Below are 144,179 nucleotides of genomic sequence, written 5' to 3'. Positions count from 1 at the left end.
GTCTAAATATGGCATGATTCCACCAATTCTAACGTTACGCATCACTTTCAAAGAGGTACTTTTATTTTGAAGGAAAAACGCAAATCCTATTGTGCCTAAACCTTAGTGGCTAGCTTCACAACACATAACCCGGTCAGGTCGAGCCTCACTAGTCAGATGAAGCTAGCTGGCTGCTTATAACTTTAGCTTTGGGCAACAGGGTTAAGTAGCTGGCTAGCTATTTATTTTCATGAACTGAAGATCAATTTTAATAGGCGAACGACAATACGTACAAGGATTCCTAAATCATTGCTAAGAAAAGTGAAAATGAAAAAGTGGAAATTGTACAGCTTTGACAGTGCTACTGATAGTAGTGGTGGCGCTTGGCTTGCATGTGCAAATTCAGAACACACAACTTTCTATAATAGAACGGTGTTATTTGACGTGCATCTTTTTTGACACACAAAGACCTAAACGGCGTTCCATAGTATGTCGTAAAGCTAATAGCAGTGACGCAATTACTGTGTAACTCCGGTATGGCAATATCTGAACAATAGCGCACTTGGTAACGTTAGTGTGTACTGGTGCTCGACCAATCGCAAAAATCATCACCCACGACAGAACAGTTGATTGTCATGGAAAATGAATTCCATTATCGTGGCTTTAATGGATTTTGCCTTTGAGTTGTCTCACTGAAATGTTCTTACTCTTTCAAATGACTGCTCGACTGCTCGATCCACACAGCAGACATTGTGGGCTAAGTTAGGAATGGTGTGTTGCACGTGTAACGCAAAATTTTAAAGTGGCATCATTAGGTCATGTACCTACATTATATAGGTATGCACGTCGGGGTTAAAATAGACATCGGGCCAATACCGATGTTGGCATTTTTAGCAAATAATGGAGGTCATTTTGCAGGGCTCTGGCAGTGCTTCTCCTTGCACAAAGGCGGAGCTAGCGGTCCTGCTGCTGGGTTGTTGCCCTCCTACGGCCTCCTCCACATCTCCTGATGTACTGACCTGTCTCCTGGTAGCGCCTCCATGCTCTGGACACTACGCTGACAGACACAGCAAACCTTCTTGCCACAGCTCGCATTGATGTGCCATCCTGGATGAGCTGCACTACCTGAGCCACTTGTGTGGGTTGTAGACTCCGTCTCATGCTACCACTAGAGTGAGAGCACCGCCAGCATTCAAAAGTGACCAAAACATCAGCCAGGAAGCATAGGAACTGAGAAGTGGTCTGTGGTCACCACCTGCAGAACCACTCCTTTATTGGGGGTGTCTTGCTAATTGCCTATAATTTCCACCTGTTGTCTATTCCATTTGCACAACAGCATGTGAAATTTATTGTCAATCAGTGTTGCTTCCTAAGTGGACAGTTTGATTTCACAGAAGTGTGATTGACTTGGAGTTACATTGTGTTGTTTAAGTGTTCCCTTTATTTTTTTGAGCAGTGTATTTCTGGAGAATCATGACAGGACATTGAAGAGAGATAGAAAGTTTAAGGGCTCTTGGTGAACAGAACCTTGAAAGAAGAGATTCAACAATTACAGGAGGGTTGTAAAAACAGACTTGACCCCCACCTGTGTGCCATTTGTTCCCTCAATCTACCCTCAGGCTGAGTTGTGCAAGGATGATCGGGTTTCAAGCATCTGGTCAGCACTGCCTGGCTTGGAGTCAGATTCTGACAGAGGTGACAAACGATGTATTAGGTGTCTCAGAACACAGGCTGTAAAAGGGGTAGTAAAGACAAACCTCCGGGGACAGTAATCACACAAATCAGCATCTACAAAACAGTTGGATAAATGGTCAAAAAATGTTGAAACATCCACGAGAAGTGTGTATGACAATATGGGACCATTTGAAGCGTTAAGAAACTCTACATCCTTATGATGGGTTACAGTTACTAGCCTTTGTTTTGAACTGTGCACATGATGTACTTGAAGAAAAGGTTATAGAGCTGTGGGTGGTGAAGAGCAAGATGTGGCTGATGGAGAGCCATACATGTTTTCCTTAAGGGTCTGACCAAAGCAACCACCAATTGCGGAGAGATAACAAAATGCGTTCAAAAACTGAAAGAACCATTTGTTGAACGAAGGTTTGGAGCAGAAGTGGTTAGACACAGTGAGTTACCTGACATGTAAGATGAAGATGACCCATTTTGAGGAATTGAGTGTAATCACTCATCAGATGATGCGATCCATACATGAGGATTTGCGAAAAACTTTTGTTCCCATAACTAATGACAGAGACACAAAACTACGGCGCCATCGTCGACAGGCTGTCACGACTGGACAGACGCATCAAATCAACATAAACCGTGCAGGTTCCAAGTGAAACCAATAACATTACTCGTTCAGCAAAAGAGAAACCTGGTGCATGTCATTATTGCAGGATTTCTGGTCAACGGCAACGAGAATGTTGGAAAAGAAAACGTTCTTATGAAGACTGGCCAGGAGAAGCAGGGACCATCCAAGGGAAAACGGAATTAAGACAACAGCCCCAACGACAATGCTGCCGCAGAAATTTAAGAAGCTCTCTCCGGCTCAGCAGCAGAGAATGCTGGATGCTGTGGAGGTTAACAGACCCCTATGTGAACATGGTCAACTTTGCAGTAGATTTATTTTGTAGATACAGGTGCTAAAGTCACATATCTTATGCAGATATGTCCTCAGTACAAGGGCAAGAAAATAAGGGCAACAATTTCTATTGGTCCAATGAAGATTGATGCAGGGGTGTGGATAGGATCATTTGAACAACCTATTTTAGGCATTGATGTTATCATGCAATTTTACTCTACATTGAACATTTGAAGCAAAGGTGACAATCCCCGAAGGGGTCTCCCCCTTCTCTGGAGAACGGAGCTGACCTCGACCCAACCAACCAGCCATGGAGGTATATCACTCGCCGTGGAAGCCGAAGAAGGCGTCCTCTGACAACAGGGGTCTCCATAGAGATGTTGAGCCCGGAACTGACAGACCAGAAACAGCTTTGCCGCCCTGGATCCAGAAGTTGTGGCGCCTTTTTCCGTGGTGGCTTCCCAATCAAGATCGGATCCGGAGGTACCTGCGTCTTCGTCCTCAGCTCTGTCTCCCTTTCCGGCGGATCTACCTCGGGTTCAGATCCTCAGAGCTCCCAGCATCGACCGGCCCATTCAACATCAGCAGCTGTCATTGTAGGCAGCTCTATGGTGAGAAACATCTCGGTCCCAAAGTCAAAAACTGTGCTACCCAGGAGCACGAGTACAGGACATAACAAGGCTGCTTCCAACTGTTCTACCACAGATGCCGGGAGCTGACACTGTCGTAGTCCAAGTGGGGGGGGGTCAAACGACATCAGGAGGGCTAGCTCAGAACATTTGAAATTAGATTTTAAAATAACTGATTTTAGCATTAAAACACTCCAAAAAAAATGGCCAATAATTTCAGGTCCAGTACCATCATTGGGCCGCGGGTGTGAAAGATTCAGACTGCTGGCTTTACACATCTGGCTAAAAGAGTACTGTAGCTCTGCTGGAGATACTCTACAGGAATGACGGAGTCCATCCAAATCATCTTGGCTCCTGTCCACACATTTCAAGGCTGCGTTGAAACAATGACTAGTAAATGATCCAAGACCAGCTCAGTTAATCCCTACCATTGTGACAAAGACTCATCATAATGCTGCACCAAAATGTACATGATCTTAGGGGCATTGACAAACACAATGTACGTAGCTTAAAATTGTATGTACCCCTAATTGCACCAAATGCATCTGTTTATCCTACAGCTAAACAGAGTTACACTGTTTGCACTGAGGCGGTGTGCAATAGTAGGAAGACACCTTTATGCAGCTCTTCCTGCACTATCAGTTCCAATGTAAATAACATGAGTAAGTCTACCTCTGATAAGCTTCCCAGGGATGCCGCTTACTTCTATCCACCCACCCCCGTCTGATCAACGCTCTACAACCAGCACCTCATCTGCTTCCAGTGCCAGTTCTCTTATACAACGAGAGACTAGGCCGACGGAAGGGGGGAGGTGGCCGTGGCCACCGACGAGATGCCGCACCTGACGGGGTAAGAAGAAATGACTACCAAAAGGCAGAAGGGACCGTTCCAGAAGTCCCAGAACCCACGGGACTGAGGGTTTTTAATTTATCAAGCAAGATATTGAGCCCTGCCCATATCTCATTGTGTAATCTTCTGTGCCTACAACTCAGTGCAACGTTTGATGTTAAGATCGACAAGTTTTTTTAGTTATTTTTTTAGAAACATCCGTTTAAGGGAATACTTTAGCTCCCCTAACCGTGATATTTCTACTGACCATGTAGGTTGCTCACCTGCACATAGTCCGACTCCTTTTAGAAGCAAGAGTTATTTTTTACATCCAGCCAAATCGCAATCACTCTATTAAGACATATTGCAGACTTGTTGAAAAAGGATGTTCATCTCCTTAAAAAACAGGAGTACATATCTTTCCATCATTTACCGAAGGATGAAAAACAAGCTTCGCTTGATTTACAATCCGATGCGTCAGTCCTTACCCGCCCTGCTGATAAGGGTGGGTCGGTTGTACTCATGGATAGGACAGTTTATGTAAATGAGGGTCATAGACAACACCTTTCACCAGAAAGTGACCCCACTGCCCAATTTCAGAACACGATCTTTACTGTCCTAGATGGGTATTTAAGTTCTGGTCAGATTAGCCAAAAATGTGTTATTTTTTTGGTTTTCAACACCCTAAAAATTGGCACTTTTTATACTTCGCTGAAATTACACAATGTTACAAAACCTCCAGGGCGCCCTATTGTAGCGGGCATTGATGCAGTAACGGCCCCTCTATCAACTGTTGTATTAGACCACGCGCAGAACAGCTCCCCTCCTTTGTAAATTACACCAGCAGTCAGATCTCTATTAATGAATCTCTTGGTCCACTCCCTGAGAATACTGTTAGTTACTTTTGATGTTGTCGTTATACACAAATATTCCACATGAGGGCGGTATTGAAGCTATGGAACATTTTCTTCTGCAATGTAACCCTAATGAACTACCTTCCAGTGCATGCATAACATTGGCTGAAATAGTACTCACAACTACTTCAAATGATTACTTTATTCAGATGAAGTGTACTGCTATGGGATCCCCCATGGCTCCTAACTATGCTAATTTGTATGTGGGTTACATGGAGAAACAGTCTATTTTCAATCCTCTCAAAAATGTTTTGCCTAACATCATTATTTGGAAACGGTATATTGATATTTTTGTTCTATGGAGGGGTGATGCAAAACAGCTCCAGGCATTCCATGCTTTTCTTAACTCCTGTTCTGAGCATCTGAGATTTACTATGCAATCTGATAAACAGCAAATCATTTTTCTTGATCTTCTGTGAAGATCATGTTCTATACACTGACCTTTAAAGGAAACCTACTGATCGTAAGTTTGTTTAGGGCTGATAGTTGTCACCCACTTCCCTTGAAAAACAGTTTGCCAATTCTGTCAAATCAAAAGAATGTAAAAAAACAAAATCAGATTGACAGAAACATGGCTGAGACGCAAAGAAAATTCAAGGAGAGGGGGTACAAAAACGGTCAGATTAATACTACCATTGAGAAAATTCAAAACATGACCTTTTAAGGTCAGTCTCGCAAAAATAAGCATTCTTGAGTTCTAACTACCCGTTATTCAAAGTGCTCTGAACAAATTAAGGGAATCGTTCAAACATTGGCACATTCTAAGATCCGATAGTAAATCGGTACTGTGTTTTCGGTCCTTCCCTTGGTCGTAATCTCACGGGGAAGAAACCTCAGAGATCAACTGGTTAACTCTGATTTACCACCCAAAGATATCCCTGCACAACGTGTATTTGCGCCCCTACTGGATGGAAACGACAAGTGTAGTGGCTGTGCTCATTGCAATGGCACTTATAAAATGTAGATCCTTCAAACATCCCCAATCAAAGGTGTTATCACGTGCTCCACTAAGGCAGTTATTTAACTTATAACTTGTCCTTGTGGTAAAAATTGTGGGTAAAACAAAACGCAAATTAGAAGTACATATCTCGGAGCATCGTAGCACCATTAGGTGCGAAAGCTCGAATTGGTTGCTGCCCACTTTTTGGAAGAAAAGCACTCAATTTCGTCTCTTCCTAGGAGAGGAGTTGACCTCGACAATTTATTGTTAAAACGAGAGGCTGCCTGGATCTTTAAATTAAAGACCTTTGCTCCCGTCGGTCTCAACATAGACTTTGATTTGAAGCCATTATTGTGATATTGCTATTGTAAAGGTTCGTAGGCTTATGTAGCCAAAATGTATCTATGATCGTACGCTATCCATTTGTTTGTTTTTTTATGCCATTTTAATATGAGAATTAACCAATGATATCAGGCCACACCCTGCCATGATTACAAGACACCCGTTTGTGCGCGTGTGTCTTTTGACACTATATAAATTAGTTTGTCAATATACCCTGATGAAGACAGCATGTCTGTCGAAACTTGACAAATATTTTTGCATCTGACCACCTAGAATGCGCGGCTCTCCTTTATTTTTTTAAGTGTTCCACTCCGCTCCTCGCCTAAATAGGTGTGCGTTTTTCGCCTGTAGACTAATAAGCACGCACCCATTAAGACAATGACTCTAGAGATAGAAATAGATAGAATTAATCACTAACCTTTGATGATCTTCAGATGACACAAGGGACTTCATGTTAATCAATACATGTGTTTTGTTCGATAAAGTCAATATTTATATCCAAAAACATGTTTACATTGGCACGTTACATTCAGTAATGTTTGGCTTCCAAAACATCCGGTGATTTTGCAGAGAGCCACATCAATTTACAGAAATACTCATCATAAATGTTGATGACAATACAAGTGTTATGCATGGAACTTTAGATAAACTTCTCCTTAATGCAACCGCTGTGTCAGATTCCAAAAAAGCTTTACCGAAAAAGCACACCACGCAATAATCTGAGTACAGCGCTCAGAGCCCAAACAAGCCAAACAGATATCCGCCATGTTGGAGTCAAAAGTCAGAAAAAGCATAAAAAATATTCACTTACCTTTGATGATCATCAGAATGCACTCCCAGGAATCCCAGTTCCACAATAAATATGTTTGATTTGTTCCATAAAGTCCATAATTTATGTCCAAACACCTTCTTGTTCGCGCGTTTTATATTGACGGCATTATTGTCCGGTTGAAATATTAATCGACTATTTAGGCTAAAAACAACCTGGGGATTGAATATAAACATTGTTTGACATGCTTCTATGAACTTTACGGATACAATTTGGATTTTTTGTCTGCGTTTGAGCCTGTGGATTACTGAAGAAAACGCGAACAAAAACTGAGGTGTTTGGATATAAAAGAGACTATCGAACAAAACGAACATTTGAGTAAATGAATGTCTGAGTTAAACCATATGAAGATCAAAGGTAAGTGATTAATTTTCTCAATTTCTGACTTGTGTAACTCTTCTACTTGGCTGGTTACTGGTTTGTAATGATTTGTCTGCTGGGCGATGTGCTCAAATAATCGCATGGTATGCTTTCGCCGTAAAGCCTTTTGAAAATCTGACACGTGGTTGGTTTCACAAGAAGTTCATCTTTAAAACTATGTATAACACTTGTATGTTTTCAGAATGTTTGAATTTGGCGCTCTGCAATTTCACTGGATGTTGGTCAGGTGGGACGCTAGCGTCCCACGTACCCTAGGGAGGTTAACCTTTACTTAACTTCTACTTGCACACAATCCCGGATCCGGGAGCACCCTCATCAGTAAAAAAAAGCTGACCAGCATAGCCTAGCGCCACAAGTAAATACTAGCGTCTAAATATCATTAAATCACAAGTCCAAGACACCAGATGAAAGGTACACATCTTGTGAATCCAGCCATCATTTCTGATTTTTAAAATGTTTTACAGGGAAAATACAATATGTATTTCTATTAGCTAACCACGATAGCAAAAGACCCAACCGCATATTTCCACCATTTTTTTTACTGCATAGGTAGCTATCACAAATTCGACCAAATAGAGATATAGTCACTAACCAAGAAACAACTTCATCAGATGACAGTCTTATAACATGTTATACAATAAATTTATGTTGTTCGAAAATTTGCATATTTGAGGTATAAATGATAGTTTTACATTGCAGCTACCATCAAAAATATCACCAAAGCAGCCAGAATAGAGCGCAACGTGAAATACCTAAATACTCATCATAAAACATTTATGAAAAATACATGGTGTACAGCAAATGAAAGATAAACATCTTGTGAATCCAGCCAATATTTCCGATTTTTTAAGTGTTTTACAGCGAAAACACAATATAGCATTATATTAGCTTACCACAATAGCCAAACACACAACCGCATTTATTCACCGCATAGATAGCATTTGCAAAAACCAGCAAAAGATATCAAATTAATCACTAACCTTGACCAACTTCATCAGATGACAGTCTTATAACATCAGGTTATACAATACACTTATCTTTTGTTCGAAAATTTGCATATTTTGAGCTGCAAACCGTGGTTATACATTGTGAATATGTAGCATCGATTCACCAGAATGTCCGGAGCTATTTTGGACACTCACCTAATCTGACCAAAGAACTCATCATAAACTTTACATAAAAATACTTGTTGTATGGCAAATGAAAGATACACTGGTTCTTAATGCAACCACCGTGTTAGATTTAAAAATAACTTTACCATAACAAACAGCTTGCGTTATTGCGAGACAGCGCCTGCCAAAACGGCAGAGAATAGTAATCAACATTTTCCACAGAAATACGAAATATCATAATCTTGTACAAGGAGTCCTAGGTCCAGAATAAATCGTTGTTTGGTTTTAGAACGTCCTTTTCTCCTGTCGAATTAGCAACCTTAGCTAATGTGCTAACCTTAGCCAATGTGGCGCGAACATGCCCATCTTCTCTCGACGCAAAGAACGGAATATTCCAAAAGTCCCAATAAACGTTGAATAAACTGATACAACTCGGTTGAAAAAAACTACGTTATGACATTATCACATGTATCAAATAAAATCAGAGCCGGAGATATCCGCCGTGTATACCGAACGCTTTTCATTTAAGAAGATTTCAGAAGCCAATGTCGACGTACTTCGCGCGCCAGAGAAGACAAAGAAGTTTGCTGCAAAATGAGTTCTGTTTTACACAGATATAATTCAAACAGTTTTAGAAACTTGAGTGTTTTCTATCCAACAGTAATATGCATATTGTACGATCTAGAATAGAGTACAAGGCAGTTTAATTTGGGTAGGATTTTTCCCAAAGTGAAAACAGCGCCCCCCTACTGACAAGTTTATATATATATATATATATATATATATATATATATATATATATATATATATATATATACTGTTCAAAAAAATAAAGGGAACACTTAAACACAATGTAACTCCAAGTCAATCACACTTCTGTGAAATCAAACTGTCCACTTAGGAAGCAACACTGATTGACAATAAATTTCACATGCTGTTGTGCAAATGGAATAGACAAAAGGTGGAAATTAAAGGCAATTAGCAAGACACCCCCAATAAAGGAGTGGTTCTGCAGGTGGTGACCACAGACCACTTCTCAGTTCCTATGCTTCCTGGCTGATGTTTTGGTCACTTTTGAATGCTGGCGGTGCTCTCACTCTAGTGGTAGCATGAGACGGAGTCTACAACCCACACAAGTGGCTCAGGTAGTGCAGCTCATCCAGGATGGCACATCAATGCGAGCTGTGGCAAGAAGGTTTGCTGTGTCTGTCAGCGTAGTGTCCAGAGCATGGAGGCGCTACCAGGAGACAGGCCAATTTTTATTTTAAATCCATGGGGGAGAGTGTACGAGTGCACACAGGAGGAGGGTAGAGAACCAGAATGTTGCCATGGTTCTCCGTTGAGTAGAGCACTAACTCACCAGGGATCAGTTTCTTTGCCGGTACAGTCTTCAAGTTGGTTGCAGGCTTCTTCGCCGGTACAGTCTTCAAGTTGGTTGCAGGCTTCTTCGCCGGTACAGTCTTCAAGTTGGTTGCAGGCTTCTTCAAGCACCTAGCACCGCTGGCTGGCTCTGCAGAGCATGCTCGAGCTTTACTGCTAGTTGAAAGATCTGGGCCATCTAAATGTATGGAAAGAGACAAGAATTTGGTTATCAAGTGTTTTTTTCTATTGCATAGACATTGCCCCAGCTGCATCGAGTTCTAGCAATAGAGAACAGTACTGTCTGGGGGTATAGACAAGTCATGGTTAGTGTTAAAAGACAGCATACATTTTTCTTGAGGCACCATGTCCCCACAGACACAAATTACAAGTCTGTAGTGCCACCTTGCGGTGACGAGAAACAAACAATACTTGTATGAACATAATACATGCAAGAGTTTTTATTTTTAAATTGTGATTAGGGCTGGCACAATTATGTACCTTATAACACAGTTATGAATGAAGGCCTTCCTAAAAATGAAGGTGAAGACCTTACCGTGAAATGTTTACTTACAAGTCCTTAACTATTTCTTGAACTGCATTGTTGGTTAAGAAAATATTTACTAAATATTTTTTTTATCAAAAACTTAAAATAATTACATAATAACAATGAGGCTATATACAGTGGGTACCGGTACAGTGTCAATGTGCAGGGATACATGTCAAGATAATTTGTAAAATGACTATGCATACATAATGAACCGTGGGCAACAGCAATGTAAAAGCAAGGGGGGGGGGGGGGGGGGGCATTCCTCTGACACCGCCTAGCATACAGTTGAAGTCGGAGGTTTACATACACTTAGGTTTGAGTCATTAAAACCCGTTTTCAACCACTCCACAAATTTCTTGTTAACAAACTATAGTTTTGGCAAGTAGGTTAGGACATCTACTTTGTGCATGACAAGTCATTTTCCCAACAATTGTTTACAGACAGATTATTTCACTATCACAATTCCAGTGGGACAAAAGTTCACATGCACTCAGTTGACTGTGCCTTTAAACAGCTTGGAAAATTCCAGATAAAGATGTCATAATTTTAGTCAATCAGAAGTTTCTAAAGACATGTCAATTAGCCTATTGAAGGTGTACCTGTGGATGTATTTCAAGGCCTACCTTCCAACCCGGTGCCTCTGCTTGACATCATGGGAAAATCAAAAGAAAAATCAGCCAAGACTTCAGGAAAAAATAAGAAAAAAGTAGACCTTTTTTGCTGCAGGAGGGACTGGTGCACTTCACAAATTAGATGGCATCATGAGGTAGGAAAATTATGTGGATATATTGAAGCAACATCAAGACATCAGTTAAAGCTTGGTCGCAAATAGGTCTTCCAAATGTACAATGACCCCAAGCATACTTCCAAAGTTGAGGAAAAATGGCTTAAGGACAACAAAGTCAAGGTTTTGGAGTGGCCATCACAAAGCCTGACCTCAATCTTATAGAACATTTGCGGGCAGAACCGAATAAGCGCGAATGGGCCAAAACTCACCCAACTTATTGTGGGAAGCTTGTGGAAGGCTATCCAAAACGTTTGACCCAAGTTTAAATTGTTTAAGGCATATTTAAACTTCTGACACAGGACAAGAGGAATACCTATGTAAGAATGCTGTTCATCGACTACAGCACAGCATTTAACACCATAGTACCCTCCAAACTCGTCATTAAGCTTGAGACCCTGGGTCTCGACCCCGCCCTGTGCAAATGGGTCCTGGACTTCCTGACGGGCCACTACCAGGTGGTGAGGGTAGGTAACATGATCCACCCCGCTGATCCTCAACACTGGGGCCACACAACGGTGCGTTCTCAGCACTCTCCTGTTCACACATGACTGCGTGGCCATGCACGCCTCCAACTCAATCATCACGTTTGCAGACGACACTACAGTGGTAGGCTTGAATACCAACAACGAGACGGCTTACAGGGAGGAGGTGAGGGCTCTCGGGGCGTGGTGTCAGGAAAATAACCTCACACTCAACGTCAACAACAGAGGGAGCACCCCCCTTTCCACATCGACGGGACAGTAGTGGAGAGGGTAGTAAGTTAGGTTCCTCGGCGTACACATCACGGACAAACTGAAATGGTCCACCCACAAAGACAGCGTGGTGAAGTAGGCGCAGCAGCTCCTCTTCAACCTCAGGAGGCTGAAGAAATTCGGCTTGCCACCAAAAACAAACTTTTACAGATGCACAATCGACAGCATCCTGTCGGGCTGTATCACCGCCTGGTACGGCAACTGCTCCGCCCACAACCGGAAGGCTCTCCAGAGGGTAGTGAGGTCTGCACAACGCATCACCAGAGGCAAACGACCTGCCCTCCAGGACACCTACACCACCCTATGTCACAGGAAGGCCATAAAGATCATCAAGGAAAACAACCACCCGAGCCACTGCCTGTTCACCACGATATCATCCAGAAGGCGAGGTCAGTACAGGTGCATCAAAGCAGGGACCGAGAGACTGAAAAACAGCTTCCATCTCAAGGCCATCACTGTTAAAACAGCCACCACTAACATTGAGTGGCTGTTGCCAACATACTGACTCATCTCTTGCCACTTTAATAATGAAAAAAATTATGTAATAAATGTATCACTAGCCACTTTATATAATGTTTACATAACTTACGTTACTCATCTCAAATCTATATAATGTACTCTATACCACCAGCATCTTGCCTATGCCGTTTGGCCATCGCTCATTCATATATTTTTTATGTACATATTCATTCCTTGTGTGTATAAGGTAGTTGTGAAATTGTTAGCTTACTTGTTAGATATTACTGAATGGTCGGAACTAGAAGCACAAGCATTTCGCTATACTCGCATAAACATCTGCATGTGACAAATAACATTTGATTTGAATGTGATGAAAGAAAGAAAAGCTGAAATAAATCAATCACTACTATTATTCTGACAATTCACATTCTTAAAATAAAAGTGGTGATCCTATCTGACCTAAGACAGGGAATTTCTTCTAGGATTAAATGTCAGGAATTGTGAACAACTGAGTTTAAAATGTATTTGGCTAAGGTGTATGTAAACTTCCGACTTCAACTGTATAGGTCCTGGATGTCAGGAAGCTTGGCCCCAATGATCTACTGAGCCGTACGCACTACCCTCTGTAGCGCCTTACGGTCAGATGACGAGCAGTTGCCATACCAGGCAGCGATGCAACTGGTCAGGATGCCATCGATGGTGCAGCTTTATAACTGAGGATCTTGGGACCCATGCCAAATCTTTTCAGTCTCCTGAGGTGGAAAAGGTGTTGTCCTGCCCTCTTCACAACGGTCTTGGTGTGTTTGGAACATAATAGTTTGTTGGTGATGTGGACACCAAAGAACTTGAAACTCTCGTCCAGCTCCACTTCTGCCCTGTCGATGTTAATGTGGGCCTGTTCGGTCCCTCCTTTTCCTATCATCCACGATCAGCTCCTTTGTCTTGCTCACATTGAGGGAGAGGTTGTTGACCTGGTACCACACCGCCAGGTCACTGACCTCCTCCCTATAGGCTCTCATATCATTATTGGTGATCAGGCCCACTTGTGTAGTCAGCAAACTTAATGGTGTTGGAGTTGTGCTTGGCCACGCAGTTGTGGGTGAACAGGGAGTACAGGAAGGGAATAAGCATGCACCCCTGAGAGGTCCCAGTGTTGAGGATCAGCGTGGCAGATGTGTTGCCTACCCTTACCACCAGGGGCGGCCCGTCAGGAAGTCCAGGATCCAGTTGCAGAGGGAGGTGTTTAGTCCCAGGGTACTTAGCCTAGTGGGTACTATGGTGTTGAATACTGAGCTGTAGTCAATGAACAGCATTCTCACATTGGTGTTCCTTTTGTCCAGGTGGGGAAGGGCAGTGTGTAGAGTGATTGAGATTGCGTCATCTGCGAATCTGTTGGGGTGGTATGCGAATTGGAGTGGGTCTAGGGTTTCCGGCATGATGGTGTTGATGTGAGCCAAAGATAGCCTTTCAAAGTACTTCATGGCTACCGATGTGAGTTCTACAGGGCAGTAATCATTTTAGGCAGTTTATCTTTGCATTCTTGGGCACAGGGACTATGGTGGTCTGCCTGAAACATGTTGGTATTACAGACTCGGTCAGGGAGAGGTTGAAAATATCAGTGAAGACACTTGCCAGTTGGTCCGCGCATGTTTGGAATGCACGTCCTGGTAATTCGTCTGGCCCGCGGCTTTGTGAATGTTGACCTGTTTAAAAAGGTCTTGCTCACATCAGCTACGGAGAGGATGATCAGTCTTCCGGAACAGCTGGTGCTCTCATACATGCTTCAGTGTTGCTTGCCTCGAAGCGAACATAAAAGGCATTTAGCTCGTCTGGTAGGCTCACGTCACTTGGCAGCTCGGTTTCCCTTTGTAGTCCGTAATAGTTTAAGCCCTGCCACATCCGACGAGCAGTCGGATTCAATCTTTGTCCTGAAATTGACTCTTTGCCTGTTTGATGTTCCGTCTGAGGGCATAGCGGGATATCTTATAAGCGTATGGATTAGTGTCTCGGTCATTGAAAGCGGCAGTTCTAACCTTTAGCTTGGTACAGATATTGCCTGTAATCCATGGCTTCTGGTTGGGATATCTACGTACGGTTACTGTGGGTACAGCTTAGCTGTCGATGCACTTATTGATGAAGACGGTGACTGAGGTGGTGTAAACCGCAATGCCATAGGAAGAATCCCAGAACATATTCCAGTGTGTGCTAGCAAAACAGTCCTGTAGCGTAGCATCCATGTCATCTGATCAATTCCGTATTGAGCGAGTCACTGGTACTTCCTGCTTTAGTTCTTGCTTGTAAGGAAGAATCAGGAGGACGGAATTATGGTCAGATTTGCCAAAATGAGGGCGAGCTTTGAATGAGTCTGTGTGGAGTAAAGGTGGTCTAAGTTCTCTCTATCTGGTTACACATGTGGCTTGCTGGTAGAAATGAGGTAAAACTAATTTAAGGTTGCCTGCATCTACAGCTTACTAATGAGGTATTCTACCTCAGGAAAGCAATACCTCAAGACTACTTTAATATTAGACATCGCGCACAAGCAGTTATTGACAAATAGAGACACCCACACTCATCTTCACAGACGTAGCTGCTCTGTCCTGCCGATGCACGGAGAGGCCAGACACCTTTATATTATCTGTGTCGTCGTTTAGGCACGTTTCGATATAACATAAGACATTACCGTTTTTTTACTTTTAACAATGTGAAGAAACTTTGTTGCTCCTTGCTAAAACAAGCAAAAAAGTATTCAGTTGCCTCAGCAACTCTCCCCACAATGCAGCACACAGAAATAGAATGAATTGGAACCTCTAACGGTGGCAATTTGACTTGTAAACTCATGGGTACAATGGCTATCTGGTATTGTGATGCAATAATTTCAATGGTAATGTAGAATGTTCATTCAAATGATGTTACCTGATGTGAGGCTCATGGAATGTCTATTTTGTAATGTCAGTTGAATCAACAAATCACAGCACATATTACTTCCTGCTTTGCTCCTATGGGTACAATTGCAATGGAAGCTACTCCACCCATTATGCCATAATCGACTTTAAATGGGGATGCCCGTTCTCTTTATTCTATTACAATGGCAGCACATGCAGTCAGGCGCAGAGAAAAGATGCATATAAAAACTTGTTTGTTTGCTATATGAATGGTTATTACGGTGATCACGGTCATTAGGCTGGCCAATCACCATCATTTAAAATTCCATGACCTGCACTGTTATTCCTTAATGAACATCCACACTACATCAACAATGCAAGTCCATCTAGCTCACAGAATAATTACCTATTTTTTTCCTCTTTGCTACAGGAAAAGCATCACTGCTGGTTGGCAAGTGCTTCTGGCCTTGGTTGGGTGCTTGTAGACTCCTTCCATTTAAACCTGTGATGAAATGGAAAATTTGTTATACAAATTAGGGAAAATAATGGCCAAAAACAAAGGATTTCATTCTTCTATTTTCAAATGTTTGACAAAAACAACCTTGTCGGGGATTTGTCTGATAAGGAAACATGGACAACAAATAACTGGGTTAACACTTACAGGTGGAATATTCACAAGTAATTAATGTACTGTTTTGGTTATACAGTTCAGACATGCATGACAGAAAAACACAGTACCATTACATTAACAGATCATATGGCAACTTACAGCACGTTCATAAATTATTCAGACCCCTTGACTTTTTCCATAGCCTTATTCTAAAATGTATTAAATCTTCCCCCCCTCAATCTACACACAATACCCCATAATGACAAAGCAAAAACAGGTTGACATTTTTGCAAATTTATTTACGCTCAAGGTCCTAAACGACGTCGATAAGAGACAATACTGTGCAGCTGTATTCATCGACCTGGCCAAGGCTTTCGACTCTGTCAATCACCACATTCTTATTGGCAGACTCGACAGCCTTGGTTTCTCAAATGATTGCCTCGCCTGGTTTACCAACTACTTCTCTAATAGAGTCATTTGCACTCACTGTATATAGACTTTTTGTTTTCTTTGTTCTACTGTATTATTGACTGTACGTTTTGTTTATTCCATGTGTAACTCTGTTGTATGTGTCGAATTGCTATGCTTTATCTTGGCCAGGTCGCAGTTGCAAATGAGAACTTGTTCTCAACTAGCCTACCTGGTTAAATAAAGGTGAAAACAAAAAGTGGTGCCTTTTGGAAAACTCCAAGCGGGCTGTCATGTGCCTTTTAATAAAGAGTGGCTTCTGTCTGGCCACTCTACCATATAGGCCTGATTGGTGGAGTGCTGCAGGGTCAACTGTGGGACCTTCTATAGACAGGTGTGTTTCTTTCCAAATCATGTCCAATCAATTGAGTTTACCACAGGTGGACTCCAATCAAGTTGCAGAAACATCTCAAGGATGATCAATGGAAACGGGATGCACCTGAGCTCAATTTGGAGCCTCATAGCAAAGGGTCAGAATACTTATGTAAATAAGGTATCTGCTTATTCTTTATAAATTTGGAAAATTTGATAAACTTGTTTTCGCGTTGTCATTATCTATTGTGTTGTGTGTAGATTGAGGGGGAAATTATTCAATTTTAAAACACAACAAAATCTGGAAAAAGTCAAGGGGTCTGAATATTTTCCAAATGCACTGTACATGAAGCTGTGGGATCAAGCTTGTAAGATTCTCATACTGGGCAGTTAGGTTTAATTCCAACACTCTCATACAATGCTGTTCATACCTGAAGAGAGGCTGGGTTTTTCAGTGGAGTGGGTTGCCATAGCTCTTACTGCAGGATGCCTGAGGCTAGCTACGGATCTCTGAGTGCCATAGGATTGAGGTTTCCTCAGGCCAGTGCTCGTCAGCTTGGATTCTATAAATTCAACAATAAATTAGAGGTGATGACTGAGGGAATCAAAACAAAAAAGTGTCACATGCTTTGTAAACAGGTGTAGACAAACAGTGAAATGCTTTATTACTGGCCCTTCCTAACAATGCAGAGAAAGAAAATAGAACAATAATAGAAAAGTAAAACATGTAATAATAAATACACAATGAGTAACAATAACTTGGCAGTGCTTTCAGAAAGTATTCAGACCCCTTCCCTTATTTCACATTTTGTTACGTTACAGCCTTATAAAAAAAATACCTTATTTACAACAGGTGAACTCCAATCAGGTTGTAGAAACATCTCATAGATGAGTGTCATAACAATGGCGCCGGAGAAGGCTGACGTTTTACGTGTCCCCAACCGATTGTGTTTTTTGTAACTTATTTTGTATTTAATGTTGCCGCTACCATCTCTTATGACCGAAAATAACTTCGGGACATAAGGACTGCGATTACTCACCATGGAGTGACAGAATCCTTTTTTTCCTTTAACGAGTCCGATGAGCCCAACGCGAATGATATACTGCTTTCTCGGGAACAGGCCCAGATCCCCGTGATTTGCGTGAAGAGGCGGCGGAGAAAAATGGGCCCGAGAGCAGACTGCTTTCCGAGAATTTGTATGCGATCGAATAAACCCCCACTTCCTTCCATTCTGCTAGCAAACGTGCAATCTTTGGAGAATAAAATCTATGACCTACACGGAAGATTAAAATAACGGGACATTCAAAACTGTAATATCTTATGCTTCACGGAGTCGTGGCTGAACGACGACACAATCAACATACAGCTGGTGGTTTATATGCTGTACCGGCAGGATAGAACAGCAGCGTCTGGTAAGACAAGGGGCGGCAGACTATGTATATTTGTGTAAATAACAGCTGGTGCACGATATCTAAGGAAGTCTCAAGCTATTGCTCGCTTGATGTAGAGTATCTCATGATAAGCGGTAGACCACACTATCTACCTAGAGAGTTCATGTGTATTTTTCAGAGCTGTCTACATACCACCACAGAATGAGGCTGGCACTAAGACAGCATTGAACAAGCTGTATTCTACCATAAGAAAACACTAACCCAGAGGCGGAGCTCCAAGTAGCCGGGGACTTTAAATGTGCAACCAGAGGGGGATTGTTTTTTTTAATAATAATTAAAATAAAATAAAAACTCTAGACCACCTTTACTCCACACACAGATGCGTACAAAGCTCTCCCTCGCCCTCCATTTGGCGAATCTGACCATAATTCTATCCTCCCGATTCCAGCTTACAAGCAAAAATTAAAGCAGGAAGCACCAGTGACTCGGTCAATAAAAAAGTAGTTAGATGAAGCAGATGCTAAGCAACAGGACTGTTTCGCTAGCACAGACTGGAATATGTTCCAGGATTCTTCCTATGGCATTGAGGAGTACACCATGTCAGTCATTGGCTTCATCAATAAGTGCATCGATGACGTCCCCCCCACAGTGACTGTACATACATACCCCGCCCAGAAGACATGAATTACAGGCAACATCCGCACTGAGCTAAAGGCTAGAGCTGCCGCTTTCAATGAACGGGACTCTTACCCAGAAGCTTATAAGAAAGACGCTACGCTCTCTGACGGACCATAAAACATGCAAAGCGTCAATACAGGACTAAGATCGAATCGTACTACACCGGTTCCGAGCTTACCAGACAAGCTAAACTACTGCTACGCTCGCGTCGAGGAAAATAACACTGAAACATGCATGAGAGCACCAGCTGTTCCGGAAGACTGTGTGATCACGTTCTCCGCAGCCGATGTAAGACCTTTAGACAGGTCAATATTCACAAGGCCGCAGGGCCAGACGGGCATGCGCTGACCAACTATAGCAAGTGTCTTCACTGACATTTTCAACCGCTCCCTGTCCGAGTCTGTAATACCAACATGTTTTAAGCAGACCACCATAGTGCCTGTGCCCAAGAACACCAAGGAACCTGCCTAAATGACTACCGACTTGTAGCACTCACGTCTGTAGACATGAAGTGCTTTGAAAGGTTGGTCATGGCTCACATCAACAGCATTATCCAGGAAATCCTAGACCCACTCCAATTTGCATACCGCCCCAAAAGACCCACAGACAATGCACTCCATTGCACTCCACACTGCCCTTTCCCACCTGGACAAAAGGAACACCTATGTGAGAATACTATTCATTGACTACAGCTCAGCATTCAACACCATAGTGCCCTCAAAGCTCATCAACAAGCTAAGGACCCTGGGATTAAACACCTCCCTCTGCAACTGGATCCTGGACTTCCTGACGGGCCTCCCCCAGGTGGTAAGGGTAGGTAACAACACATCCGCCACGCTGATCCACAACACAGGGGACCCTCAGGGGTGTGTGTTCAGTCAGTCCCCTCCTGTACTACCTGTTCACTTATGACTGCATGGCCAGGCACGACTCCAACACCATCATTAAGTTTGCCGATGACAACAGTGGTAGGCCTGATCGCCGACAACGACACAGCCTACAGGGAGAAGGTCAGAGACCTGGCCGTGTGGTGCCAGGACAACAACCTCTCCCTCAATGTGATCAAGACAAAGGAGATGATTGTGGACTGCAGGAAAAGGAGGACCGAGCACATCCCCATTCTCATCGATAGGGCTGTAGTGGAGCAGGTTGAGAGCTTCAAGTTCCTTGGTGTCCACATCACCAACAAACTAACATGGTCCATGCACACCAAGACGTGAAGGGGGCACAACAAAACCTATTCCCCCTCGTGAGACTGACAAGATTTGGCCTGGGTCTTCAGATCCTCAAAAGGTTCTACAGCTGCACCATCGAGAGCATCCAGACTGGTTGCAGCACTGCCTGGTATGACAACTGCTCGGCCTCCGACCGTAAGGCACTATAGAGGGTAGTGCGAACGGCCCAGTACATAACTGGGGCCAAAATCCAGGACCTCTATACCAGGCAGTGGTATAAAAAATTCAAAAATTCCAGCCACCCTAGTCATGGACTGTTCTCTCTGCTTACCGGAGCGCCAAGTCTAGGTCCAAGAGGCTTCTAAACAGCTTCTACCCCCAAGCCATAAGACTCCTGAACATCTAATCAAATGGATACTCAGACTATTTGCAATGCGCTCCCCTTCCCCACCGCTACGCTGTTGTTATCATCTATGCATAGTCACATTAATAAATCTACCTACATGTACATATTAACCAGTGCCCCCGCACATTGACTATGTTCCGGTAGACCGCTGTATATAGTCTCGCTATTGTCATTTTACTGCTGCTCTTTAATTACTTGTTACTGTTCTTATCCATATTAAACATTTTTTAACTGCATTGTTGGTTAGGTGCTCATAAGTAAGCATTTCACAGTAAGGTCTACTACACCTGTTGTATTCGGTGCATGTGACTCAAAATATGATTTGATGATCAATGGAAACAGGATGCATCCGAGCTCAATTTCAAGTCTCATAGCAAAGGGTCTGAATACTTAAGTAAATAAGGTGTTTTTTTGTTTTGCAATAAATGTGCAAAAATGTCTAAACCTGTTTTCACTTTGTCATTATGAGATAGTGTGTTGATTGATGACTTTAAAATTTAAGCCATTTTAGATTAAGGCTGTAACAAAATGTGGAAAAAGTCCAGGGGTCTGAATACTTTCCGAATGCACTGTGTGTAAAGACGTCAATCTTAAATTGTATCTCTTGATTCTTCGCCGCTGCCGCCTCCTCCTCCCCTAGAACCTTTTTATCAAATGCGTTTGAGAAAGAGGATGTAAGGAATCAGGGAAGTATGACTGAGATTCCCTTTAGGCTGTCTCAGTACTCTAAAATGGCTTCTTCTCCTCATATCCTTTCCTTCATGAACACAGAGGTAAAAGGAAAAGATAAGTTTCCACTATATTGCTTTCACCTGCCATGTTCTGCCAAATCAGTAATCAGCAGAGGATAGGATACGAGGAAAGGTTTAAACTTTGAGACAGAGCCATACATACCCAAAAGATTCAAAGGAACAGCTGCTCACCTGCAATTGTGCTACGCCTACTACTGGAAGTACTTTCTGTCGAGGCCTAGGAGAGAAATTGAGGAAAAGAACTGACTGGATAGCCTTGTACAATCTGTTGATTCAATCTTACTAAATACAGTGGATGGATTGGTAGAGGATAATATCAAACTCATAAATATAGCCTTCATATTAAAATGTTGAGAATTTTTTAAATAAATATATCCTTTTCAGATGCAACCACTTAGCATTCCCCATAGCCTACCTGCTGAGAAACAGTGACCGCAGCATGTCCCGAGGCATCTGCTCGTGTTTTGCATCTTGTGCTGGGTATGGCAGAGGAGGATGGCTCCGAGGGGGCTGAAGCCACAGGGGCTGTCTTGGTCTTTGGTGGGCAAGTCAGTGATGGAAGCTGGGACACAGATCTCAGTGGGGGTAGCAGTGATTTGGGATTGGAGGTGACACTCGGGGGCTGAAGGAACGTCTTCCTATAAGTGGCGAGTTTAGAGACAGCAGGTGGTTTGGCTGGTTTTGGCAGGAAGCCCGAAGATAACCTTTTCCACACATCTGAGGGTCTCTCCGGTTTCCTTAAAGCCTTAGATGTAACCATGGGCGTGGATGTGAGCAGAAAGTTGGGACCCAACTCCAGGGTATCATCCAAGGTGAAGGGGTCACCATCTCTCCCGGACGGGCCTGGTTGGGACTGTACCGTATGGTCACGGACATCGACTTCAGAACCTTTTGTTGGTTCGTGGTCAGTTTGAAAAGAGGGGCGTGCATTGCCAACAATGGTCACTGGCTCAGTGGTTGCATTTAAATGAGGGTTAGTTTGAAAAGTATTGTTTAGAGGTTGTTTGGTACCATCATAAGTCTCTTGCTCAGTGGTTGCATTGAACTTCATAGGAGGGCAAGCTTCAAAGGTGTCTTTCATTGGCCTACTAATCTCCACAGACTCCAGCGCAGTATTCATGACATTGGGCTCATTGGTCTCAGTTTTGGGCTCCAGTGTTGGTTCAACCATAAGCTCAAAGGTGCCATTGTTCACCCTCTTGTCATCACACAAGGAACCAGATGTTGACGAGGACAATGGCACCGTATAGGACGCAGACATCTCACTATCAGGGCAAATTATGTGTGTGACATTAGCATTTGAGAGACAGAAAGAGGCAACACTTGATTTTTGGACCACAGCAGACACAGCAACATTGGTGGTCAGGTTCTGTACCTCATGTTCTAAGGAATGCAGACTTTCTTTGCTGCCCTCGAATGCAGATATGTCATGTGTGCCCTCCAGGGAAGCTCTGGAACAGCTATTGATTGATATAGTCTCCCTGAGAACTGTTGGTGTAGGACTTCCCTGCAAACTGAGACAAAAATTAGAGCACCTTTGCAAATCTTTATTTGCATCCTCTGGTTTAGTGAAACTCTCTTTCATAGAAATGCAAGTCTCCGGAGGTGTGTGTGACAAATCCATTGTAGAGCTGCGAATGGTGGGCTCCACCATAGGCAAAAAGCAGGAGTCTATAGTGTCCTCAAAAAAACTTTCTCCGGTGCAGTTCGGTAAAGTTTCATCTTGAATCCTGAAAATCTTTGAAGCATGCATGGGACTCAAAATTGGGGAACGGGACTTCTGCCCATTGAATCCCAGTTGGATGGGTTTTAAAATAGGGGTGAGCATGGTTCTTGGGTTAGAGGACCACCGCTTGGCTCTGGGCTCCCCACTGATACCACTGTGCTGTGATGGTGTAGATGAATGACAGCTGTCTTTAAGAGGTGAAGTTTCTCCACTTATAACACTAGAGTCTGGCAGAGTCTCCATATGGAGTGACATTCAGGAGACGTCTGTATTTGGCCCGGTGCACTCAAGGTGGATAGTTGGACAATTCAGTTGAGCTGTCTGACTGGTTATCTCTGGGCTGCTTTCAGACTAAATGGGATCTTCCTTGCAAATTAGTTGCTTAACTTAGCATCAATAGGCCTGACATCGGTGGAATGGGACTAATTGACACTGCTGGTGTCTCTTGGGTACTTCTTTGCTCCACAGAGCCAGGTGGCAGATTCTGTACTTTATGCTTCAAAGCAGAAACATGTTCGTGACCCCAGAGATCATTGGCAGTGAGGTTCAGATTGTCCTTGTCAGTGGCCTGTAGGGTAGAAATAGAAATTCCCATAATCAAATCAATGTACAAACAAAATTAGATACACCCAACAGGCAAAGGCTGCAGCTATGACTAGGTTAAATAACTGAATATTTTACGAGTTAAACCATAATAGGATAGACCCAATATGGAACAAATGGGAGGAACAGGGGCTAAATGTAGAGTTTATATGGATAACATTCAAGTTAATATTGTTTCAATCTTCATAGATTAAATATATTTAAATCTAAATAATAATCACATTACAGATCAAGCTGTAAAGCTTTACATGACACCAATGTTTGCATTGTAGCACCTACAGATGAAACATTATGGCGTCTTAAAGGGGACTGGAAACACTAAGTAATCCTAACTAAAGAGATTTATTTAATCCACTAATGTTAACCATGTGCATTTAACATAGAAACATCTCAATTTTTCAGATTTTGATCTTGAACAATGTCTATTAACGATATGGGTAGCGCAATCTTGGCAGGATTTACCAAATGTTTTGGCGGGGAGACAAAGTGAATGCTGCCACAGGGAGGCACCTCGCCTCCACCAGACCTGAAAGGTTTCTCACAACTTTGACAGCTCTGCCATTGAGATAATATTAAGGTAAGAAACTGTATACAATTCATTTTTATATTGGTAATTATAATATACTGAACAAAAATAAAACATGTACAGTGTTGGTCCTATGTCAAGAAGAATTTCTCAAATTTTGTGCACAAATTCTTTTTACGACACTGATAGTGAGCATTTCTCATTTGCCAAGAATCCAGCCACCTGACAGGCGTGGCACATCAAGAAGCTGATTAAACAGCATGATCATTAGACAGGTGCACCAGATGTCTCAAGTAGAGGGAGTGTGCAATTGGCATGTTGACTGTAGTAATGTCCGCCAGAGCGGTTGCCAGAAAATGTAATGTTAATTTCTCTACAATGAACCACATCCAAATTTGTTTTAGAGAATTTGGCAGTGCATCCAACCAGCCTCACCAACCGCAGACCATGTGTACTCACACCAGCCCGGGGCATCCGCATCCGGCTTCTTCATCTGTCGGATGGTCTGAGAACAACCACCCGGACAGCTGATGAAACTGTACACAATTCCTGGAATCTGAAAATTTCCCAGATCTTTCATGGCCTGCATACGCACTAGACATGTCACCCATTGAGCATGTTTCGGATGCTCTGGCTCAACATGTACGACAGCGTGTGCCAGTTCCCGCAAATATCAAGCTACTTCCCACAGCAATTGAAGAGTGGGATAGAATACCACAGGCCACAATCAACAGCATGCTCAAGTCTATGCAAAGGAGATGTGTCAAGCTGAATGAGGCAAAAGGCGGTCCCACCAGATACGGACTGGTTTTCTGATCCCAATTCCTTCCTTTTTTGTTTAAGTATCTGTGACTAATAAGTGCTTATCTGCATTCCTAATCATGTGAAATCCATATTTGAGCCACCTTTCCAGAAACAAGTTTGTCACCGTTGTCACTTGCTATAGACCACCTTCAGCCCCCAGCTGTGCCCTAGGGCACCATATGTGAATTGATTGCCCCCCCATCTATCTTCAGAGCTCGTGCTGTTAGGTGACCTAAACTGAGACATGCCCCGGAAATCCTACAATCTAAGCTTGATGCTCTCAATGTCACACAAATTATCAAAGAACCTACGAGGTACGACCCCAAATCCGTAAACACAGGCACCCTCATAGATATCATCCTAACCAACCTGCCCTCCAAATACACCTCTGCTGTCTTCAACCAGGATCTCAGCGATCACTGCCTCATTGCCTGCGTCCGTAATGGGTCTGCGATCAAACAACCACCCCTCATCTCTGTCAAACTCTACCCAAAACACTTCAGCGAGCAGGCCTTTCTAACCGACCTGGCCCAGATATCCTGGAAGGATATTGACCTCATTCCGTCAGTAGAGGATGCCTGGTTATTCTTTAAAAGTGCTTTCCTCACCATCTTAAATAAGCACGCCCCGTTCAAAAAATGTAGAACCAGGAACAGATATAGCTCTTGGTTCACTCCAGACTTGACCAGCACAAAAACATCCTGTGGCATACTGCATTAGCATCAAATAGACCCCACGATAAGCCACTTTTCAGGGAAGTTAGGAACCAATATACACAGGCAGTTAGGAAAGCAAAGGCTACATTTTTCAAACAGAAATTTGCATCCTGTAGCACTAACTCCAAAAAGTTCTGGGGCGCTGTAAAGTCCATGGAGAATAAGAGCACCTCCTCCCAGCTGCTCCCTGCACTGTCACCACCGATAAAGCAACGATAATTGAGATTTTCAATAAGCATTTCTCTACGGCTGGCCATGCTTTCCACCTGGCTACCCCGGTCAACAGCCCTGCATCCCCCCACAGCAACTTGCCCAAGCCTCCCCATTTCTCCTTCACCCAAATCCAGATAGCTGATGTTCTGAAAGAGCGGCAAAATCTGGACCCCTACTAAAATCTGGACCCTCTCTTTCGAAAATGATCCACCACAATTGTTGCAATCCCCATTACTAGCCTGTTTAACCTCATATCGTCTGAGATCCCCAAAGACTGGAAAGCTGCCGCGGTCGTCCCCCTTCTTCAAAGGGGGACACACTCTAGACCCAAACTGCTACAGGCCTATAGCCATCCTACCCTGCCTTTCTAAGGTCTTCGAAAGCCAAGTTAACAAACAGATCACCGACCATTTCAAATTTCACCGTACCTTCTCCGCTATGCAATCTGGTTTCCGAGCTGGTCATGGGTGCACCTCAGCCACGCTCAAGGTCCTAAACGATATCATATCCTCCATCAACCTGGCCAAGGCTTTTGACTCTGTCAATCACCACGTTCTTATCGGCAGACTAAACAGCCTTGGTTTCTCAAATGACTGCCTCGTCTGGTACACCAAATACTTCTCTGATAGAGTTCAGTGTGTCAAATCGGAGGGCCTGTTGTCCGGACCTCTGGCAGTCTCTATGGGGGTGCCACAGGGTTCAATCTTCGGGCCGACTTCTCTGTATACATCAATGATGCTGGTTATTCTCTGATCCACCTTTACGCAGACGACACCATTCTGTATACTTCTGGCCCTTTGGACACTGTTAACTAACCTCCAGATGAGCTTCAATGCCATTACAACTCTTCTTCCATGGCCTCCAACTGCTCTTAAATGCAAGTAAAACTAAATGCATGTTCTTCAACTGATCGCTGCCCACACCTACCAGCCTGTCCAACATCACTACTCTGGACGGTTCTGACTTAGAATATGTGGACAACTACAAATACCTCGGTGTCTGGTTAGACAGTAAACTCTTTTCATACTTACATTAAGCATCTCCAATCCAAAAATTAAATCTAGAATCGGCTTCCTATTTCGCAACAAAGCATCCTTCACTCATGCTGCCAAACAGACCATAGTAAAACTGACTATCCTACTGATCCCTGACTTCGGCGATGTCATTTACAAAATGGCCTCCAACACACTACTCAACAAATTGGATGCAGTCTATCACAGTGCCATCCGTTTTGTCACCAAAGCCACATATACTACCCACCACTGCAACCTGTATGCTCTCGTTGGCTGGCCCTCGCTTCATACTCGTCGCCAAACCCACTGGCTCCAGGTCATCTATAAGTCCCGCCTTATCTCAGCTCACTGGTCACCATAGCACACGCTCCAGCAGGTACATGTTCACTGGTCACCCCCAAAGCCAATTCCTCCATTGGCCGCCTTTCCGTCCAGTTCTTTGCTGCCAATGACTGGAACAAACTGCAAAAATCACTGAAGCTGGAGACTCATATCTCCCTCACTAGCTTTAAGCACCAGCTGTCAGAGCAGCTCACAGATCACTGCACCTGTACATAGCCCATCTGTAAATAGCCCATCCAACTACCTCATCCCCATATTGTTATTTTCTTCTCCTTTGCGCCCCAGTATCTCTACTTGCACATCTATCACTCCAGTGTTTAATTGCTATATTGTAATTATTTCACCACTATGGCCTATTTATTGCCTTACCTCCCTTATCCAACCTCATTTGCACACACTGTATATATACTTTCTATTGTGCTATTGTCTGTACGTTTGTTTGTTGTTTGTGACGCACTGCTTTGCTTTATCTTGGCCATGTCACAGTTGTAAATGAGAACTTGTTCTCAACTAGCCTACCTGGTTAAAAACTATATATAAGGGCCTAATGAACTTGTCAATTGACTGATTTCCTTATATGAACTGTAACATCTTTGAAATTGTTGCATGTTCCATTTATATTTTTGTTCAGTGTATTACATTGGAGTATTTTCTCTCTCCAATCGAGGAGTCTGAAATCATCAAGCCGAGTAGACAGTCTACCAAAATGAGGCAAGGTCGCTAGCTAGACTAACATTTGCTACTTGATTTCGCTCTTGTCATCTTGTCTTTATGTTTAATGTTTTTTGATAACTGTACAAAATAAAACACTTATATTGACAATTCGAAGAGCATTTGTCATTAGGTAGGCTATTATTAGCTAGAGCTAAAACGAACTGGCGAGTGAGTCGATAAGTAGCTAGCTCGCTAGAAGAGAGGGCTGCTGCAGGATTATTGATAACATTATTTTACCAGTAAAATGTAGCTTTTAGAATGTACCTTTTAATGTGGAGCAACAAGTCATGTTGTTTTCATCGGATTACTTCAAAATGCTCCTACTGTAAGTCACCCACGCACATTCATCCACTAAAATAATTCCAGCATCCAAATAGCACACTGTGCACTCACCACCCGAATGGAAAGAGACATATGGTTCCAAAACGTGTAATAATATTTGGCAATTGTCTTGTAGCCTGAATTGATGTGGCCACTGCTGTCCGTGCGCGACTCGGCCATACATCTATGCCTTGGCGAAACGTTGGTGTTCTCATCAAACCACACTTTCAAGTGCATTTGCTCTTTTTCATGTGCCTTACATGCAGTGATGATAAATAATGGTGTAATAGCCTACAGCTTTCTTGGCATTTAGTTTTAATTTAACCAATACAACATTTTTGGCCGATACCGATATTTTCCTTGCAAAAAATAAAAAATTACACTGATACCGATAACCGACATTTACAATTTTAGCGGCCTTTTAAGCATTCCTCTTACAGTTAAATAGTTACACACACACACACACACGAACGCAGCAGTCTAAGGCACTGCATCTCAGTGCAAGAGGCGTCACTACAGTCCCTGGTTCAAATCCAGGCTGTATAACAGCCGGCCATTTTTGGGAGTTCCATAGGGTGGCACACAATTGAACCAGCGTCATCCGGGTTTGGCCGGGGTAGGCCGTCATTGGAAATAAGAATTTGTTCTTAACTGCCTAGTTAAATGAAAGGTTACACATACCAAAAAGTTGTTTTGTTGGCATTACGCATGTCCTCATTAACAGTAAAACAATCAAAACCTATTTCTTTCACTTTGTTGCCGGTTGTCGTGGTAATACAATGAAAGTTTAGATGCGATCACCATATAAGTTAAAAGATGAAAAAGCCTGGAAGGAGGAGAGATGACTAGAAACGATTCGGTTGGCCGTTTTATGTGTGGATTAATTGTCGGAGTAGAGGTCCTTGTGCATTTTAGGTAAAATAACTCAATGTTTATATCCCAGGACAAATTAGTTAGCAATAGCAAGCTAGCTAAATAGGACAAATTAACGTTAGTTAGCAAGTGCAAGCTAACTAGCTAAATTGCCAAACATGTTTAATGCTTTTCGACCTGTCCCCAAATGAATGTCATTGGTTCAGAGTTTGTTTTGATATTTTAACCTGCGTGTCGTGATCGCGTTTGGTGTGGGGGTGCAAAATAAATGTATGCACGATAGCTCACGCGAGCAGCCGGTTTGGGTTCCGTGTAAGGGCTGTATCCAGGCAATCCGCGTTGTGTCGTGCTAAGAACAGCCTTTAGCGGTGGAATATTGGCTATATACACCACACCCCTCGTGCCTTATAGCTTAAAAGTAAAATGGTTAGCTAACGTTAGCAGCAGTATAGCGAATACCAAATGAAACATTTTAACCAATTTACCATCGTCTTAGCTAGTGCAAGTTTTGCCAACGAAAGTACCAAGGGTTTTTTGATTAAGTAACTGGGGGGGGAAACAACTGGTAAATTAGCTAGTAAACAAACGAACTCACCCGTAGCAGACTTGCAATGTAGCCAACCCGTTGAGAATCAAAAATATCACTTCTGTTCTCATTGGACAGGACACATTCCAACCTACCGGGAAAGTGGAAATGACGATTGCTTTTGTAACAGCTGGCAACATGTAGACTTCCTGTTTTCGATTCCGCCTTCAAAATAAAAGCTCGCTGTAAAAACAAAATGCTATATGATCTCATTGACAGGAAATCACAAATATATTTGAGCTGTTTCTATATTTATGGTAGTCTTGCTAACACCAGCCTCACTACGTCCTTAACTTCAGAGTCAGGAACGGCTGCTTTGTGTTAAACGAAGCCAGAGAGGTCCAACTCGGCGGAAGATCTGTCTCCAGCAGTTGACGTTTATTCATTGTTTCGCCCACCAATGTAACGAGTTTTTTTTGTATGGAGGTCAATGAGCGTGTCGAATTTGGTGAACAAAAATAATTATGTCTTATTTGCTACGCGATGTTTACTTTATCAAATATAAGTAATGCTTAAGTAATATAAGTAAAGTTGCTACGATTGTACTGATGAGTAACTGATGAGTAACAACTTGACAACATTTATTTAAAAAAAACACTTTATATCGGAGTTGTCTGGAGATGGCTATGCACATTCATGTCATGAGGCTCGTGGCATAGCATCTCTCTCTCTGTTTAATACCGGCGGTTGACGTCAACAACCCTCATCGAATACTTAAAAGTATTACAATAATGAGATGTATCCACTAATCCAAAGAAAGGATAGGCTGAAGCTAAACATCCCACCCTGCCGATTTGTGAACAACGACATTGGTTTAGGGTGGAGAGACGTGTACTTCTCAGTATATCCATATTCTTTGAGGAAGCTACGATAATGAAGGGACTTTGCCCTCAGACTTCAAGGCGGCACCCTACGCTGGTTGGATATGCCCGTTTCGAATGGAACGAATCATGATCTATTGTTTTACATAGGACCATCCCAGCCTTTCTGGTCCCAGCCAGCACTTCCAGGACAATGCTGAATTTCCACGAAACGGTTTGAATTTGCTGTCTAGCAAATGAGAAGAAACGTTAACTTGTGACTGAGAAAAATTGAAAGTTATCAGTTAACATTACCTAGTAGATAGTTTCCTTCTGCAGATGTTCCCAGGTACAGTTTTGAGAACAAATATATGCACTTTCAATTGAAAAAGTGAAGCCAAGTCTTTGCAATCGAAAAAAAATCTCATATCAACCCTCAGCACTTTGATGGGCAAATCCGGATTGAAAGTAAATTGAATTGAATTGAGTATGGAAAGCCAAAAGGTTCAAATCGTTGCCGACCCCCACCAGCAGCCACCAGGGGGACGCCACTACATCCAGCCAGCTCCCTGCCCCAGGGATATGGGGAGAGGGCCAGAAAGAGCTGAGGCCGACACAGGGAGGGGGGCCAATCCCCGCCCACAGCCAACAGGGGGTGCCACTACATCCACCCAGCTCCCCTGCACCAGGAAAAGGGGGGTGGGGGGTGACCCTGGACAGGGTACCTGATCGCTGCCAAGGCTGCAAGGGGGCACCACTCCATCCAGCCAGCTCCCTGCACTAGGGAGATCAGGGGAGAGGGGCAGAAAGGGATGGGGCCTAGGGAGAGGGGGGCCAACACTCGGATGGGGGGGGTGACCACCGCCCGCGGCCACTTCATCCAAGGAGATGGGGGAGAGGGACCAGTGAGGTGGGGCCAACCCCCGGAGCGGTCCTAACCCCAGCCCACGGCCACCAGGGGGTGCCACTTCATTCAGCCAGTTCCTTGCACGGGCTGGGGCAACCCAGAGAATGGGGTTATTTGTTCGACAGCCTATGGAGTAATGAATGGCGTTTTTGGATTATCGCCGAAAATTACTTATTATTACTTATTACTTATTACTAGAATTTGTAATAATTTTTCAGAACAAACGATACACCCAAATGTATTTCATTGGGCTCCTGAGTGGCGCAGCAGTCTGTATGTTATCGTGTCTGTGTGTGTGTGTGCCAATGTTTGTGTTGCTTCACATTCCCCGCTGTTCCATAAGGTGTTTTTTTTTAATCCGTTTTTTAAATGTAATTTTACTGCTTGCGTCAGTTACTTGATGTGGAATAGAGTTTCATGTAGTCATGGCTATATGTAGTACTGTGTGCCTCCCATAGTCTGTTCTGGACTTGGGGACTGTGAAGAGACCTTTTGTGTCATGTCTTGTGGGGTATACATGGGTTTCCGAGCTGTGTGCCAGTAGTTTAGACAGACAGCTCAGTGCATTCAACATGTCACAATACCTCTCATAAATAAAAGTAGTGATGAAGTCAATCTCTCCTCCACTTTCAGCCAGGAGAGATTGACATGCATATTATTAATATTAGCTCTCTGTGTACATCCAAGGGCCAGCCGTGCTGCCCTGTTCTGAACCAATTGCAATTTTCCTGTCCTTTTTTTGTGGCACCTGACCACACGACTGAACAGTAGTCAAGGTGCGACAACTAGGGCCTGTAGGACCTGCCTTGTTGATAGTGTTGTTAAGAAGGCATAGCATCGCTTTATTATAGACAGACTTCTCCCCATCTTAGCTACTACTGCATCAATATGTTTTGACCATGACAGTTTACAATTAGTGTTACTCCAAGCAGTTTAGTCTTCTCAACTTGTTCAATTTCCACATTATTTATTGCAATATTTAGTTGGGGTTTAGTGAGTGTTTTGTTCCAAATACAATGCTTTTAGTTTTAGAAATATTTAGGGCTAACTTCTTCCTTGCCACCCACTCTGAAACTAACTGCAGCTCTTTGTTGAGTGTTGCAGTCATTTCAGTCGCTGTAGAAGCTGACGTGTATAGTGTTGAGTCATCTGCATACATAGAAACTCTGGGTTTACTCAGTCAGTGGCATGTCGTAAGTAAAAAATTAAAAAAGCAAGGGGCCTAAACAGCTACCCTGGGGAATTCCTGATTCTAACTGGATTATATTTGATAGGCTTCCATTAAAGAACACCCTCTGTGTTCTGTTAGACAAATAAGTCTTTATCCACATTATAGCAGGGGGTGTAAAGCCATAACACATACGTTTTTTCAGCAGCAGACTATGATCAATATTGTCAAAAGCTGCCCTGAAGTCTAACACGACAGGCCCCACAATCATTTTATCATCAATTTCTCTCAGCCAACCATCAGTCATTTGTGTAAGTGCTGTGCTTGTTGAGTGTTTTTTCCTATAAGCATGCTGCAATTCTGTTGTCAATTTGTTTACTGTAAAATAGCATTGTATCTTGTCAAACACCATTTTTTCCAGAAGTTTACTAATGGTTGGTAACAGGCTGATTGGTTGGCTATTTGAGACAGTAAAGGGGGCTTTACTATTCTTGGGTAGCGGAATGACTTTAGCTTCCCTCGAGGCCTGAGGGCACATGCTCTCGAGTAGGCTTAAATTGAAGATGTGGCAAATAGGAGTGGCAATATCGTCTGCTATTATCCTCAGTCATTTTCCATCGAGATTGTCAGACCCCGGTGGCTGGTCATTGTTGATAGACAACAATAATTTTTTCACCTCTTCCGGAATTCCGGAAGTACAATTCCAATTACAAGTACAATTCCGGACTTTCCGGAATTCAAAAGTACAATTCTTGTCCTTCATAATTTGGTCCGATATACTTGGATGTGTAGTGCCAGCGTTTGTTGCTGGCATGTCATCCATAAGTTTGCTTATCTTGCCAATGAAAAAGTCATTAAAGTAGTTTGCAATATCAGTGGGCTTTGTGATGAATGAGCCATCTGATTCAATGAATGAAGCAGCCGAGTTGGCTTTTTTCCCCAAATTTTCATTTAAGGTGCCCCAAAGCTTTTTACTATCACTCTTTGTATAATTTCTCTGTTTCATAGTGTTTTTACTTTTTATTTAGTTTAGTCACATGACTTCTTAATTTGCAGTATGTTTGACAATCAGTTGGGCTGACAGACTTAATTGCCATACCTTTTGCCTCATCCCTCTCAACCATACAATTTTTAAATTCCTCATCAATCAAAGGGGATTTAACAATTTTTACAGTCATTTTCCTAATGGGTGTGTGCTTATTAGTAACTGGAATAAGTAGTTTCATAAATGCGTCAAGTGCAGCGTCTGGCTGTTCCTCATTACACACCACAGACCAGCAAATATTCTTTACATCATCAACATATGAATCACTACAAAACTTATTGTATGACCTCTTATACACTATATTAGGCCCAGCCTTTGGAACTTTGGTTTTCCTACATATGGCTATTATATTGTGATCACTACATCCTATAGATTTGGATACGGCTTTAAAGCAAATATCTGCAGCATTAGTAAAAATGTGATCAATACATGTTGATGATTTAATTCCTGTGTTTGTAACTACCCTGGTAGGTTGACTGACAACCTGATTCAGGTTGCAGGCACTGGTTACAGGTTGAAGTTTTTTCCTGAGTGGGCAGCTTGATGATAGCCAGTCAATATTTAAAACCACCCAGAAAATATGCTTCTCTCTTGATATCACATACATTATCAAGCTTTTCACACATATTACCCAGATACTGACTGTTAGACCAGACAAGAGAGCATTACAGTAACCAAGCCTGTTTGTAATAAAAGCATGGACGCGTCTCTCTGTATCAGCCTGAGATAGAAACGGACAGACCGTGGCAATGTTCCTCAGGTGGTTAAAAGCTATTTTGGTCACATTCGTAATGTGTGATTCGAAATTGAGTTCAGAATCTAAAATGACACCTACAGTTGAAGTCGGAAGTTTACATACACTTAGGTTGGAGTCGGAAGTTTACATACACTTAGGTTGGAGTCATTAAAACTCGTTTTTCAACCACTCTACAAATGTCTTGCTAACAAACTATAGTTTTGGCAAGTCGGTTAGGACATCTACTTTGTGCATGACACAAGTCATTTTCCCAACAATTGTTTACAGACAGATTATTTCACTTATAATTCACTGTATCACAATCACAACACTAAGTTGACTGTGTTTTTAAACAGCTTGGGAAATTCCTGAAAATTATGTCATGGCTTTAGAAGCTTCTGATAGGCTAATTGACATAATTTGAGTCAATTGGAGTTGTACCTGTGGATGTATTTCAAGGCCTACATTCAAACTCTGTGCCTCTTTGCTTGACATCATGGGAAAATCAAAAGAAATCAGCCAAGGACCTCAGAAAAAAAATTGGAGACCTCCAAATCAAATTTATTTATATAGCCCTTCTTACATTAGCTGATATCTCAAAGTGCTGTACAGAAATCCAGCCTAAAAACCCAAACGGCAAGCAATGCAAGTGTAGAAGCACGGTGGCTAGGAAAAACTCCATAGAAAGGCCAAAACCTAGGAAGAAACCTAGAGAGGAACCAGGCTATGAGGGGTGGCCAGTCCTCTTCTGGCTGTGCCGGGTGGAGATTATAACAGAACATGGCCAAGATGTTCTAATAATAATAATAATAATAATGTTCAAATAATAATAATCACAGTAGTCCACAAGTCTGGTTCATCCTTGAGAGCAATTTCCAAATGCCTGAAGGTACCACGTCCATCTGTACAAACAATAGTACGCAAGTATAAACACCATGGGATCACGCAGCCGCCATACCGCTCAGGAAGGAGACGCGTGCTGTCTCCTGGAGATGAACGTACTTTGGTGCGAAAAGTGCAAATCAATCCCAGAACAACAGCAAAGGACCTTGTGAAGATGCTGAAGGAAACAGGTACAAAAGTATCTATATCCACAGTAAAATGAGTCCTATATCGACATGACCTGAAAGACCGCTTAGCAAGGAAGAAGCCACTGCTCCAAACCGCCATAAAGCCAGACTATGCACATGGGGGCACAGATTGTTATTTTTGGAGAAATGGTCTGATGAAACAAAAATAGAACTGTTCGGCCATAATGACCATCATTATGTTTGGAGGAAAAAGGGAGGCTTGCAAGTCAAAGAATACCATCCCAACCGTGAAGCACGGGGGTGGCAGCATCATGTTGTGGGTGTGCTTTGCTGCAGGAGGGACTGGTGCACTTCACAAAATAGATGGCATCATGAGGGGGGAAAAATATGCGGATATATTGAAGCAACATCTCAAGACATCAGTCATGAACTTCTTGCCACTAGGGGGGTGCCATTTCGACATAGTACAAATTCGTTTCCAAATTAAACTGCCTCGTACTCAATTCTTGCTCGTACAATATGCATATTATTATTACTATTGGATAGAAAACACTCTCTAGTTTCTAAAACCGTTTGAATTATGTCTGTAAGTGAAACAGAACTAGACTTAGAGCAATTCTCCTATGAGGATTTGAAAATGCTGAAATCTGCTTGCTGTTCCCAGACCTGTGGATAACTCTGACTGTCTTCTATTGGTTGAGATGCACTGCATACGCCTTCCCCTGGTTGTTAGCGAATAGGGAGTCTTGAAATGGCGTCTCTACGTAGTTCCCAAAGTTTATAAATTGATTGGGAACGAGGTGGCTCATTCTTTTCACCTTCGCTCGGGCGCATTGAGGACCTGGGGACGTTCTTTTGGAACCATCGGTTATAGATCTCAGACATTTCCGGCTGTGTTTTTATTCGATATAGGTGTTGAAGACATCTTAATGTTGTTATTTTGAACCGAATTATATCAGTTTGTCAGTATATTGCGATTTTCGGGTATTTATTTCCTTGGCGCTGTAGGAATGTGGGTATCTCTCTCTTTCGTGCTAATGTTTACTGCTAATTGCAACTCTGAAGAGGACGTTCTCCAACCTATCAACGATTCTTTTTGACAAAGGACACCTTTCCCAAGATTCTGATGAGAGGTCATCAAAAAGTAAGAACTATTTATGCTGATAATTCATTGTTCTGTTGAAAAATGTCAAATGCATGAAACGCCATTGCTTGCAGTGTAGCATTGTGTTATCGCAGCCTGTATTGCGCAGTAAGGTTAATTTAAAAAATGTAATTCAGCGATTGCATTAAGAACTAATTTGTCTTTCAATTGCTGTCCAACCTGTATTTTTTTAGTCAAGTTTATGAATAGTTTTCGATAAGAGTAGGTGGCTTTCCAAGATGGCGCCGGACAGATTGCTTGCGCTCTTGGCTACTTTTCTCATTGTATAAGCACAATTTGTGCCGCTAAATATGCACATTTTCGAACAAACTCTATATGCATTGTGTAATATGATGTTACAGGACTGTCATCTGAAGAATTCTGAGAAGGTTAGTGAAAAAATTAATATATTTTGGTGGTTTATACGTTATAGCTATTTTTGCCTTGAATCAATGCTGTTGTAATGTTCGCTATTGTGCTAAGCTAATATAACGCTATATTGTGTTTTCGCTGTAAAACACTTAGAAAATCTGAAATATTGTCTTGATTCACAAGATCTGTGTCTTTCATCTGCTGCACGCTGTGTATTTTTAAGAAATGTTTTATGATGAGTAATTAGCTAATACACGATGGTCTCTGTAGTTATTCTAGTCATTTTAGTGAGAGTTGTGATGGGGGCTGCAATGGTAAACTATGATTTATACCTGAAATATGCAAGTTTTTCTAACAAAACCTATGCTATACAATAAATATGTTATCAGACTGTCATCTGATGAGGTTGTTTCTTGGTTAGTGGCTATTTATATCTTTATTTGGTCGATTGGTGATAGCTACTGATGCAGTAAGAAAATGGTGGAGTATGGAAGTGGTGTCTTTTGCTAACGTGGTTAGCTAATAGATTTACATATTTTGTCTTCCCTGTAAAACATTTTAAAAATCAGAAATGATGGCTTTATTCACAAGATGTGTATCTTTCATTTGGTGTCTTGGACTTGTGATTTCATGAACATTTTATTATATGATATCCCTGTGGCTTTAGGCTAGGCTATGCTAGTCAGCTTTTGTGATGGGGGGGATCCCGGATCCGGGTTTGGTAGGCGTTAGAGGTTACAGCTTGGTCACAAATGGGTCTTCCAAATGGACAATGACCCCAAGCATACTTCCAAAGTTGTGGAAAATGACTTAAGGACAACAAAGTCAAGGTATTGGAGTGGCCATCACAAAGCCCTGACCTCAATCCTATAGAACATTTTTGGGCAGAACTGAAAAACAGTGTGCGAGCAAGGAGGCCTACAATCCTGACTCAGTTACACCAGCTCTGTCATGAGGAATGGGACAAAATTCACCCAACTTATTGTGGGAAGCTTGTGGAAGGCTACCTGAAACATTTGACCCAAGTTAAACAATTTAAAGGCAATGCTGCCAAATACTAATTGAGTGTATGTAAACTTCTAACCCACTGGGAATGTGATGAAAGAAATAAAAGCTGAAATAAATAATTCTCGCTACTATTATTCTGACATTTCACATTCTTAAAATAAAGTGGCGATCCTAACTGACCTAAAACAGGGAATATTTACTGGGATTAAATGTCAGGAATTGTGAAAAACTGAGTTTAAATGTATTTGACTAAGGTGTATGTAAACTTCTGACTTCAACTGTATGTTAGCACAGCTGAAAACTGTCGTTCTGATTTAAAGAAGCAATAACACTGGCCTTCTTTAGACTAGTTGAGTATCTGGAGCATCAGCATTTGTGGGTTCGATTACAGGCTCAAAATGGCCAGAAACAAAGAACTTTCTTCTGAAACACATCAGTCTATTCTTGTTCTGAGAAATCAAGGCTATTCCATGCGAGAAATTTCCAAGAAACTGAAGATCTCGTACAATGCTGTGTACTACTCCCTTCACAGAACAGAGCAAACTGGCTCTAACCAGAATAGAAAGAGGAGTGCGATGCGAGTGCGTGCACAACTGAGCAAGAGGACAATTACATTAGAGTGTCTAGTTTGAGAAACAGATGCCTCACAAGTCCTCAACTGGCAGCTTCATTAAATAGTAGCCGCAAAACATAGTAGTACCCGCAAAAGTCTCAATGAAGAGGGGACTCTGGGATGCTGGCCTTCTAGGCAAAGAAAACGCCATATCTCAGACTGGCCAATAAAAAAATATATATTAAGATTGGCAAAAGAACACAGATACTGGACAGAGGAAGATTGAAAAAAAAAAAAAGTGTTATGGACAGACAAATCTAAGTTTGAGGTGCTCGGATCACAAAGAAGAACATCCGTGAGATGCAGAAAAAATTAAAAGATGCTGGAGGAGTGCTTGACGCCATCTGTCAAGCATGGTGGAGGCAATGTGATGGTCTGGGGGTGCTTTGGTGGTGGTAAAGTGGGAGATTTGTACAGGGTAAAAGGGATCTTGAAGAAGGAAGGCTATCACTCCATTTTGCAACACCATGCCATACCCTGTGGACGGTGCTTAATTGGAGCCAATTTCTTCCTACAACAGGACAATGACCCAAAGAACTATTTAGAGAAGAAGCAGTCAGCTGGTATTCTGTCTTCTTACGTGACCGTATGGTACGTTAAATCATCCTCTTCTTTCAAACAACTTCAGCAGGTTATCTGAGTGTATATCAAGTTGAGAAAGACATTTGGACTGGAGTGGGGTTGTGGTGATTCTCTTAAACTCAGCATTGATCTGAAAATAGTAATGAAACAAATTAGATTTAAAAACTGCAGAAAGGAAAATAGACTGGAGGTGATCATCCAAGCAGCAAACTAGAGGGTTCTCTATAGGTAGAGAAATAACTAGGCAGTCAGCACAAATGGTGATAACTCTAAATAAGGCTCACTTATGTGGCAAGCTGTGGGAAAATAATATTCTACCTTCACCAACAAATCCCAAATAACATACCCAATAGATCAACAATAAGACAAGCATGGCTAATTTATCTCAATGACTTCAAAGAGTGCAGGCCATCTTGCCATGAAGTCCTCTACCATGGGTGCGTCACGGACAACTTCATGTCTCCTGTATGCAAACATCTTCTCCATTTTGAACTTTACGGTCGCTCTGTTCCTTTCTTCACATTGGACAGTAGAGCTTTCCGTATGTCCTCAAGACTCTCTCCTGTTTCTCCTGAGGGATATGTGGGGCAAAAGTTCACTTTTGTATGTACTGTACATGGGTAACGGACAGTAGGGCCGTAATATGGGTTATTTAACTTGTAATGATGCAAGAGTTGGGACCTAATTGACACCAATTCTGAACACTCCTTACATTTCCACATTCACACAACACCGAAAAAAAGAGAACAGAAATACCATAAGGCCTAAAGACTGACATTCAGAGTTATTTTTTGGGGGGTATTAAAACAACCTCTGATAACAGTACTCACCAACACTATATAGCCTTTGAATGGGTAGACAAAGCAGCACAAATGTAGTAGACAAACATCATGGACCTGTAAATATACATTTTGTTCATTACATTATTTATTTTTTCATTATGAAATGTTTGATTCAATTATGTATAGATTTATGCATCCACTCATATGTACGTATGTTGAATTATTTTTATTTTTGTCAAATAATTTTAAATGTATTGATAAATGTACACCCATAATATAAAGTAACACTGTTCAAGTGCTAAAATGAACTCCACATCCCATTTCAATAAGTCTGTCACCTTTGCACCATGTTTTACAACATGGAGGCAGCCATGGGCAAACTGTTAAACTGCATGAAAGCACCAATCTCATAGGTTTAGGTGTATAATCATTAGATCTAAACATGTAATGCAAATAAATGTCTGTTTTGATGCAAAAACATAAACTTTTACAGCAAGAAAAAATGCCACACTAAATGCTGCTGCAAAGTGATTGCAGACGATGTCGTGCACAAGCACAAAAGCATTAGTTAGCTAGCAAGTTGGCTAGCATGGTTGCTAGCTCAAGCGGTGTTCACTCCTCAGCAAACCTTAATTCGTTCTTGGCTTGGTAAATTCGAAGTTCTTGACCAATAGGTAAATATCATGATGTTTCGCCAACTAACTTTACCTCCTTGCAAAATGTTCATCTTGACCTAGTCCTGTTTTACTGTTCATAGAACAACATCGTCTTTTACCTTTAGCTGCTGTGCCAATATGTTTCAGACTCAAGAGCACAAAATGAGGATATGGAGCAATCACTAATAATGTTGCTGCTTACAATTCTGACTACAACCACACAGACAAACGTTGAATAAAATCAATCACCATCAATCACTTCTCCGCGCCAGCGTTCTTTCTGGAAGATTCTTCTCTTGCGCGGTTTGAATTGTTCCTCATTATTCGTCATAATTTAGCTTTATTGGTTGACATTCCCCCTACATGATTCAAACTAGTAGATCTGATTTTACTTTGTTGCATTGATTGCAAGCAATTAAATCACATTGAGAGGAGAAACAAAACAACATGTTTGAGTAAATCACACATGTTTGAGTAAATCTGACAGCCCACCATGTCCTGTTTTTTCAGTGTACTCATTCAAGCGTTCTTCTTTATTTTGACTATTTTATACATTGTAAAATAATAGTGAAGACATCAAAACTATGAAATAACACATGGAATCATGTAGTAACCAAAAAAGTGTTAAACTTATCCTCTACAGTAGAAGTAACTCTGGGTCTTCCATTCCTGTGGCGACCCTCATGTGAGCCAGTTTCATCATAGTGCTTGATGGTTTTTGCGACTGCACTTGAAGAAACCTTAAAAGTTCTTCACATTTTCCGGACTAACCTTCATGTCTTAAAGTAATGATGGACTGTTGTTTCTCTTTGCTTATTTGAGCTGTTCTTGCCATAATATGGACTTGGTCTTTTACCAAATAGGGCTATCTTCTGTATACCACCCCTACCTTATCACAACACAACTGATTGGCTCAAACGCATTAAGAAGGAAAGACATTCCACAAATAAACTTTTAAGAAGGCACACCTGTTAATTGAAATTATTCCAGGTGACTACCTTATTTATTTTTATTTGATTTAACCTTTATTTAACTAGGCAAGTCAGTTAAGAACAAATTCTTATTTATAATGACGGCCTACCAAAATGCAAAAGGCCTCATGAAGCTGGTTGAGAGAATGCCAAGTGTGCAAAGCTGTCATCAAGGCAAAGGGTTGCTATTTGATGAATCTCAAATATAAAATATATTTTGATTTGTTTGAAACTTCTTTGGTTACTACATGATTCCATATGTGTTATTTCATAGTTTTGATGTCTTCACTATTATTCTACAATGTAGAAAATAGTAAAAATAAACCCTTGATTGAGTAGTTGTTCTAAAACATTTGACTGGTAGTGTACTGTATATGTAACCGATGTGAAATGGCTAGCTAGTTAGCGGTGGTGCGCACTAATAGCGTTTCAATCGGTGACGCCACTCGCTCTGAGACCTTGAAGTAGTTGTTCCCCTTGCTCTGCAAGGGCCGTGGCTTTTGTGGAGCAATGGGTTGTTGTTGATGTGTGCAGAGGGTCCCTGGTTCGAGCCCAGGTAGGGGTGAGGAGAGGGACGGAAGCTATACTGTTACATTGGTGCCGTGACCCGGATCACTGGTTGCTGCGGAAAAGGAGGAGGTCAAAAGGGGGGTGAGTGTAACCGATGTGAAATGGCTGGCTAGTTAGCGGGGTGCACACTAGCGGGGTGCACGGAGTCGCCTCTTCACTGTTGACTTTGAGACTGGTGTTTTGTGGGTACTATTTAATGAAGCTGCCAGTTGAGGACTTGCGAGGCGTCTATTTCTCAAACTAAACACTCTAATGTACTTGTCCTCCTGCTCATTTGTGGACCGGGGCCTCACTGCTCTTTCTATTCTGGTTATAGCCAGTTGTATTGACGAATTTCAGAAGAAAGTTCTTTGTTTCTGGCCATTTTGAGCCTGTAATCAAACCCACAAATACTGATGCGCCAGATACTCAACTAGTTTAAAGAAGGCCAGTTTTATTGCTTCTTTAATCAGAACAACAGTTTTGCAAACGGGTTGTCTAATAATCAATTAGCCTTTTAAAATTCTAAACTTGGATTAGCTAACACAATGTGCCATTGGAACACAGGAGTGATGGTTGCTGATAATGGGCCTCTGTATGCCAATGTAGATATTCCCCCCCAAAATCAGCCGTTTCCAGCTACAATAGTCATTTACAACATTAACAATGTCTACACTGCATTTCTGATCAATTTGATGTTCATATAAATGGACAAAAAAATGTGCTTTTATTTCAAAAACAAGGACATTTCTACGTGACCCCAAACTTTTGAACGGTAGTGTACAGTTGAAGTCAGAAGTTTACATACACATTAGCCAAATACATTTTAACCCAGTTTTTCACAATTACGGACATTTAATCCTAGTAAATATTCCCTGTCTTAGGTCAGTTAGGATCACCACTTTATTTTAAGAATGTGAAATATCAGAACACTAGTAGAGAGAATGATTTATTTCAGCTTTTATTTCTTTCATCACATTCCCAGTGGATCAGAAGTTTACATACACTCAATTAGTATTTGGTAGCATTGCCTTTAACTTCTCTAGGGTATGTGGGACGGTAAAGTCCCACCTCGTCAACAGCCAGTGAAACTGCAGGGCGCCAAATTCAAAACAACAGAAATCCCATAATTTTAATTCCTCAAACAAACAAGTATTTTATACCATTTTAATAAAGATACACTTGTTGTAAATCCAGCCAAAGTGTCCGATTTCAAAAAGGTTTTACGACGAAAGCACACCAAACGATTATGTTAGGTATGAGCCAAGTCACAGAAAAAGACAGCCATTTTTCCAGCCAGAGAGCAGTAACAAAAAGCAGAAAGAGATAAAATTAATCACTAACCTTTGATGATCTTCATCAGATGACACTCATAGGACTTCATGTTACACAATACATGTATGTTTTGTTCGGTAAAGTTCATATTTATATCCAAAAATCTGAGTTTAGACGGGACGCTACTGTCTCACTTGGCAAAAAGCTATGAAAATTACTAAAAAACTACTATGAAAATTACTGTAAAATCAAACTTTCATTAACTCACACATGAACGATACCAAATTAAAGCTACACTGGTTGTGAATCCAGCCAACATGTCAGAATTCAAATAGGCTTTTCGGCGAAATCATACGATGCTATTATCTGAGGATAGCACCATAGTAAACAAAGAGATACGCATATTTCAACCCTGCAGGCGCGACACAAAACGCAGAAATAAAAATATAATTCATGCCTTACCTTTGACGAGCTTCTGTTGTTGGCACTCCAATATGTCCCATAAACATCACAAATGGTCCTTTTGTTCGATTAATTCCGTCGATATATATCCAAAATGTCCATTTATTTGGCGCGTTTGATCCAGAAAAACACAGGTTCCAACTTGCTCAAACGTGACGACAAAATATCTCAAAGGTTACCTGTAAACTTTGCCAAAAAATTTCAAACTACTTTTGTAATACAACTTTAGGTATTTTTTTAACGTTAATAATTGGTAAAATTGAAGGCGGGATGATCTGTGTTCAAAACAGGATTAAAACCAACTAAATCCAGCTTTCTGCTCACGCGCTTCGATCTAACAGGACACCTAGAGTGACTTGACTTCAAGATGGCCGTACTTCTTCATTACACAAAGGAATAACCTCAACCAATTTCTCAGGACTGTTGACATCCAGAGGAAGCCGTAATAACTGCAAGCAGGTCGCTTAGAAATCTCGTTTCCCAATGAAACCTCATTGAAAAGAGTGACCTCAAAAAAAAAAAAATCTGAATGGTTTATCCTCGGGGTTTTGCCTGCTAAATAAGTTCTGTTATACTCACAGACATGATTCAAACAGTTTTAGAAACTTCAGAGATTTTTTCAATCCAAATCTACTAACAATATGCATATCTTATCTTCTGGGGATGAGTAGCTGGCAGTTGAATTTGGGTATGCTTTTCATCCAAACGTGAAAATGCTGCCCCCTACCCTAGAGAAGTTAAATGGTTTAACTTGGGTCAAATGTTTCAGGTAGCCTTCCACAAGCTTCCCACAATAATTTGGGTGAATTTTGTCCCATTCCTCATGACAGAGCTGGTGTAACTGAGTCAGGTTTGTAGGCCTCCTTGCTTGCACACGCTTTTTCAGTTCTGCCCACAAACTTTCTATAGGATTGAGGTCAGGGCTTTGTGTTGGCCACTCCAATACCTTGACTTTGTTGTCCTTAAGTCATTTTCCACAACTTTGGAAGTATGCTTGGGGTCATTGTCCATTTGGAAGACCCATTTGCGACCAAGCTTTAACTTCCTGACTGACATCTTGAGATGCTTCAAAATAGCCACATAATTTTCCCCCCTCATGATGCCATCTATTTTGTGAAGTGCACCAGTCCCTCCTGCAGCAAAGCACCCACACAACATGATGCTGCCACCCCCGTGCTTCACGGTTGGGATGGTATTCTTTGACTTGCAAGCCTCCCTTTTTCCTCCAAACATAACAATGGTCATTGTGGCCAAACAGTTCTATTTGTTTCATCAGACCAGAGGACATTTCTCCCAAAAGTACGATCTTTGTCCCCATGTGCAGTTGCAAACCGTAGTCTGGCTTTTTTATGGCGGCTTTGGAGCAGTGGCTTATTCCTTGCTGAGCGGCCTTTCAAGTTATGTCGATATAGTGTTAGTTTTACTGTGGATATAGATACTTTTGTACCTGTGTCCTCCAGCATCTTCACATGGTCCTTTGCTGTTGTTCTGGGATTGATTTGCACTTTTCGCACCAAAGTACGTTCATCTCCAGGAGACAGCACGCGTCTCCTTCCTGAGCGGTATGGCGGCTGCGTGATCCCATGGTGTTTATACTTGCGTACTATTGTTTGTACAGATGAACGTGGTACCTTCAGGCATTTGGAAATTGCTCCCAATGATGAACCAGACTTGTTGAGGTCTACAATTGTTTTCTGAAGTCTTGGCTGATTTCTTTAGATTTTCCCATGATGTCAAGCAAAGAGGCACTGAGTTTGAAGGTAGGCCTTGAAATACATCCACAGGTACACCTCCAATCTAACCGACTTGCCAAAACTATAGTTTGCTAACAAGAAATTTTTGGAGTGGTTGAAAAACAAGTTTTAATGACTCCAACCTAAGTGTATGTAAACTTCCAACTTCAACTGTATACACACACACACACACACACACACACTTTTAATAGCAGGACACTTATCCCTCTGAAGTGTATGAATTGGGCTGTTTGAGAAGTTTTGAATGCTAAGCAACCTGCCTACACATAGTTTGAAGTGCAATACCAACATACAGTAGCTACTGTAGTGGGTCAAAGCTAGGCATTGCCTTTCTTTTTCAGCTTCAGACCAATGCCTATACTCCCTTAAAACATAGTTTTTGTTTTCAATTTCCATGGTTTTTACTCCCCGGAAGGTTATTTTGGAACATCATTATCCAACATTATAATTAAGAAATAAGGTCCAAGAGGGTGTGGTATATTTGTATTTTGCTTTAATTCTGGATCCCCATTACTCTTCCAGGGGTCCAAACACATTAAGACACTTATATTACACATAATACAAAAGCTAAAACAGTACATCATACAACACTGTCACACCACCACATATCCACAACATGGCCAATATACCACAGCTAAGGGCTGATCAACATCCCAACCTTGTTTAGCATTATCTACTCTAAATATGGCATGATTCGACTATTTGTATCAGTTTGAATCACTTTCAATGGGGGACTTTTATTTTGAAGGTGAACCGCAAATTCTACTATTGTGGCTCATCCTTATTGTGGCTAGCTACACACAGGTGTGCACGGCAGAGTTGAAAATTATCTAACACATGGCAGAGTTGTTAGTTATCCACTGTTGATCAGCACACGTGGATTAAAATGTCATGAAGACAGGAGAAGGAGCGTAAGGCATCCACAGATCTATTTATAAGCGAAAATGACGGTTGGAACCGGTACCAGAACCACGCAGGTCCACATGCAGGGACTTTACGTCAAAGAGGTTTATCGAAAGAATGATCAAAATACCTGCAATGTACTACTCCATAGGCAGGAACTCTAACCATTACACAATGAATCCCATTCTTAACACTGACTTCGACAGACATTTTAAATGTCTCAAGGTGTTCGCTCAAATGATTTTGATAATTCACTCAGTAATGATTACACAAGGGAGTATTGAACAGAATAACTGCTCGGTCCACTTACATGTATGGTCAAGATATGCAGTGTGATGTAACTTCCTTGCGGCCTATGGGGGGGGGTGATGGAAGACATATAAGCCTAGACAACCGTGCCTCCGTGTGGCTATTGCCTAGCATTGCACGGCTGACTGGCATGACACTAACGCCTGCGTGTTAATGAAAGTAATAATGTCCGTAGTTTATATTTATATTAATTAAATCTCAACCATAAACGTAAACATTTTCCAGTGCAAGCAGACATTTCGATGTAGCCACCTTGAACTACGGCTACACTATAGTGTATTTCCTGTTATTGCTAATGGCCTATTTCCATTTGCTTAAATTTCTACAAACCTGTTTTTGCTTGGTCATTATGGGGTACTGTGTGTGGATTGATGAGGGGAAAAAACTATTCATCCATTTTAGAATAAGGCTGTAACGTAATAAAATGTGGGAAAAGTCAAGGGGTCCGAATACTTTCCGAATGCACTGTATAGATGTCCTAGCCTACCTCTTTCAGGTTATACATTCATTGCAGTATTAGCCTTATATTTAGCTAATTAATGATGGGTTATGCATAATAAGCTTCTAACTTATAGCCTCTGTCTTTTTTGCAATGGGCAAGCACCTGTGCTCCACTGGCCTCTCCTTAAAAAACGCTCCTTAGTTCTTGGAGTCCCATGCAGGAAAAGCTAGACCAGAATAGCTTGCAGGACAATTTTTTGTTGTTGCATTTCTTATACCAATAGACTATTCGAAGAGGGACGCCAGCTCTTTTTTGTTGAATGCTAAATACTGCACCCAATAGAACTCCCGGGTAGTTTGAAAGAAGAGTGAACTCGTGATGGCGGTAGGCTATAGCAGTTATTTATTCAGCCCCATAACCATTCAATCTTCGTGAAGAGAAGTGAAGGCCTTTTGCATCTAATTATAGTCCTATATTATTCAAGGATATCATTAGAATGATGAGGATAAGGACAACATAACTTTTTTCATTTAACTGTTTAAAGGGAGGAAGGAATGAAGGAACAATAGAGAGAGAAATAAGAGGTAGGCTAATAACATTAGGGGAAATATTATGAAAGGTGTATATGCGTCAGCCAACTAATTATACAAATTAAAATCAACTTGGCTAGCCTATACTTGTAACTATGTAGGCAGCATGTGTTGCATCAGAATCGCATGTTCTCTTCTGCTTTATCATGGATTGAAAGATGTGCGTAATTTCAGTCTATATAATACAGTACAGTAATACAGTTCACACCAAAAAATATTAGCCTACTGGAGCTAGTTTAATTTATTTTACCCAAGAGAGCATATAGCTAGCTACATCTATGAGCTTTTATGTTTTTCTGTAGTGCGTAACGTGCAGTATTGGATAATGGCCAGTGGTGTAAAGTACTTAAGTAAAAATACTTTAAAGTACTACTTAAGTAGTTTTTTGAGTATCTGTATTTTACTATTTATATTTTGGACAACTTTTACTTCACTACATTCCTAAAAAAAAATATATATATTTTTACTCCATACATTTTCAATGCTTAGCAGCACAGGAAAATGGTTCAATTCACACACTTATCAAGAGTACATCCCTGGTCATCTCTTCTGCCTCTGATCTGGTAGACAGACTCACTCAACACAACTGCTTTATTTGTAAATTACGTCTTGTGAGTGTTGGAGTGTGCCCCTAGCCAGCCATAAATAAATAAAAACAAGAGAATTGTGCTGTCTGGTTGGCTTAATATAAGAAATTATTTATACTTTTATTTTTGATACTTAAGTATATTTAAAACCAAATACTTTTACTCAAGTATTTTACTTGGTGACTTTCACTTGAGTCAATTTCTATTAAGGTACTGTATCTTTACTTTTACTCAAGTATGACAATTGACTACTTTTTCCACCACTGATAATGGCACAATCATTTGTGCTTTTTTGGTCTTGGCTTCATTAAATGTTGTTAATATACGGCTCATCAGGCTCAGATAGCATCAGGTTTTAATTGTCATGCTGATCAAAGCTCTAATCAAATCCAGACATTTATATGCTTTGTAATGTTTTTGAATGTCACTTCCGGTTTATTCTCAGGATGGAGCATTTGTAAAATACTGGGAAAATGGTCTTGAACCCCATTGAAAACGTGTGGGTTGAATCGATGAAGGAAGTCCATAAGCACAGACGAAGGATATCAATGATCTGGAAAGATTTTGTATGGAAGAACGGTCTAAGATCCCTCCCAATGTGTTCACCAATCTCATAAAACATTTTAGAAAAAGTCTCAGTGCCTTTATCCTCGCAAGGTGAGATATTGAAAGGTATCAAAAATAGGGGTGCCAATCATTTTGAAAAAGGTATATTACTTGTTAAACAAAATCTCTTTCTCTGAGCAATTTTATTGGGATAAAATAATATAATAAAAAAAATTGCATACAATATAGCTCAGTATTTGTATTTTATACAGTCTTTTTTGCGCATCTTTATCAAGGTTGCCAATAATTTTGGACCTGACTGTACAGTAAGTATATGGTGGTGTATATTGGCTGCCAGTGTGGACTAAAGCATGCTACAGAGGTATGCATCCACAGAACTAGAGCTATTCCGACGGTTGGAGAACCTAATATGAGCCAACCAAGAGTAGTACTCTGACGGAATGGGTGAAATCTGATCTTGGTCTTGGCTTGGCTTCTGCAGTGTGTAGCAAAAGGTCAGGCCAGGAAACCACCTCACTAACATCAGGGAGGACCATTCTGGTCAATTAACATTAGTATTACACCTACCAACAGGTTTGGACCTCTTGGTGTAGCGGTAAAGGTGTTGGACTGACAGCCAGCGCAACCCGGGTTTGAGTTGATTTCTCTGATTCACTACAGTACTCATTCCCCACTGGTCAAAAACTGGTTGAATCAATGTTGTTTACACATAATTTCAACCTCAATCTATGTGATGATGTTGAATCGACATGGAAAACTGATTGGATTTGCAAAAAGTCATCAACATAGGGCATTTCATATTTTTTCACCTAACTTTTAACCTAAATCCAATGACTTAGTGAAATTTTTGTTGAATTCATATTAGTTGACAACTCAACAAAATGTAAATCAAAACTAGACATTAAACGTATGTCTGTGCCCAGTGGGTCATAGTCTATATCCCATTGCATTACCAAACAATTATGCAAACAAAACGTCAATGCTTAACTGTTGACATTGACAAATGAATAACGTTACAACATTATTTTTCCTGATAAGATATGTGACCAGTTCAGTGATGCTGTACTCTATGCTCACCTGAAGCAGGACCCAGATGCCAAGGTAGCCTGTGGTGAGTGGAGGAGCGCATCTCACCACTAGAGAGCAGCCGAGGACCAACTTCTCAGCCATTGATCAGGGAGCATAATATACACCATATAAACAAAAGTATGTGGGCGCAACAACGGCTCAGTCACGAAGTGGTAGGCCACACAAGCTCATAGAACGGGTACCGTGTAAAAATCGTCTGTCCTTGTTTGCAACACTCACCACCAAGTTCCAAACTCCACATGGAAGCAACGTCAGCACAAGAATTGTTTGTCGGGAGATTCATGAAATGGGTTTCCATGGCCAAGCAGCCATACACAAGCCTAAGATCCCCATGCGCAATGCCAAGCGTCGGCCTGAGTGGTGTAAATCTCACCGCCATTGGACTCTGGAGCAGTGGAAATTAGTTCTCTGGAGTGATGAATCATGCTTCACCATCTGGCAGTCCGATGGACGAATCTAGGTTTGGCAAATGCCAGGAGAATGCTACCTGCCCGAATGAATAGTGCCAACTGTAAAGTTTGGTGGAGGATGAATAATGGTCTGAAGCGGCCCCTTATTTCCATTGAATGGGAAATCTTAACGCTATATTATACAATGACATTCTAGACGATTCTGTGCTTCCAACTTTGTGGCAACAGTTCGGGGAAAGCCCTTTCCTGTTTCAGCAAGACAATGCCCCTGTGCACAAAGCAATGTCCATACTGAAATGGTTTGTCGAGATCGGTGTGAAACAACTTGACTGGCCTGAACAGAGCCCTGACCTCAACCCCATAGAACACCTTTTGGGATAAATTGGAACGGCGACTGCGAGCCAGGCCTAATCGCCCAACATCAGTGCCCGACCTCACTAATGCTCTTGTAGCTGAATGGAAGCAAGTCCCCGCAGCAATGTTAAGCCTTCCCAGAAGAGTGGAGGCTGTTATAGCAGCAACTCCATATTAATGCCCATGATTTTGGAATGAGATGTTCGACGAGCAGGTGTCCACATACTTTTTGTCATGTAATGTATCAAGCATCTCAGAGTAGGAGGAGTGCTGGTCTAGGATCACTTTTGCCTTAGATCACAATGACGATGAGCACCCCTATTTTGAGATGCTTGATACATACAGCCCCAAATGCTGTTGAAGTGCTTCAGTCTTTGGCCTGAGCATGGATTATTTATGGAGTTTACAGACCATCTTTCTGTCGCAACAAAAATACTATTTTCAGTTAAATTAATGTTGCATGATGATCAGGGATATGGTTAGTATTCTAACCATTGTGTGTTGTGAACAGAGACTGTGGGGAGATCACATCCCGGGCCAACGTGGACTACCAGACAATTGTGAGGGATACCATCAGGCATATCGGCTATGACAACTCAGATAAAGGTATGGTTGGACTCATTCCCCTACCCTAGCATATACACTGCTCAAAAAAATAAAGGGAACACTTAAACAACACAATGTAACTCCAAGTCAATCACACTTCTGTGAAATCAAACTGTCCACTTAGGAAGCAACACTGATTGACAATAAATGTCACATGCTGTTGTGCAAATGGAATAGACAACAGGTGGAAATTATAGGCAATTAGCAAGACACCCCCAATAAAGGAGTGGTTCTGCAGGTGGTGACCACAGACCACTTCTCAGTTCCTATGCTTCCTGGCTGATGTTTTGGTCACTTTTGAATGCTGGCGGTGCTTTCACTCTAGTGGTAGCATGAGACGGAGTCTACAACCCACACAAGTGGCTCAGGTAGTGCAGCTCATCCAGGATGGCACATTAATGCGAACTGTGGCAAGAAGGTTTGCTGTGTCTGTCAGCGTAGTGTCCAGAGCATGGAGGCGCTACCAGGAGACAGGCCAGTACATCAGGAGACGTGGAGGAGGCCGTAGGAGGGCAACAACCCAGCAGCAGGACCGCTACCTCCGCCTTTGTGCAAGGAGAAGCACTGCCAGAGCCCTGCAAAATGACCTCCAGCAGGCCACAAATGTGCATGTGTCTGCTCAAACGGTCAGAAACAGACTCCATGAGGGTGGTATGAGGGCCCGACGTCCACAGGTGGGGGTTGTGCTTACAGCCCAACACCGTGCAGGACGTTTGGTATTTGCCAGAGAACACCAAGATTGGCAAATTTGCCACTGGCGCCTTGTGCTCTTCACAGATGAAAGCAGGTTCACACTGAGCACATGTGACAGTCTAGAGGCGCCGTGGAGAACGTTCTGCTGCCTGCAACATCCTCCAGCATGACCGGTTTGGCGATGGGTCAGTCATGGTGTGGGGTGGCATTTCTTTGGGGGGCCGCACAGCCCTCCATGGGCTCGCCAGAGGTAGCCTGACTGCCATTAGGTACCGAGATGAGATCCTCAGACCCCTTGTGAGACCATATGCTGGTGCGGTTGGCCCTGGGTTCCTCCTAATGCAAGACAATGCTAGACCTCATGTGGCTGGAGTGTGTCAGCAGTTCCTGCAAGAGGAAGGCATTGATGCTATGGACTGGCCCGCCCGTTCCCCAGACCTGAATCCAATTGAGCACATCTGGGACATCATGTCTCGCTCCATCCACCAACGCCACGTTGCACCACAGACTGTCCAGGAGTTGGCGGATGCTTTAGTCCAGGTCTGGGAGGAGATCCCTCAGGAGACCATCCGCCACCTCATCAGGAGCATGCCCAGGCGTTGTAGGGAGGTCATACAGGCACTTGGGGGCCACACACACTACTGAGCCTCATTTTGACTTGTTTTAAGGACATTACATCAAAGTTGGATCAGCCTGTAGTGTGGTTTTCCACTTTAATTTTGAGTGTGACTCCAAATCCAGACCTCCATGGGTTGATAAATTTGATTTCCATTGATCATTTTTGTGTGATTTTGTTGTCAGCACATTCAACTATGTAAAGAAAAAAGTATTTAATAAGAATATTTCATTCATTCAGATCTAGGATGTGTTATTTTAGTGTTCCCTTTATTTTTTTGAGCAGTGTATTATGATATCGTTTTTCCACTACCTTTTTCTCTTTAGGATGAGTAATCATAGCCCAGGTGTGCACAATTCTTTTAATCCGGCCCGCAAGGCAGTTATAGCACGTTTCTCTCCCCTCAGGTTTTGACTATAAGACCTGTAACGTGCTGGTGGCTCTGGATCAGCAGTCCCCTGACATCGCACAGGAAGTTCACATCGACCGGATGGAGAGCGACATTGGAGCAGGAGACCAGGTGATTAAACAGATCCTTCAACAATTGGGGTTTGAGATGGCAGTGTGCGGTGATATCATTTTTAACTGCCTGTGCTTGGTTTGCAGGGTCTGATGTTTGGTTATGCCACTGATGAGACAGAGGAGTGCATGCCTCTCACCATCGTCCTCTCACGCACACAGCTTCCTTTTTGGTGCAGTTTTCATTAAGTTTTTCTTTTGGTTTCAGTAATGCCTAAAGCATTAAACTGGATTAAATACATTGTGGGTTGACTCCACTTTTGTATCCGCTAAAACCGCCTTTTGTTATAAAGTGAATGACCAAATCTGAAGGTAGAAGAGCCATACTTTACGTAGCAGTGACATCTTACTACTACTAATTGATACCATGAAAGTACACGTGTTAACGACACTGTATTTTACATGCTGTGATTGACACATGAAGTGGTATTCATTATTAATTTCCTTTTTCAAAACTTTTCATAATGAAATTCAGGGAAGGGTCGTCAAGTAACGTTGATCAATTAGAGAGGTTCAATAATTAAGTTGAATGCTTTATGTGAAACTTCATTCAAATTTATGCTGTATTACTGTTACTGCTCTAAAACCCTGTGAACTGCTCTAAAACCTTGTGAACTCAGATCCTTCATATACAGTTTGTCAATACTGGAAAATGTAAATAGGCTTTGGAACAATAAAATATTTTAAGAAACATGTCTTTTCATTAGTCTCCACAAGAGTTCATTAATATTCTTTGCTATGGTATTGATAAAGCGCACTTTGGGAAATTATAAATTAGAAAATAGGTTCTAGGTGATAAATAGACAGATTTAGATTAAGTAAATTAGAATAGTCTATATTTGAAATAACACCTGAAACCTTGGAATGCATACATAAAATAACATTTTGAATAAAATGTTAATAATATTTCTTATTCATGTAATAAATTTGGAACAAGGACTCTCTGGTTTGCTTCCCAGAATAATATATTTTCCACTAAAACTCTCACCTCTGTCAGATGACGCTGCAACAAAACCATTGATCAGGGCGTCAAATAAAATAAAATTTTATTTGTCACATACACATGGTTAGCAGATGTTAATGCGAGTGTAGCGAAATGCTTGTGCTTCTAGTTCCGACAATGCAGTAATAACCAACGAGTAATCTAACCTAACAATTCCACAACTGCTACCTTATACTCACAAGTGTAAAGGGATAAAGAATATGTACATAAAGATATATGAATGAGTGATGGTACAGAACGGCATAGGCAAGATGCAGTAGATGGTATAGAGTACAGTATATACATATGAAATGAGTAATGTAGGGTATATAAACATAAAGTGGCATAGTTTAAAGTGGCTAGTGATACATGTATTACATAAAGATGGCAAGATGCAGTAGATGATATAGAGTACAGTATATACATATACATATGAGATGATTAATGTAGGGTATGTAAACATTATATTAAGTGGCATTGTTTAAAGTGGCTAGTGATACATTTTTACATACATTTCCATCAATTCCCATTATTAAAGTGGCTGGAGTTGAGCCAGTATGTTGGCAGCAGCCACTAAATGTTAGTGGTGGCTGTTTAACAGTCTGATGGCCTTGAGATAGAAGCTGTTTTTCAGTCTCTCGGTCCCTGCTTTGATGCACCTGTACTGACTTCGCCTTCTGGATGATAGCGGGGTGAACAGGCAGTGGCTCGGGTGGTTGTTGTTGTCCTTGATGATCTTTATGGCCTTCCTGTGACATCGGGTGGTGTAGGTGTCCTGGAGGGCAGGTAGTTTTCCCCCAGTGATGCGTTGTGCAGACCTCACTACCCTCTGGAGAGCCTTAAGGTTGTGGGCGGAGCAGTTGCCGTACCAGGCGGTGATACAGCCCGACAGGATGCTCTCGATTGTGCATCTGTAGAAGTTTGTGACAAGCCGAATTTCTTCAGCCTTCTGAGGTTGAAGAGGCACTGCTGCGCCTTCTTCACCACGCTGTCTGTGTGGCTGGACCAATTCAGTTTGTCCGTGATGTGTACGCCGAGGAACTTAAAACTTACTACCCTCTCCACTACTGTCCCGTCGATGTGGATAGGGGGGTGCTCCCTCTGCTGTTTCCTGTTGACGTTGAGTGTGAGGTTATTTTCCTGACACCACACTCCGAGGGCCCTCACCTCCTCCCTGTAGGCCATCTCGTCGTTGTTGGTAATCAAGCCTACCACTGTAGTGTCGTCCGCAAACTTGATGATTGAGTTGGAGGCGTGAATGGCCACGCAGTCGTGGGTGAACAGGGAGTACAGGAGAGGGCTCAGAACGCACCCTTGTGGGGCCCCAGTGTTGAGGATCAGCGGGGTGGAGATGTTGTTACCTACCCTCACCACCTGGGGGCGGCCCGTCAGGAAGTCCAGGACCCAGTTGCACAGGGCGGGGTCGAGACCCAGGGTCTCGAGCTTGATGACGAGTTTGGAGGATACTATGGTGTTAAATGCTGAGCTGTAGTCGATGAACAGCATTCTCACATAGGTATTCCTCTTGTCCAGATGGGTTAGGGCAGCGTGCAGTGTGGTTGCGATTGCGTCGTCTGTGGACCTATTGGGGCGGTAAGCAAATTGGAGTGGGTCTAGGGTGTCAGGTAGGGTGGAGGTGATATGGTCCTTAACTAGTCTCTCAAAGCACTTCATGATGACGGAAGTGAGTGCTACGGGGCGGTAGTCGTTTAGCTCAGTTACCTTAGCTTTCTTGGGAACAGGAACAATGGTGGCCCTCTTGAAGCATGTGGGAACAGCAGACTGGGATAAGGATTGATTGAATATGTCTGTGTTAATACTATGTGTTACACCAAGTAAAACTTTTCGCATAACCCCTCACAAAATGAAGGGACACTGCACCAGGACAAAAAACCTTTGGTCAGTCTATTTGCCTTTCATACAATACAACAATTAAGCCTCTGAAGTAAGACAAATATCTCTCAGCACAGAAAATAACAATACCACTATTGTTTGACTTTAAGAATGCTTTTCCCTTTAAGGCCCAGTTAAAAGGCATTGAGCAACAGTTGGTGATGTAACAAATTTTCCTGAGTAGAAACAATGCAGAGTTCAATGAATGGCCAAACATACCCATACTGATCCAGCCACATTCTCCTTAGTCATGATAACTTTCCAGGTACTCAAGACATCGGATCTGACACAAGGCAAGCCAACAAGTTCTCGTAATCAAGGGTGATTACATAATGATGAAAGGAAAGGACACGGAAGGTCTGTGTGTGTGTGTGTGTGTGTGTGTGTGTGTGTGTGTGTGTGTGTGTGTGTGTGTGTGTGTGTGTGTGTGTGTGTGTCTGCCTGTGTTCCAAAAGGCACTAGTAACATCACATGTTGTGCAATTCACCCTGTACTGTCTGCTGTAACGCAGTACAAATATGGCAAAAACATGATATTAGTCTGGTCATTGGTTAGAAAAGCTTTGGGTGTTTTAGCTATCTGCAATACCTAGCAGGTCCGTTTGCAGGGTCCGTCGTCTTCATGCCTTCTGGTGGACTATGATCGGTCAGGCATCCAATCTTCCCACTTCCACCCTGTTTGTGATTGGTCTATGACCACGTAGCCTCGCTTTGATAGGCCTACAGCATGGCTATGCCATCTGGTTGATAGTGGTGGTTGGGCCCTCCTGCCTCCTCAGCCTTGTGGTCACTGCTAGAAAAGCCCTGGACACCCCCTCCTCTGGCCAGCACCATCAGGGTGTCCCCGGACATGTCCCCAAACTCAAAAGCAAAGGTCCCAAAGAAGAGCATGATGATGATGCAGAAGAGCCACTCAAAGATGGCAGAGGCGTGCTGCAGGGCAAAGCTCTCCTAGATGAAGAAGACACCGCCTGGGAGGGACAGAGGGTTAAGGAGAACACCTTAACCTATGTGGACACACACTTGGTCGTTGACAGAACATACCACTCTGCATCCCAATGCTGGCTTGCCTCTGAAGCTAAGCATGGTTGGTCGTGGAGACTAGATGCTGCTGGAAGTGGTGTAGGAGGGCCAGTAGGAGGCACTCTTTCCTCTGGTAAAAAAAACTATAGATTTTTCCAAAGCCCCAGGGCAGTGATTGGGGACATTGCCCTGTGTAGGGTGCCATCTTTCGGATGGGACGTTAAACGGGTGTCCCGACTATCTGTGGTCGCTAAAGATCCCATGGCACTTACTGTAAGAGTAGGGGTGTCCCGGCTAAATTCCCAATTTGGCCCTCATACAATCATGGTTACCTAATCATCCCAAGCTTCCAATTGGCTCATTCATTCCCCCCTCCTCTCACCTGTAACTATTCCCAAGGTCGCTGCTGTAATGAGAATGTGTTCAGTCAACTTACCTGATTAAATAAAAATTAAATACTAATGCTGCTACTCATCTCGACAGCATGTATGCAAAACATGTATTTATCCAGCAGGGGGCCATGTAACACAACTACTGTACATTCTTTCTCCATGTCGCTCTCTCACAGTGTCAACCATCATAAAAGATACTGAGAACCAGGGTGATGAAGGCTAGCAGGCTCATCCCGAGTCGCAGGTGGCCCACGTTGTACTCCCCATGGATCTTGGCCAGCCGGTAGGTCAGGGCTGACTGCGGACATACAAACAGTATATTGGTGGGAAAAGCTGCACCCGCGTAGTGTAGCACTTTGGCATAATCCACCTGCAACATAAATACATACATGGACTCTCGCAGACAGGTGGGCAACCACACACATATGTATATATGTACTTCCAACGCATGCATGCACGCACAAACATCACACACACACAAACATCACACACACACACACACACAGGTCAGCATGACCCAATAACACTAGTCACTGTTAACAGAGTATTACTCCATTATCGGCGAGACTGACACAAAATGACTCATTTCCAGGAAAACAGAACGATCTGCAGCAGGAGGATCAGAATAACACTCTAAAACAGAGGATCTTCAGTATAACAATAGAAAACGATAGAGCTAAGAAAATACATTGTAATGTATTCTTTCAGTACAGTATAAGGAATGTGCAGTATATAAGATTTGATAGTAAATTTGTAATCGGGGTGGACAACATTTCACAAGATGCCAAAGTAATATGAATCCTCAAGCTAAGCCTCCCACACCAACAACACTAACAGTTACACCTCAAACTCTTCACACCTTCTCAGTGTTACTGAACTATAATTATTTAATCTAAATAGCTCACGGTTTAAACTTGGAACCACACCCCTGTATTGACCTTTGAGAGTCCTCTCTAGTATTATGATTACGCAAACACATTAAGGTAAACTGTACGATAGGCCTAGGTGGTGGAGATGTTCAGACAGGTGTCTCCATAATCACAGGGTGGGGAACATGTGCCTGTTCTAGAGTACAGACCTTTAGCTGGGGGACAGTCTGCCTTCACTTAGCAAGGCTCAAGCCACGCCCACCTGAGAATCCAGCTCTGTTCAGCTTTCGTTTGGCTGTGTTTGAGAAGTATATTGTAGCGTCCCTCAGGGCCGGAGTGTGATGCAAGAAACCAGTGTTAATGATAAGAATGCCCATTCGCGGTTTGGAAAGAAGGCGATATTAGAGAAAATGTGAAGGGAGGAAGAGTGGTTGAGGCCGAAAGGTTGATCAGTAGGAAAGAAGGTCAAAGAAGTGAAAGCCTATCAGTGCTGCTGGGGTTTGAGAAGGTTATGCCTGGAAAAGTACAGAGAGGATTCCTTAGTTTCAATGTCAGAGAATGTGTCCCATCCCCATTGCAGTGTTTTAAATGCCAAAGAATGGGACATGTAGCTGTTCAATGTAAAGGAAGAAAAATATGTGCCAAGCGTGGAGGGGAACAAGATTACGGTGAAGGTTAAGTGTTTTTGTGGGGGGAGAATTGTGGGGGGAGAACATAGTTCAGCATTTGGTGGATGCCAGGTGCAAAGAGAGGCTAGAGAGGTTCAGAGATATATAATTAGTCATGATGTATCATATGCAGAGGCTGTAAAACAGATTGGTGGAACTACAGTGTGGAATGATGGAGCTTCCATGGTTGCTCCTTTAGTAAGTGGACCTACTGTTGAACTTGGTGCTTCTGCTGGTCCTGGCCTGGTTTGGAGGCCTGTTCAGACATTTTGCGCTCATGTTTGTGCTGTGTCAAAGGACACTTTAATAATGAGTAAAGTTGACTTCATAGCTTTTATTGGTAAGGTTATCAATACAACTCAGGTTGTTGTAGAAGTTAGTAGCGATTTCTTTTAGATGTATATATTTTTTTCATGGAATTAGAGAATTTTGCAGTTAAACGATTGTTTGTGGACCGCCATGATATCATAGAAGAAGAAGACCCTCAGGGTGTAAGGTAGGAAGACCCTGCCGCAACCTGGTAAAACCTGTCACGTTCATTGTTTTTAGGGTTGTCTTGGTAATATCCCAATTTTCTCTCCCTCTCTGGTGTTTATCTCCCTGGGGAGATACGCCCTGCTGGACTGTGACTTATCTTTTTTGTTTTGTGCCGCTCCCCGTTACCCTGTGCAGAGTAACATTAAAACGCCTGATGGTATTAACCATATTTCCCTCTTGGTCCGTTTGTTATTCAAGCTATTAGCTAACGTTATAAAATCGGGAAACCCGCAAACTCCACATTGGTGTCAGAAGTGGGATTGAAATTACACCTCGTTTTCTGATTAGTTTAGTTTAGCTAGCTTGCAGATGGAGCAAACGAGAGGAGATACAGTGCATTCGGAAGGAATTCAGACCCCTTCACTTCATCCACATTTTGTTACGTTACAGCCTTATTCTAAAATGGATTAAATCGTTTTTTTTCCTTCATCAATCTAAACACAATACCCCATAATGACAAAGCAAAAACTGTTTTTTATAAATATATGAAAAGGTATAAATAAAACATAGGGAAATATCACATTTACATAACTATTCAGACCCTTTACTCTGTACTTTGTTGAAGCACCTTTGGCAGCGATTACAGCATCGAGTCTTAGGTATGACGCTACAAGCTTGGCACACCTGTATTTGGGGAGTTTCTCCCATTCTTCTCTGCAGATCCTCTCAAGCTCTGTCAGGTTGGATGGGGAGCATCGCTGCACATCTATTTTCAAGTCTCTCCAGAGATGTTCGGTCAGGTTCAAGTACGGGCTCTGGCTGGGTCACTCAAAGACATTCAGAGACTTGTCCCAAAGCCACTCTTGCGTTGTCTTGGCTGTGTGGTTAGGGCTGTTGGAAGATGACTTTCGCCCCAGTCGGAGGTCCTGAGCGCTCTGGAGAAGGTTTTCATCAAATATCTCTCTGTACTTTGCTCCGTTAATTATTTTCCTTGATCCTGTCTAGTCTCCCAGTCCCTGAAACTGAAAACATCCCCACAGCATGATGCTGCCACCACCATGCTTTACCGTAAGGATCATCTTGGCTAGGTGATGAGCGGTGCCAGGTTTCCTCCAGACGTGATGCTTGGCATTCAGGCCAAAGAGTTCAATCTTGGTTTCATTAGACCAGAGAATCTTGTTTCTCATGGTCTGAGAGTCCTTTAGGTGCCTTTTGGCAAACTCCAAGCGAGCTGTCATGTGCCTTTTACTGAGGAGTGGCTTCTGTCTGGCCACTCAAGCATGAAGGCCTGATTGGTGGAGTGCTGCAGAGATGGTTGTCCTTCTGGAAGGTTCTCCCATCTCCACAGAGGAACTAAGGGAGCTATGTCAGATAGACCATTGGATTCTGACCAATGCCCTTCTCCCCTGATTGCTCAGTTTGGCCGGGCGGCCAGCCCTAGGAAAGGTATTGGTGGTTCCAAACTTCTATTTAAGACTGTGTTCTTGGGGACCTTCAATGCTGCAGAAATGTTTTGGTAACCTTCCCCAGATCTGTGCCTCGACCCAAACCTGTCTCGGAGCTCTACAGACAATTCCTTCGACCTCATGGCTTGGGTTTTGCTCTGACATGCACTGTTAACTTTGGGACCTTATATAGACATGTGCGTGGCTTTCCAAATCATGTCCAATCAATTGAATTTACCAGAGGTGGACTCCAATCTAGTTGTAGAAACATCTCAAGGATGATCAATGGAAACAGGATGCACCTGAGCTCAATTTCGAATCTCATAGCAAAGGGTCTGAATAATTATGTAAATAAGGTATCTTCTACAAACCTGTTTTCACTTTGTCATTATGGGGTTTTGTGTGTAAATTGATGAGAATAAGTCTCTAAGGTAAGACAATGAAAACAGTGAAGGGCTCTGAATACTTTCCGAATGCACTGGAAGAGGAAAGAAAATCAGGCTGAGGATGGAGCACGAGCCTACCTTCTCTCGCTGCTGTATACACCAGAGGCAACAGCACAGTGGCTGACCTGGAGAGCTGATCTGCCACTGGGAGTGAGACAGACCAAGCTGCCCCCGTGTGGACAGGACGCTAGAGCCAAAGACGCCAATTGCCATGAATCTACAGACGTGGGTAAGACAGATTGGCCGTTTTTGAAACAGCAATTTGAAGTAGAGGGTGCATTGCACGAATGGAATGAGGAAACTAAACTCATGAAACTAATGAGAGCTATTAGTGAAGAGGAAATGGAACAGTTATGACCATTACTGCAGGGGGGGGGGGGGGGGGCAACATGAACACTGGGGTGTTGTTGGATGGATGGATGGGTCACACCTTAGCTGTAATACACCTCAGCACAAGTCTATTAATCAGAGCGAGGGGGACAATAGCACAGATGCTAAAATGCCAAGAGAGGATAATGTGAGCACAGATGTTAGCACTGATGCTAATGTGCATGGGAATATCAAAGTAGATGCTAATGTTAGCCAGGACGCTAACCCTAGCCCCAAATGTAGCAGTAGTGACACAGCGACAGCAGCAGGGGAAATGGCTGATACTGACTGCTTTGAGGCTCAAAGTAGGTCGGTTTGATGGACAAGCATCATGGGAAGCGTTCGAAGCCAAGTTTGAGGTAGTGGCTGCAACTAACAGGTGGTACACTACAGAGAGAGCAGTACAGTTGGTTATTTCACTGGAAGGGGAAGCGCAGCGAGTACTACTGGAACTGTCTGAACAGGAGATACAGGTTCCCCAGGCTATTGCAACTGCAATAGCACTGTGGTTTGGTCAGCCGGTGCCAGCCGTGGATAAGGCATCAAAAGTTTGCTGAGTGAGTCCCGAAGCCCAGGTAGACATCAGTTGTTTATGCCGCTGAGGTTAGATATACACTGCTCAAAAAAATAAAGGGAACACTTAAACAACACAATGTAACTCCAAGTCAATCACACTTCTGTGAAATCAAACTGTCCACTTAGGAAGCAACACTGATTGACAATAAATTTCACATACTGTTGTGCAAATGGAATAGACAAAAGGTGGAAATTATAGGCAATTAGCAAGACACCCCCAAAAAAGGAGTGATTCTGCAGGTGGTGACCACAGACCACTTCTCAGTTCCTATGCTTCCTGGCTGATGTTTTGGTCACTTTTGAATGCTGGCGGTGCTCTCACTCTAGTGGTAGCATGAGACGGAGTCTACAACCCACACAAGTGGCTCAGGTAGTGCAGTTCATCCAGGATGGCACATCAATGCGAGCTGTGGCAAAAAGGTTTGCTGTGTCTGTCAGCGTAGTGTCCAGAGCATGGAGGCGCTACCAGGAGACAGGCCAGTACATCAGGAGACGTGGAGGAGGCCGTAGGAGGGCAACAACCGAGCAGCAGGACCGCTACCTCCGCCTTTGTGCAAGGGGGTGCACTGCCAGAGCCCTGCAAAATGACCTCCAGCAGGCCACAAATGTGCATGTGTCAGCATATGGTCTCACAAGGGGTCTGAGGATCTCATCTCGGTACCTATTGGCAGTCAGGCTACCTCTGGCGAGCACATGGAGGGCTGTGCGGCCCCACAAAGAAATGCCACCCCACACCATGACTGACCCATTGCCAAACCGGTCATGCTGGAGGATGTTGCAGGCAGCAGAATGTTCTCCACGGCGTCTCCAGACTCTGTCACGTCTGTCACATGTGCTCATGTGCTCAGTGTGAACCTGCTTTCATCTGTGAAGAGCACAGGGCGCCAGTGGCGAATTTGCCAATTTTGGTGTTCTCTGGCAAATGCCAAACGTCCTGCACGGTGTTGGGCTGTAAGCACAACCCCCACCTGTGGACGTCGGGCCCTCAAACCACCCTCATGGAGTCTGTTTCTGACCGTTTGAGCAGACACATGCACATTTGTGGCCTGCTGGAGGTCATTTTGCAGGGCACTGGCAGTGCACCTCCTTGCACAAAGGCGGAGGTAGCGGTCCTGCTGCTGGGTTGTTGCCCTCCTACGGCCTCCTCCACGTCTCCTGATGTACTGGCCTGTCTCCTGGTAGCGCCTCCATGCTCTGGACACTACGCTGACAGACACAGCAAACCTTTTTGCCACAGCTCGCATTGATGTGCCATCCTGGATGAACTGCACTACCTGAGCCACTTGTGTGGGTTGTAGACTCCGTCTCATGCTACCACTAGAGTGAGAGCACCGCCAGCATTCAAAAGTGACCAAAACATCAGCCAGGAAGCATAGGAACTGAGAAGTGGTCTGTGATCACCACCTGCAGAATCACTCCTTTTTTGGGGGTGTCTTGCTAATTGCCTATAATTTCCACCTTTTGTCTATTCCATTTGCACAACAGCATGTGAAATTTATTGTCAATCAGTGTTGCTTCCTAAGTGGACAGTTTGATTTCACAGAAGTGTGATTGACTTGGAGTTACATTGTGTTGTTTAAGTGTTCCCTTTATTTTTTTGAGCAGTGTATTTGGCATGGAAAGGATACCCCCAGTTCTCAGACAGCGTTGTCATGACCCTGGCTACAGAGGCTTTTATCAAGGGGCTAACACCAGACAGACTCTGCAAACAGGTCCGCCTTAGTGTATCAGAGACGCTATACACTAACGAAGGCCCAGACTGTCGAGGAAGTCCTCAGAAAAGGGCAGGCCACCTCAAATGGGAGACCCCATCTCCAAATGTACCAGGTGCGAATTCCAAGCCCCCCACCTCAATCAGCGGCAGACAAAACCTCAACAAGATGCCTGCCCCGGCCCGATGGTGGACCACCGGATTTATCACAATAAATCTACTGGCGCTGTGGCCGTAAAGGCCACCAGATGAGATATGGCACCCTTGTAGAGCCACTCCAGAACCACAATGTTTGGGAAACAGCATGGACCCAGTGCAGTAGGGGCACAGCTGGGCTCCACATCAAAAACCCCACTCACAGAGAGACTACCACTGGTGAATAGTGTCCGTCCTGCCCCTTATCAGCTACCTCCTTAACACCCTGACAGCTGTCAGATACCTGTGCAAATAGGAGGCCAGAGTATGGAGCCCCTCGTTGATACAAGCTCCACCGTTACACTGATCAACAATTACCTATAGCCCCCCCACATCTACCTGGGCGCTGTTGGTGTCCCATTGGTCACTGTCAGGCTCCAATGATGGGATCAGCCCATTTGGATATGCATATAGCTTGCCAAACTTTCCACCACCCCATCTGGGTTGCCGAAGTCATGGTTTTACACATCTGGTGCAGCACCGAATCAATACAGGCGATGTTATTATGTAGTTAAATTGGTAAAAACAAAGTCAAATTGATCGTATGATTGTATAATTGATTCGGTAATGCATAAATGTTTGTCTGAAAAATGTTGATGTAAAAAATGTTAAATATTTTTGTGTCAAGAAGCAGTGCGGCTTGGCAGGGTCGTGTTTCGGAGGATGCGTGACTCTCGACCTTCGCCTCTTCCGAGTCCGTATGGGAGTTGCAGCGATGTGACAAGACTGTAACTACCAATTGGATATCCCGAAATTGGGGCGAAAAAGGACAAAAATGTAATAAATCAAAATTATTATAATGATATTGAACTCAAAAGATGCTCAATGATTGAACAGCGCAGTAGCTGAGTTTATCCCACACAAAAATACTGTCATGTCTGCTCCCGCTCTTCCCCTTCCCTGGCGCTTGAGGGCACAAGGCTGCCCTGCATCATGCACTCCTATCATCCATTACGCACACCTGCCTTCCCTCGTCACACGCATCAATGATATTGGACTCACTCATCACCTGTTATTACTTCCCCTATATTTGTCAGTTCCCCAGCTCTGTTCCCCGCTTCTGCATTGATTGTCTTTTGTTTGTGTTACCTGTTTTCTGACGCTGTTCCTGTCTCGTTCCATGTCCATTCTTCATTAAATGCTTGACTCCCTGTACCTGCTTCGTCTCTCCAGCGTCATCCCATGTGACAGAATGCAGAAGCCATCACATGAAGCATCGGAGAGTACTGGCGTTCCGGTTGGTATGGTGGCATCGGCTCTGGGTCGCCACCGATGGAACCGGGGGTGCCTAGCCAGCTCGTCGGGCTTCCACGCCCTAGCTGGCTCGAGAGGTTTCCTTGCCCCGGTTGGCTCGGATGGCGCCCATCTCACGTCGGGCCTCAGCCGGATCGTCAGTTCTTGTTCGCCCAACCGGTCCTGGAGTTGTTTTGTTTGTTTTTTGTTTTGTTGGTGACGTCGGGGTGGATTCCGCCGCCGATGGAACCAGGGGTGCCTAAGCCAGCCCGTCGGGCTTTCACACCCTGGCTGGCTCGAGAAGTTTCCTTGCTTCGGTTGACTCTGCGGCTTCCCATCCCACGTCACACTCCACTGGATCTTCGGGCTCCCTCTCTGCAGCGGGATCGACAGTCGTCTTGCCTCAGCCGGATTGTCGGGCTTACATGCCTCAACCGGCTTGCCCAGCGCCCATGTCTCGGCCGGTTCGCCCAGGTGGGACGCCGGGCCCCTAGAGGGGAGGGGGGGGGGGGAGTACAGTCACGTCTGCTCCCGCTCTTCCCCCCCTGGTGCTTGAGGGTGCCAGGCTGCCCTACCTCACGCACTCCTATCAACCATTACGCACACCTGCCTTTCCTCGTCACGCTCATCAGCGATATTGTACTCACCTGGACTCACTCATCTCATCACCTGTTATTACCTCCCCTATATTTGTCAGTTCCGCAGCTCTGTTCCCCGCTTCTGCATGGATTGTCTTTTGTTTGTGTTCCCTGTTTGCTGACGCTGTTCCTGTCTCGTTCCATTTCCGTTCTTTATTAAATGTTTGACTCCCTGTAACTGCTTCGTCTCTCCAGCATCATCCCATGTGACAGTCACTTAAATATTCCTGGCTAGGAACTAATGTTAACAAACCAGTGCACAATACTATAGACTAAACACAGATCCTCAACTGCAAAATATCTTTATCAGAGTGTGTGAGTGCAGTGGCTATTTTAGCATGTAAATCTTGGTAGGGCAAACGTTTTGGGGGGGATACATGCCAGCAAAGCCACTACACAACACGAAACAATACATTAGTTGCACTATAACGGTGACAAACGGTGCTCACAAACTGTTAGGGCCTAAATAAAGCTGTCCCAACAGCAGAGCTTTCTTTTCAGCACTATGGAGTGAATCCTTACCACCGCTACACCTGGCCATCAGCGGAGCCTTGTCTGGCTGTGAGACAGTTCATTCAGCCTAATTTACTGCCTTTTTAAAAAACATAGCTGACATGGCTTACTTGCTTAAAACATATGCGTTTTTACTGACAACTGAGATGTACAAACTATGGCATAAGGGGACGACAAGCGGATAAGAGGCCATACGTAATTTCGATTATGACATTAATGAGCGAGCTAGGATGGACGTAGTCAATATAACTATTTGTTCAGTTTGAAATGTACAGCAATAGAATTCAGAACATGGGCCGTTCTTACAGTGTTCTCCCTGCACACCAAGTCAGAACCGTAGGATGAATAAACGGGGCACAGACAATGAAAGCTCTTAGAATATTTAATGATTACATTTCTTTAAAGCAGGCTATAGGCTACATGTGGACCACCAAGTCAGAGCAGTAGGCTAAGCTATGAAGGGGAAAGGGACCAAATTATTAGGGTGAGGCACATGGGCTACTAACAGCTTACTACACAATATACACTTAGTATTACTTTCTTAGCTACAGTATACATATCTCCCTGGCATATTACATAATTTATGCAACAGCATACATTTTTGGACTCACCTTGTAATGCCGTTCTTACTTGAACAGGAAGGTGGCATGGAGGTCCTTCTTGTGGGCAAATTTTGTCGTCAAAATTACTGGGAACTCGGAAAAAAACAATCATGACGTCAGTGATCTTCAAGTCGGAGCCTAGAGGCCCGAGTTCCCAAATTGGAATTCCGAGTTGGATGACTGTTCAAAACATATTTTCCCAGTCAGAGCTCGTTTTTTTCCAAGTTCCCAGTTGTCTTGAACTCACTGAAGTCTGAGATTTCCCAGTTCGGAGTTTCCAGTTGTATTGAATGTGTCAGAAGTCATACTCCATTGACAGCATGGCCAATGTATTCAACCTTTTCTGGCCCATGGCATGTGAATGTTTATCCTTTTAAGCTTGGAAAAGAGACCCTTAAACCCAGACTTGGACCACATACCTATTCCACTGAATAGCAGGCTAGTGATTAATTTTCAATGCTTGCAGTTAGCCACTGATTCCTTCCAAACCACTCATTGTTGAATTTGTGATTTCCAACTTGTAATGTTTATGTCCAATGGCCGATGAGCACCGAAAAGTTATCTATAATTTCTCTTCATATTTATTTTTAATTGAACCTTTATTTAAATAGGCATTTGACAGTCATTGAAAAGGATTTGCCAGTAGATTGTCGACTTGATTCATGATTCATGATGATGACTGCTTGTCTAGCTTGCTAGCTAAGATTTTGAAGTATGTTGTTGACATGATCAGTCCAATCAAAGCTACGGTAGATATGTGATTTCACAGAATTTTATCTGTGGCCAATGACCTTCAGCCTTCTTGGATGGGCACGTCTATCTAATATAAATCTATGGCAGAACCTATAGTAAGGTGTATGAATTTTCAAGCTCTCCTCGTAGATCTTGCGGTGACGTAATGTCCCCACGAGTGACAGAACACACACAGAACACAATCACGACGCAACTAGAGAACATTATCAACCCCTACGCTCTGTTTTTTCTGGCTGACCCACCACAACAGAAAGCACTGAGCTAGGCTGAAACACCTGCATTTTGGTGCTGCCTTACTCAAGAAAGCAAAAGTTAGACCATATCTATTTTTTTTTTTACATTGTTTGCAAACTAATGTGTGACGCATTAATGCCAAAATAACGTGCAAAACTGGAGCATCTGAATGACAAGTCACCACTATGTGTGTGTGTGTGTGTGTGTGTGTGTGTGTGTGTTTGTGTGCATGGAGCGTGTAAATAGATCTTTGTCTGGCTCAGTCCTTACCCACTGCTCTAATTTGAAGTGAATACAAAACAACCTGTGATTTGTAGTACATCACAAACATTGTCGATCAGCCACTCTCCTGTCCATCACACTAATCACACGTACAGAACCTCAGAACCCTGGGAACAGAGTGTGACTGTGATCAAAATAAACTCTCCTATCTAAATCTGCATTCAGAGTGTCTGTATTACTTCATGGTTTCCCTAGCCATGTATGATGGGCCTCATTTTCCCAGGGATGGGCCTCTTCTTTAGGGCAGTAGGTAAAATAAGGACAACTATCCCTGTCACAAGAGCCCAAGTCCTGAGATTGACCTCAAGAAGCCTAGGAACGCAGCAGCTTGCCAAAGCTTCATGTTTACAAGACCTTTCCAAAGGCCTGCCTCAAACTGACTATCTCCAAGAACACCAAGAGAGATGTGTTTGGAAGACCTACAAAGAGATGAGTAGCTGTGGGGGAGATGGGGATCAGACGTGCTGAAAGACCACAACAGGACAATGTGTTACTGAACGAGACTGCACTCAAAGCCAGGCTGTGGAGCACCCAGAGTTCACATAGCTGGAGATCCAGGCTGTAGGGATGATACTAGTTAGGAGGAAAATGTATTCTCTCCTCCCCTCCGTCATTCTACAGTCAGGAAATCAGAACTTGCGGGGGAATGATTTATAGGCTCGCTTCGCACCACAAATGTGGGCCTTGGTTTAAAGTAACAGACAGCTAGGGATGTTCTTCGGAATCAGCATGTGATGTTGGAAATGGACTGCTTGAGAAGAGAAGGTAATCTACCTACAGGTAAATGCCAAAATAAAGGAACCACTTGAGTAAATGAGGGATACAAAGTTCATTAAAAGCAGGTGCTTCCACACGTGTGGTTCCTGAGTTACTTAAGCAATTAACATCCCATCATGCTTAGGGTAATGTATAGAAATGCTCAGTTGCCCAATTTTTGGGCTACCATGGCTAGAAGAAGAGATCTCAGTGACTGAAAGGGGGGTTCTCTAATGAGTATGGGGGTTTAAAGAGTGTGTGTGTGTCAGTGGAGGCTGCTGAGGGGAAGATGGCTCATAATAATGGCTGGAATGGTGCAACTGGAATGGCATAAAACACGTGGAAATCATGTGTTTGATGTTTTTGATACCATTCCACTTATTCTGCTCCAGCCATTACCACGAGCCCGTCCTCCCCAATTAAGGTGCCACCAACCTCCTGTGGTGTGTGTGTACTGTATGTGTGTGTGTCTCAGTCACCAGATCTCAACCCAATTAAACTTATTGGAAATGCTAGAGTGACGCCTGAGACAGCTTTTTCCACCACCATCAACAAAACAACCAATTTATGGAATTTCTCGGGGAAGAATGGTGTCGCATCCCTCCAATAGAGTTCCAGAGACTCGTAGGATCTATGCCAAGCTCTCACAGTCTCATGTAAAATTAGATGTTCAAACATCATATTTTGAAATTGTTGCAAATGTCAAATTTTGAAGTGTTTAAGGTTAAGTTTAGGCATTAACGCTGAATGGTTATGATGAGGGTTAAGGTTTGGGAAAGGCTTAAAACAAAAATGTAAAAACACATTTTTATCGCTGGATTTGAACTTGCAATCCTAACCCAAACCTTAAACTTTACCTTAACCATTTAGAGTTAATGCCTAACCTTAAAAATTCTGAGATAATGACTAAACTTAACCTTAAGTGCACTTTCTATCGCTGGATTTGAACTTGCAACCTTTTGAATCAGAGGCAGATGCCCATCCACCATCCATGTCCATAAGGCCCTAATAAAACAGAAACCTACTTGAAGGCATAGGTTGGCCCGTTTTCACGTCTGCCGACGTCCTCAGACATGGATAGCCTTTGAATAATTACTTGTATCACGGATGACCTGGTTGGCCAAGGAACATTGGAGCTGTTCTGGCAGCTTGTGGTGGCCCAAATGCCCTTTAAGACACGTTATGTTGGTGTTTCCTTTATTATGGCAGTTACCAGTATGTTAGAAAGAGGCCAAGGAGACCTTGTGTTGCCATGGCACCCACCTACAAAACACTTCATGCAGTTCATCAACCTGCATAGGGGTCAGCTAGCTGTCAAAGAAGCATGTTTACTAAATAAGCAGGTTTACTATACAGTACAGAGCACCCAGAGGAGACTATTTCCATTTATTTTTGCCATTATATGAAAATTGTCATGAAAATATTTTCGTAATTTATTGAACCTTTTAAATTATGTTCATAATCAAAATATGTGTAATGGGCCATGCAGCAACAAAATTCCCCCTCAGAGTTACTAAACCACACCTGAGGGAACTCCAGCTTACTGGGAACATCAAACACTTGGCAAGGCTTCAATAAAGTAATTGTAATTTACAATGCCCGGATGTAGTGAAAATCCCACAGGCTAAGATAATGATTACAAGTGCCTTTTTGAAAATAAAAGTAACTATCTACGTATGTAATACTGTAATAAAATTGTATGCAATCATACATAAAATGGAAATGCTGTCTTAGTTTAGAAGTGTGGAGTTGAATCTTGTTACTATCTACTATACCACCGACAGTAGCCTACACAGCCTATACAGTGGTCAAACCTGAGCACAGGCCTCTAACAGTTAAGCACATTTCACCTTCATCCTACACCTCTCAAGAGCTTAGTGAGAGAGATGCTCCACTGTGGAATTAACATCACTACTGTTCTTACCTGGAAGTTGCCCACCACGATGAGTCCTGCAGCACAGATCCAGCCAGTGGAGAGGCTGGCCGTGTTGAGGACACAGTTCTGGTGCTTCTCTATGACGTGGGCATACCGCAGCAGTCCTATCAACATCACTGGGGGAGGGAGGAGCCCTAAGATGAAGAAAAAAACGAAGATTTTAATTTTCACCTAACTATCAAACAGAGAGAGCCACTCATCTGTTGACGGTTCACTATCAAATCTGCTAGAGCATGGAAGTAACATCAAACAAAACTATATGTGCCACTTGCAGAGTAAAGGAAAGGGGGATACCTAGTCAGTTGTACAACTGAATGCATTCAACTGAAATGTGTCTTCCACATTTAACCCAACCCCTCTGAATCAGAGAGGTGGGGGTAGGGAGTAACCTTGTACTGTACATCTTCTTCCCAATCCACTACATATTCCCCCACTTTTGGTTGTGAGTTGCAAGATGGAAAAGATGATAGAGGGCCAAGACATCACTAGGGCCAAGACGTGCAAGCTTTGCCAAGTTGTTAAGAACTGGAAACCACGTTGTGTGCCAATTCCTAACGGCTGTTTACCAAGCTGCCCAATGAAGGCTTCTCTGCATTCACACAACACTTCCAAGAACAGCAAACCGTTCTCCCACAATTCCATTGGATGCACATGGTGGTGTTCACATCTGGTGTCCATATCACCGCCAAGCGAGTGAGTGTGTAAAGATGTGTGTGTCGTCAGTGAGAACACGGGCTGTTCTTTCATAATACAGCGGATAATGCTATAAAAATCCCTGTTTGGTAGTGATTTTTAGGCAAATTCACTAGTTAGGATCTACTTTGTGGTTAGTGGGGTTTCAGACATGACCATTCTTCTCATCTCATCTGAGGAAAGCTTTGATGTGTGGGAGATTTCCGAGGTGTGTGTGTGTGTGTATGTGTGTCACCTGTAGTAAGTAAAACAAAGAACACAATTTCACTGTTAGAGTACGCTCAAAGCCTGCTAAAAGAACAGTAAACATGACCCTGTCCTTTTCTCTCTGACCTCTGACCTGCCTGGTTTTAAAAGGGTTAAGAAATGGGTCTCACAGGACTGAATTACCTCACAGGTTCTGCTTGCCATACTGTGTTTGTTTATGCTTTCAACAGGTCATTAAAATATTTGAAGTACTGTAGATGTGCAACTGATCAGAACACTGTGTTCTCGACCCAAGGAGTGAATGTTTGTAAATCCAATTCTTTGCTTCTACTGTAAGCTGCAAAATATTTTCCAAGATGTTGACTATGATGATGTATTACTGGCTACATACCACATAACAAACCATGAGCTTTCAGAAAAGTTTGGTGTTTTCTCTTATGACCATGGTGATCACTGTTTTACAGCCTGTGTTCGTAATGGCTGCTCAGTGAAACAACCTGTCCTGATTTGTCATCGACGCTTGCTAAAAAAACTTTCATGAGCAAGCCTTCCTTCATGAACTGGCCTCTGTAAAATGCTATATAATCAGCTTGATCCCCTCTGTCGAAGACGCTTGGACTTCTTTTTTTATATTTTCAGTGGTATTGTTAACAAGCACACCCCCATAAAGAACATTTGAATTAAAAACAGGTTCAGCCCCTGGTTCAACCGTGATCTTGCAGAGTTACTCCACTTCAAGAATTGCATTTGGCGAAAGGCTCGGCACACGCATATTCAGGCTGACTGGCTCTCGTTCAGGTAAATGAGAAATAAGTGCTCTCAGGCTATCCGAAAAGCCAAAGTTAGTGACTTTAAGGAGTAGATCTCTCTCTGTGGGTCTAACCCCAAGAAGTTCTGGAAAACGGTTAAAGACCTGGAGAATAAACCGTCCTCCTCACAGCTGCCCTTGTCCCTTAATGTTGATGATGTGGTTGTTACTGACAAGAAGCACATCGCTGAGCTCTTTAATCACCACTTCATTAAGTCAGGATTCCTATTTGACTCAGCCATGCCTCCTTGCCCGTCCATCTCTCACCCCTTCTAATGAGACTAGCCCCAACTGTTTTCCCTCTTAAAAAAACAAAAAAAAAACTGTTATAGGCCTATTTCTATTTTGCCCTGTTTATCAAAAGTGTTGGAAAAACTTGTCAATAATCAACTGACTGGCTTTCTTGATGTCTATAGTATTCTCCCTGGTATGCAATCTCGTTTCCGCTTAGGTTATGGATGTGTCACTGCAACCTTAAAGGTCCTCAATGATGTCACCATTGCCCTTGATTCTAAGCAATGTTGTCCTGCTATTTTTATTGGCCAAATCTTTTGATACGGTAGACCAGGTATTCCCAAACTCCCAGGGGTACGCACAATGCCGTCGGGGGTATGCCAAATAAAAATGTGATTCACATTTTTCTTTGAATAAAATATATATATACACTGCTCAAAAAAATAAAGGGAACACTTAAACAACACAATGTAACTCCAAGTCAATCACACTTCTGTGAAATCAAACTGTCCACTTAGGAAGCAACACTGATTGACAATAAATGTCACATGCTGTTGTGCAAATGGAATAGACAACAGGTGGAAATTATAGGCAATTAGCAAGACACCCCCAATAAAGGAGTGGTTCTGCAGGTGGTGACCACAGACCACTTCTCAGTTCCTATGCTTCCTGGCTGATGTTTTGGTCACTTTTGAATGCTGGCGGTGCTTTCACTCTAGTGGTAGCATGAGACAGAGTCTACAACCCACACAAGTGGCTCAGGTAGTGCAGCTCATCCAGGATGGCACATCAATGCAAGCTGTGGCAAGAAGGTTGTGTCTGTCAGCGTAGTGTCCAGAGCATGGAGGCGCTACCAGGAGACAGGCCAGTACATCAGGTAGACGTGGAGGAGGCCAACAACCCAGCAGCAGGACCGCTACCTCCGCCTTTGAGCAGGAGGAGCACTGCCAGAGCCCTGCAAAATGACCTCCAGCAGGCAACAAATGTGCATGTGTCTGCTCAAACGGTCAGAAACAGACTCCATGAGGGTGGTATGAGGGCCCGACGTCCACAGGTGGGGGTTGTGCTTACAGCCCAACACCGTGCAGGACGTTTGGCATTTGCCAGAGAACACCAAGATTGGCAAATTCGCCACTGGCGCCCTGTGCTCTTCACAGATGAAAGCAGGTTCACACTGAGCACATGTGACAGACGTGACTGTCTGGAGACGCCGTGGAGAACGTTCTGCTGCCTGCAACATCCTCCAGCATGACCGGTTTGGCGATGGGTCAGTCATGGTGTGGGGTGGCATTTCTTTGGGGGGCCGCACAGCCCTCCATGGGCTCGCCAGAGGTAGCCTGACTGCCATTAGGTACCGAGATGAGATCCTCAGACCCCTTGTGAGACCATATGCTGGTGCGGTTGGCCCTGGGTTCCTCCTAATGCAAGACAATGCTAGACCTCATGTGGCTGGAGTGTGTCAGCAGTTCCTGCAAGAGGAAGGCATTGATGCTATGGACTGGCCCGCCCGTTCCCCAGACCTGAATCCAATTGAGCACATCTGAGACATCATGTCTCGCTCCATCCACCAACGCCACGTTGCACCACAGACTGTCCAGGAGTTGGCGGATGCTTTAGTCCAGGTCTGGGAGGAGATCCCTCAGGAGACCATCCGCCACCTCATCAGGAGCATGCCCAGGCGTTGTAGGGAGGTCATACAGGCACGTGGAGGCCACACACACTACTGAGCCTCATTTTGACTTGTTTTAAGGACATTACATCAAAGTTGGATCAGCCTGTAGTGTGGTTTTCCACTTTAATTTTGAGTGTGACTCCAAATCCAGACCTCCATGGGTTGATAAATTTGATTTCCATTGATCATTTTTGTGTGATTTTGTTGTCAGCACATTCAACTATGTAAAGAAAAAAGTATTTAATAAGAATATTTCATTCATTCAGATCTAGGATGTGTTATTTTAGTGTTCCCTTTATTTTTTTGAGCAGTGTATATATACATTTTTTTAAACAGTACATTTATATTTTACAATGGGACTATACATTTGGGTGAGTTTTTTTTCCTCGTCTGAGTATCCTCGTTTCACTGCCAAAAATAAAATTAAACCATCTAGTGTTCAGTGAAATAACAACACAATATGAAATACAGGTAGCCTAGTCAAATAATTAACATCCAATCACACTCTCTCGCGGGAAACCTTTACTCTTGCGCAGACATTTAGAAACAAACCATGACAATTTGAAAAATAAGCCACAGGAGCTTTTTGAGCGAGAATAAAGACGACTTTCAAGTAGTAAGACATGTATAAAAGCAATAGATACCAATTGTAACGCTCGTCCTCCTCCTCGTCTGAGGATGAGCAAGGATCGGACCAATATGCAGCGTGGTATGTATCCATAGTATATTTATTTGTGAAAGACGAACACGAAGAACACTTGACAAAATACAAAATAACAAAACGACGTGAACAGACCTGTACTTGAGAACATAAAACAAGAACGCACGAACAGGAAGGAACACACGAACGAACGAACGAACGAACGAACGAACGAACGAACGAACGAACGAACGAAACTGTCCCGTGTGGCACAAACACTGACACAGGAACAATCACCCACAAACAAACAGTGAGAACAGCCTACCTTAATATGGTTCTCAATCAGAGGAAACGTAAAACACCTGCCCCTGATTGAGAACCATATCAGGCTAATGCAATGAACCCAACATAGAAACACATAACATAGAATGCCCACCCAGCTCACGTCCTGACCAACTAAACAAGGCTAAACAAAGGAAATAAGGTCAGGAACGTGACACCAATAATAAGAAGGGGATAGAAGCGTCTTATATGGTGAGCTATCGAGTGGCTAGTGTAACAGTATAACTTTAAACCGTCCCCTCGCCCCGACACGGGCGCGAACCAGGGACCCTCTGCACACATCAACAACAGTCACCCACGAAGCGTCGTTACCCATCGCTCCACAAAAGCCGCGGCCCTTGCAGAGCAAGGGGCAACACTACTTCTAGGTTTCAGAGCAAGTGACGTAACTGATTGAAACGCTGTTAGCGCGTACCCGCTAACTAACTAGCCATTTCACATCCGTTACACTCACCCCCCTTTCGACCTCCTCCTTTTTCCGCAGCAACCAGTGATCCGGGTCAACAGCATCAATGTAACAGTATAACTTTATTACGTCCCCTCGCCCCGACACGGGCGCGAACCAGGGACCCTCTGCACACATCAACAACTGACACCCATGAAGCGTCGTTACCCATCGCTCCACAAAAGCCGCGGCCCTTGCAGAGCAAGGGGCAACACTACTTCTAGGTTTCAGAGCAAGTGACGTAACTGATTGAAACGCTGTTAGCGCGTACCCGCTAACTAACTAGCCATTTCACATCCGTTACACTAGGACATGCAGGCCCCATACTATTGTGGATGACTTAATTCTTCCTGCTGTCGCACATATGGCTGGGAAAATGCTGGGGGAAAGGCCAATAAAACTATACAGACAATGCCTTCATCAAACAACACTGTTTCATGACGCATCAGTGACATGGCAGGAGATGTTTTGAAACAATTACTGCTTAGCATACAAGCCAGTGAATTATATGCGTTACAGCTGGATGAGTCAACAGACGTGGCGGGCCTGGCACAGCTCCTGGTATATGTCCGTTATGTTTATGGGGGGTCAGTTAAGGAAGACATCCTCTTCTGCAAACCACTGGAAACCAGGACAACATGAGAGGATAGTTTTAAAGTACTGGACAGCTTGTGACATCTAATGAACTTTGGTGGTCAAGATGTGTTGGTATCTGTACTGATGGCGCAAAAGCCATGACAGGGCGACATAGTGGAGTGGTAACGCTTGTGCAAGTAGTTGCACCCGACGCCATTTGGGTACACTGCAGCATCCACTGAAAGGATCTTGCTGCCAAGGGAATGCCTGACAGCTTGAAAGACGTTTTGGACACTACAGTGAAAATGGTTAACTTTGTTAAAGCAAGGCCCCTGAACTCTGGTGTATTTTCTCCATTATGCAATGATATGGGAAGCGACCATGTAACGCTTTTACGACATACCTTGCTGGTTATCAAGGGGCAAAGTATTGACAGTTTTTTTATTGAGAGACGTGCTTAAAGTTTTCTTTATTGACCATTTATTGTCTGACCGCTGGCATGATGACAAGTTTCTCACACGACTGCCCTATTTGGGTGATGTTTTTTCTCGCCTGAATGATCTGAATCTAGGATTACAGGGACCTTCCACAACTCTATTCAATGTGTGGGACAGAATTGAGGCTATGATTAAGAAGTTGGAGCTCTTTTCTGTCTGCATTAACAAGGACAACACACAGGTCATTCCATCACTGTATGATTTTTTTGTGTGCATATGAACTCAAGCTTACGGACAATGTCAAATGTGATATAGCGAAGCACCTGAGTGAGCTGGGTGAACAATTACGCAGGTACTTTCCCAAAACGGACGACACAAACAACTGGATTGGTTATCCCTTTCATGTCCTGCCTCCAGTCCACTTACCGATATCTGAACTTATAAGCTCTCAGATCTGCCCAGCAACTCCATTTCAATTCTCACTATTCGCTGACATCCAGGGGAAGGCGTATGCAGTGCATCTCAACCAATAGAAGACAGGCAAATTAATAAACCGACCTCAGAACAGCCAGCAGATTTCAGCATTCTCACATCCTCATAGGAAAATCGCTCCAACTCCAGTTCTGTTTTACTCACAGATATAATTCAAACGGTTTTAGAAACTAGAGAGTGTTTTCTATCCAATTGTAATAATAATATGCATATTGTACGAGCAAGAATTGAGTACGAGGCAGTTTAATTTGGGAACGAAATTATTACAAAGTGCAAACAGCACCCCCTATTGAGAAAAGGTTAATGAAGTATCACTCTTCCTTCCCCAAATAAACAGGAAATGTACTGATACATACTAGAGGTCGACCGATTATGATTTTTCAACGCCGATACCGATACCGATTATTCGAGGACCAAAAAAAGCCGATACCGATTAATCGGCCGATCTAATTTTTTTAAATTTGTAATAATGACAATTATAACAATACTGAATGAACACTTATTTTAATTTAATATAATACATCAATAAAATCAATTTAGCCTCAAATAAATAATGAAACATGTTCAATTTGGTTTAAATAATGCAAAAACAAAGTGTTGGAGAAGAAAGTAAAAGAACAATATGTGCCATGTAAGAAAGCTAACGTTTAAGTTCCTTGCTCAGAACATGAGAACTTATGAAAGCTGGTGGTTCCTTTTAACATGAGTCTTCAATATTCCCAGGTAAGAAGTTTTAGGTTGTAGTTATTATAGGACTATTTCTCTCTATACCATTTGTATTTCATTAACCTTTGACTATTGGATGTTCTTATAGGCACTTTAGTATTGCCAGTGTAACAGTATAGCTTCCATCCCTCTCCTCGCTCCTACCTGGGCTCGAACCAGGAACACAACAACAACAGCCACCCTCGAAGCAGCGTTACCCATGCAGAGCAAGGGGAATAACTACTCCAAGTCTCAGAGCGAGTGACGTTTGAAACACTATTAGCGCGCACCCCGCTAACTAGCTAGCCATTTCACATCGGTTACACCAGCCTAATCTCGGGAGTTGATAGGCTTGAAGCATAGCGAACAGCTTCTGGCAAAACGCAGGAAAGTGCTGTTTGAATGAATGCTGTTTGTGCCTGCTGCTGCCTACCACAACTCAGTCAGACTGCTCTATCAAATCATAGACTTAGTTATAACATAATAACACACAGAAATACGAGCCTTAGGTCATTAATATGGTCGAATCCGGAAACTATCACCTCGAAAACAAGACGTTTATTCTTTCAGTGAAATACGGAACCGTTCCGTATTTTATCTAACGGGTGGCATCCATAAGTCTAAATATTCCGGTTACATTGCACAACCTTCAATGTTATGTCATAATTACGTAAAATTCTGGCAAATTAGGCTGCCCAAACTGTTGCATATACACTGACTCTGCGTGCAATGAACGCAAGAGAAGTGACACAATTTCACCTGGTTTATATTGCCTACTAACCTGGATTTCTTTTAGCTAAATATGCAGGTTTAAAAATATAGACTTCTGTGTATTGATTTTAAGAAAGGCATTGATGTTTTTGGTTAGGTACACATTGGAGCAACGATATGCACCGCATCGATTATATGCAACGCAGGACATGCTAGATAAACTAGTAATATCATCAACCATATGTAGTTAACTAGTGATTATGATTGATTGATTTATTTTTATAAGATAAGTTTGATGCTAGCTAGCAACTTAACTTGGCTTCTACTGCATTCGCGTAACAGGCAGGCTCCTCGTGGAGTGCAATGTAATCAGGTGGTTAGAGCGTTGGACTAGTTAACTGTAAGGTTGCAAGATTTAATCCCCCGAGCTGACAAGGTAAAAATCTGTCGTTCTGCCCCTGAACGAGGCAGTTAACCCACCGTTCCTAGGCCGTCATTGAAAATAAGAATGTGTTCTTAACTGACTTGTCTAGTTAAATAAAGATTAAATAAAGGTGTAAAAAAAAATATAATAATAATAATACAGATTTCCGATTGTTATGAAAACTTGAAATCGGCCCTAATTAATCGGCCATTACGATTAATCGGTCGACCTCTAGTACATACCCATGAAGCATCCAGTACTGCAGATGAGGCTGAAGAAGCAACTCTCCGGGGGCACGGTCCCACACTTACTGCAATGGAAACAGAGGGATCAGTTAGTGTCTGAACCTTTTGGCACTGAAACAGACCCGGACATGTTTCCCCCTGGGGAAGAGTCTGGCAGAGACAACAGACCACCTCATGTAGATGGGTAACATGGTGAGCAGATTCTCAGCCACACAGTTGAGAATATATTGGCTGCATCTCAGTACTCTCAAGAGGCTTCCTTTTCTCGTCTGCTTTTCTGTATATGCACTCATTATGTTGAAGTCCTAGTAGGTGTCCACCGCATTGCATTCACTTATCCTGTGTTTTCAGATCAGTGCAGATGAGGGGAAGAAGACAAGGAGAGGAAGTCAGTTTAGATTATTAAGGAATGTGAAGAACATTGAGAAAACCCAAACATAGGAGAAACACAATCTCACTTTCCCACACACAGGTAAAAACATTCCACAGTATGAAACATTGACCAGCGCACAGAAACCCAGTCATTCACAGACTTAATATACAGCACCTGTAAAAGGTACGAGCACAACACTTCTTGTTGACATTCTTCAAGTCAGCATAGTGACACTTCAAAGGCACATAGAGGATCAACTTAACAAAACGTTTCACTTCCTGCCAGAGGGCAGAGGTCTCATCCTCATTGACAGCAGATTTCTGTTCAAGGCTGGCAAATGTGGGCATATCTCTTTCTCTCTCTCCCACACACACTGTACAACTTTTATGTAATTTCAACAGTAAAATATGGTAGAATGCACAGTAAAATACCATCAATGTGTTTTACTGCTGTAGATTGCACTGCATTATGGGTAACTGTTGAACTACTGTTGAATTACTGCATATTTTCCTACATAACAAACTAGCTGACAAACATTTACTTGCTAGCTAGTAAGCTAGCTCAAGTTGACACAAGCTATTTCAGTCTGGTCTTAATTGCTCATAAATATATTTTGGATTTGTATTTAAGGCAGCAGCTACTCTTCCTGAGGTCCAATTACACACAATAAAACAATACATAACACATTATTACACACTACTCTACCAGAACATATCTACAACACAAAATCAATAAAACAGAAAAACAACACTATTAAAATGTATGTGTGTAGAGTGCGTGTTTTAGCATGTGTTTCCCAATGCTGTGTGTGTGCCTGTGTGTTTCTTCACAGTCCATGCTCTTCCATAAGGTGTAGTTTTACCCGTTTTTTTAAAAACAACAGATTTTACTGCTTGAGTTACATGATGTGGAATAGAGTTCCATGTAGTCATGGCTCTATGTAGTACTGTGCATTTCCTATAGTTTTTTCTGGACTTGGGTACTGTGAACAGACCTCTGGTGGCATGTTTTGTGGGGTATGTATGGGTGTCTGAGCTGTGCACTAGTCGCTTAAACAGACAGCTCAGAGATTTCAACATGTCAATACCTCTCACAAAGACAAGCAGTGACGCAGTCAATCTCTCCTCCACCCTGAGCCAGGAGAGATTGACATGCATATTAACAATGCTGCCTCTGTACATCTAAGGGCCAGCCGTGCTACTCTGTTCTGTCTCTCTTTATGGCACTTGACCATATGACTGGACAGTAGTCCAGGTGCGACAAAACTAGGGCCTGTAGTACTTGTTTTGTTGATAGCGATGTCAAGAAAGCAGAGCAGCGCTTTATTATGGATAGACCTTTCCCCATCTTAGCTATCATTGCATCAATATGTTTTGACCACTTCAGTTTACAATCCAGGCTTACACCAAACAGTTTAGTCTCCTCAACTTGCTCAATTTCCACATGATTTATTACAAGACTAAGTTGAGGTTTAGGGTTTAGTGAATGATTTGTCCCAAGTACAATGCTTTTAGTTTAAAAAATATATATATTTAGGACCAGGTATTTTCTTGCCACCCATTATGAACACTGACTGCAGCTCTTTGTTAATTGTTGCAGTGATTTCACTTGCTGTGGTAGCTGACATGTACAGTGTTGAGTCTTCAGCATACATAGACACACAGGATTTACTCAGTGCCTTTGGCAGGTCATTAGTAAAGATTGAAAAAAGTGAGGGCCTAGACAACTGCCCTGGGGAATGCCTGACTCTACCTGGATTAGGTTGGAGAGGCTTCCATTAAAGAACACCCTCTGTGTTATGTTAGCAGGTAACTCTCGATCCACAATATAGCAGCGGATGTAAAGCCATAACACATACATTATTCTGGCAGCGGATTATGACGATAAAATCAAAAGCAGCACTGAGGTGTAACAAAACAGCTCCCACAATTTTATTATTATTATCATCAATTTCTCTCATCCAATCATCAGTCATTTGTGTAAGTTCCTTACATGTTCAATGCCCTTCCCATAAGCATGCTGAAAATCTGTTGTTAATTTGTTTACTGTGAAATAGCATTGCATCTGGTCGAACACCATTTTTTCAAAAATTTCACTAAGGGTTTGTAACAGGTTGATTGGTCGGTTGTTTGATCCAGGTGCTTTGATATTCTTGGGTAGCGGAATTACTTTTGCTTCCCTGCAGTCCTGAGGGCATACACTTTCCTGTAGGCTTAGATTGAAGCGATGGCAAAAAGGAATGGTAATATAGTCCGCTATCATCTTCAGTCATTTTCCATTCAAGTTGTCAGACCCAGGTGATTTGTCATTGTTGATATATAATATATATTATATATATATATATATATATATATATAATATATATATATATTATCTATATATATTATATATATATAATGTATAATATATATATTATATATACACTGCTCAAAAAACTAAAGGGAAAACTAAAATAACACATCCTAGATCTGAATGAATGAAATATTCTTATTAAATACTTTTTTCTTTACATAGTTGAATGCGCTGACAACAAAATCACACAAAAATTATCAATGGAAATCAAATTTATCAACCCATGGAGGTCTGGATTTGGAGTCACACTCAAAATTAAAGTGGAAAACCACACTACAGGCTGATCCAACTTTGATGTAATGTCCTTAAAACAAGTCAAAATGAGGCTCAGTAGTGTGTGTGGCCTCCACGTGCCTGTATGACCTCCCTACAACGCCTGGGCATGCTCCTGATGAGGTGGCGGATGGTCTCCTGAGGGATCTCCTCCCAGACCTGGACTAAAGCATCCGCCAACTCCTGGACAGTCTGTGGTGCAACGTGGCGTTGGTGGATGGAGCGAGACATGATGTCTCAGATGTGCTCAATTGGATTCAGGTCTGGGGAACGGGCGGGCCAGTCCATAGCATCAATGCCTTCCTCTTGCAGGAACTGCTGACACACTCCAGCCACATGAGGTCTAGCATTGTCTTGCATTAGGAGGAACCCAGGGCCAACCGCACCAGCATATGGTCTCACAAGGGGTCTGAGGATCTCATCTCGGTACCTAATGGCAGTCAGGCTACCTCTGGCGAGCCCATGGAGGGCTGTGCGGCCCCCCAAAGAAATGCGACCCCACACCATGACTGACCCACCGCCAAACCGGTCATGCTGGAGGATGTTTCAGGCAGCAGAACGTTCTCCACGGCGTCTCCAGACTGTCACGTCTGTCACATGTGCTCAGTGTGAACCTGCTTTCATCTGTGAAGAGCACAGGGCGCCAGTGGCGAATTTGCCAATCTTGGTGTTCTCTGGCAAATGCCAAACGTCCTGCACGGTGTTGGGCTGTAAGCACAACCCCCACCTGTGGACGTCGGGCCCTCATACCACGATCATGGAGTCTGTTTCTGACCGTTTGAGCAGACACATGCACATTTGTGGCCTGCTGGAGGTCATTTTGCAGGGCTCTGGCAGTGCTCCTCCTGCTCCTCCTTGTACAAAGGGGGAGGTAGCGGTCCTGCTGCTGGGTTGTTGCCCTCCTACGGCCTCCTCCACGTCTCCTGATGTACTGGCCTGTCTCCTGGTAGCGCCTCCATGCTCTGGACACTACGCTGACAGACACAGCAAACCTTCTTGCCACAGCTCGCATTGATGTACCATCCTGGATGAGCTGCACTACCTGAGCCACTTGTGTGGGTTGTAGACTCCGTCTCATGCTACCACTAGAGTGAAAGCACCGCCAGCATTCAAAAGTGACCAAAACATCAGCCAGGAAGCATAGGAACTGAGAAGTGGTCTGTGGTCACCACCTGCAGAACCACTCCTTTATTAGGGATGTCTTGCTAATTGCCTATAATTTCCACCTGTTGTCTATTCCATTTGCACAACAGCATGTGAAATTTATTGTCAATCAGTGTTGCTTCCTAAGTGGACAGTTTGATTTCACAGAAGTGTGATTGACTTGGAGTTACATTGTGTTGTTTAAGTGTTCCCTTAATTTTTTTGAGCAGTGTATACATTGTCATGTTCTGACCTTAGTTCCTTTTTTATGTCTTTATTTTAGTTTGGTCAGAGCGTGAGTTGGGGTGGGCATTCTATGTTGTTTTTCTATGTTTTGTTCTATGGTTATATTTCTATGTGTTTGGCCTAGTATGGTTCCCAATCAGAGGCAGGTGTCAGTCGTTGTCTCTGATTGGGAGCCATATTTAGGTAGCCTGTTTTCTTTTGTGTTTTGTGGGTGGTTGTTTTCCTGTGTCTGTGTTTTCACCATACGGGACTGTTTCGTTTTCGTTTTGAATCAGTCACGTTGTTATTTTTGTATTCTTAGTGTTCAGTTATTAAATTGAATATGGACACTTACCACGATGCGCTTTGTTCCTCCTCTTCTTCCAACCACGACAAGCGTTACATATATATAAAACAATATTTTTTTCACCTCTTCCACACTAACTTTAGATAATTCAAAATTACAATGCTTGCATTTCATAATTTGGTCAGTTATGTATAAATGTGTAGGTTCAGAATTGGTTGTTGTCATGCCTAAATTTGCTAATCTTGCCAATGAAAAAACCCATTATAGCACTTGGCAATATCAGTGGGTTTCGTGATGAGCCATCGGTTTCAATGAATGATGGATCCGAGTTCGCCTTTTAGCCCAAAATTTCATTTAAGGTGCTCCAAAGCTTTTTACTTTCATTCACATAATATATTTTTGTTTCATAGTACAGTTTCTTCTTCTTTTTGTTAAGTTTAGTCACATGATTTCTCAATTTACAGTACCTTTGCCAATTGGCTGTGCAGCTAGATTTATTTGCTGTTCCTTTTGCCTCGTCCCTCTCAACCTTATAAGCAATCTCATAAATGCTTCAGTGCAGCTTCAGGATGTTCCTTTTTACACACATAAGACCACCAAATATTTTTCACAATCACATCTTCAACATAGGAATCATTGCAAAACCTCTTGTATGATCGCTTATACACTATTTTAGGTCCAATCTTTGGAACTGTGGTTTTCCTTGATATGGCTATTATATTATGATCACTACATCCGATGGTTGTGGGTACTGCTTTAGAACAGATTTCTGCAGCATTAATAAAGAGGTGGTCAATACAAGTGGATAATTTAGCTCCTGTTCTGTTTATAAATACCCTGGTAGGTGGATTTTTTTATTTAACCTTTATTTATACAGGTTTTTCTCATTGAGATAACATCTCTTTTCCAAGAGAGACCTGGTCCAATAGCAGCAGGGGGAACAACGTTTCAGACAAAACAACTTACATACACTAACACAACATTAAACAAAACTATAAACACATATGCAGTACAACAATTACATATTACGTTAAAAAACACAAAAGTCTTGACTAAAAAACAGCTGTCCTAAAGACAATTACACTCTTCTATGATATATAATTGATAACCTGAACCAGGTTGCAGCCACTGGTTACAGTTTGAAGCTTTTTCTTGAGTGCACAGCTTGATGAAAGCCAGTCAATATTTTGATCAGCCAGAAAATATACCTCTGTTGATATAAGATACATTATCAAGCATGTCAAACATATTATCCAGATATTGACTATTAGCACTTGGTGGTCTATAGCAAATTCCCACAAGAATAGGCTTTAGGTGAGGCAGGTGAACCTGTAACCTGAAACTTCAACAGCATTCGACATGAGATACTCTCTAAGCTTTACAGCAGTGGTCACCAACGAGTCGAGGCATTCCTAGTCAATCACCAAACATTTCTGTAGAAAAGCCAACGATTAAGGAAAAAATCTTGTGTTGCGCTGTAGGCGGTAGGTGCACTTGATTCAGAAGCCCTGCACTACGGGTAGGCAAACTGTTCCCATTTTGAACCATTTAATTTGTCTGAAAAGTCAAACCCCGCCTACCCGGCTGACCGGGAGATCTGTGGCTAAATCCAATGTGTCTACTGTGCTGGCTAATAGGATAGGTCAAATCACCATGCCTACTGTATCTACAGCTTCCACTACCCTGGTCTATTTTAGTATCGAGGAGTAGGCCCAGTTCACTTTCTCCGGTCATAGGAACAACATGAATTTGTGCCTGAGGCAGATGAGGTGCAACTCGAGTTTCTCCATCTGGTGGAGACTGTGTCCCCTCTCTTTGGTCAGTCTGCCCGGAGGAAAGGAAGGAGAGAGCAGAGACCGTGAGAGGCAGACCCTCTGATGCTCTCTCCCTCCCTGCCCTGAGACTAATGCTGTGTTCAAAACAACTGAGAACTCGGAAATCTCCGACTTCAGTGCATTCAAGACAACTGGGAACTCTGAAAAACGAGATTCGACTGTGAAAAATCGCTTTGAACGGTCATTCAACTCAGAAACTGTGGCATATTTCTAGAGCTCCGGCTTTCCAGTCTGAAGTTCACTGACGTATCTTGCTTTTTCGTACCTTGAGTTCCCAGTTGTCTTGAAAGCACCATGACCATCAGTGGTGTAAAGTACTTAAGTAAAAATACTTGAAAGCACTACTTAAGTGGTTTTTTGGAGTTATCTGTACTTTACTATTTATATATTTTTTGACAACTTTTACTTCACTACATTCCTATTTCAAATGATGTACTTTTTACTCCATACATTTTCCTGACACCCAAAAGTATTCGTTACATTTTGAATGCTTAGCAGGACAGGAAAATGGTCTAATTCATGCACTTATCAAGAGAACATTCCTGGTCATCCCTACTGCCTCTGATCTGGCAGACTCGCTAAACAGACATGCTTCGTTTATAAATTATGTCTGAGTGTTGGTGTGTGTCCCTGGCTATCCTAAAAAAAATATTAAAAAATAAAAAAAATAAAATGGTGCCGTCTGGTTTACTTCATAATTTTAAGGAAAATTATAATAATACAATTATTAAGCAAACCAGACGGCATCATTTTCTTATTTTTTTATAAGGAATTTGATTGAAGTATATTTTAGCAATTACATTTAATTTTTATACTTAAGTATTTTTAAAACCAAATACTTTGAGTTTTACTCTAGTAGCATTTTACTGGGTGACTTTCACTTCTACCTGAGTCATTTTCTATTAAGGTATTAAGGCTTTTCTATTTACTTTACTCAAGTATGACAATTGGGTACATTTTCCACCAATGATGACCATCATATGCAGGTACAATCAGTCCAGTAAAATAAAAAGCAAATTATTTGCAAATTATTTCATTTTATGCTCAGCTGTGCCTCACAAGGGTTTTGTTATCAACGCTTGAGTTTTGATATATAATATGGTCTGAAAATAACAATATTGGCAGGCCAGGCATATAGCCAATATGCTTTGATAATGAATTAGGCCTACTGCACAAACCTCATTCCTACATAACTGTTTTTATTAGGTTAATGTAACATTTAAGTAATGTGAAAAAACAATTCTGAGCGGTAAATCTCGGCTTACTTTTTGACTGTGAAAGTGATCTTGACTCAGAAAAGGTTGGTGACAACTTCTTTACAGAAATATGACTGAATATAAACAGCAATACCTCCTCCATTGGCATTCCTGTCTCTTCTGTAGATATTATCACCATACAGTATATACTGTATCAAAGGAATTTGAGTTTCAGAGATAGCCGGTATATTAAAACTTCTACTTGGTCACAATCCCGGATCCGGGAGCACCCCCATCAGTAAAAAAGCTACTAGCATAGCCTAGCATAGCGTCACAAGTAAATACTAGCATCTAAATATCATTAAATCACAAGTCCAAGACACCAGATGAAAGATACATCTTGTGAATCCAGCCATCATTTCTGATTTTTAAAATGTTTTACAGGGAAGACACAATATGTATTTCTATTAGCTAACCACGATAGCAAAAGACACAACTTTTTTTTTCCACCATTTTTTTCCTGCATAGGTAGCTATCACAATTTCGACCAAATAAAGATATAAATAGTCACTAACCAAGAAACAACTTCATCAGATGACAGTCTGATAACATATTTATTGTATAGCATATGTTTTGTTAGAAAAATGTGCATATTTCAGGTATAAATCATAGTTTTACATTGCAGCCACCATCACAACTCTCACCAAAGCAACTAGAATAACTACAGAGACCAACGTGAATTACCTAAATACTCATCATAAAACATTTCTGAAAAATACACAGCGTACAGCAAATGAAAGACAAAGATCTTGTGAATCCAGCCAATATTTCAGATTTTTTAAGTGTTTTACAGCGAAAACACAATATAGCATTATATTAGCTTACTACAATAGCCAACCACACAACAGCATTGATTCAAGCCAACAATAGCGATAACGAATAAACCAGCAAAAGATATTAATTTTTTCACTAACCTTCTCAAACTTCTTCAGATGACAGTCCTATAACATCATATTACACAATACATATAGAGTTTGTTCGAAAATGTGCATATTTAGCGGCACAAATCGTGGTTATACAATGAGAATAGTAGCCAAGCTGCCAACAAAATGTCGGGAGAAATCTTGGGAGAGGCACCTAATCTAATCAGTAACTAATCATAAACTTGACTAAAAAATACAGGTTGGACAGCAAATGAAAGATACATTAGTTCTTAATGCAACCGCTGTGTTAGATTTTTAAAATTAACGTTACTACGACATACAGCGTGCGTTAAAGCGAGACCGCACCGAAATTAATGGCGGAATAGGAGTTTTACATTTTTCAACAGAACAACGAATTAACATCATAAATACTTCTTACTTTTTGATGAGCTCCCATCAGAATCTTGGGCAAGTTGTCCTTTGTCCAGAGGAATCGTTGCTCGGTTGTAGATTGTCGCCTTCAACTTTGGAATTAGCAGTAAACTTTAGCCATGTGGCGAAGACGTGTCCAACTCACTATAACGCAGCACTAAGAAATATCCGAAAATCGCAATATACTGATATAAACTGATATAACTCGGTTTAAAATAACAACATTATGATGTCTTTAACACCTATATCGAATAAAATCAGAGCCGGATATATCTAAGGCCTATAACGGGAGCTTCCCAGAACGCCATCCTGAGGTCTGTCTTGCGTCATGGCGAATGATGAAAAGACTGCACCACATGTTCCAAGCCCATTTATATGGCCTCAGATCTGCCTAGCAACTCCATTCCAATTCTCACTATTTGCTGACATCTAGGGGAAGGCGTATGCAGTGCATCTCGACCAATAGAAGACATGCAAATTAATAAACTGACCCCAGAACAGCCTGCCTGATTTCAGATTTCTCACATCCTCACAGGAAAATTGCTCCAACTTGAGTTCTGTTTTACTCACAGATATAATTCAAACGGGTTTAGAAACTAGAGAGTGTTTTCTATCCAATAGTAATAATAATATGCATATTGTACGAGCAAGAATTGAGTACGAGGCAGTTTAATTTAAATAGGTTAAAACCTTTAACCTAACTCCTAAAAGTAACCCTAACCTTAACCCTAACTGCTAACCCCAAGCCTAGCTAACATTAGCTCACTAGCTAACAGCCACCTAGCTAGAATTCATAACATATCATACATTTAGCAAATTCACAACATATTGTACGTTTCGCAATTTCGTAACATATTGTAGGTTTTTAAAATTTCGGAAGTTTACATACACCTTAGCCAAATACATTTAAACTCAGTTTTTCACAATTCCTGACATTTAATCCTAGTCAAAATTCCCTGTCTTAAGTCAGTTAGGATCACCACTTTATTTTAAGAATGTGAAATGTCAGAATAATAGTAGAGAGACACAATTCCCAGTGGGTCAGAAGTTTACATACACTCAATTAGTATTTGGTAGCATTGCCTTTAAATTGTTTAACTTGGGTCAAACGTTTTGGGTGACCTTCCACAAGCTTCCCACAATAAGTTGGGTGAATTGTGGCCCATTCCTCATGACAGAGCTGGTGTAACTGAGTCAGGTTAAGAGGCCTCCATGCTCGAACACGCTTTTTCAGTTCTGCCCACAACTTTTCTATAGGATTGAGGTCAGGGCTTTGTGATGGCCACTCCAATACCTTGACTTTGTTGTCCTTAAGCCATTTTGCCACGACTTTGGAAGCATGCTTGGGGTCATTGTCCATTTGGTAGACCCATTTGCGACCAAGCTTTAACTTCCTGACTGATGTCTTGAGATGGTGCTTCAATATATCCACATAATTTTCCTCCCTCATGATGCCATCTATTTTGTGAAGTGCACCAGAACCTCCTGCAGCAAAGCACCACCACATAATGCTGCCACCCCCGTGCTTCACGGTTGGGATGGTGTTCTTCAGCTTGCAAGCATCCCCCTTTTTCCTCCAAACATAACGATGGTCATTATGGCCAAACCGTTCTATTTTTGTTTCATCAGACCAGAGGACATTTCTCCAAAAAGTACGATCTTTGTCCCCATGTGCAGTTGCAAACAGTAGTCTGCCTTTTTTATGACGGTTTTGTAGCAGTGGCTTCTTCCTTGCTGAGTGGCCTTTCAGGTTATGTCGATATAGGACTCGTTTTACTGTGGATATAGATACTTTTGTACCGGTTTCCTCCAGCATCTTCACAAGGTCCTTTGCTGTTTTTCTGGGATTGATTTGCACTTTTCGCACCAAAGTACGTTCATCTCTAGGAGACAGAACACGTCTCCTTCCTGAGCGGTATGACGGTTGCGTGGTCCCATGGTGTTTATACTTGCGTACTATTGTTTGTATAGATTAACGTGATACCTTCAGGCATTTGGAAATTGCTCCCAAGGATGAACCAGACTTGTGGAGATCTACAATTTGTTTTCTGAGGACTTGGCTGATTTCTTTTGATTTTCCCATGATGTCAAGCAAAGAGGCACTGAGTTTGAAGGTAGGCCTTTAAATACATCCACAGGTACACCTCCAATTGACTCAAATGATGTAAATTCTGAATCAGAAGCTTCTAAAGCCATGACATAATTTTCTGGAATTTTCCAAGCTGTTTAAAGGCACAGTCAACTTAGTGTATGTTAACTTCTGACCACCTGAAATTGTGATACAGTGAATTATAAGTGAAATAATATGTCTGTAAACAATTGTTGGAAAAATTACTTGTCATGCACAAAGTAGATGCCCTAACCGACTTGCCAAAACGATAGTTTGTTATTAACAAGAAATTTGTGGAGTGGTTGAAAAATTTGTTTTAATGAATCCAACCTAAGTGTATGTAAACTTCCGACTTCAACTGTATAACATGCATCAAAACCCTGTTTGATTTTGTTCACTTGGCTCTCAGCTGCGCAACTTATGTAATTGTTTTATAGGCCAGTAGTGTCTGTATAGCCTTTCTCCCGCTAACCATTCTGTCACGTTCCTGACCTGTTTTCTCTTGTTTTGTATGTGTTTATTGGTCAGGGCGTGAGTTTTGGGTGGGCAGTCTATGTTTTCTGTTTCTATGTTGGTTTTGGGTTGCCTGGTATGGCTCTCAATCAGAGGCAGGTGTTTGACGTTTCCTCTGATTGAGAGTCATATTAAGGTAGGTTGTTCTCACTGTTTGTTTGTGGGTGGTTGTCTCCTGTGTCCGTATATCTTACCACACGGGACTGTATCGTTTGTTTGTAGTCGTGTACCTGTTCGTGCGTTCTTCGTTATATGTAAGTTCACATGTTTTAGGTCAGTCTACGTTCGTTTGTTGTTTTGTAATTATCAAGTGTTCTTCGTGTGTTTAGTTTCGTCTTGTAAATAAATCATTATGTCATCCTACCTCGCTGCAAATTGGTCTTCCGATCCCTCTCTCCTCTCCTCGTCCGAGGAGGAGGAGGAACTAGAGTTTCGTTACAGAACCACCCACCTAACTAGGACCAAGCGGCGGGGGAGAGCTCAACAGAGCAACCAGGACTTGGGAGGACGAGTTGAACGGAGAAGGACCCTGGGCACAGGCTGGGGAGTATCGCCGCCCCAAAGCTGAGCTGGAGGAAGCGAAAGCTGAGCGGCGGCGATATGAGGAGGCAGCACGGCAGCGGCGAGAGGCAACCCCAGAAATTTTTTGGGGGGGGGGGGCTAGAGAGGAGTGTGGCTAAGCCAGGTAGCAGACCTGAGCGCACTCCTCGTGCTTATTATAAGCAACGCGTCACTGGTCAGGCACCGTGTTATGCGGTTAAGCGCACGGTGTCGCCAGTGCGTGCCCATAGCCCGGTGCGCTATAGGGCAGCCCCCCGAAAGTGTCAAGTGAGTGTGGGCATCCAGCCGGGGCGTATTGTGCCTGCTCAGCGCGTCTGGTCTCCGGTACGCAGTTTCGGTCCAGGGTATCCTGCGCCGGCTCTGCGTGCTGTGTCTCCGGGGCGCTGGGAGGGTGCAGTGCGTCCTATGCCTACGCTCCGCTCGTACCGGGCAAATGTGGGAGTGGAGCCTAAGGGAGAAGTGCGCGTAGTAGGCACTAGATCTCCAGTGCTCATCCACAGCCCGGTTCAACCTGTGCCTGCACTCTGGAGGGTACGGGCTGGAGTAGTATGCCAGCCTGGGGGAGTGGTGCCAAGGCTGCGCACCAGAGCTCCAGTGCTCCCCCACAGCCCGGTCCTTCAGGTGCCTTTTAACATCAAGCCTCCTGTAGGTCTCTCCAGCCTGGTGGGTCCTGTGGCAGCCCCACGCACCAGGCTGTCTCTCCGTCTTCTCCCTACAGGTGTGCCCGTCTGCCCAACGGCGCCTGAACTGCCCGTCTGCCATGAGCCTACAGAGCCGTCCGCCAGACAGGAGCCGCTAGAGCCTTCCGCCAGCCAGGACCTGCCAGAGCCGTCCAGCCAGGACCTGCCAGAGCCGTCCAGCCAGGACCAGCCAGAGCCGTCCAGCCAGGACCAGCCAGAGCCGTCCAGCCAGGACCAGCCAGAGCCGTCCAGCCAGGACCAGCCAGAGCCGTCCAGCCAGGACCTGCCAGAGCCGTCCAGCCAGGACCTGCCAGAGCCGTCCAGCCAGGACCTGCCAGAGCCGTCCAGCCAGGACCTGCCAGAGTCCCTCAGCCAGGACCTGCCAGAGTCCCTCAGCCAGGACCTGCCAGAGTCCCTCAGCCAGGACCTGCCAGAGTCCCTCAGCCAGGACCTGCCAGAGTCCCTCAGCCAGGACCTGCCAGAGTCCCTCAGCCAGGACCTGCCAGAGTCCCTCAGCCCGGAGCTGCCGTCCCTCAGCCCGGAGCTGCCGTCCCTCAGCCCGGAGCTGCTGCCCCTTATCCCGGTGCTGCCCCTTATCCCGGTGCTGCCCCTTATCCCGATGCTGCCCCTTCATTTAGGTGGGTTTAGTTGGAGGGTGGTCATTGGGAGGGGGATACGGAAGCGGGGAGTGACTATGGTGGGGTGGGGACCTCGCCCAGAGCCTGAGCCACCACCGTGGTCAGATGCCCACCCAGACCCTCCCCTAGACTTTGTGCTGGTGCGCCCGGAGTTCGCACCTTAAGGGGGGGGTTATGTCACGTTCCTGACCTGTTTTCTCTTGTTTTGTATGTGTTTATTGGTCAGGGCGTGAGTTTTGGGTGGGCAGTCTATGTTTTCTGTTTCTATGTTGGTTTTGGGTTGCCTGGTATGGCTCTCAATCAGAGGCAGGTGTTTGACGTTTCCTCTGATTGAGAGTCATATTAAGGTAGGTTGTTCTCACTGTTTGTTTGTGGGTGGTTGTCTCCTGTGTCCGTATATGTTACCACACGGGACTGTATCGTTTGTTTGTAGTCGTGTACCTGTTCGTGCGTTCTTCGTTATATGTAAGTTCACATGTTTTAGGTCAGTCTACGTTCGTTTGTTGTTTTGTAATTATCAAGTGTTCTTCGTGTGTTTAGTTTCGTCTTGTAAATAAATCATTATGTCATCCTACCTCGCTGCAAATTGGTCTTCCGATCCCTCTCTCCTCTCCTCGTCCGAGGAGGAGGAGGAACTAGAGTTTCGTTACACATTCATTTAAACAACATTGTTCGAATACCATAAAATGCGCCGAATACCATAAAATGCTTACTTACAAGCCCTTAACCAATGATGCAGTTCAAGAAATAGAGTTAATAAAATGTTTACTAAATAAATCAATCAATAAGTAACACAAGAAAGTTACATAACAATAACAAGGCTACATACAGGGGGTACCGGTACCGAGTCAATGTCGAGGTAATTTGTAAAGTGACTGTGCATAGATTATAAACAGCGGGTAGCAGCAGTGTAAAAACAAAGGGGGGGGAGGGGTCCTGGATGTCTAGTATTGGATGTCAGGAAGCTTGGCCACCATGTACTGGGCTGTACGCACTACCCTCTGTAGCGCCGTCCGGCTAGATGCCGAGCAGTTGCCATACCAGGCGGTAATGCAACCGGTCAGGATGCTCTCGATGGTCCAGCAGTAGAACTTTGAGGATCTGGGGACCCATGCAAAATCTTTTTTCAGTCTCCCGAGGGGGAAAACGTGTTGTTGTGACCTCTTCACAACTGTCTTGGTGTGTTAGGCCCATGATAGTTTGTTGGTGATGTGGACACTAAGGAGCTGGGATGCTATGGTAGGCTAGTCAGGTAGCTATCAATTAGTGGGTTATCTCCGACGGTGGCACTCAGTGTGATGGCCGGATACCATTTCCGAAAAGACAGATCGAAAAGATAGGTTGGTGTACCTAGTAAAAAATGTTTTATTTGGTGAAGCAAAACTGCAACATTTTGAAGCTAACTAGTGTGGTGGCTCGCTTACTAACGACTAGTCACTGGCCATGTCCAAATACCCATATTTACGTCCTAAATAGTATGCCGTTTGAGTATGCAAAATTTTATCGTTTTATAGTATGTGACATTTTGAAAATTGTATGCTTTAAATGCTTTTCATCTAGTAGAATTCTCTGCACACTTTTCAGGAATTTCACAGCCACAATCCATTGGAAGAGGGGGGCTGTGAGTTTTTATAGCTACATTGTTACGAACAATGAGGAAAATTGTGAGGAGTCAGGCGCAGAGAGCAAAGATATGGGGAAAAACCACTCTTTAATGTCCAACCAGAAGAACAACTGGTAACGTCAAAACATTGGCGTAAAAATCCACTTGAATAAAGTACACACTGGAAAAATAAATCCAGACTGTGGAAAACCCCAAATAAAACGAACAACCTCATACAAAACAGAAAGACAAGCCCGCACAAACAGAAGCGGGCTAAACGAACTTAAATAGCACCACCCTAACAACCAAACAATAAACAGGTGAAAACAATTAGTCAAAACCAAACGAAAAGGAAAAAGGGATCGGTGGCAGCTAGTAGACCGGCGACGACGACCGCCGAGCGCCACTCGAACAGGAAGGGAAGCCACCTTCGGTAATACTCGTTACATACATCTATTCAAGTAAACAACAAAACAGCTTGGAAGATGGGGAAGCTTCTGCAGTGGTGTTTAAATATAAGTAGTTTTTGTTCTCCTTAAAATGATCACGATTATTTAATCATACATCTTTGAAAACAGATTTGCAGCCTACTGCCTGCCGTGCCTTTAGCTACGTGCTTTAGTTGGACTAGAAGTTATAACTCTTTAAAGAGTAACTTTAGCTACATGGTTACTTGTGGTTGAGCGACAACTTCATATTTAATGTTAGCCTAGTTAGCTAGCTAGCACATAGGGGTGTAATCATTACTCCAAACAGTTTTAAAATATTCTGTTTTGCAGCGAAAAGTAGTGTTTCTATTGGACAGATTCAGGTAGGTCCCTCCCTGTTTGCTAAAACTGTCCAATAGAAAAGCTCGTTTTCATTGCAATACGGAACATTTTGCAACTGTTTGGATTGATGATTACACCCATATTATGGTGAATGTAATGGGAGGCTGCACTCGTTACTGTTTCATCTTGGCACTCCAATTTGATAAAATATGTGGCAGTCTAGCTACAGAAAGTTTACACCTTTACTTTGCTCATGTTTTGGTTAATGTTGTACTTCATCTTATGTCTTTTTAGGATCTATGTGAAGGACTGTGAGCAGGAAGGGCAGCTGTCTCCTGAAAATACCCTGCAGCTGTGGGCTCATCTCCCTCCTAGAAGGGTCCAGATGTGGAGATGGGAGATGGGAGAAGGAGGCGACTGCCAGGGAGGCAAGCCTTATGGCCATTTTAGAGGCCATGATTAAGATTAAGTTTTATATCATTTGTATGTATTTTATTTATAGCTATTACTTTTTATTCATTTTCTACTGTTTTTGGTGAAGTCCTTTTTTAAATTCCAAAGTGGATTTCTGTTCTCATTAAAAAGTGTTTCTTGTTTGTAATAAAAAAAAGTGATACCGGTACATCTACTGTTGGTGTTTTTGCCCTTGCACATCTGAGCTCTCTTGTTGCAGGTGCATGGCAACAACTAGATAAGTTGAAAGAAAAAAGAAACCCATCCACTACTCTTGCTAGTATCACTTTTGTATTGAAGCTTACGTGTCGGCCTCTTGGCTTTTGTCAGGGCTTTTTATTCTACTAAACTAAATAAACCATCTTTGGTATAATAATAAAAGATTACATTTCTATAGTGCTTTTCATAATCTCAAAGCGAATTAAAAGCCCAAAAATAAACACGCAATACATTATCATTATACTCATTATAATGAGTAGGCTAGTTATAGCTGGCTAGGTCAACCAATAGATGCCAAGTCTTTGAGTGCATTCGTCCTTCAGAGATGGAGAAGTTCATGGCTTGATCAGTCGAAGGTGGTCAGGGAGATGGGTGATGAAGATGGAGTCTGGTGACGATCTTGTTGAGGGCTAGCTACTCTTGGAACCAGCCTGAGTCGTGTAGCCACTGGACTTCTTGGGGGATGCCTCAGCAGCTCTAAGCGCCATAAAGCTCACCACACACAGTTCAGAGTAGTATCCAGTTGTCCTCATTACGAGCCTTCTGCCTCAGCACTGCATTCCTCTACTGCATCTCCAATTCCTCTCAAGCTTCGGGTAACTCATCAACTGATACATGCGTAGGCCTACGGTACACTCAAGTCTACTCCAAACACTAGCTACTTAGCTAACGTTAGCCAAAACAACAACATGAAAGGTCACTGGGGTGAGGGCCACAGATGATCCTTTCTGGTTTATATGTAAAGCCGACACTGAGTGCATTCAAGACAATGGGGAACTCGGGGAATAAAATATGCTCCGGCTGGGGAATAATCTTTTCCGGTCATCCAACTCGGAATTACAAGTCAGAAACTCGGCCATCATCCTAGAGCTCTGACTTCTCCTACCTAAAGATCATGAAGTCACGATTTTTCCTAGTCTGAGCTCGTTTTGTTTCCGAATTCCCAGTTGTCTTTAACGCACCAAAAGTAATACATTCCGGCCGTGGCATATTGCATACTTTTTTTACTAAACAGTACATGTTAAATAATGAAGTATGATTAGTACACAGTGTGCCGTTTAAGTAGATTTTGGACATGGCCACTATTTGGATACAGATAACATGGCCGTGAAACGAGTTAGCCGTGTCACGGCTGCACCCGTTCCTCCCTCTGAAAATCTTCCTCTGACTATGGTGAAGGAAAAGGAAAATTGCCACCACTGCACAGTCCAGAGAATAATGCCCGGTGAGTGAGTTGTAGGCTCAGATGTGTGGACAGTTTAGCTAATTACGGAAAAGGCAGTCGAGTCGAGGTAAGCTTTCTGATGAAAAGCAAGAAGAAGTGTTTAAATGACTTGGAGACACTGTGTTGGACCATTTATAGGGTAGGAGGGACGCCCCTCCCCGACGCACACGTGTCAACGTCCAACCATTCATGTCTTGCGTAGTGTAATAAAGGCTTCTGATGAATACGCTGGGAGTGTACCCCATAAGTGAAATACCTAAACAAATACTTGAAAGATAACTAGGCTACAGAGAGGAACTAAACAAGGAGAACATAGAGGTGAAAAATGTGAAGAACTAAAATAGGTATAATAGGAGATTCTTGCTCTCCTTTGCCACCTGTTATGTACATTCACCTCATGCACACCAAGAGCTTGCTTTCACTAATAGTAAATGGCAGAGGCATTGATCACTAGTTTAACACAATGGATGACCTTGACCAATCAACTTGCAGCTCAAATCGTGTGTGGGGGGGGGGGGGGGGGGGGGGGGGGGGCAAAGTTGTTTATTGGTGAAGTGTACGTATGTAGGCTACTGTTAGTGTGGTGAGGTAAATATGAATGAAACTGTAAAGTACAGCATGGTAAGGACAGTGTAATACGGTACTGACCTGATGAGTGGGACATTGTCAAGGGTACAGCACAGCACAGGACCCCTCTGTGGATAAGAGCGTCTGCTAAATGACTTAAATGTAAATGTAAATGTAGAGACAGTTTCTCCTCACACGACTGATTATACAGCCTGGATAGAAACAACATAGACATTTTCTTCACACTTTTGCTGTCAAATGGAACACACTAACTTCTCTGATGGAATTACATTAATTTACCACTTCAGATTTTGGAATTGGTATTTTATTAGGATCCCCATTAGCTGTTGCAAAAGCAGCAGCTACTCTTCCTGGGATCCACACAGAACATGAAACATGACATAATACAGAACATCAATAGACAAGAACAGTTCAAGTACAGACCTACATATTAAAAAAATATATATTTTTTTTAAAAAGGCACACGTAGCCTACATATCAATGCATACATACAAACTATCTAGATCAAGTATGGGAGAGGCGTTGTGCCATGAGGTGTTGCTTTATCGTTTTTTTGAAACCAGGTTCGCTGTTTATTTGCGCAAGAGATGGAAGGAAGTTCTATGCAATAAGGGCTCTATATAATACTGTACGCTTTTTTGAATTTGTTCTGGATTTGGGGACTGTGAAAAGACCCCTGGTGGCATGTCTGGTGGGGTAAGTGTGTGTGTCAGAGCTGTGTGTAAGTTGACTATGCAAGCAATTTGGGATTTCCAACAGTTTCTTATAAAAAGAAGAGGTGATGCAGTCAGTCTCTCCTCAACTCTTGGCCAAGAGAGACTTGCATGCATAGTATTTATATCAGCCCTCTGATTACGATGAAGAGCAAAACGTGCCACTCTGTTCTGGACCAGCTGCAGCTTAACTAGATATTTCCTTGCAGCACTGGACCACACGACTGGACAATAATCAAGATTAGACAAAACTAGAGCCTGCAGAACTTGCTTTTTGGAGTGTGGTGTCACTTTTTTTTACGGGCAAACCTCTCCCAATCTTTACAACCATTGAATCTATATGTTTTGACCATGACAGTTTACAATCTAAGGTAACGCCAAGTAATTTAGTCTCCTCAACTTGCTCAACAGCCACACCATTCATTACCAGATTCAGCTGAGGTCTAGAACTTAAGGAATGATTTGTACCAAATACAGTTCTCTTAGATTTTTACTGGCCACCCATTCCAAAACAGACTGCAACTCTTTGTTAAGGGTTTCAGTGACTTTATTAGCTGTGGTTGCTGATGCGTATATGGTTGAATCATCAGCATACATTGACACACATGCTTTGTTTAATGCCAGTGGCAGGTCATTGATAAAAATAAAAGAGCAGATGTTTGACATTATAGAAGCTTCCATTAAAGAAAACCCTTTGAGTATTAGATTGACAGAGGTTGAAAAGCCATAACATATACGTTTTTTCAACAACAGATTATGGTCAATAATATCAAAGGCTGCACTGAAATCTAACAGTACAGCTCCCACAATTTTCTTATTATCAATTTCTTTCAACCAATCATCAGTCATTTGTGTCAGTGCAGTACATGTTGAGTGCCCTTCTCTATAAGCATGCTGAAAGTATGTTGTTAATTTGTTATCAGAGAAATAGCATTGTATTTGGTCAAACACAATTTTTTCCAACAGTTTGCTAAGAGCTGGTAACAAGCTTATAGGTTTGCTGTTAGAACCAGTAAAGGCTGCTTTACCACTCTTGGCTAGAGGATTTCCCTCCAGGCCTGAGGCCAAAGACTTTTCTGTAGGCTCAGATTAAAAATGTGATTGTAGTGGCTATAGAGTCAGCTACCATCCTCAGTAGCTTTCCATCTAAGTTGTCAATGCCAGGTGGTTTGTCATTATTGATCGATAACAATAATTTTTTACACCTCTCCCACACAAACTTTACCAAATTCAAACATGCAATGCTTTTCTTTCATTATTAGTTTTTTTATGCATGAATACAATTCCTAATTGTTCATTGTTGGCATTTCCTGCCTAAGTTTGCCCACTTTGCCAATGAAGTAATCATGAAAATAATTGGCAACATCAAATGGTTTTGTGATGAATAAGCCATCTGATTCAATGAAAGTTGAATTTGTCTTTCTGCCCATCATTTAATTTAAAGTACTCGAAAGTTTTTTCCATCTTTCTTTCCATTATTGATCCTGGCTTCACAATACAGTTTCTTCTTCTTTTTGTTGAGTTTAGTCACATAATTTCTCAATTTGCAGTAAGTCAGCCAGTCAGATGTGTAGCCAGACTTATTAGCCACTCCTTTTACCATCTCTTTCAACCATACAGTTTTTAAATTCCTCAATCCATGGAGCCTTAACAGTTCTAACAGATCTAACAAGCAATTTCATAAATTCAACAAGTGCAGCGTCTGGATACTCCTCACTAATCAGACCAACACATATTTTTTAACATCATCCACATAAGAGTCACAGCAAAATCTTTCTATGATCGCTGGCCCAGCTGTAGGAACTTTGGTTTTAATGGATATAGCCACTATGTTGTGATCACTGCATCCAATGGGTACGGATACAGCTTTAGAACAAAGTTCTACAGTATTAGTAAAAATGTGATTGGTACATGTGGATAATCTTGTTCCTGTAGTGTTTGTAAACACCCCGCATGTGACAAATTTATTTGTCACATGCGCCGAATACAACAAGTGTAGACCTTACCGTGAAATGCTTACTTAACCAACAGTGCCCAACAATGCCCTTAACCAACAGTGCAGTTCAAGAAGAGTTAAGAAAATATTTGCCAAATAAACTAAAGTAAAAAATTATAAATACACAATAGCATAACAATAACGAGGCAACATACAGGGTCAGTGTGCGGGGGTACAGGTTAGAGGTCGTTTGTACATGTAGGTAGGGGTGAAGTGACTACGCATAGGTAATAAACAGCGAGTAGCAGTAGTGTACAAAACATATGGGGGGGGGGGGGTGTCAATGTAATAGTCCGGTGACCATTTGATTAATTGTTCAGCAGTCTTATGGCTTGGGGGTAGAAGCTGTCAAGGAGCTGTCATGACGTTGCCCTCTTTGGGTACAGCAAGCCCCATCCCCCTCTCCCTGCCTCTCCCTGCCTCCTACAACTAGGCTGCTGTGGTCAGAGAGGTCATAAATTCCTGGAAGAGATTGTCTCCTCATGACCACAGTATAGAGACAGAGTGAAGTTTCATAGAGAACAAATCAATTTCTTCCACCTCACAGAACTTGAGGTCCTGTAACGCCAGTCTAAGTCGTCCTCCTCCTCAGACGAGGAGAGGCGAGAAGGATCAGAGGACCAATGTGCAGCGTGGTAATTTTCCATGATTTAATGAACATGAAAACAATACACTATACAAAATAACAAAAGAACATACCGTACAGTCCCGTGTGGCACAAACACTGACACACCAACAGGAACAATCACCCACAAACAAACAGTGAGAACAGCCTACCTTAATATGGTTCTCAATCAGAGGAAACGTCAAACACCTGCCCCTAATTGAGAACCATATCAGGCAACACATTTAACCCAACATAGAAACACATAACATAGAATGCCCACCCCAACTCACGCCCTGACCAACTAAATACATACAAAAACAAGGAAAACAGGTCAGGAACGTGACAGGTCCGAACAACATTTATGTTCCGGAGAAGGTATAAAAGATCGGTGAAGAATCCAGCTACGAACTGGTCCGTTTGTTACAACTTGGTAAAACTCAGGGGAGACGGTGCGGCCACATTACCATAACGCTGTTTATATAATAGCCTCAGATATGAGGTTTACATCTAATTGTTGTATAAGATGAATGAGTGAGGATGATACTGTTTGTAAAATTGTGTAATGTGATTTTGGACTGTTTAATGAAGGAAACTCCAATTCCCTTTCGAGTTGAACTAAATCAGAGGACCGCCCATGAGCCCAGTTAGGGTCAGGCATCCTGGGACAGACCCTTTTCTGCAACTCCTGAATAAAACCCCAACTTTGAGAAATTCTCACCAGACCATGTTTTTCTCCATTATGAGAGGACAAAGGTTGCAGACCATTGCTGAATCTTTTAACCATACCACGTGGTTAAACTCTTAGACTATCGATACCGACAGAATAAGAACAAGTCTTTGATATTAATTACTAGTCTGCAGCTAGGAATTCGGTATCATTGAACGCGAAGAACGACAACTGCCGAAACATCCATTCTACAACAACATGAATGAATGTCCCTCTGAACTATCCCCTCTAACCATGAAAGACAGACAGAGAGAGACGGACAATTCTACAAAAGAAACAAACTTTTCAACAGCGATCAAGACGACACACTGAGCGTAAATATATATATTGATTGCAATTGTTCCCGAATGAGTGAGCGTTCATGTGCAAAGGATTAGTATTTCAATTGTTATAATTATCAACTCTGTAGTGACTTCTCAGGAGACCCCCACTCCCCCTTTTGTCGAACAAGCCGCCATGCCGGTTTAGCCCACTAGGGCAAATTCCCCTATCATTTCTTGTAACCATATTTACTTTGTTTGTTTGTTTATGCATTTCTGTGAATTACTTAGTTAGTAAATAAATGATTTAAGACAATTGATGTATGGATGACTCATAGTGAAGACTGGGTTCGTGCAGATTTACGACGTTTGAAATGAGACTAACGTGAGGTAAAGTAAATAATTCATTCATTCGAACACTAATTGATCAGATATAAAATATCTGAAAAGTTATATTAGGAAATTATAACTTTGTAATCTGAATATTTTCCTTGGTGCCCCGACTTCCTAGTTAATTACAGTTACATGATTAATCAGTTTAATCGCGTAATACTAATTACAGAGAATCTTTGATAAAAACTAAAAGTCTTCATTTAATGATAGTAAAGACACGACACAGCCTTTTGGTCCTAGACTTGGCGCTCCGGTACCGCTTGCCGTGTGGTAGCAGAGAAACAGTCTATAACTTGGGTGACTGGAGTCTCTGAAAATTTTATGGGCTTTCCTCTGACATGGCCTATTATATAGGTCCTGGACTGCAGGTAGCTTGGCCCCAGTGATGTACTGGGCCGTATGCATTACCCTCTGTAGCGCCTTACGGTCAGATGCCGAGCAGTTGCCATACCAGGCGGTGATGCACCCGGGTCAGGATGCTCTCGATGGTGCAGCTGTAGAACTTTTGAGGGACCCATGCCAAATCTTTTCAGTCTCCTGAGGGGGTAAAGGTGTTGTCGTGCCCTCTTCACGACTGTCTTGGTGTGTTTGGACCATGATAGATTGTTGGTGATGTGGACACTAAGGAACTTGAAACTCTCGACTAGCTCCACTACAGCCCCATTGATGTTAATGGGGGCCTGTTCGGCCAGCCTTTTCCTGTAGTTCACGATCAGCTCCTTTGTCTTGCATACACTATCAAGCATTTCACACATATTACTTAGGTACTGACTGTTAGCACTTGGTGGCCTATAGCAACACCCCAAAAGAAAAGGCTCTAGATGTGCCAAGTGAACCTGCAACCACAACACTTCAATAACACTTGACATAAGATCTTCTCTAAGCACTACAGGGATATGCCTCTGAATATATACAGCAACCCCTCCCCCATAATCGTTTCTGTCTCTTCTATAGATGTTATATCCTTGTATTGCTTGTGACAAACCTCTTCAAGATTAGGAGAGTTTGTCACAAATTAAGCGGGAAACCGTCACCAAAACCCCCAGAATGAGAGTTATTTCGAACAGGACAGTACCTGCGTGTTTGTTTTTCCATCCTGGTCCACGCAGGCCGCAGGCGAGGTCAAGGATAGCAGGGTTTGGTACACAAATCGGGTTCTCGGTAGGTCCAGGTCCAAACGCCAACAGGTAAGTCCAAAAAGTCCAGCTCATACACGGTAAATCCAGCCAATATATATCGTCTCTTTCTCTATGGTTTACAGATCCTTCCAGACCCTTCTCTCTCTCTTCCTGGTTTGTCTTAACCCCTTATCTGTGGGTCGGCCCCACCTTCTGAGCGTTCCCCTTGCTTCTGGGAATAGTTTTGGCAGTCGGCCATTTTGTGATCTGTAGTTCTGATCGGGGTGGCCATTTTAGTGAGAGGGCAGAGCCCCTTTATTAGTTCTGCTCTCACATATCTGCCATTTATCACTCAACCCTATTCTTTGCCACATGCTACTGCTATATCATCAAATTAATTATGTAACTGAGTCTCAGAAATGGATAATATATGAATGCTATCTGATGTTAGCAAGTTATTGATTTCATGAACCTTATTTCTAAGGCTAAATATATCAATATGGGCTACTTTCAGCCCTTTCCTGGGTAGCTTATCAAAGACCGGCATAATACTGTAAAGAGCAAACAAAGCAAGAGAAAAAAATATACATTCAGCAGTCCATTAATCAATTGGTGTGTGTGTGTGTGTGTGTGTGTGCTGAAGGGGTTAAGTTACGATCCATATGCTTGGCTTGCTCATCACTTCCATGCATCTGAGAGGGTGGGTGGACAATGAGCCTGTCATAGCAGATGTAAGCAATGTCCCCACGCGCTCTGGCGGCTTTCATGGCTGGAATAAGTTCTATCCTCTTCGGGAGTACAGCTTCAGGATAATCCTTGTTGAGGAAGATATACGTTCCTCTCAAGTTCTTGGCTCTTTCCAGAACAGCTACCTTGTCCTTGAACCCCAGGAACTTGACCACTATCGGCCTGGTCCTATCACCTGGACCGGTGGTGGGTTTTCCAGTCCTGTGGGCGCGCTGCACCTCATTCTTCCTGTGGTCCATTTTCAATTTCTCAAAGATCATGTCCCTCACTTTGTCCTCAGACTACGACCAGGTCTTATGTGGAGATTCTGAAATTTCATCCATAACCATGTTGTTCTGCCTTGATTGTCCCTTGGATTGTTATCATGGATTCACACACAAAACTGATGTCCTCTCTCAACGACCTACAGTTTGCTATCATCTGCCGTTCTCCTGTTTCAACTCATCGAGCTGACCCTGGGAGAAGTGCAAACTGTTATTCAGGTCCTGGACCTCTCTGGTGAGGTCGTCCATTATTTTATTGGTAGAATCCACAAGTATTTGGACAAAACACTTGAAGCTATTTTCTTGTAACAACTGCTTGTAGGATTATTTTTGTTCATTTAAAAGATCCTTCACGTGTGATAGAGAGAAACCACTGTCCTCACCGGTACGCTTTGGTCTTTGTCATGGTACTATAGCTAGCAACGTAGGTTCTGTTGTTACTCCTCGCAGTTCCAGACAGGATCATTGAGCCAGATGTCATTGATCGTTGAGACATTTAGAAAATGTCCCATTAATACGTCAAGGGAAATATAGTATTCTTTCTAACAAGGATATCTACATATATTTCAGGATGTGGTGTATCATTGGAAATACTCAGAATTCACATAAACATAACACTTTTATAAACATAGCTTGAGCATAGGGACAGGGTAAGTTGAGCCACCTTGAAGTAAGTGGGTGATGGTGTCTTGTGACAGTGGGTGATGGTAGGTCAATGTCTAATTCCTGGAATGGGGGTGTAGTATATTGTATATCTTAAATGTATGCCTACATTCAGATATACACTCGGTGGCCAGTTTATTAGGTACACCCACCTAGTACCGGGTCAGACCTCCCCTTTGCCTCCAGAACAGCCTGAATTTTTTAGGGCATGGAAACATTGCTATCAAGGGACCTAACGTATGCCAGGAAAACATTCCCCACACCATTACACCACCCGCCTTTACCATTGAAACCAGGCAGGATGGGGCCATGGACTCATGCTGCTTATGCCAAATCCTGACTCTGCCATCAGCATGACGCAACAAGAACCGGGATTCGTCAGACCAGGCAATGTTTTTCCACCCCTCAGTTTTCCAGTGTTGGTGATCGCGTGCCCACTGGAGCCGCTTCTGTTTCATGGTAAGGTTGGACCCGGGTGCAGAGAAGAGACCAGAAGAAGAATCAGCGGTTAAGGATAAAAATAATACTTTACTGAGAAACGGTAATGGAAGGATCACAGTAACAATGGGACAACAAACACTAAGTCTCAAACACTCACTCAGGAGACAAACGCACACGTCACATAATTCAAGGTTCAGCAAAGGACAACAGAAGACACACCTCTTTTAACAGGGAAATCATGAGGGGTAAATAGGACACACCTGATTGTCATTAATGTCTCTAGGACGGTCTCTGCTTCCCTCTGGTGACAGGTGTAACCATGACAGCTTCTTCATGTTTTTAGCTGATAGGAGTGGAACCAAGTGTGTTAGTTTGCTGCAATAGCCCATCCGTGACAAGGACAGGTTCCGAAATGCCATTCTGCACACCACTGTTCTGCGTTGTTATTTGCCAGTTATGGCCCGCCTCTTAGCTTGCACGATTCTTGCCATTCTCCTTCGACCTCTCATCAACGAGCTGTTTTCGTCCACAGGATTGTCGGTGACTGGATGTTCTCTGTAAACCCTAGACACTGTCATGCGTTAAAAGCCCAGGAGGCTGGCCGTTTCTGAGATACTGAAACTGGTGAGCATGGCACAGACGATCATACCACGCTCAAAATCTCTTAGGTCACTTGTTTTTCCCATTCTAACATTAAATTGAACAGGAACGGAATGCCTCGATGCCTGTCTGCTTGCTTTATATCGCAAGCCACGGTCACACAACTTACTGTCTGTAGGAGCGAACCATTTTCGTGAATGGGCTGGTGTACCTAATAAACGGGCCACTGAGTGTAGATCTCTCTATTCAATATAACTTACCCTTCCATTTATTGGCCAGTTATCTGGGACAGGGATGTTGTTTTGATGTGCCAATTCATAGGCAAGTTCTCTGCATTTGAGGCTATTAAGCCCATGAAACTGGTCTGTGAGATTCTTGATATGTTTAGCAAAATCTGACTCCATGTCATCAGATAAAACCATCTGGACTATATTAGCCCATACAGCTACAAGGATGCACTTTCATGCTAGGTTTATGACCTCATATTGTAGCTTATAGACACCCCCAACTGATGTATAAAGCAATCTTAAAACAATACACTTTAGTTTAGATACAAGCATCACACAATAAATTAATTTGACTTTGTGAAAATCAGCTTTTTGGACCTAACTTGCTTACCAGTTTTTCCATGTGGTTTCTTCCTTCACAGACTTGGCTAAACTTACCCCACTCTCCTTTATTTGCATATGGACTTATTGCATAATGCACATAAAACAAGTGGCTATTCTGAATGGACTGTGTGACGTTTGTGAGGTGAGATTAGTCCGTAAAGTCACCTATTAGCTATGCTTCGACACATGCATTGACCAGAATGCATGACCATGCGTCCCAACCAAAGACCCACCACTACTAAAGTAAACACACCTAGCATAACACTCTGTTAATGTGCCAGCATCGAATTATACATCCAATCAACACATCAAGGCTCTCATTCTGCCCAAATGAGGATATACATTGTTTAACCCGAAATAGTAGGTTAAAGTTCCCACTTAATGGTTGACTGCATGTATGCATTGAAGAACATTGTAGAACAACTATGATGCAGGTACTGAGGCAGCTGCTGTCCTATTGCATGTGTCGGTCTACTGTTCAGAGAGTACACTTTATCTTGTATGATTTCTGGAATTCCCTGTTTGAGGTTGTATCAGTAGAATGCTCCTTACAGTGGAATAGCCAAACCTGCAGGTACAGTAATGAATGGGTTTGGAATAGTTGTTTGTTTTTGCTTGGGCAGGTCTACTGCTGAACAGAGAAGTTTGGAATTAATGGAGCCCCCATGCAATTTTAATACCTGTTTATTCACACATACCACAGAAGTCATTCTCCCACTCCTAAAGGAATTTGCAGGTTGTTGCCTTTCTCCAAATAGTCGCTACACATCCTTGATTTCACACCATTTTCCCATTACTCTCTCTGTCCCCGATACAGTATATATTTATTATCTTTTCAGTCTCTCCCATGATTATACTCCTCTCTCTCTGACCATATGATCTCGTTTCTCCCATCTCCCCTTCTTCTCTCTGTGCTCTCAAAATTTCTCTCCATCTCCCTCTTTTCTCAATTTGTTCCTCACACCGTTCTCCCATGCCTCCCTATGTTTGAATAAGGCAGTCAGGCTCAAGAAGTTTAGGGTCTAAGACGGACTATTCCCTCCTGCGAAACAAGTCGGCCATGAATTATTTAATTTCTCACAAATTAATGTTGAATAAACAGACTTGTTGACAAGGTACTGTTTCTCTCACGCTTTTGCATATCATATTCTCACTCTAGCTCACAGTGTGGAGATAAATAATAATTCATAATCAGTTTGCTGGTTTGACATTTAAATCATGGATGTCAGCAGGAATTGAAGGGTTTTGACAAGGATGATAGAATCACTAAACTTGCTTCTCATTTTCTTGAGTGGAAGCCTACAACTGTCTGCGTCAATGAGGGCACTTTCTAGGTAAAAGCAGTGTGAGGCTCAAAGAACAAAATGGTCCCCAATCACGATTTGTTTAACCTCTAACACCTCCCAAACCCGGATCCGGGAGCACCCCCATCAGTAGAAAAGCTACTAGCATAGCCTAGCATAGCGTCACAAGTAAATACTAGCATATAAATATCATTAAATCACAAGTCCAAGACACCAGATGAAAGATACACATCTTGTGAATCCAGCCATCATTTCTGATTTTTAAAATGTTTTACAGGGAAGACACAATATGTAAATCTATTAGCTAACCACGTTAGCAAAAGACACCACTTTTTTTACTCCACCAGTTTTTTACTCCATCAGTAGCTATCACAAATTCGACCAAATAAAGATATAAATAGCCACTAACCAAGAAAAAACTTAATCAGATGACAGTCTGATAACATATTTATTGTATAGCATATGTTTTGTTAGAAAAATGTGCATATTTCAGGTATAAATCATAGTTTACCATTGCAACCACCATCACAACTCTCACCAAAGCGACTAGAATAACTACAGAGAGCAACGTGTATTACCTAATTACTCATCATAAAACATTTCTTAAAAATACACAGCGTACAGCAATTGAAAGACACAGATCTTGTGAATCCAGACAATATTTCAGATTTTCTAAGTGTTTTACAGCGAAAACACAATATAGCGTTATATTAGCTTACCACAATAGCAAACATCACACCAGCATTGATTCAAGGCAAAAATAGCGATAACGTATAAACCACCAAAATATATTAATTTTTTCACTAACCTTCTCAGATGACAGTCCTGTAACATCATATTACACAATGCATATAGAGTTTGTTCGAAAATGTGCATATTTAGCGGCACAAATCGTGCTTATACAATGAGAATAGTGTCCAAATCCTCAAGCAATCTGTCCGGCGCCATCTTGGAAAGGCACCTATTCTTATCGAAAACTATTCATAAACTTGACTAAAAAAATACAGGTTGGACAGCAATTGAAAGACAAATTAGTTCTTAATGCAATCGCTGAATTACATTTTTAAAATTAGCGTTACTGCGCAATACAGCGTGCGATAAAGCAAGGCTACACTGCAAGTAATGGCGTCTTATGCATTTGACTTTTTTCAACAGAACAATGAATTATCAGCATAAATAGTTCTTACTTTTTGATGACCTCTCATCAGAATCTTGGGATAGGTGTCCTTTGTCCAAAAGAATCGTTGCTGGGTTGGAGAAAGTCATCTTCCACGTTGCAATTAGCAGTAAACAATAGCATGCGAGAGAGAGATACCCAACTTCCTACAACGCCAGAAAATGAAATACCCGAAAATCGCAATATACTGACATAAACTGATATAACTCGGTTTAAAATAACAAGATTATGATGTCTTTAAAGCCTATATCGAATAAAAACAGAGCCGGATATATCTAGGAGCTAAAACAGGAACTTCTAAAACGACATGCCAAGGTCCTCCCTGCGTCAGAGCGAAGAATCAAAAGAGAGGAAACTTTGATTCCAATCAATTTATAGACTTTCGGATCTGCCTAGAGACTCCATTTCAAGGCCCTCTATTCGCTGACACCCAGGGGAAGGCGTATGCAGTGCATCTCAACCAATAGAAGACAGGCAGAGTTATACACAGGTCTGAGAACAGGTTGGAAAATTCTGCATTCTCAACTCCACATAGGGAAATTGCTCTAAGTCCAGTTCTGTTTCACGCACAGACATAATTCAAACGGTTTTAGAAACTAGAGAGTGTTTTCTATCCAATAGTAATAATAATATGCATATTGTACGAGCAAGAATTGAGTACGAGGCAGTTTAATTTGGGAACGTCAAGAAAACATAGTGCTAACAGCTCCCCCTATTGACAAGAAGACCTGCTGACATATTGGAATACTTAATCCCCCTCGTTTCAGTTTCACAAGTACCTAGTGTGAGTACATCCAAGTAGATACACACTCTATGTCGTAACGTATCATACCCTACTACACTACAAACCAAAAGTTAATACCTTTTCTGGGGTTATTACCTTTGCAAACAAATACATTTTCAATAACAAACCAAACCAGTGATTTTACGCAACAATGAAAGTTCGGGCAACAGTTATCCTTCTCTATCTCCGATAAAGAACACTTGAAACCAACTGAGAGATTACCAGTTGTCTTTGTTACAGATAATGACATGTGATGAGTTCCTTCTGTTATAAATAATGACACAGTGATTATGGGGGAGTCAACATTGACATTAGAGAGTTGATTATAGAATACTGTACCAGTTATCCACGGGGCAGACATGCTGGTTGTAGAGGGCCATGGCATATCTGAAAATATATTAGAGACACGTTTTGATAAAAGGGTTTGATAGTCAATAGAACGACAAGATAAAACTAAGTGCTCAGAGAGAGTAAAATGGCAAAGAGTCATAGCCTGACTTCACGCTAGCTGAGGGAAATTCTAGGGGTGTATTGCACTGTACCTTATACATTACTACTTTGTTATATTTGTTTCTGCTAGCTTACAATGTAAGGGGATTGAATCCCCTTTAAAATAGCAATGGCGTATACATGCAATAGCTACATACCAATGGTATGAACCACACAACGGTTCTGCTGACTCATCAGTTGGTGTTTCCAATGCTTTTTTCACTTAACATATTGATATGGGTCATAAGGGTAATGTGATAGATCATAGTGCAGTCCCAGTTTGCTGCAGTCAAAGGATGGCCACATGAATTAGTGCACAGTCACCCCCATGGCCAGTGATCTATTGTATGTGTCATGTGGACATTCTTTGACCGCAGCAAATTGGGTCTGCACTATGCGTTCCTCTTTTGTCAGCCGCTAACCAACTCCAAACACATGACCGCAACCCCAGAGAGTTAATCTCTCAGGGAAGCAGTCTCGTATCTGAGGTTAAACACAGGCTACTAGAGAGAGAATGTTGGGTTTCAACCACTGAAAATCAGGATCAGATCACACAGTGTTCATGTGTACAGTATGTGACACACTGACACTGATGGGGCACTGGGTTTTGCATGGTCGGATAAGATAACAAAGAGGATCACCTGCAAAACATGCTGACACAAGAAAATTAACAGAAGTTTAAAGTTTCAACATACGGTATGAGAACCTATATTCAATTTGTATTGTTTGCAAGGGAGTACAATGTGGAAACGCTTAGTTAATGTCAATCGATCCCCCTTCGCTTAGGTGAGAAAACAGATATAGGGCAGTTTAAACTTCGGGGGGGGCAAAATCTTCTATACTGTCACGACTTCCATCGAAGGTGGCTCCTCTCCCTGTTCGGGCGGTGCTCGGCGGTCGTCGTCGCCGGCCAACTAGCTGCCACCGATCCATTTTTCCTTTTCATTTGTGTATGTCTGTTTTTTCTTTACACCTGTGTCATTTTAGTTAATTTCGGTGGGTTTATTAACCTCCGCTGCCTGCTATTCTTTGTGCGGGATTATTTGCTGTTGTTGCTTTGTTAGGGGTGCGTGTTTGCGCCACGGGGTTTTCTTTCTCACGGTCGTTGTATCGTTTTGGACTGTAATTATAAATAGAGGTTTCTCCTCCGTGTGTTGCGTTTATTCCCTGTGTGTGGCGACTTTGTTTGGGCGTGTTCCCTCCACCTGTTGTCGTTGAGTGGGGACTTCTAATAAACTATTGTGCTACTGGGACTTCCTTGCTCTCCTGCTCCTGACTCCTGCACCTCCCTCCTCTTAGGAGGCACGTAACATATACATACATCTAAAATGAATGCAACTCATTGGCTAAGACCATGTGGCCAAGCCAGTAAAGATTCCCTATTTAATTGGTCAGGAAAACGTGGTGATCACACATCACATAAATGGGATAGCATACTTCTGTTGTGCTAAACTTAGTTACTCAGATTAAGTCTATTTTAAGACATGATTATGACCTTCTTTGAAGACATCTCTCCTACAGTAAATACACAACCCTTTTTAACAAAGCTGTGCCCAAGCTAAACATACTATAATGTATGTCTCAGTGGAGGCTGCCTAGGGAAGGACGGCTCATAATAACTGTAACGTCTGCTTCCAACTCACACTCTGAAACACGTAGATCCCCTGAACGCAGCTCACTTTCCAGCCCACTTTCCAGCTCCCATGTTCAAACACATAGATCCCCTGAACGCAGCTCACTCTTCAGATCCCAATCACCTGAATTCTGATCACCTGTTCACACACCTGTATGTCATTATCACACACTTTTTAGTTCAGTTCTTTGCACCCCAGCATTGTGAGGTATTGTTTGTTTTGTGACACGCTTCTTTCTATTCAGAGTGCTGGGTTTCCTTGTAATTTACTCCTCCCGTGAATGATAGTTTTTGCCTGCCTCACTAACGACGCCTATTCCCTGCCTGTACTTTAGCCTATTGGGTTTCCTGTTATCGACCTATTGCTTGATCTCCCGCATGATGTTACTAGCCTTTTCCCTGTCTGTACTGTTGCCTTTTTGGACCTATGTGTCTGACCTCTGCCTGCCCCTGGACCCAGCTGCCTACTCCTGTGGTCCTTTACAATAAACACCTGCTGTGCCCTGTGCTTGAAACCAGCTCTCCGTCTCCCATCGTGTTCGTTACAATAATGGCCAGAATGGAGTAAATGGAATGGTATCAAATACATGGTTTTCATGTGTTTGATACCATTCCAACCATTACACTCTAATTCCAGCCATTAATGTGGGCAGTCCTCCCATCAGCAGCCTCCACTGGTACTTATATTTAAGCTATTTAGTGTGGTCTTAATCAAATGATCCATAGGCTATATGCTATGAAGGGCATGCCTGGAGAAGCACAGAGCGAACTTATATTTCTAAGATACCTGCTAGGATGGTATAAATAAAACTAGGCTGCTGTCACGCCCTGACCATAGAGAGCCATTGTTTCTCTATGGTATAGTAGGTCAGGGCGTGACTGGGGTGTTCTAGTCTATTATTTCTATGTGGCGTTCTAGTTTATTATTTCTATGTTGGTGTGCTTGATATGGTTCCCAATTAGAGGCAGCTGGTAATCGTTGTCTCTAATTGGGGATCATATTTAGGTAGCCTTTTTTCCACCTGTGTTTTGTGGGATATTGAATTTTGTATTTTGAGTAAGTGTATGTAGCACCTCTGTAGTCACTGTTCGTTTATTGTTCATTGTTTCTGTGTAGTTGCCTGTGAGCACTGCTTGAGCTTCACATATCGTTTATTGTTCTTTGTTGTTTTTGTGAGATTCATTTGATTAAACATGTGGAACGCTGCGCCTTGGTACGTTAATTCATTAGACGATCTTGACAGCTGCATTACACACCGCAATGGATGTTCAAACCCTGAGCCCCGGCCTGCTCTGCTCTTGCTGATCAAAAGGTTTTTGTGTGCTGCTTAACAAATAGTTGTTCTGTGTAGGGCTACAGTGGCAGTTCAGGAGGAGAGTCAAAGGTTTCTATAGATTTTTTATTTTTATTAAGCCTGGTCCCCAAAAAATCAATACCTTGCGTGCGGACCAGCCTATGTTCTGTTCAGTTTGAGAACGAGAGTGCGAAGATGAGTTGAATGACCGGTGGTCAACTTTGATAGCTTGCTATTACTATAATTTATTTTATTAAAAACATGTTTCTAGCCCTTGATGTATTTATCAGAGTTATGGACCTCACAGTAAGCCAGATTCGAATAACTTACATTGCGGTGCTGAAACTAGAAACAGCAGCCGTGGCACAATCAATCGAAGATGGACAGCTCATGGTGCTGAAAATAGGCAAATTCGAGTAGGCATAATTCAGTTGACCTTTTACTGCAGTGGACTAAAATCAGGATCACACAGAGTGTTTCTTGGTAGTCTTTAACAAAGCTACTTTCAAACAACAGTATACACTAAACATGGTTATGGGCTTAAAAAAAGGAGATATCTGTACCATGTCAGATATAGAGTTGAAATGATTTCAAATGTAAGTTTGCATCACAATATTACACTTTATATATATATTTACATCCGTCCCCTCGCCCCGACCCGGGCGCGAACCAGGGATCCTCTGCACACATCAACAACAGTCACCCACGAAGCGTCGTTACCCATCGCTCCACAAAAGCCGCGGCCCTTGCAGAGCAAGGGGCAACACTACTTCTAGGTTTCAGAGCAAGTGACGTAACCGACTGAAAGGCTGCTAGCGCGCACCACCGCTAACTAGCTAGCCATTTCACATCCGTTACATATACAGTACCAGTCAAAAGTTTGGACACACCAACTCATTCAAGGGTTTTTCTTTATTTTTATTATTTTCTACATTGTAGAATAATAGTGAAGACATCAAAACTATGAAATAACACATATGGAATAATGTAGTAAGCAAAAAAAGTGTTAAATCAAAATATATTTTAGATTCTTCAAAGTAGCCACCCTTTGCCTTGACGACAGCTTTGCACACACTTGGCATTCTCGCAACCAACTTCAGCTGGAATGCTTTTCCAACAGTCTTGAAGGGGTTCCCACATGCTGAGCCCTTGTTGGCTGCTTTTCCTTCACTCTGCGGTCCAACTCATCCCAAACCATCTCAATTGGGTAGAGGTCGGGTGATTGTTGAGGCCAGGTCATCTGATGCAGCACTCCAGCACTCTCCTCCTTGATTAAATAGCCCTTACACAGCTTGGAGTTGGGTCATGGTCCTGTTCAAAAACAAATGACAGTCCCACTAAGCACAAACCAGATGGGATGGCGTATCGCTGCAGAATGATGTCGTAGCCATGCTGGTTAAGTGTGCCTTGAATTCTAAATAAATCACAGACAGTGTCACCAGCAAAGCACCCCCACACCATCACACCTCCTCCTCCATTCTTCACAGTGGGAACCACACATGCGGAGATCATCCGTTCACCTACTAGGGTGGAACCAAAAATCTCTTATTAGGACTCATCAGACCAAAAGACAGATTTCCAAATGTCCATTGCTTGTGTTTCTTGGCCCATGCAAAACTCTTATTCTTATTGGTGTCCATTAGTAGTGGTTTCTTTGCAGAAATTTGACCATGGAGGCCTGATTCACACAGTTTCCTCTGTACAGTTGATGTTGAGACGTGCCAGTTACTTGAACTCTGTGAAACATTTATTTGGGCTGCACTTTCTAAGGCTGGTAACTATAATGAACTTATCCTCTGCAGCAGAGGTAACTCTGGGTCTTCCTTTTCTGTGGCGGTCCTCATAAGAGACAGTTTCATCATAGCGCTTGATGGTTTTTGCGACGGTACTTTTTTAATTTTGAAGAATGACTGACCTTCAGATCTTAAAGTAATGATGGACTGTCATTTCTCTTTGCTTATTTGAGCTGTTCTTGCCATAATATGGACTTGGTCTTTGACCAAATAGGGCTATCTTCTGCATACCACCCCTACCTTGTCACAACACAACTGATTGACTCAAACGCATTAAGGAAAGAAATTCCACAAATTAACTTTTAACAAGGCACAGCTGTTAATTGAAATGCATTCCAGACAAAAACATAACAACCAAATATTGACAGAAAAAATAAATAATAAAGTCCTCACCTTTCCAATAATAATGTATAATATGCCGTCGCAGGTAATGCAGGTTTCACTTTGACTACAGCCAACTTTAATATAAACAATTGAGAATATACAGATTTACAATTCCACCGCTTCTACAATATCACCAGTTTGTAAAAACTCACAAAACACATCCGAAATTTAAGAAATTCTGGGGCTTTCTTTTTCACTATATAAGTAAATCTTTCAAGAGCCAGGCTTCATGTTAATTATTTTAACCAATGACCAAGAGCTGACATACTTCCAGTGGAGAGCAATTGAACATCTATCTTGTAATAGAGGTCAACCATTTATTCTCTCTCCTATGTAAAGAGATATTCTCTGGGTAAAGATTTAGGATGCAAAGTTTAGCAATTAGTGGTATTGGGATAAAGGTCATCTCAAAGATATAGTGCAGTACTGAGCTCCAGAAATGTTGTATCTCAGCACATTCCCACAGGCAATGATACAAGGTGCCTAAATGCGTGTTACATTTAACACACATGTCTGGGATATTAGGGTCAAATTTGTGGAGCTTAACAGGGGTGATATATGTTCTCATTATCCAATTGTATTGCAACAATCTTAGGCGGGTGTTTATTGTCTGTATCTGAGCTCTAGAGGATATCATACCCCAGTCCTCTGTTAAAATATCTTCCTGCATATCTTGTATCCACTGAAGTCTCGTACTATCAGAGTTGTCTTTATGAGTAGCTACCATTTTCCTATATAATGATGTCATTTGACCTCTCCCATAACACATTAACACAGAGTGTTTCTAAGGTGGTCAAAGGAGGTTATAAGGCAGATTGTTTCAGACTGGAAAAATAAAGCTTCTCAATGGTAAGTATTTGAAACGACATGAGCCCTTTTTCATTGTATAATTGTCATTGCCCCAAATTGGTGTAAAACTGGATAGTACAGGGGATTCGCCCAGATATTGCTGTACATCGTGCCATATAGTTAGGGTGTTTTTAACAACAGGATTAATAATATTGTTCTTTAGTTTCTTCAAGGGAGCAGAGTACAAATATGCATCCAAAGTTAAGTCTTTTGTGGACTGCATTTCAGTCTGCAGCCATGTTAAGTATTTGTATTTGTATTTATTATGGATCCCCATTAGCTGCAGCTACTCTTCCTGGGGTCCAGCAAAATGAAGGCAGTTTGTACAATTTTAAAAACATTACAATACATTCACAGATTTCACAACACACTGTGTGCCCTCAGGCCCTACTCCACCACTACCACATATCTACAGTACTAAATCCATGTGTATGTATAGTGCATATGTTATCTTGTGTGTGTGTGCGCCAATGTTTGTCTTTCTTCACAGTCCCCGCTGTTCCATAAGGTGTTTTTTAAATCTGTTTTTTAAATCTGATTTTACTGCTTGCGTCAGTTACTTGATATGGAATAGAGTTCCATGTAGTCATGCCTCTATGTAGTACTGTGTGCCTCCCATATTCTGTTCTGGAGACCTCTTGTGGCATGTCTTGTGTGAAGAGACCTCTTGTGAAGAGACCTCTTGTGTCATGTCTTGTGGGGTATGCATGGGTGTCAGAGCTGTGTGCCAGTAGTTTAGACAGACAGCTCGGTCCATTCGACATGTCAATACCTCTCATAAATAAACGTAGTGATGAAGTCAATCTCTCCTTCACTTTCAGCCAGGAGAGATTGACATGCATATTATTAATATTAGCTCTCTGTGTACATCCAAGGGCAAGCCGTGCTACCCTGTTCTGAGCCAATTGCAATTTTCCTGTCCTTTTTTGTGGCACCTGACCACACGACTGAACAGTAGTCAAGGTGCGACAAAACTAGGGCCTGTAGGACCTGCCTTGTTGATAGTGTCGTTAAGAAGGCAGAGCATCGCTTTATTATAGACAGACTTCTCCCCATCCTACCAACTACTGCATCAATATGTTTTGACCATACCAGTTTACAATCTAGGGTTACTCCAAGCAGTTTAGTCATCTCAACTTGCTCAAAAGTCTAACAAGACGATCATTTTATCATCAATTTTTCTCAGCCAATCATCAATCATTTGTGCTGTGCTTGTTGAGTGTCCTTCCCTATAAGCATGCTGAAATTATTTTGTCAATTTGTTTACTGTAAAATAGTATTGTATCTGGTCAAACACAATTTTTTCCAGAAATTTACTAAGGGTTGGTAGCAGGCTGATTGGCCGGCTATTTGAGCCAGTAAAGTTTTTTTTACTGTTCTTGGATAGCGGAATTGCTTTAGCTTCCCTCCAGGTCTGAGGGCACACACTCTAGTAGGCTTAAATTGAAGATGCGGCAAATAGGAGTGGCAAAATCATCTGTTATTATCCTCGGTCATTTTCCATCCAGATTGTCAGACCCCGGGTTGATAGACAACAATAATTTTTTTACCTCTTCCACACGGACTTCATGGAATTCAAAAGTACAATTTTTGTCTTTCATCATTTCGTCCAATATACTTGGATGTGTAGTGTCAGTGTTTGCTGCTGGCATGTCATCCCTAAGTTTGCTTATATTGCCAATGAAAAAGTCATAAAAGTAGTTTGCAATATCAGTGGGCTTTGTGATGAATGAGCCATCTGATTCAATGAATGAAGCAGCCGAGTTGGCTTTCTTTCCCAAAATATCATTTAAGGTGCCCCAAAGCTTTTTACTATCATTATTTATGTAATTTATCTTTGTTTCATAGTGTAGTTTATTTTTATTTTTATTTAGTTTAGTCACATGATTTCTTTATTAAGTATGGTTTCTTGGAGAACCAAAACATTTATTCTACCAATAATAGACCCATCTGTTGATGGATTATGTTATATTGATTGCCATGGGTTCATAATTTGTTGAACTCAAGGAGTTCATTTCTGTTGTGATTTTAATACCAAGATATGTGAAACCTTGTTTTGTATTCACAAATGGATGCTATACAACTGGATTCTGTCTCTCTTGCTTGTTGAAGAAAAGGATGGACGATTTGGTTTTATTAACTTTAAACCCTGGACAAAGTTATACATTAAATTGGAGAGGGAAGATATAGAATTCTTTCGATCTGTTAGGAATAAGAGGCTATCATTGGCATACAGGGCCACTCGATGTTCAAAATCTGATGCTTTAATTCCACTAGTTGACGGGTGTCCGGCCAAAAATGATGTCTGATTAGTTAAGTTCTCAGAAGATTCAGAGTTGGAAAGTGTGGTAGAGTAGGAAGCAAAAGTTTGGTTTATTTCTACAGGATCCATTGATAATTGTCCTTGTATATTATGAATTGTATTATTGGCTCTGTCTGAATTTAAAGACTATCAGAAAGAATGTTGGTACTTATTTATTTTTGATCCAAAGCCAAGAATGAGTGAGTCACTCAGCTTTATGTAGGTGCCGAGGCTATATGACTGCGCCATTAACTTGATTATTTAGCAGACATCACTTGCTTATATTCACTCAACACTTATATCTTAAGAATATCATGGAATATAATTGAACATTGTCGTTTCGATTAGAATAAAAACCTTAGTGTAACAGTTTTTGTAAATAATACTGACGAGTAGAAACAAAAAAATATGTGTATTTTTCAGGGTATGTGCGTGCATGACACATGAATAGCATGAATATTTTGACACATGAATATTTTTTATCCGATTTTCTCCCCAATTTTCGTGGTATCCAATCGCTAGTAATTACTACCTTGTCTCATCGCTACAACTCCCGTACGGGCTCGGGAGAGACGAAGGTCGAAAGCCATGCGTCCTCCGAAGCACAACCCAACCAGCCGTACTGCTTCTTAACACAGCGCGCCTCCAACCCGGAAGCCAGCCGCACCAATGTGTCGGAGGAAACACCGTGTACCTGGCCCCCTTGGTTGGCGCGCACTGCGCTCGGCCCGCCACAGGAGTCGCTGGAGCGCGATGAGACAAGGATATCCCTACCGGCCCAACCCTCCCTAACCCCCTAACACTTGACCAAAATAACAAAGAGGGAAAACCAAAAACAGTCCTGTCAGGTGCAGACACTAAACAGAAAACAACTACCCACAAAACCCAAACGAAAAAGGACAACTTAAATATGATCCCCAATCAGAGACAACGATAGACAGCTGCTTCTGATTGGGAACCACACCAACATAGAAATAAAGAAACTAGAATGCCCACCATAGTCACACCCTGGCCTAACCAAAATAGAGAATAAAAACCTCTCTATGGCCAGGGCGTGACAACAGTATTGTTCTAAATTCAATTACCTTCTTCATCCTCATCATTCAGTTAATTGAAATTCAATTTTGAAGTCGTGCACAATTATCAGTTTTTTTTAGTTTATGTCACCCATTCATTGTCAGTTAGAGACACGTTAGTGCCTTGGGACCCAAAAGCATAATCAGTGCTCTAACTGTAACGGTTCTCGTCCTCTTCGTCTGAGGAGTAGCAAGGATCGGACCAATACGCAGCGTGGTAAGTAACCATTTTAATTTATTAAAACTGAACACTGAAAAATACAAAATAACAAAGTGAATAAATCCGAAAACCGAAACAGTCCTGAAATGTGAAACAAACACTACAACAGGAAACAATCACCCACAACACACAATGACAAACAGGCTACCTAAATATGGTTCCCAATCAGAGACAACGACTGACACCTGCCTCTGATTGAGAACCATACTAGGCCCAACACATAGAAATCTAACAACAGAACAAAACATAGAAAAACAACATAGAATGCCCACCCCAACTCACGCCCTGACCAAACTAAAATAAAGACATAACAAAGGAACTAAGGTCAGAACGTGACACTAACTACCCTTTGCGCTGGTCTGGAGCAATGAAGCAGTGATGAAAGGGAAACGTACTAAACCACAAATTACCTCTAAATCCCGTGGCATAATCTCAAAACGTTTAATTGAGGAACCACTGTATGTAATGTTCCACAAAATTGCTAAACATAGCAAGCCATTCACTGAGGGCAAATTCATTAAAGAATGTTTAATTGACTCCTCAGCAATACTTTGCGCCAACAAGAAAGAGCTGTTTGAAAAAGACGAACAGTGACACACAGCGTGTTGAGGACATCTCAGAGAATTTGGAACAACAGTTGAAAGACAAGGTAAAGGATTTCACCTGTTTCTCCTTGGCCCTGGAAGAGAGCATTAATGCACATGACAAGGCGCAGTGGTTGATATTCTTACGAGGCATAACCTCAGACTTTGAAATTACAGAGGAGCTTGCTTCAGTGCGGTCAATGAAGAGCACAACCACAGGGAAATATGTATTGGAGGAGCTTAGTAAGTGCGTGGCAAAGCTGGGACTGAGTTTTGACAAGTTATCCAGTGCACTGATGGGTGCCCAAACTTGACAGGACAAAATGTTGACCTTTGAAAAGGATACAAGATCAAGTAGCTGAGCTGAACCCAGATCAGAAAATTATTTTCCTGCATTGAATTATTCATCAGGAGGTGCTCTGTAAATGTGTTCTGAAAATGAGCCAGTTGTGGATACAACCACTAAAGCAGTAAACTTCATAAGAGCAAAATCTTTAAACCACAGGCAGTTTGTCTCACTGTTGGAAGAGACAGAGTCAGGTCATGCAGATCTCCCCTTCCACACAAACGTGAGATGGCTGTGTTTGGGTAAGGTGCTTAAAAGGGTGTGAGACCTGAAGTTGGAGATTGCTGAGTTTTTTCAAATTAAAGGAAAATATGTGGATTTCCCTCAACTGCAAGATAAAGAATGGTTGGCTGATGTTGCCTTCCAGTGAACATCATAGCCCTCATGAATGAACTGAATTCCAAACTGCAAGGGAAGGGCCTTTTTGCACATCAGATGTACAGCCTTGTCAAAGCCTTCAAAGGAAAATGACTCCTCCTGACCCGTCAAGTAGAAGCCAACAATCTCACCCACCTTCCGACACTACTAGTCTTTTCCTTATCAGATGACCAGCGGGAGAAGTATACATCGCTGCTGTGTGCTTTGAACGGTGAGTTTTCTCAAAGTGATGGAAAATGATATGCTGTTGGTTTCCTCTAATTTCACCGTCAATGTGGATAACACTCCCACTGACCTGCAACTTGAGCTTATCGATCGTCGGTCTGATGCAGTGATTGGAGAACTATTCAAAACAATGTCACTGACGAGGTTCTATGCATCTCTCGATGAACAAAACTTTCCAAAGATTAGGAGTCATTCTCAGAAGATGTTTGTACTGTTTGGGTCAACCTATGTATGTGAACAGACATTTTCAGTGATGAAATATAACAAATCAAGGCGCAGATCATCTATTACTGACTCTCACCTCTTAGCAATGCTGCGCATAGCGACGTCAGAAACTATACCTGACTTCACTACTCTAGTTTTTGTGCATACCCGTTAACGAGAGTTCTGTCCGTGGTGCTGAATGCACAGTGTACTTTTCCCTCCGTGTAGTTCATTGCATGTTTAATAATGAAAATATATACCAAAAGGAGAACATGGATGTAGTTTATTTCTGTGCATGTTAAAAAAGTTATTAAATAAGTAGCATATCTGGACGTGATTTACAGTAGATATATCTGTCAACACAGTCATACACATGATGTATAATCCTGTAATATAATTCAGGCCCACGATGGCAAAAATATATTCTAATGTGGCCCTCCATGGAAAATAATTGCCCAGGTCTGATCTAGAGGATCTTTTTACAACTTTTGTATCTCTATAGAATAATGACACAGGGGAATGGTCACTCAGAACAATACTATTATATCCACTTCCAGCTACACTGGAAAGCAATGAGCAAGAAACTAAAAAGTCTATACGAGAATATGATTTAACTTCTAGTTCCTCCCAAACCCGGATCCGGGAGCACCCCCCACCAGTAAAAAAGCTGACTAGCATAGCCTAGCATAGCGTCACAAGTAAATACTAGCATCTAAATATCATTAAATCACAAGTCCAAGACACCAGATGAAAGATACACTTCTTGTGAATCCAGCAATCATTTCTGATTTTTAAAATGTTTTACAGGGAAGACACAATATGTAAATCTATTAGCTAACCACGTTAGCAAAAGACACCATTTTTCTTAGTCCACCATTTTTTCTCTCCACCAGTAGCTATCACCAATTCGACCAAATAAAGATATTGATAGCCACTAACCAAGAAAAAACCTCATCAGATGACAGTCTGATAACATATTTATTGCATAGCATAGGTTTTGTTAGAAAAATGTGCATATTTCAGGTATAAATCATAGTTTGCCATTGCAGCCACCATCACAAATCTCCCCAAAGCGACTAGAATTACTACAGAGAGCAACGTGTATTACCAATTTACTCATCATAAAACATTTCTTAAAAATACACAGCGCACAGCAATGGAAAGACACAGATCTTGTGAATTCAGACAATATTTCAGATTGTCTAAGTGTTTTACAGCGAAAACACAATAAATCGTTATATTAGCATACCACATGTGCAAACTTTACCCCAGCATTGATTCAAGGCAAAGAGAGCGATAACGTTATCACCACCAAAATATATAAATTTTTTCACTAACCTTCTCAGAATTCTTCAGATGACACTCCTGTAACATCATATTACAACATACATATAGAGTTTGTTCGAAAATGTGCATATTTAGCCACAAAAATCGTGGTTATACAATGAGAATAGTAGCCAAACTGGACAGAAAATGTCGGGCGCCATCTTGGAGAGTGATCTAGTCTAATCAATAAATAATCATAAACTTGACTAAAAAATACAGGGTGGACAGCAATTGAAAGACAAATTAGTTCTTAACGCAATCGCTGAATTACATTTTTAAAATTATCCTTACTGTGCAATACAGGGTGCGCCAAAGCGAAGCTACCCCAAAGAAAATGGCGGAATATGCGTTTAACATTTTTCAACAGAACAACGATTTATCATCATAAATAGTTCTTACTATTAGCTGAACTTCCATCAGAATCTTGGGCAATGTATCCTTTCTCCGGTCTAATCGTCTTTTGGTCGAAAGATGTCCTCTTGTCCTGTCGAAATGGCCACTAACGTTCGGCATGTACTGGAAAAGTGTCCAACTATTGGAAGTGCGTCACAAAGAAATGCCAGAAAATCGCACTAAACGGATATAAATTGCTATAAAACGGTTTAAATTAACTACCTTATGATGTCTTTAACACCTATAACGAGTAAAAACATGACCGGAGAAATATTACTGGCTAAACCAAAGCTTGGAAGGAGGCCAGTCCGACGTCCATCGTGCGTCAAGCGCAGGGAAGAAAAGAAAGGTACTTCCGTTCTTTGGTCTTTTATAAAGTCCCAGATTGCGCAATCGACTCCATTCAAATTGTCACCACTTACTGACATCTAGAGGAAGGCGTAGGCAGTGTTTGTAGCCCCATAGCATTCACAGGGACCTAAAAACTGACCTGGGAACAGAGGCCAAGATTTCTGAAATCTCACTCCCTGGCAGGAAAAGTGCTGTAGAATGAGTTCTGTTTCACTCAGAGACATAATTCCAACGGTTTTAGAAACTAGAGAGTGTTTTCTATCCAATAATAATAATAATATGCATATTGTACGAGCAAGAATTGAGTACTAGGCAGTTTAATTTGGAGACCAATTTTTCCAAGATCGAAATAGCACCCCCCATAGGCTCAAGAGGTTTTAAATGTCGACGAGTAACATGAATACTCCCTTTACTCGGGTTCTGAATTATCTAACGTTCACATAGATTTAATAAATGCTGTAATTTCTTTCTTCTCTGAGAGTGGGAAGTGTCTAAACCAGAGGAGTGATCTAGATGAGGATCAAGAGTACAATTAAAATCCCCTGCCATTCGGACTTTACCAGAAAGGGAGGCTTTCAATAGAAATAAATTCTCAACGATTAATATGCTCATTCAAAAGAGTTCCCTGTATCAAAATGTATTGACCAGCTGTATCAGTTATAATATTATCCATGTGAAAAGGAACAGATTTGTGAATTAAAACCATAACACCGCGAGAATGAGAGGAGAAACAGGATGCTATTACTTGCTCTTGCCATCTCCTGCATACTTTAAGTAGCTCATCTTTCAACAAGTGAGTTTCTTGTAGGAACACAATAGATGAATAACGTTGCTCAGGGAAGAGCAGGGGCTGATACCTCAGGGAGCACTCAAATGGTGATAGACCCATGGCAGAGCAGGGAAGGGTGTTGCGGGCATATTCGACCCACACAAGTTGCTGGCTCCAGGTGGTTGGGTTGGCAGAGACCAGGCAGCGCAGAGTAGTTTCTAAGTCTTGGTTGGCTCGCTCCGACTGGCCGTTGGACTCGGGGTGGATGACCCAATGAGTGTGCAGAACGCCTTACAGAACCAGGATGAGAACTGACAGTCTACTGGCAGTCTATGGATCTGGAAGACGTGCTGCTCCCAGCAATGCAGGTGCAGAAGCACGGTGAGCTGAGCCGGGCCGACTCTTTGGCAGAGGGTAGCTTGGGGAGAGGAATGAAGTGGGCGGCTTTGGAAAACCGATCCACTACTGTCAGGATGGCGGTGTTGCCATCAGATGGGGGGAGACCCGTGACAAAGTCCAGGGAGATGTGAGACCAGGGACGGTGAGGGAAAGGCAGAGGTTGGAGGAGACCAGCCGGAGCTTGCTGAGGAGTCTTGTTCTATGCACAGACCATGCAAGCGGCGATGAATGCGGAGACGTCAGGAACCATAGTAGGCCACCAAAAGTGTTGTTGCACAAAGGCCAGGGTCCAACGGGAGCCCGGGTGGCAGGCAAGCCTGGAGGAGTAGGCACACCAAGATGGGAGCTGTGGTGAAGCAAGGTTTGAGATCCCGAGATGCCCAGTCAGCAGCTGGGGACCACGTGAACGGAACCTTGGGAAAGGTGAGTGCAGACAGGGGGAAAGCCAGGGTGCTGTAGCCCCAGATAAAGTGACGGTAAAAGTTGGCGAATCTCAGGAAACGTTGCAGCTGTACTCTGGACGTAGGCTGGGGCCAATCCACCACCGCTCTCACCTTCCCGGGATCCATCTGTACTCTCGGTGCAGCGATGATGTAACCCAGAAAGGGGATGGTGGAGCGATGTAATTCGCACTTCTCTGCTTTTACAAAAAGCTGGTTCTCCGGGAGGCGTTGTAGAACCTGTCGGGCGTGGAGCACATATTCTTGGGTGGAGATTGGAGAAGACGACGATGTCATCGAGGTAGATGAAGATGAACCGGTTCAACATGTCGCGGAGAACATCATTAATTAGAGCCTGGAACACAGCAGGGGCGTTGGAAAGGCCAAATGGCATGAACAGATACTCGTAGTGACCGCTGGCCATGTCGAAGACAGTCTTCCACTCGTCCCCTTCCCGTATCCGCACCATTTGGTAGGCATTCCGTAGGTCCAGCTTGGAGAACACAGTGGCCCCCTGGAGCGGCTCGAAGGTCGAGGAGATGAGAGGTAGCGGGTAGCAGTTCTTCGCCGTGATTTTGTTGAGACCCCGGTAGTCGACGCAGGGTTTTGTCCTTTTTCTCCACAAAGAAGAACCCTGCGCCGGTGGTTGGAGGCAGAAGGACGGATGAACCCTGCAGCTAGGGAGTCTTCAATGTAGGTTTCGTGCCTTTGGCATCATTAAATTGAAGACTTATTTTATCAAATCAATTCTCTGTAATTATTATTACGTGATTAAACTAATCATGAAATGTAATTAACTAGGAAATTGGGGCACCAAGGAAAATCTTCAGATTACAAAGTTATAATTTTCCTAATATAACTCTTCAGATATTTTAATATCTGATCAATTATTCTTTACCTCACATTAGTCTCATTTCAAACGTCGTAAATTGTTGGTTATCTGCACGAACCCAGCCTTTACTATGAATCATCCATACATCAATTGTCTTAATAATTTATTTACTAACTAACTAAATAATCACAGAAATGCATAAACACACAACACAGTAGATATGGTTACAAGGAAATGATAGGGGAGGTTCCCTAGTGGGCTAAACCGATATGACGGCTTGGTGGACAAAGGGAAGTGGGTGTGGACTGAGAAGGGCGGGAAAGACAAAACGAGTCACTACACAGTTGATAATTATATTAATTGAAATGCTAATCCTTTGCTCACTCATTTGGGAATAATTGCAATCAATATATATTTACGCCCAGTAATGATCTCTGTTGGAATCGTCAGTCCTTCTGTTGGAAAGTTCATCCGAGCGTCTCTCTCTCTGCTTCCCTGAAGTCTTTCGTGGTTAGAATGGATACTTCAGAGTACCATTCAGAAATGTTCATATAGAATAGATGTTTTGTCGGGTTTCGCATCCCATGTTTACATCATTTCTAGCTGCAGACTAGTAATTAGTATTTAAGATTTGCTCTTATTCTGTCGGGATTGATAGTCTCAGAGTTTAACCATTTCCCGCCGTGTAGCCAATGCACCATGTGGTATGGTTAGGAATTCAACAACCATTACAACCTTAGCTTAAACTGAGGTTTTTGTGGTCTCTACTCAAACCTTTGCCTCCTCAGCTGACCGAGGTATGCATGGTCTGAAGAGGATTTCTTCAGGAGTGGGTTTTATTCGTAACAGTAGAAAAGGGTTGTCCCATGAGCCAGATCATGTCTGTGCTCATGGGGGCGGGCCAATGACTTAGTTAACCTTTAAAGGGAATACAATTCTCTCACATTAACGGTTTAACATCACATTCCATCCTTTCACAAATAGTTTCATCTTTACTCATCTATTTCATACAATAATTAGACACAAACTTCATAACGGAGGCACCTGTATAAACAGAGTTATGGTAATGTGGCTGTATTGTCTTTCATGGGGTCACAAACATGAAGCAAAACGGACTGGGTCGTAGCTGGCTTCTCCACCGACGTTTACACATTCTCCAAAACATGGACATTGTTCAGTTCTCAAGTTCTGTGATGTAGAAAAAGTTCCTTTGTTCTACTGTGAAACTCTCTCTCTCTACTGCATGGCCAGGAGGAGAGAGTCTCCTCCAGGAATTTACGACCTGAGATAACAGAACCTGGGTGTAGGAGAGAGAGGGGGATGCCACGATCTATGCCCAGAAAGGGCCCCGTCATGACACATGCTAACCAGCCCTTAATCATAGTGGCATTTCATCAGCCTCCCCATTTCTCACAGGAGAGTCGTGAGTTGCATACACTTTGCCCAGTTAGGGCATTGAGTGCCTATCTTACTTGCTTCATCAAACAGAACAGCTTTGGGTGTGTTATGGGGAGAACGTAACTGCCTCTGCAACGCAATGCTGCAAGGCAAACGCAGCATTTCATTGGAAATGAATGTAATTCTGGTGTACCAAAATGCAATTACGCTGTCGGTGTGATCGAAGCGTAAGAGAAGGATACTGTAAATTCAAGAAGAACACAGAAAGTTCCAAGAGAAATGGACAGACAAGTATTTTTTTGTACTGCAGGATGGGACTAGAACACTTTGTCTTATTTGCCAGAAGGCAGTCAATTGTTTTAAACATGTAAATATAGAACAAAATCTCCAGTCACACCATGCCCACTGACAAAAAATATCCGCTACAAAGCAACCTCAGAAACAACAAAATAACGCAACTCAAAGGACAGCTCAAAGGACAACAACAAATGATGGACAGATCTAGCACTGTTGCAGAGAAAACAACTTAGGCAACATATGAGATTGCTTGGATACTCGCAAGAAACAAGAAGGCCTTCACAGACGCAGAGATTGTTAAATAATGTTTTTTGGCCTCAGCCCGAAATATTGTATGCTGATTTCACAAACAAGGAAGCTATTTTAAAGCAAATTAAGGGACTGCAACTCTCAGACTCAACCATAACAAGACATCGGTAAGCAACAGATTACTGACATGTTGACGAAAGCACTGATGTAAGTGACATTGCTCAATTATGTGTTTGGGTCCGCTTCCCTCAAAACGAGTCGTACAGAGAATAACTTTTCAGTTTACTGCCCCTTCAGAGACAAACACGAGGAGAGGATATTCTGAAAGCCCTTGTTACATTTTTGCTAATAATATTGACTGGTCAAATCTGGCATCTGTGGGCACTGACGCTGCCCCAAACATGGGAGGGAAGGAGAAGGGACTGATGAGAAAGAGAGAGGATATTCCCGAATTTGTTACGTTTCATGGTCTCATTCATCAGGAAGCACTTGTGGTTAAACTCAGACTGTGACTTGCAGAATGTGATGCTGTAATGAACACGATGGAATACAGAGACCTGGTTTCAAGCGCAGGGCGCAGCAGGTGTTAATTTGTAAAGGACCACAAGAGGAGGCAGGTAGATGGGTCCAGGGGCAGAAGGTCATACAGAGGGGGTCCGAAAAGGCAACAGTACAGGCAGGGAAAAGGCTAGTAACGTCGTCCGGGAGATCAGGCAATAGGTCGATAACAGGAAATCCGCTAAAGTACAGGCAGGGAATATGCAAAAGGCGTCGTTGGTGAGGCAGGCCAAAACTATCATTCACGGGAGGAGTGTGTCACAAAACAAACAATACCTCACAATGATGGGGTGCAAAGAACTGAACTAAATAGTGTGTGATAATGACATACGGGTGTGTGAACAGGGGATCAGAATTCAGGTGATTGGGATATGGAGAGTGAGCTGCGTTCAGGGGATCTACTCTTTGAGAGTGGGAGTTGGAAGCAGACGTTACAGATGCAGCAAGTCAATGAATCACCGTTAATTCCACGAGTTGCTGATGGCAACTTGATATTTCACAATGAAGTGAGATCGCTGTCTCGTGGCAGAGATTTGGAAAGATTTCTCTCTCTCTTCCCTCAAATCTGCAAATGTGTTGCAAGCAAGGGGAGAGAGGAGCCAGAGCTAGATGAGCCACAGTGGATATTAAAGCTGGCTTTTTTAACTGACATCACCTGCCACCTGAACACATTGAATCTCCAGCTCCAAGGGAAAGCTAAAACTCCCGGCAAAATGCTGCGTGTGGTCACAGCACTTCAAAATAAAATCACCATACTGTTCATACCTGACATACCATACCTGACAGTTTGTTCATTTCCCAAAACTCAGAGCAGTCGCCAGATCCAACCCAGACATACTGCAACATTTTAGCTATGATGCATTTGTGCATGTGTTGGAAGAGTTGAAGTTGGAGTTTGAGTCAAGATTCAAGGATATCATGGAGTACAAGGAGTTTTTTAACTTCATTGAGAACCCTTTTCATGTGCCAGTGTCATCTCTGACCACAGTCTGTCCTGACCATGCTGGAATAGAGAGTGAGATAGTGGAGCTGCAGGCAAATGACACATTGCAAGGTGAACTAAGATCAGGTGTTACCCATTTCTGGAGCCTTGTGTCAGACACAGAGTATCCACTTCTGAAGCAGTGTGCGCAAAAAGTGATATTTTCTGACAGCACTTATTCATGTGAAGCAACATTTTCAACAATGAACATAGTGAAACAGAAACAGAGAAATAGACTGACCAGATCACACTTGGATTGACTCACAAGGATAGCAACAATAGACTATACATTTAGAATGAATACAGTCAAGGAGTAGAAGAGACATTTTCTCTTCTGAGGTAACCCTTAATATTGGTCTTATACAGGTGATGTATAATGTGTTGATTTGATGTGTTGGAGGTTAGGTTGGTTAGGTTGGAGTCACTAAAACTAATTTTTCAACCACTCCACAAATTTCTTTTTAACAAACTATAGTTTTGGCAAGTAGGTTAGGACATCTACTTTGTGTTTGACACAAGTAATTTTCCCAACAATTGTTTACAGACAGATTATTTCACTTATAACTCACTGTATCACAACTCCAGTAGGTCAGAAGTTTACATACACTAAGTTGACTGTGCCTTTAAACAGCTTGGAAAATTCCAGAAAATGATGTCATGGTTTTAGAAGCTTCTGATAGGCTAATTGACATCATTTGAGTCAATTGGAGGTGTACCTGTGGATGTATTTCAAGGCCTGTCTTCAAACTCAGTGGCTCTTTGCTTGATATCATGGGAAAATCAAAAGAAATCAGCCAAGACCTCAGAAAACAAATAGTAGACCGCCACAAGTCTGGTTCATCCTTGGGAGCAATTTCCAAACGCCTGAAGGTACCATGTTCATCTGTACAAACAATAGTACGCAAGTATAAACACCATGGGACCACGCAGCCGTCATACCGCTCAGGAAGGAGATGCGTTCTGTCTCCTAGAGTTGAACGTACTTTGGTGCGAAAAAGTGCAAATCAATCCCAGAGCAACAGCAAAGGACCATGTGAAGATGCTGGAGGAAACCTGTACAAAAGTATCTATATCCACAGTAAAACAAGTCCTATATCGACATAGCCTGAAAGGCCGCTCAGCAAAGGAAGAAGCCACTGCTCCAAAATCGCCATAAAAAAGCCAGACTACGGGTTGCAACTGCACATGGTGACAAAGATCGTAATTTTTGGAGAAATGTCCTCTGGTCTGATTAAACAAAAATAGCACTGTTTGGCCATAACGACCATCGCTATGTTTGGAGGAAAAAGGGGGAGGCTTGCAAGCTGAAGAACACCATCCCAACCGTGAAGGACGGGGGTGGCAGCATCATGTTGTGGGGGTGCTTTACTGCAGGAGGGACTGGTGTACTTCACAAAATAAATGGCATCATGAGGCAGGAAAATTATGTGGATATATTGAAGCAACATCTCAAGACATCAGTCAGGTAGTTAAAGCTGGGTCTCAAATGTCACGACTTCTGCCGAAGTCGATGCATCTCCTTGTTCGGGTGGTGCTGTCACGTTCTGACCTTTATTTCCTTTGTTTTGTCTTTATTTAGTATGGTCAGGGCGTGAGTTGGGGTGGGCAGTCTGTTTGTATTTCTATGTTTTGCTATTTCTGTGTTTGGCCTGATATGGTTCTCAATCAGAGGCAGCTGTCAATCATTGTCCCTGATTGGGAACCATATTTAGGTAGCCTGTATTTAGAGCCGCCCGCCAGTCAGGAGCTGCCAGAGCCGCCCGGCAGTCAGGAGCTGCCAGAGCCGCCCGGCAGTCAGGAGCTGCCAGAGCCGCCCGCCAGTCAGGAGCTGCCAGAGCCGCCCGCCAGTCAGGAGCTGCCGGAGCCGCCCTTCAGTCCGTAGCCGCCCTTCAGTCCGTAGCCGCCCTTCAGTCCGTAGCCGCCCCTCAGTCCGTAGCCGCCCCTCAGTCCGTAGCCGCCCCTCAGTCCTGAGCTACCCCTCAGTCCTGAGCTACCCCTCAGTCCTGAGTTACCTCTCAGTCATGAGCTACCCCTCAGTCATGAGCTACCCCTCAGTCATGATCTACCCCTCAGTCATGATCTACCCCTCAGTCATGAGCTACCCCTCAGTCATGAGCTACCCCTCAGTCATGAGCTACCCCTCAGTCCTGAGCTGCCCCTCAGTCCGGAGGAGTTTCCTCAGTCCAGAGGCGCCCCTCAGTCCAGTGGGGCCCTTTATTAGGGTTCCCAAGCCAAGGTCGCCGCTCAAAGGACGCTAAGAAAGCGGACAAAGACAATGGTGGAGTGGGGTCCACGTCCAGCGCCAGAGCCGCCACCGCGGACAGATGCCCACCCAGACCCTCCCCTATAGGTTCATGTTTTGCGGCCGGAGTCCGCACCTTGGGGGGGGTACTGTCACGTTCTGACCTTTATTTCGTCTTTATTTAGTATGGTCAGGGCGTGAGTTGGGGTGGGCAGTCTGTTTGTATTTCTATGTTTTGCTATTTCTGTGCTTGGCCTGATATGGTTCTCAATCAGAGGCAGCTGTCAATCGTTGTCCCTGATTGGGAACCATATTTAGGTAGCCTGTTTTGTGTTGGGTTTTGGGGGTGGTTGTTTTCAGTCTTTGTGTGTCTGCACCAGATAGAACTGTTTCGGTTGTCACTTTTGTTGTTTTGTATTTTGTAGTGTTCAGTTTTTGTTATTCATTAAATTAAGATGAACACTAATCACGCTGCGCTTTGGTCCTCTCCTTCCACCGACGACAGCCGTTACAGGTGCTCGGCGGTCTTCTAGCCATCATTGATCCATTTTTCATTTTCCATTGGTTTTGTCTTGTCTTCCTACACACCTGGTTTCAATCCCATTTCATTACCTGTTGTGTATTTAACCATCTGTTTCCCATCATGTCTTTGTCAGAGATTGTTTTATGTTCAGTTTCGTGTTGTTTGTATTTGGTGCGCGACGGGTCCTCGTACCCAATTTGTTTCATTTGTATTTATGGTTTTGGAGTTATGTTTTGTTTTATTAAATTACTCCATTTTACCAAGTTAATTCTCCTGCGCCTGACTTCCCTGCCACCTATACACACGATTGTGACAGCAAATGAGTCTTCCAAATTGACATTGACCCCAAGCATGCTTCAAAAGTTGTGGCAAATGGCTTAAGGACAACAAAGTCAAGGTATCGGAGTGGCCATCACAAATCCCTGACCTCAATCTTATAGAACATTTGTGGGCAGAACTGAAAAAGTGTGTGCGAGCAAGGAGGCCAACAAACCTGACTCGGTTACACCAGCTCTGTCAGGAGGAATGGGTCAGAATTCACCCATCTTATTGTGGGAAGCTTGTGGAAGGCTACCTGAAATGTTTTACTAAAGTTAAACAATTTAAAGGCAATGCTACCAAATAATAATTGAGTGTATGTAAACTTCTGACCCACTGGGAATGTGATGAAAGAAATAAAAGCTGAAATAAATCATTCTCTCTACTATTATTCTGACATTTCACATTCTTAAAATAAAGTGGTGATCCTAACTGACGTAAGACAGGGAATTTTTACTAGGATTAAATGTCAGGTATTGTGAAAAACTGAGTTTATGTACGTAAACTTCCGACTTGAACTGTTTTTTGATGTGCTGTACATCAAATCAATTGCATGCTCTATTGCTCTGAATTTGCTCTCAATTGATAATTAATAATATTGGAAGAAAAAGAACAACAAATTAAAGATCTGTGCGGCCCTCTGAAAGATTGTCTCAACCCAAAGTGGCCCATTTACAAAAAAACTCTGAGTAACACTGTTCTTTACAGAGGCCTTCTACTCTTGGTGCTGTTGCACCTGATTGAAGCCTCGTGTTTTAAGTTCTAGCTTTTAGCTTGCTTGTGTATACGGTTGTATTCCACAGATGAAGTTCTGTGTTACTGTTAGGAATTTTGTTAATAAATAATTAAAACAATTTCTAGCTTTAGATAAAACTATAACTAATTGAACTCAGCACGCCTGGTGAAAAGAGATTTGTGTTGTGGGTTATAAAATAAGCAGAAAGGGTCGTTAAACTATGGTTGAACTGACCCAACTTAGCCCTGAGATGTTTAGATAAAGTAGTGAGTAACTTTTTAGGTCTTCCATTATCTTGAGTTGTCTGCTAAAGTGGTAATAAATTATAGTGAGCCTTCAGGAGGATAGATTATATTGTGTGTCATGTGTGTGCGCTGGGAAGTTGGAATGAACTTTTGAACCTGTTTTCTATTTGTCAGGACGAGGAGATTTATTCTGTAACCTATGACGTCATATCTTGTATATAAACTGTTGGTTATGTTCAAATGGTAGCGTGCTCCGAGAATAAATACTATTATCTAATTTTAATAAGACTGTATCCTGTCTATTTTATGTTAATAAGTATCTTACAAATTCTTATAAATAGACAGATTGATTTTAATTAATGAGTACATTAGAGGAATTATTTAATTCCACTAACAGTTACCCTGTTGGGTAATTATATTCTGTTGCATCCTGTGGTAGATACAAGTACGTCCCAGGGACTCATCTGAACTAAGTTAGATGGTGAGTTATCCCGCTCTGTCGTCCTTACAACTTCTTTGGTACAGTCTCTCTCATCGGTCGTTTGGCGAATCCGTTACAAAAACAAAAGAGAACGTTGGGTTAGGGATGTAACCTTGGTTCTCTGAGTAGAGTAATGGGTCGCCAAGTTTTCATGTCGTTCCTCCACCTCCATGGGGTTCGAGTAAAGTAACAGACAGGATGTCACGCCACACTTATTTTTATAGTGACAAATCACATGGGTAAAGTAAGGGTGTGGCGTGACTGTACACATTTGATATTAAGCATTTAAATCACATCGTGTGAAGGGGAAGGAGTTCCCATAGGTCGTTTGGTGACCCGTTACTCTACTCAGAGAACCAAAGTTACATCCGTAACCCAACGTTTTCTTTTCAATACATTTTTCTTGAATGAGCTCGAAGCAATAGAGTTTTCAGGAAAATAAAATGCAGCGGGTCCGTGGGGGCTCAAACGGCAGCGGCGGTACTTCACGTGCCCTGTGGTTAACAAGCTCCCCAGAGCTGCGCACACTCAAATGTATTTACATTGGCTGGAAACATGCAAACTGTGTGTGAGTAGGCTTTTACAAGAACAGAAGACAAAACCAACATACATTCAGAGTAGGCTAGCCTTGGCCTAGGCTATGGAGCCATGAAAGAGAGATGACTGACAATAGTCTGAAGAAGGTTAGAAATCTTGCAGAATGTTTTGAGTAGGTAGGCCTAAGACATGTTTTATGTAACTTTTAGTCCATGTGTCCCTCCCTTGCTTAGCTTTGGGACCGCAACTAAGGGATTATGTTGGGACATTGCTTGGGCTGATTTGTATCAGCCCAATGTCCCAACAGAATCCCTTCGTTGTGGTCCCGAAGCAATCCCTTGCCCAAACTTGAGACCTTGTAGCCGTTCGAGAGGTAAGTCACACTGAAATTACTGGCTAGGATACCTGTAGCACACTATCCCATGTCGGCAGGTAGCTTAGGCCCTAGGCCAGGGGTGGGCAAACTTTTTGACTCGCGGGCCACAATGGGTTCTAAAATTTGACAGAGGGGCCGGGCCAGGAGCATTTGGAGGGAGTGTTTGGGCCGGATATACTAAAGCATTAAATGTAGTGTGTGCAAACCTCATAGCACAGTAAGAACACTACAACCCAATTTATTAACTGTCTTTCAAATGTGAAAAATAGCCCTTATCAGTTAATAAATTTGTCTCAAGGAATATGCAAGATATGGCATTTACATACTATTTCGCAGATACCGGGATGAGGAAATGTAAATAGATTAAAATAACATACGCACTGTGATTTATCAAGATTGCGTCTGTTTTTAATAAGTTTCAATCGAAGGTGCAAAGTTAAAGAAATCAACATTTATTGAAAAATGGAATCACTTTCAACATTCAAAACATATTATTACACAACGAAATACTCAAGCTCAATAATATCTACTTGTGTTAAACTCCGCAAAATCATGGATGGATTGTCCTGACCGCGCGCTCTACAAACTCGCCACGGACTCCCTCGCCTTGTGTTTTGAGTGCGCCATCTATTGGGGAAACGTGGGCATTGCAGGGAAAGGGGAAAAAAAGGAGGTTTTTACTATAATTTGGACAAGTTCGGCGGGCCGGATTAAAAAGCCTAACGGGCCGTATGTGGCCCGCGGGCCGTAGTTTGCCCATGTCTGCCCTAGGCTATCCATAATCGGTGGACGGTTCCGAGAAGTGCACAAGAAGAATGTTGGTCTAAATCCAGTTTTCAGATGCTACCTCCCTCTCTCTAAATCAAAATCAAACATGGATGCTAATGTTGTGTTCTCGCTTTGCGCGCACACCTGTATGTGGTTGACACCTGTCTTTCATTAGCTAACGAGCCCCGCAAAGAGAATGCAGGCAGAGTGCTGCCACAGACAGGAGCTAAAAGGAGCGTGAGCCCACGATGCGAAAACACAACATAGGCATCCATGTTTTATTTAGATTAAAATTGCTACTGTCACGCCCTGACTTTAGTTATATTTGTTTTCTTTATTATTTGGTTAGGTCAGGGTGTGACAAGGGTGGTTTGGTTAGTTTGTATTGTCTAGGGGTTTTTGTCTTGTCTAGGGTTTTTTTGTTTATCTAGGGGAATGTAGGTTTATGGTGGCCTGAATTGGTTCCCAATCAGAGACAGCTGTTTATCGTTGTCTCTGATTGGGGATCCTATTTAGGTTGCCATTTTCCATTTTGGTTTTGTGGGTAGTTGTCTATGTATAGCTTCACATTCGTTTTGTTAGTTTGTTTAGAAGAAGAATGTCTTCAAATCATGCTGCGCCTTGGTCTCCTCACTACGACGAACGTGACAGCTACATTTTGATTTAATACTTGTTTGTGCGCTGCTCTGTAATGTAGTCCAAAAGTATGATTAATATTAACCTAAGTAAATACATGATTATCATTGTTGTTATGGTGTACAGTAGGCCTACAGTCTCTCTGACTGCGCAACTATAAACCTAGAAATGGTTGGCTGACAACCTCACAGAAATATTGCACAGGCATCATTGTGGCAAGAGTAGTGGCAATCAGGGAAAGTGTTGGAATGAATAACCAGTCATTCTTGTGTGTAACCACTTTCATTGGCTATAATAGCCTTACATTCAACACTGCTTGTGTAAACAGTATCCCAATTGTGATATAGACAAACAGTAAATGAATCAATCAACGCAATAACAAACAAGCTGGCCATAGCCATGGTCCTTCATAAGATGTATAGTATTACCTGTCTCCAAACTCTGGTCTGCAGGTTCTCACAGAAACCATCCTCAATATCCTCCCCGACACTAGGACGCCGTTGGTGACAAGACTTAAGGCCATGAGACAATGGCAATTTTTTTAGGCATTATTGGCGAGCAATGCTCTGGGGAATCTTGATCGGCAGCCCCACCTAGTTGGCAATTTCTAGGAATCCTCCAATCAGAGATCAGCTATTGCTCAAAATATTTTGGAAAACATGGCTACCGTTTTTGAGCTGAAGCCAGAGAAAATGTTGGACAATCACATCTCATATATTGCTTCACTACAATATTTTATCATGATACGTTAATACATACATACATACATACTGTGTTCAGTTTGTCATGTTTGTCATATGTCCAGAACTGTGCTGCATGTGTCCTCCCCCCACGAGCACATCACTCCAGTGCTGTTCAACCTCCACTGGCTCCCCATATACTACAAAATCCTGGTTCACACCTACCTAGCTATCCACAACTCTGGACCCAAGTACATGTCTGACCTCATTCTTACCCTCCTGTCCCACACACACCCTTCACTCCTCCAGGTCCGTCTCCCTTCAGCAGCCTCGCAGCAGACTAAAAACTATGGATGACAGGGCTTTCAGTTGCGCTTCTCCGCGGCAGTGGAACGCACTTCCAGATGCTATTAGGGTTGCAGAGTCTCTGTACTACTCAAGACCATGCTGTTCAGAAAAGCTTTCAAGGACCTCTGCTAATTCTGTTCACATGTCCGCCGGATCTGACGACACCTGTAGCTATATAGTTTGGATTGTTTTCTGTGTTCTGTGTTTTGGATTGTTTTTATTAATAATAATATGTCAAAAAAGGTGTGCCTTTGGTGGGATAAAAGCTCTTTACAAATTATTATTATGTTTAACTGCCGAAAATATCCATGGTAGTGCGCATGCTAATCGATTAGCATGCTAACCAAAAGTCAATGGAAAAAACAGGTTAATTCGCTAGCCATGTAGACTTATATTTCATTTTTTGTTTTAGTTTTTTGTACGCTTAACTAGCTGGCTAGCTGGATGAATACCATTTACACTTCTTAGCTTAGAATTGTGAAGTAAAAAATGACCTAAATCTAGTCATCCTTATGTCTGCATTGCCATTGACTTGACTGGCAGTAGGTTGAACGAATGCCCAGGGCATTGTTTCTTGTTTGTTAGCTGATAAATTCCAGTAGCCTACAGATGTGGCAGCCAACAGGCAACAGCAAGCTATAGGAGATGAGTAAATAAATGGGGAAATTGAGTTTAAGTTGATATATGCTTCATGTGCTCATCTTCCGAAAACATCTGAAACCCTACCTCTTCGAAGAGTATGCAACAGCACCCCCCCCCCCGTTGCACCACCTCCTCACCCCTTAATAACTCTGACCTCGCTGATAGCTACTTTACTGAGGGGAAATAAACTTACTATGACTGTGATATGTTGTTGTTCCACCTAGCTATTTTAAGATTAATGCACTTAATCTGAGAGCATCCGGTAAATGACTAAAATGTAAAACTGTAACGGCTGTCATCGGTGGAAGAAGGTGAGGACCAAGGTGCAGCGTGGTAAGTGTTCATGATATTTAATAATAATCAAAACTGAACACTGAATAACAAAACAACAAAGAAACAACCGAAACAGTTCTATCTGGTGCAGACACACAAAGACTGAAAATAACCACCCACAAAACCCAACAGAAAACAGGCTACCTAAATATGGTTCCCAATCAGAGACAATGACTAACACCTGCCTCTGATTGAGAACCATATCAGGCCAAACGAGAAAACCAACACAGAAACACAAAACATAGATAACCCACCCAACTCACGCCCTGACCACACTAAAACAAAGAAAATACAAAAGAACTATGGTCAGAATGTGACAAAAACAGTATTATTCATGTCCATGTTGCTCATTGCTCCAGTGTCTCATGTTGCCAGCAAAATTGTATCATGGCCTTTAATGTGCTGCTGAGCCTGAGCTGGCAGTGCTAATGTATTCATTTTTGTTTTTGCTCAATGTGAGTAGGCCTATGCCCCTGTATCAAACTGCAGCCCATAGCTCACACAGATGTTTACGGTCAGCTTGTCCTGTCCGATGGGACGTCAGTTGGTGAGTGAGGGGTCACCTGATACAGCCCTCTGATGGAGCGGAGAATCCACAAGAGACGAGCTTTTACACATTTTTAGGATCCCAGGACCCTTCAATGATGAGCTGACACATTAGAGAATTAGAGGGTTTTGTACAGTGATGTAATGAGAGAATATGTATTAAAGGAGAGGATGTTTGACTGTCACTTTTCATGTACAGTAGGAGAATAGATCTAAACGCTATGTGGTATTTCTTAATATATGTATATTGGCATGTACATGTGCATCTAACGAGGCACAGATGTATTTCAGAGGGGTATACTACAAAGCAGTATCAATGAGTTAGCCAGCTAACTTCGATAAATTAACTGTTGATTAACTGATTCAATAAGAAAGCTGAAATCATATATCTGTTTTTGGTTGTTGAGACAATTAGACCATGCCAAATTCGTGCTTATCTTCCAAAATATTTTAAAGTTATTTCAGAGTATTTAGGCAAGTTAGCTGGCTAACTCCTTGATCCTACTTTTTAGTATACCCCTCAGATTTCAGCAAGAACGAAACAATGCAAAAGTATTTTAAAACAGATATGAATTTATTGTTTCAACATTTTAAATCCAAACATTTAAACATCAAAGCTCTTGACAGTTTTTTCCCTTTCTTATCAGTAACGTAGTAGATAGCGGACTCACAGGGATGCATAAGCATGTCTTCTTACACTCTACATCAGCAAAGATAATATACAAACACGAACTGTGTTCACATTTACCTAACAGAGTAGAAAACTGCAGAAGCATCATTTGGCACACAAATGAATGTATTATAAACTGAGTATATTCCCTGCGTATTATCGTTACGATATTTTACAACTAAAATGCAACCGTTGGTTTCAAGGTGGAGGGTGGACAACATGTATAATGTCACATCATGATCATAATATCATCATTATTGACACAACACCAGCCAAGTGAAATAAATATATCTTGCAGATTCACTCTTCTGGTGTGGTCTTAAAAATGATTCACACTTCTTAACACTGCTAAGCTTATTGTACTATTCTATAACAATGGTAATACATTAATGTGCCTGCTGCAGCATCAGGTGTTACATTTGAGTAATATGAAGGATATTACATAAGGGCAGTGTAGCTACTTCATAAACACAACATTATAATAAGATTATAAGCACTACTTAAGACATTTGGCGACTACCAGCCATGTACAGGCTAGACTGTCTCACTTTGTGCTGGAAGCTAATAAACTTGAGAGTACGAGCTCCATGACACACTTGGCGTCACAGGGGGGGTTATAAAACATGACTGAAAGGTTAAAAAAAAAAATTCTAGTAGTGCTTTGAAGGCAAATGTCACACACACAGCATCAAAATAGTCTGTATACTTTAAGCCATAACTACTCTCAGCTGATACATACATTAAAGTAAATGTGCTCACACCAGTGTGGCTCTGGGAGGATGGGTAGGAAGGAGATAGTACAGTCCAGCTCTATTACAAACATAAAGGAAGACACACATAAGCTGCCACGGGTTAAAACTCACTAGAGGTTAGGTGTGCTTACAAGACACTACTTTCTGTATCTACTAGATTTCTAGACAACAAAACCATGTCGCTGCCTTGACCTAAGCCTCTACTTACACAATGTATCCAATCAACACTGGTAGTCGTATTTAAAATAGGAGGAAACAAAAAGGAATATGCATCTTTGTGTAACAGTATCTGGGTCTTTCCACCAAATGAATACCTTTTTGGGTATTATAACATTATAATTCAATGTTTTATTTAACCTCATTTTAATATTATGTCAAAGAACACGTTTAACTTAATAAAAAACACTTTTTCCCATCTCAATAAAAAAATGACTATAGTAAATGCCTATTAAATGCCAAATATAGTAACAGGGTTGACGGTAACAGGGTTGACGATTTCATCTTAAATCAGCCATTAATCCCCTTGTGACAGGGGGAATGGAAGCTTGTTGTGTTAAACAGGTAAGGGGAATTGAATGCAAGCTTCCCCCAAAAATGTTTTATTGTTAAAACATTTCAAGCCTGTCTATCTATGGGTAACAGGGTTGACATGTTATGCTCGACCCACTCCGTTTTCCACCACAAAACAACTGAAAATGGCCAAAAAGAGTAGAACCAGCTCACCTGCTTTTACACTATGATTTGACTATTAGATATTCAATGTTTCTTTTGAAAAAAAATATTTTATAAGGAATAGTTTCACCATTTTAAAATGAGAGTTCAGTTCACGTAACAGGGTTGACATAAATTTCATGTGATTAGATCAGGGATGGGCAACTTTGAATACATCATGAGGGGCCGCAGTGGCTCGCGGGTCTGTGTACCCACATCCCAGGGGGGGGTAAATTGACCTGCGGGGCCTACAACAGAGGGGCTGCGGACCGCCAGTTGCCCATCCCTGGATTAGATTAATCCCTAATCACATGAAATAAATAATAATAGAAATGACTTTGTCAAAGCAACAAAATAACTAGGGCTTTACAGTAACCAGGTTTCCATCCAACATTTGTATGCGAGTAAAGTAAATGTCGGATAGAAAATGTCATGACAGGCCTGATGGAAACAGCAAATTTGTTACGCTAGGTGGGATGTTTTTGTCTGTAAAAATGTATTATGGGAGAAATGGCGGTATTCACAAATATTGATATAATAACTGTCATATCGAAGTAAACTCAAATTCACACCATGATATGGTGTGTGGTTCTCCCACTATGACTCGGGAAAGCATTCAGTTTATTAGGATACAAATTAAATAACCCTCAGGGCACACCCTGGTTGAATCAATGTTGTTTCCATGTCATTTCAATGAAATGATGTTGAACCAACATGGATCAGATATTGAATTGAGGTCTGTGCTCAGTGATGAACTTCACAGGGTGGTAAAAATGCACGGTGATGAGCTTGTTGCTCCTTTCCAATAAATATTGAGGGTCTTATTCTGGTGACATGATGATCGATCGGCTGCTGTTTGACAAATAAAAATAAATCTCAGGGGGCTTCCGATTCTTTAATGAACACACAGAGAGATGTAATACTTTAAAAAACAAAAAAACAATATAGTGCATTGTTGTGATGTAAAGAAAAACATTTCAAATACAAAAGTGCACAACTCATACTGCACAATTTAAGACAGGCAGAAACGTACTGAGTCCCACTATTTCCTGGTACACTCCAAGGACCACCATAGACTTTAGATTTTAAGAAAATAAATACATTCTTAAGATATATTATTTACAATGGACACATTATTCCAAGTGTCACTCCTTTCCGTGCGCTTCTCTCCTCCCACCTATTCCCAGACAATTACCTACAACTAAAACAGAAAAACTATCCTCATTAATCAGTGCATTAGTTCCTTTTGATCGTCATTTCGTTATACTAAAGGGTTGTGAGGTCTAATACAGTGAGACAATTCTCAGCGCTGGTCTATAAAGCACCAGATTTCACTACAAGTTAGAGCCTTTCAGCATGAAAAATGTCCTGTCAGTGACTGTCGAATTCATTGAACGTGCAGACTGCAAACGCGGTTGTAAACTGCCCTTGGAGAAACCTCAGGACTCATATGGCTGTGTTTTTTTCACTGGACTCCGACTGAAGCAGCTGGTCAAAAAGATTGATTAACAAAGCCACGAAATCAAAATGAAGTGAGTAGTACATTTAGTCAAACACAAACTGAGCTGCTCTCTCTTTTTTTATCGCCTTTTTTTTATTTAATGATTTGTTATACACTGCTCAAAAAAATAAAGGAAACACTTAAACAACACAATATAACTCCAAGTCAATCACACTTCTGTGAAATCAAACTGTCCACTTAGGAAGCAACACTCATTGACAATAAATTTGTTGTGCAAATGGAATAGACAAAAGTTGGAAATTATAGGCAATTAGCAAGACACCCCCAATAAAGGGTCACTTTTGAATGCTGGCGGTGCTTTCACTCCACTACTAGTGGTAGCATGAGACGGAGTCTACAACCCACACAAGTGGCTCAGGTAGTGCAGCTCATCCAGGATGGCACATCAATGCGAGCTGTGGCAAGAAGGTTTGCTGTGTCTGTCAGTGTAGTGTCCAGAGCATGGAGGCGCTACCAGGAGACAGGCCAGTACATCAGGAGACGTGGAGGAGGCCGTAGGAGGGCAACAACCCAGCAGCAGGACCGCTACCTCCGCATTTGTGCAAGAAGGATTAGGAGGAGCACTGGCAGAGCCCTGCAAAATGACCTCCAGCAGGCCACAAATGTGCATGTGTCTGCTCAAACGGTCAGAAACAGACTCCATGAGGGTGGTATGAGGGCCCGACGTCCACAGGTGGGGGTTGTGCTTACAGCCCAACACCGTGCAGGACGTTTGGCATTTGCCAGAGAACACCAAGATTTGCAAATTCGCCACTGGCGCCCTGTGCTCTTCACAGATGAAAGCAGGTTCACACGCACATG

The 144,179-nt window shown here is 42.4% G+C and overlaps 2 protein-coding genes and 1 pseudogene across 2 annotated transcripts in view; 1 reads left to right on the top strand and 2 right to left on the bottom strand.

The window, feature by feature from the left end:
- Positions 1 to 29,645, bottom strand: part of LOC120030005 — a 43,308-nt gene extending 13,663 nt beyond the window's left edge. The window contains exons 1-6 of the mRNA XM_038975320.1: positions 29,564 to 29,645; positions 21,533 to 23,411; positions 21,289 to 21,334; positions 17,146 to 17,277; positions 15,731 to 15,826; positions 9,896 to 10,093 (exon numbers count right to left, since the gene is read on the bottom strand). Of these exons, the coding sequence (XP_038831248.1) occupies positions 9,896 to 10,093; positions 15,731 to 15,826; positions 17,146 to 17,277; positions 21,289 to 21,334; positions 21,533 to 23,098 (2,038 nt within the window). The 5' untranslated portion in view covers positions 23,099 to 23,411; positions 29,564 to 29,645. The remainder of the gene's footprint in view (positions 1 to 9,895; positions 10,094 to 15,730; positions 15,827 to 17,145; positions 17,278 to 21,288; positions 21,335 to 21,532; positions 23,412 to 29,563) is intronic.
- A 19,512-nt stretch (positions 29,646 to 49,157) lies between these two features.
- Positions 49,158 to 53,283, top strand: LOC120029704 (S-adenosylmethionine synthase-like). The gene is made up of 4 exons (XM_038974967.1): positions 49,158 to 49,168; positions 51,172 to 51,266; positions 52,983 to 53,095; positions 53,182 to 53,283. The coding sequence occupies exons 1-4, from the start codon at positions 49,158 to 49,160 to the stop codon at positions 53,281 to 53,283; spliced, it is 321 nt and encodes a 106-aa protein (XP_038830895.1).
- Positions 53,284 to 56,688: 3,405 nt separating this feature from the next.
- Positions 56,689 to 122,435, bottom strand: LOC120029703 (annotated as a pseudogene).
- Positions 122,436 to 144,179: the final 21,744 nt, after the last annotated feature.

The sequence above is a fragment of the Salvelinus namaycush genome, chromosome 35, assembly GCF_016432855.1.
Source record: "Salvelinus namaycush isolate Seneca chromosome 35, SaNama_1.0, whole genome shotgun sequence".
Classification (NCBI taxonomy): Eukaryota; Metazoa; Chordata; class Actinopteri; order Salmoniformes; family Salmonidae; genus Salvelinus; species Salvelinus namaycush.
Note: the sequence above shows the minus strand (reverse complement) of the source record. Positions and strands in the feature narration are given on the sequence as shown.

Excerpts from the sequence above, each read along its gene's own strand:
- LOC120029704 (XM_038974967.1), top strand. Across the intron at positions 51,267-52,982 it reads CTATGACAACTCAGATAAAG|GTTTTGACTATAAGACCTGT; the intron begins GTATGGTTGGAC and ends CTCTCCCCTCAG. Across the intron at positions 53,096-53,181 it reads ACATTGGAGCAGGAGACCAG|GGTCTGATGTTTGGTTATGC; the intron begins GTGATTAAACAG and ends CTTGGTTTGCAG.